At 28.3% G+C, this 144,179-nt stretch overlaps 1 protein-coding gene across 3 annotated transcripts; it reads left to right on the forward strand.

Moving 5' to 3' along the window:
- Positions 1–7,195: 7,195 nt before the first annotated feature.
- LOC112598723 (transcription factor Sp9) lies at positions 7,196–79,694 on the forward strand. 3 transcript variants are annotated; one of them, XM_025345293.1, is made up of 4 exons: positions 7,196–7,887; positions 70,722–70,793; positions 77,004–77,613; positions 78,452–79,694. In XM_025345293.1, the coding sequence occupies exons 1-4, from the start codon at positions 7,771–7,773 to the stop codon at positions 79,594–79,596; spliced, it is 1,944 nt and encodes a 647-aa protein (XP_025201078.1). In that variant the 5' UTR covers positions 7,196–7,770; the 3' UTR covers positions 79,597–79,694. The 3 variants fall into 3 exon arrangements, with proteins under 3 accessions (XP_025201078.1, XP_025201079.1, XP_025201080.1); XM_025345294.1 differs by lacking the exon at positions 7,196–7,887 and adding an exon at positions 47,428–47,654; XM_025345295.1 differs by lacking the exon at positions 7,196–7,887 and adding an exon at positions 61,562–62,246.
- The last annotated feature ends 64,485 nt before the right edge of the window (positions 79,695–144,179 follow it).

The raw sequence follows: 144,179 nt of genomic DNA on the forward strand, positions 1-144,179 counted from the left end.
AACACATACATAGCAGATTATTGCTGTGACGTTACATAATCTGTAAGAACACCTCAAGTTTACATTTACTAGATTGAGTTAAGTAAGTTGTGAAAATCCAAACTTTTACTACAGTATAATTAAATATATTTTTTTCATATAATATTTGTAATTATCAAAAACAATTTATATATAGCAATTATTACAATTAATAATACAAAATATAATAATCAACAGTCTTAACAAAATCATCACTAATTTAATAGGACAATTCAGACTTGATAGTTACAATGGAATATTAGTAATTGTATTTTTATAAGAAGTTACAATATAATAATATAAAATATTTTAAAAGTTCTGTTTGTTTGTGTTTGTGCTTATAATTATTAAAATATTGAAACATTTTCAATAAAACAAATTTTTTAAATAATAATTGTATGACATGATATTACTACAGTACTCCCTCGTTAATACGAACACGACGGGACCACAAAATAACCTGTTCGTGTCAACAAAATGTGTGCAAACCAATACGTTTAACACGAATTTGTTCGTATAAATGTACATTACTTTGGTACATACTACATATAAACTAATATTTTTAATTAATTAATTACTACGCTACATTACATATAAAGAAATATTTTTAATACATTTTTTCAAAAAAAAAAAAAAAATTAATTTAAAACTCACGTCGGTTTAAAAAATTGAGTAATAGGTTTCTGGGTGAATGTAACTTGACATATATATGTACATAGTAGGGATAAGATGAGATATCGATAAAACTGTGTTATAAAGATTAAATGACTAATGACTACATACTGTATACGAGTAATAAGACGAAAATAGATACATATGTATGTATGTATTGACATTTTTCTGTTCGTATTAATCAACAAAACGACAATATGGTACCTAAAATTTGTTCGAGTTTCGTGTTAACCGAAATAATTCGTATAAATCGAGGAAGTAAAAAAAAAACCATATTTTATAGTATAGAGCTTTTCTCGGGACCGAAAAACCTGTTTGCGTTATCCAATAATTTATGTTAACCGAGTTCGTGTTAACGAGGGAGTACTGTACTCTTTGAAACATGCTCTGTTTTAACCTCTACAACTCTTTTAATTTAATTGGATAATAAAATATTCATATTTTATTCGTATAAATATATTATATATTATATTTATCGTATCACCGAACTTAATATTAATTTAAGTTATTTGAATAAGATGAAATATTAGTAGACCTAAATTACCTAAATTAGGTATAAATATTTTTATTGCGAAGGTTTCAAGTAGCACAAAAAAATAACAAATTATTACAACAAATAACAATCAAGTTTTAAAAAGATCATTAGAAACAATCAGTGAAAAAAAAATCCAGACGAGCTATATAAAATATAAATATTCCAAAATTGCAAATTAACAGTATACCTACAAACCACATAAAACTTAAAAAAAAGGGAAATATCTGTTTCCTAGCAGCACGTTTAATTTCTCAAAATGACGTACCGTTTTTGGTCAAGCCTTAAGATACCGTTCTGTTTATTCTGTGGTTGGTTCCCGGCAAGGTGGATATATCCACCTTGGTTCCCGGATATCTACATCTAAAGTTATCATATGAATTGGTTCCGATGAGAATGATGAGATGAGATTTTACAATGATAATAAAATCGCAAGAAAATGTCGTTGGTGATTTTTCGTTGAAAATGGTGCAAAATGACGGAGGTAGATGGCGCTTCCGTTATCGTCCGGACGCGTCGATCGAATTCAATGGAGTGCGAAGACCCCATATTATTTGCCGACGACGAATTGAAAAACAGAATAGGTAGTGTTAAAATATAATGCGTTTTAAAAAATTAAGTACAAAATCGGAATCGTATTAAATATTTTGATAACGTCAAATAAGAAATGCGACATTTTATTAAAGTTAAACGCTAAAATATAATTTTGGCAAACGTACAATTTTTTAAAACTTTTTTAATTCATTAGTAAACCAAATTAATTTTGTGTTTTATTCCGTACCCTAGTTTTCACTTAGAATTTCCGCCAGGGCCGTTTGATTTTTAAACTTTAAATAATTTATAATACACATTTTTATTTTATATTACTTAATGTTATTTTTTATAAATTATAATGTATAAAATATCCATATATGCTATAACTCTATAAATATATTATAATATTTTAGTTATTGTATGTATGCAACATTTTTATAACTTAATAAATATATCATGTGTGCTCAACGTACGCACTTTAAATAAAGTATAAAAATGAATCAAATTGTTGCGATGATATAGACCTAATTTATATATTTACAAATTTGATTTCTTTTAAAATTTGATCACGGAATGTATAGATATGTTAGGTACCTAAACATTACACCAGCAGATGTGTCAATATTATCTTGCGCGAGTTTACTCTAAATATGTAAATCTATAATATTATTATAATATATAATATATAAACACCAATGGCATGCGTACTTACCCATAAATGTTGAATATAGGTAGATAATATTTTAATATACCCTATAATATGATATGTATTAGACATTTAGACGTATATTTAAAATCTGAACATTCATAGTTTAATACCTATTTTTATATATCGAACACTGTTGCCCAATAAATACATTTATTTATTATATTATATTGATTTATTGATTACAAAATTTAGTTCACGACGTTCACGTAGGTATATATAAATAGGTTGTTTGATTGAAAATCACTTTGGTTTTACGTTACGTTTCAATCAGTGTTTAAAGTAACGGCTATAAGTCTATAACGAATCTTTATATATGCATATAAATAATTATATACGTATAACCCCCTCAATAGTAGAGTCAGAATTGACCTCGACGTAACTCAGTAATAAAATTGTGTTAATATCTTATAGGACGCGTGCGAAATTATATTACTTCACGTTTTCGCATTGGTGTATTTACGTATTTGTATCATATACATGATACCTATTACCTATACATATATAAATTTCGAAGGACATATTTGTATAGCTTGCTGCAATTTCAGGCATTAAGTTTCTTCTAATACATATACTTACCAATTGATTTGGCAATATTAATTAAGGGTGTATTTTATAATATACCTACTTATTACCTTTACAATTTATATATTCATTTTTCGTATAATATGTACAGTGTACACTGTATGTATAATAATTTGGTGATAATCGCTTCCGGATTGCAATTACACCTGCGAGACTCATTGAATATACCTAGGTAGTAGGTAATCCGCAAGACAAATAGGTGGTACCTGTTTACGACGACAACGCTCATGTAGGTATACATAACCTGTAGTTACTGTAAATATGTATATCCATCTGATATAAAGAAAAATACAAAATTGTCAAAAATATCTATATAAGTATATTTATCTATGATAAATATTATTATTTATTAGTTATTATCTATTGATATTCTTTATATATACCTATAATATATTATGAATTGCAGTTTTAAATTAAGTTTTTTAACTTTAACATATCTATTAATATTATTTTGAGTTAATATATACAATAAGAGATAAAACATTTTAATACTATATTATACTACGAATAAGACAGTTAAAAGTATATTTGAAATATGAATATACGTCTATTCTGAAAATTATTTTAAATAAACATAGTTATAATTTTTGTAAGTGTATTTTTTTTCATCAGCTATAATTATTTGAATTAATTTTCTTTTACTGTAGATACCTGGAAACCCAAGTATAATTCAAAAAATATTATTCTACGTATTGTAAAATTATTATCTATAATTTAACTTTATCCTTATTATTTTTTTAACAGGTTAGACTTTTTAATCATATAAAAATGTTTTATGAGTATAATTATTATACATTTAACATAACTCTATAGTAATTTATATGGTATTATACATAATACCTACCTTTATACGTATAATATACATGGAAATTTGTTGTTCATATAAATAACTGTATTTTGTATTAAAGTTTTTAAAAACCAAGCTCCTCCATTCTATAGACATTTATTAATGCTAGTACCTATACAATATTCATATAACATTAAATCGAATAATAATATAATAAATGAACTACATTTGTTTGTTTGCTATATCTGTTCACATATTTATAAAACATATTATAGTAAGTTATGTGGTATTGTAAATTTATAAAAAAAATTGTCTACGTCTTGTGCAGTAGAATTTTAAATATGCAAGTGTAAAATTTTCTTAGCAAAAAACAATAAAAAAAAAAAAGATATATATATATAAATTAAAGGGCAGTAGTTAATAATTACTCACTTTTTCGAACATTTAAATAGAGAAAATTAGTAAAAAGAAAAACTGACTAAATATAGGAACTTATATTTTAGTGCTTTAGTATACGATGATATTTCGCTAAGAGTACATTGTACGTGTATGGTGTATATAGATGATACAGTTTAATATTAGGTACATATATAATGCATTTTTGAGATAACGATTGATGAACGTTTGGAATATGTCGAGAAAAAGGATGTGCCGTGAACTTTTATGAATAGCAGGGTCGTCAAATAAAACAAATGAAAAATATTATTGTTGGGTATTTTTTAATAGATTGTTTAACGATAATTGGAACCAACATAATTTAGAGGATTCATGCAGTTATACTTTCTGTTTTGTCGCAATATTAAGTATTATTTGTTTTTATTAATAACAAACACAGTAAAAACATTTATTAATAGAATAACGATGGATTATTAATTTATTTCTAATTAAATCGTAGGTTTTATGTTTATATATGCAAATATATAAATTAATTGTTTTTTGTCTTTATAAAGTCTTAATAAGCTTGAAACCTCATCCTTGCATTGCCTTAAAAAACACTGGTACCTTGATCTAATAAAAAATAAAAATATATTTATGTATATATTTTATCCTCCATTGAAATTTTAGCTATAATAATAATAGTGATTTCATATTTTTATGTAATTAACAGCCAACATTAATTTTACTACCTATATACCTACGCACATTTAAGGAAGTTATTCTGCATTTATTATTATTTACCAATATAAAATATTCAATATTTTAGATATACTTACAATAAAATATTTTCGTATTTCAAAATTTATTTTTATTTTCTAACAAAAATAATTAGTATCAAACATGATTGCGCATGCAATTGGAGTACAAACGTCAGTATATTATAAATTATATATGTACAAGCAATGTACTATACACCTTTAGGTACTCCATGCTTATAAATAAACTTAAAAGTTTAAAGAAGTATAAATAGGTACAGTTATATCAGTTAAGAGGTTTAACATTTACGCAGAGAATCGAGAGAATAATGTCTACTACCTATTAAAGATTTGAAGCGTAATGTAGTTCTTTTAAAAACTGTGTGATAATATTTATAGTTTTGTGTTAAAAGCTTTTAAGAGTGATTACTAGAAATATATATACTTAGGTTTATATAAATACTCTTAAATTTCTTTTATGTATTATAAAATAAGACAGTTACATTATATATGTGTTTAAAGTCTGTATAGTGCATACTTATAATAGGCTCGAGACTCGAGTCATATGTATGAATGTATATAATCTTATGTAATAGATCTCTCTATATTTTGATTATTATATGTATTTAATAAGCAAAATCTTATTACATTGTAGAATTTACATTGTATTTGTTTAATGATTAAACATTTTTAAACATTAGTAGTCATAAATATACATGTTACGGGCAATTTAGAATACAATGTGGTTCTGTCCGGGCAATGTAAAATTGTGAATTTTTTTTAGCCAACTAATATTATTTTAAATTTTATTATTTACCAATTTATAATAATTTATAGTATTGATTATTTAAAAAAACAACAATGATTTTTAATTTTATTTATTTATTTATTATAATATAATAAATATTTTGATGAAATAACAAAAAAAATGAACAAATTTTATCATTTTATTTTTTTAAATTATTGTTCTTATGTTGTTGATTGATTTTATAAGACAGCTATTAGTTAATAGTAAAATTGCAATTATTTACAAATTGTATTTTATTTATTTTAAAAATAACATAATAATATTAGTTTTTTGTTTTGTCATTCCATCAGTATATTATACAATTTTAATAACAATTATTGCTATTAAAATTTAAAAAAAAAAAAAATATTAGTGGTTCACAATTTCACATTGCCCGGGCAATGTACACTATGATCGATATTCTTTATACATTGTCCGTAACATATATTTCCATACAACAATAATTCTTCACAATTTTTAGTCTATATCTTTATACGAAAGTCTATAGACCACTTAAATGTTTAAAATAAATATTGTGTACTTTATTTACAAATATATTATACCTATATCTGTTTGAGATTGTTCGTTGCAAATATCGTCAATAAGACTTTTTTGATCTGCCAATCTGCGTAACAAATGGAATCCTTTCAAACAAACATAAATATCACAAAGTAAAAAAAAAAAAGTCGGAGATAATCAGATAATCAATTTTATCGAAACAGTATCGCAGCATAATACAAGTATATATTATATAAATATAAACGCGCTACTTCAACAGTATTAGGGTAGGTACGAGGTAGGTACCTACTACAATATATTAAAAGGAGTAAAAAATTAACAAGCGCATATTATATACAATTAAGTATACACAGGTATTACATTCCGAGTGCATTCTATGTATACCTAGTATGTCTTAATAAATATCCCATTGGAAAAGTAAATTAACGATTTCGAAAGGGGAACGGGTTATAAAGTTTGTTGGACTGACAGGTGGCGGCATCTGACGACGTGCCGCCGTCTCCGGTTGACGTATAGATGTATTATATACATATATTATATTATATATACAACGTCGCTGGCGCGCGCGCTCTCGTGTATGTGCGTATGTCATGATGGCCGAGACGGTCGGTCTCATTAAGTGGGAGGCGCCATATTATGGCCATTTCCATACACCTTCCACGTATACACATACACATACACTCGAGTCAAATAAAATAATAATAATAATGAAAAAAAAAAAAAAAAATAGTAGAGAGAGAAAAAAATACGCATACACAAGCACAGAAAAACACAAGTACACAGACACACACGCGCGCGGAATGAACCCACGTACGTATATCGTATACGTAATAACGCTGAAATTATCGAGGGGAAGATAATTGTCGCCCGGCGGAAACCACCGCCGCCGTACACACTATGTAGCACAGAAAAACCTGACAAGTCGTCACAGCGTTGTGCCGGTGGTGGGATACACGCGCTGTACGCCGCACGAACGCGAGTAGGGAAGAAAGGAAGAAAAAAAAAAATAATAACAAAAAACGGAAAACGAAAAAATAGTAAAGCTAATAATATTTTCATGAGTGCGAACATGGTTTGCTCGTGTTTCGTCCGGCCGCGGTGGATGCGGGAAAAATCGTGGAAATGTGATAAATAAAAATACAACGTCGTTCGCGCATTTTCGTTTCGTTGCCGTCGTCGGCCGTACAGGTATCTACCATAATATAAATATATAACACACATATATCATAATCCACACAAACGCACACACACACACACATACACACACACACACACACGAAAACGAGCAATATTAAACGTTTGTACTCGTCTCTCTCTCTTTCTCTCTCTCACACACACATACACACATACCCACTCATACACATTCGTTCGCACGTATTTCGTTGTATACATACACATATATAAATATATATATTTATATTATATTGTGTATAAATAATATTATACACATGTGCGCGTGGGCGAGTGACGAGTCGCAGCAGAGTGCGCGTGTGGGTTATGGAAGAAAATGACCGGCGGAACCGAGCGGATAGTCGTCTGCAGCAGCAGCAAGAAAATACTGCAGAACTCGGGCATCACAAGAACGACGACCGCGACGGAGCGACCATCATGAGCGTAAGTCCGACACACACGCTTATAAAAATTATTATTTTTATGATATTATGTAATATTATCATAATACTCATATAGGTACTAAATATATTGTATTGATTGCATAGTGTAACAGCGAACTATCAAACGCGTATCACGTTAAATAAACTACGATTTTTTCGGATTTTCGACTAAAGTCCTGTTAAGACGTGTTTTTTTCCAGCTCGCATAGAAAATAATAAAAATAAAAATTCACTACGGTTATATACCACCTATACCTACCTATTAAATTATTCGTTCTGCGGTATTTCCGTGCGCCAAAAACTTAAAGGTATTCAAACAAAATGCATAGCTGCAAAAAGTCTTAAATCTCATCGATATTCGCGAATGATGCCTGTACGGCATCGTCCGCGCTAAGAATTGCGCAAATTTCGGCGATGCGCGCGTTTCGTCGGAAAGTTCGTTCCGTTTCGGCTCATATTTTCGCGGTACACACGATATGTGCAGAAGGTATGCGAATGCATTACGATGATATATTACCATGTCACCATTTATGTTTAAAATTATGTTATTGTACGTACGAGGACGATGTCCGTTGAGAAAAACAGATGTTTTGTCACGTAGCGCGTGTTTAAATTGAGATGAATGCGTGTGCGTTGTCTAGCAAGCAGGGACGCGCACGGAAAGGATATCGCAGGTGTGTGAAATCGTTACGAATCCTGGGGTTGTTTTTTATTTTTCACAACATCAGAAATAAATTGATTGATCGACAATAACGGTGTGTATAATAGAAAGAACAGCCGTATAATGATTAGACGCCCGTTCGCTCATAACAAGCGCGTAACTTGGACGTATATCAAAGGTGTCGAGTCATCTGGTTAACAAACTCGATAATAATAACATCTTCATTGTCGGACTCTTTGGCGTATCTGTGTAGATTTATATTTAGGCACGATAGACCATAACAATAATCATATATAATATGTAGGTACCTCCTATATTGTACATTTGTACCTGTAATACAAATATAATTGAATCATTATTTATCGTAGTCACATGTTTTTAAATAAAATATATAATATAGTTTAAGTATACTAATATACTTATAGGTACTATAGAAATATATATATAAGTATGATCTGATAATTTTTTAAGTAACTAGTAAAACTATTACATAAATATATATCATGTAATAATTTATCTTCTTCGCAAAGTGTGCAATGGTAAATGCAATTTTCAAAAAATGATTAATACTTTGAAATAATAACGTAAAACAACTTGTCATTTTTTTTTTTTTTTGTACACTATAAATGTGTTATTATAAAAATATTCTTATATCTTTGTAATAATTGCTTAAATAATTACCAATTAATATTAGATATTTTAAAAAAGAGCTTATATTATTTTAAAACCAGTTACAATAATAATGATTGAATAAATTAATATCTTCGTATAAATTATTAACACTTATTTACTTTGTTCTATAAAAAATAATATTACGTTTTTATTTTGCTACGAGAAATGAATTAAAATTAATTTATATACTAAGACATTAGGTTCAATATAATATAATGAATTGTTCTCAATATTTTATATACTAAATATACTTATAAATTATAACTATAGACTTTAATTTATAGAATGAATACAAAAAAAGAATTAAATTATATTTTTTATTTTATATCTCTTTAATTAAAATAAATAATAAGTACATGTTCATTTTAATTTATCGGATAATAAACTTAGGAAGGGACTTGTATGTTTAATTTAAAATAAGCTGAATTTTTTTATATATTTATGTTTTAAAATTAAATAATAATTATAAATATACTTTTAATTACAGTTTGTAATGTAAGAATACAAAAATTTAGGAAAATAAACAAAAATATTGGTGAATATATTTTTTCTTTTTAGTTTAATGTTATGCAATTGTTACTCATATTTATTTTATATTTTATAAGAAAATGTCTCTTTCAACTAAAAGTTTGACCATGACACTATATTTTATTTCTTATAAAATATTTTTAAGACATTTTTAAAATATCTAGGTCAATAAATAAAAAAAAAAAATTATTTATTTTATATTCACGAATAAAAAATAAAATATAAAATAATTTATACATGTAATGATTTGCAATAAAAAAAGAGTAAAATTTAATTCATAACTTACAATGTTATTGTTTTAAATATAATAAGAATATATTCACACATAAAAACAGTACATTACACTTAGAATATCTTGCTTATATTATATTGTTTTAACACTATTAAGTGTGTTTTAACTAAATTTTTGCTGAATTATAAGATTAGATGTTAAGACAAATTAAAATAAGTGTCACGAATATTAGGAAGACAATTATTATTAATTTTAACTATTAAAAATAAATGAATCATTTATTGTTGATAATTGATACAAGCTATCGTATAATGTATTATACAAATACCGAATGTTAAAAATTACACATAATAAAGATACTTAAAATTATACATCAAGTTATACACATACTCGTACATAATATATCTTTTGAGATTTGAGACTGATGAATATCAAGTTACACATATTTTATTAATATACATATATATATATATATATAATTAAACAATGTTCGAGGAATATTACATCAGGTTTTTTCTAATTGATTTCGTGTTGTTTTCTAGTTTGAAAGTTAGGTACACAACTTCAATAAATAAATAATAATAATAATAATAATAATAACAATAACAATAATAATTTAAATTTGATTAAGGTTTCTGGTTATTATACACGCGTAATACGTTACACATTCAGTCAATTGAATAAATCGAACACGCCGTATTTTCTAATTTGTGTCTTCGTATTATACAACCATGACAAATCTTGGGGCGTTTTTTGATCAGAAAATACCACCCACTTCGTGTGCATGTGCGTTCAACCAGATTATATTCCCGTAATCAAATAATATTTGAAATTTCTCCGTACATTTTGCGATGTCTCTCCGTTGCAACCGCATGGGTTCTACACATTTGGGCGTTAAAAATTATGTCGGAAACTAATGTCATAACTTAATTTAGTTAAGGGCTAGGTTTATACTTGATTTGTATTATTTATAAACACATATAACGTGTTATTTTTTCGATTCTCTTTTTATACAGCGCTGTACTAGGGTACATTTTTAAATGGGCAAAAAATATGATTATTAGATGTGTATCTATCATACATCTACATAGGTAATATTATTTATTAGTTATTATTGCATTACTGTGTACACATATAAAAATCATATTTATTAATTATAATTATTTAATGTTTAAGGTTATTTTATGATGGTACATTAATAAAAACGAACACAATTAATATAATTTTATTGTTTAATAACTCACAGCAGTAAAAATTTAATATTTCCTTTTTAATTTAATGTGAAATAGTAAAAGTACTGAAGATTATATTTTATAAGTCATTTTTATGTAATTTTAAAATGATATTTTTTATCATAATTATATTTTTAAGTATAAAATCGTCCTCCCGCCTAAAAACCCCTTCCTACAAATTGGGGCTCAAATAACAATCTATATTTTACCCTAAGTACTTAGGTATGAAGAAGACACATGTGACTTTCAACATCCACTCATTAATTTTCTCTATTTTATGATATAGACTACTTTTATTTCAATTACTTTTTTTCATCTTACGATCTCGATTTTTTTTACATTAATGCTCTCTTTTTTTCACAAATGTCTTCATAATAAAAACCATACTTAATTTTATTCATACTGGCTTAAAAATGGTTTGCTTTGTCATTATTATGATATTTATAATGGTTTTAAATTATTAAGATACAATAATAAAATTTATGTTAACACCTAATCAATTAAAAAGAAAAAAAAGTATATTAGAAAATATGTAAATATTGTTTTGCAATAGGATTCGGATGTTAGTGCTATAATTGTTATTAATTTTTAAAATTAATATCTAATTAATTTTCAAATACATACATAATATTCGTATTATTAAACTTAATAATGATTAAAAAATAAAATAATATCAATAAACAATAAAGTTTCTGTACAATTACTTTAATAACTACTTTATGTTTACTATTTATATTATATATTATATATATAATAGCATTATAGGCTACGAAGTTTCTGTATAGAATTTAATATATTATATATAATAAGAAAAATCGTAAATGTCCGCAAAATATATAAATTATGCGCATTTATATAGTATATATTTATACTAATCTACATGTCGGCTATAATAAAATAAAACTATTTACTTTCTAGTATATATTGCTGTTATATAATATGCGTTTAATATATGTACGATAATGGCTATGACACACGCTGTGGCTTAAGTGGTACTAAAACTAAAAAGAAAAAAAAGGCAACAATTCTTTTTCTGATGTGTACAAGTTTATATTAAATGTATAATATAGTAACATTGTATACGTATATATAAACATGTGAAATATGTATAGATACCCAATATACATATACCTACTGCTGTAGCAATAGTTTGTTAATATTATACACTAAAGTTGCGCCACTTAGTTGAATATCATATGTATATTATACAGAGTAATTCACCAAGTATGCTCATATCCATTATTTCCTTTAACAATAGGTTTTTTAAATTCTGATTTTTTGAATTTTTATGTATACTTAAACTTTAAGTCTTTAAAAGATTATATTTTCAAATATGTACTTAGATTTTTTAGTTGCAGCATAACAAATTCTATTTTTCAAATAAGAATTATCCTCTTTTTCTACAAAATTTAAATTTTTGAATATATAATTCTTTTTAAAACGTTGAAATATCTTTTTTTAAGTTTAATTAAAATTCATTAGAGTGTTTTTGAGTTATTTAGCTTTGTATACTATGAAGATAATAGGCCAATGGTCGGGACTATGGTGATTTGAAAATTATCGTTATTAATTAATTAATATTTCTACATTTTCAAATTTAAAAATTTAAAAAATTGTCTGAATATAATAATTATAAGATTCAATATTATTTAGATAATTATTTATAATTTAGTAAAATTATTTCTGAGAATTATTATCCTTAGTATATGTATATATTTTAATAACTTATTCCGAAAACTATTCCGAATTGTAGTTTAGATGAGTACATAAAATTTTTCAAAAATACCATCTAATAATTTACAGGAAAAGCTGCGATTTTTATTTAAAAAAAAAGAAATTGATATTGCCATTAAATACAAATCTAAGTGTTTAAAAATATGGTTTTTATATGTATATTTAAAAAATCTAAAAATCTAAGTTTGAACAAATTCGTTATTAAAAGAAAAAAAAAACGGCGTTGAGTATCATTTATTTTATAATAGAACCTATTTATATAGATCCATATTGAAATCTTTAGGCGCGTAATAAATACACACGTATCTATAGCAGAATTGGGTATTTTTTTTTTAAACCACGTGATTCTTCAGCAGTATAATATACGTAGGTATCTATAAATAATTACGTACCCGTGTATAAATGTTTTTGACGAGCAACAGTCTGTGCTTGTATGTATATAGCAGGTCGCAACCGCATTGCGTGATCTCCTTGACGGAATAATCGGAGCTGTCCGACATCACCACAAACAAATGGCTGGTTCTCGTGTTGACGCCGCATAATATATATATATATATAAGTTGGTATACATACATAAAATGTATACACACCTATTGTATCTATCTATATAGCGTATGTATGACCAAACTCTTAAACTCGAGCCATACACAAAAGCCACACACCATCGTGTGCGAGTATGTTGACCTGGCGAAATGTCGACCGCAACATCAGTGGGAATCTACGCTTAAATCGCTGTTTTTTTTTTTCACTGGAAAATAATAACATCACACCGCCATTTCATATTACAATTTCGTATTTATATTATTATAATATTTTCCGGAAATTCGGCCGAGCGTTTTATCGTATGCATATACTCGTATATATATATATATATATATATATGTATGTAGAACTTCTCATTCGCTTGCTACACGCAGTTTACTGTTACATATTATACTGTATTACTATTAGAATATTTAAAAAGGTACGCAACTATCCATCAACAACAAAAATAATAATGAAAACTCATATAAAGTGTTAATAATTTTCATTTTAGACGAAAATTACTCATAAAAATAATTGTTCAAAATTTCCCGCGTGAGTGCAGCAATAGGCACTTATAAGTATATATATAAGTATATATATACCCATTATGTACACGCTGCATATATGCGTTTATCTGGTAGTATCCGACGTACATATACGTATAGATACTGTAAAACGAACGGTATAACGTGTATTATAATATATATATGTATACACATATAATATAATATAATGTATTTTTACTCAAACAACACCGGCGGACGTGATCGCGCGGAGAACACGTCCCGTTGCGGGTCACGATTGGCCTCAGCCAATGGATCGGTTCAATAATGTACAATATAGTATTAGATAGGTACCTATTCACATTTTTTTTTTTTTTTTATTATTATTATTCTATTTCTATGTATCACTGATTTATCGGCAATAAGATAATACGACTAACCTCATCCATTCCCATGGTTTTTCTAACGTAGGTACAAGTATATACAAGTATATTATATATGTGCATACATCGATATTATAATATGTTGTACCGTCGTATACATATATACCTCATAATAATATTAAAATATATGAGAGGGGAACCCTTACCTTTTGGGCATCGTTTGTATATATATATATATGTATTATATAAATATATGCGGTGTACCTACATTTATACCTGTATGTCTGTTCACACAAACTATATGGCGGTCGTGAGCCAGACCCGACGTTTTTATCATAAAATTATCCTAATTTCACAAGAACAATAGAAATTGGTTTGTATTTTTGTCACGACTATAATTACCGCGCAGGGACCCAAGTGTACACAATCTATCGTCGCGTACACGTACCTATAGTATATATAAACTTACTCACACACACAGATATATATATATTACTCGTTATAAGTCTTATGTCCGTTAAATATTCGAGTGTGTGTATATATATATATATATATAAATATTGAGAGAAAATCTCGAAAATAATGAGGCTGAATTATGAATACAATGGACGATTTTCTCGCACGTCGTCGCCAAAGCTCCAATACACACACGATACGTGATGTATGTACTCGGGCTTATATATTTATACACGATTGTATTATGTATATATATCATATAAATATCACGTGATTACTGTACGTAAATGAAAGCACATAATATTATACGTCATAACGTTTAACGTTGTTCTTATTCGTTGGAACAAATGAACAATAATGTAATATTATGTTTGTATGCGGTACACGATATTATATTATTATGCATTGTATACATTATATGCGTCATTTACGTGGGTCTGCTGGTGTTTTGGACAACATATTTTACAACAATCGAGTGCGTCAAGGTTGAAGTTTTTTTCAAATGACTAAAATACAATATGTTTATTAATTATTTCATTTCATGACACCGACTTTAATGAAGATAGTATATTGTAAATGGTAATTTAAACCTATATATTAATATATTATACGCTACGCATATATTATTATGCATGTAATATATCACGTGTACGCGACACGTTATAAACGTCTGCGATTTACCTGCAATATGTCTGCAGTAGACAGATCAGAACCTATAATTGAATATTGAATAGCTACGACAAATTACTGCGATAGATTTATTGCGCATTATTTAATAAAAACATTTTCATTCTTATAAACTGATAAATTTACAATAATATTGTGATTTATATCCATATGTATATTATCGTAAAACCCGAGTACAATTTACGAACACTCGCTGTGCAGTATCCAATTAAAAGTAGGTATAATAATAATTAATATAAGATGTAGTAAAATAAAAAATAAAAACAGTTTATTTTTCCGACAAAAAGGCAATTTAATTAAAATATGTTTCAATTAAAGAGTAAGAGTATTCTACCCCGGAAAACCGTCATATAAATAATGCTATATTGTTTAGCGTTTTGAAAGGGGCAGTCGGGTCGGTGAAATACGCATAAAGGCGTTCGACCGACTCGCACACATACGTGTGTATAACATCGACCGCGAAATGTCTTTTATATTTTTATTACGTTATTTTTTTTTTATTCTGTTTTGTTTTATTAGTTTTAAAAGGGGCGCCGACTGGCGCCGCTGGATGGGTAAGCGCACAGGTAACCAACGAAATTAAAAACGAAAAAAAAAGATCGCCTCTGCCGCTACAGAAGGCCGGTCTAATTTGTGTGAGCGGCTTGTCAGAAAAACGTAATAACGTATTGTAACAGGTGTAAAGTCATGAAAATAAAAAAAAAAAAACTTTAGTCTGGTTTTGAGAATGCCAATCCACACAACATAAAAATATGTCTAACTGCAGAAGGTATAATTTATTGTATAAATTAATTTCAATTTTCCATGCGCAAAACGGTTATTTACATTTTAAGCCTGCTATAGCGCTAGTGAATAAACTATTTAACTCACTTTAAATAATACTACTTATATAATCAATAATTATACTATTTATTGACTATTTGCTTAGAAGGTTCTTCTATCTTTAGTTTCATTAAATCAAATATTGTATTGTTTAATATTTATTTGCGATCAAGTTGATAATACAGAATATGATTCTGTGCGACTGTGCATTCAATTTATATACATATACCTAAAGAAATCAATATCATAGTCTGGTACATATTAACAATAATAATATATTAATATGTAGGTATGAACAATGGACATATAATAAAATCACTATATATGCATGCAATTCAAACTATAATTATATGATACAACGAATTTATTGTCATTTCGAGTTTATATAAAACACCAACAATCAGATATTGACATTCATAAATCATATTATATTTAGTATTAAATACATGCATTGTTCCATACAATACTTTTTAGAATAAATACCCTATTAGTATTATATATTTCATGATTGATCAACAAAATAGCAAGTATTTAAATTTATCTGGAAACATTAAAAAATATATATACTTACAACACAAAGTAATATGTATAAATTAGTACCTAGATAGAAAATTTTAATAATTAAATTAGGTATGTTTAATTTTATCACTGTCTATGCTAATTGAAATGGTAAGTTTAAAGTTAGGCATGATAAATGTAAATAACGTATATTCAGGATGTATTTTGATTGTATATAAATTAATAAATTATAAATGTATATAGATATAAAGATAATTAGGACAAGATTATTAAAAATAAAATAACCTTGAGGTAATAGTGTATATAAGAGTTTATTAAAGTCTTATCAAAACGCGAATTAATGTTTAATACCTAATGGCTGTAAAAAAATGTATATTGTATAATTACTATGATAGTATGTGATGGAAACTTGTATATTCGCACATTTAATAATTTATAAAGTCGAGAGTGTAAAAACATATTTTATTTTATAGCGTGTACATAAGTCACTACAATAATATAATATTAGAGTTTCTAGACATTTATCGTTTACACATTTTTTATCTTTGTAATGGAGATTAAAGATTTATGTACACAACGTAATAAAGTAAGAAAACAATATTATGTGGAGTATTATACCGCCAGTTCTTTTCAATACTATTTCAAATTAGAAAGGTAGACAATGAAACTGAATCGCGTTTCAACTCGAAGCCATAAATTTGGCAGCAAAAAGATTTATATGGTTCGTAATACCATAAAAGCGGTGTTTTTGCTACAAAAGGCACTGTAGTAAGAATACAGTATAATATTGTAAGAACTAAATAGTTTTAAATTTGGATTCGTGCAGAAGTCAAGAAAAAATGTATCCCGGTACGTCCTAAATTTATTACTTTTAATTATTTACTACGTATTAAAAAAAATCTAATTTATCTTTAAAAAAAATGGTATTTGTAATGATAATTGTTGAGCGTTGTTCTGAAATGCTGGAATTATATTAAAACAAAATCCATTACTAGATTATTGATAAATAAATAAATGTTATGTATACGCTATAATATTATAATATATTTCGAGTAGAAACATTGCAATATAGTAATGTTAAAATAACGTTAAAAAAATAAACAGTTGTAAAATAATTATTTAATAAAAATATTTCGTTAGTAATTTCATTTTTACATTAAAGTATATTTTTTAGATTTTCACTTTAATATCTACGTTTTTATGTTTATTATTTTCTTAAAGAAATATACTGAAAATGTTCAGTTATTCAAATTTATATTATAGTAAACCAAATTTTGTTAAATTACATAGGTATTGAATTACTGTTACCTATAAATAATAATATATTTCAATATAAAATATATTGTGTAGGAATAACGAAATAGGTATTTATATGCGTAAAACATATGAAGTGTATTCGCCACTCGATCTTGGTGTAAACTATTTGAATTTGAAATATTTATACTTAAATTTGAATGAAATATGCGTATCATCTTATCATAGATCTTGTTCATCTATATTTTATAATTACATTCATTATAATAACACGATGTTAGCGTACAAATACTGCAATGCAATTATTATTGTTGTGTCTAAAATCGCTATATAATTGCAATTTATTTTATTTGTTAACATTCTCCTTCCCTAAGAAATAAATTAAATTAAATTAGGTAGGTGTGTTATATATTATATGAAATGTTATAATAATATAATTATATTTTAAAAGTTCATTACCTATTATTTATTATTGTTTTCATACCAGTAGGTATATATACATCTTATGGTAGCTGATAAATCCTAGAATTTTAACTGATTCATATTGTATAGGGTTTTTTTTTAAACTATAGTGAGTCAGTAGGTATTTATGAGACGTATAATATACCTGGTAATTGGTATCTACCGTATAAATAAATTATCTTAAGTTGTGACTAACAAAATTAATAATATTTCAAGGTCTTGTTCTAATGCTGATAAGCAATATAATTGAGTATAAAATTAAAAAATGAATTGTTTATTTGAAAAACAAGTATAATATGTGAATGTATTTTCTCAAATACACTTATTGTTTATAATAAATAAAACCCTTACTTTAGTATGCTCACAAGATAAGGAATGTGTATGTTATTAAGAATTGAAAATCCATGCAAACATTCTTCGGTTGGTATGAATGTTATGTATATATATTGATATCTAATATATAGTACTTACTATCTTCTAGTTTTTCATCTATTTTCAAGAGTTGTTTGTAAGACTGTAAATCGATAATTCAGTAAACTTTAGTTAAATTTATATTTTAATAAAACAAAATAAGAATTTTAGGTTTTTAGATTAAAAAAAAAAAAAAATGAATCGAGTATAAATGCGATTAGAAATAGGTAGATATATTTAATTGATAAATAGATTAATTTTACCGCTCAAATAACTGAGCTTAGAATAAAAGAAGTAAGTATTTTTTAAACTACAAATATAGACGTTAATTACCCCAAGTATTCAAGACGTGTTTAAAATAGAACGTGCTATTGTATAATATATTGATATACGTTTATACACGGGAGAGTATTTGATATTATTTGATTTACACAATTTACAACGTTTGCAAAATTAAAGGGAGTTATTCCGACCCTTGCAGAAGCCGGACAAAGGAAACAGAAAGAAAAATAAAAATAAATAAGAAAAATAAGGAGTGCCGGATGTATTAAACGGCGACCGGCGTTTGTGTAACGCAGGAAAGACTCGGCACTTTTCCCAAGAGAGCTTTTGCTGATAATAACATCCGGAGGTCAACCGTTTTTCCCGTACACACATACATACACGAAACTTTATATCCCCCTAATGGACCATTGAAACTCACAACATTTTAACCCACTCTAGCTGTCTCTCCACACCACCCACGCCCTCTTGCAGTGCACACATAACAAACCTACCAGGACAACCGTTGTCCTCCTGCACTGTACACACACATTGCGACCGGACCAACCGAATTCCCCCGCGCTCACCGAGTACTGCATATACGTATATGTATACTTATACACAATACTAGGAGTACTGCAAAATCAAGTGTATTGATCGTGTATGCGTATATATATATATATATATTATTATAAAATAATACCTTTAGTGTGCATTTTATACTCGTAATAAGTAGGTACACGTATTTAAAATATTATAAATTAATTCTTTATTTTGTGTTCCGTTATTAATATTTTGTATTTTTTATCCTTTAGTTTATTATATGTATATTGTATAGCCGTATAGGTGTTAGGTACATATAATACAATATTATATATTAATACTTAAAGTTACGGTATCATTATTCTTTTACGCATACATAACACATACATGTTGTTGTTGTATATAATATTTGAATGTTATGTTTGATATAACGTCGAATTTAATTTGAAAAAAAAAATAATGATACCAATAAAAAAGTATACACACGCGTCCGCTGTAGTAATGCGCGTATTATATGACTATACTCGACGCGATGTACGTACACACGTGCGTGCGTATATGAAATATTTCATTACAAATTTAAATTAACAGCAAATCGATTTTTTTCTCGTTTAAAAAGTCTAATCTACCGTCTTTAATTATTATTACACGAACATCACGGTTAGTGTTCATGATACGGCGACGGCCATATTAAATTGTCTAGACCGCATAACCGCGCGTATGTTCCCTCAATTGCTTATACTTAATAACTAGAACCATTATGCAATGTAAATTATTTCCTTTTTCAAAAAAAAAAAAGATCAATTTGTATATTTTAATATACGTGCGTCGATCTAATCATCCAACGGTTTCAAGTTTAATTTCAGATGATTTTCGTTTAAAATCCTTTTTTTCTATCATAATAGTAATGTATATGTATTATAGCTTCATTAATCGAATTTAAAGCAATACTTTTAAACCATATTTTAAAAATGCATGTTGTTAAGTATGTATTTATAGTAGTTCTACCACCTCTTGATTAATTTGTATACCTTGTGAATATAAAATGTAATTAACTAAAATATTTGTTTTAGTGGATGTTAACGCCTTAACGGTATTTCGTCGTATGCAAATAATTGTATGGAAATGAATAAATACATAATATAATATACCATTTTACTGTAATTCTGGAACATAACAAAATATGCAATTATTAAAGTGCAACTTAATGGTTATGATCATAAAAACTTAATGAATTCACGTAACAGAAATAATTGTAATAATCCTTTTAATTTCGACCTTGGATGAAAAGTACATGAGAATGTAATAAAAACTATAGTATTCGATTGGTGATTTCTGCAAGTTTAGATTTTATAAATAATTAAATGAAAAACTAAGTATTTTTTATTTCATCAATATAACCATTTAAAGTTTTAAATTAAAAAAGCTTACATTTTACAAGTATATACATGCACATATTTGATATTATTATACATCATAATATATACATGCCATAATAATATATTTTTGGGCGTTGATAAAAAAGCTTTGTGTATTATATATAGAGAGAGAATTTTTATTACTTCAACATTACATTTTATGAAACTGTAAATGCATTAAACAGAAGAAGTCACATTTTTTTATGCCCATATATATTTTTAAAGATTTTGTACGAACCCTCGAAAATGCTCTTCCGCCATGTTAAACGGTGTGAAATAAACCAGAACGCATTTTAGTGTTATTATATTTACTTAATACTTGTTGGGGTGAGGGACTTTTTTGTAGTAATTTAAGCGAAAACATTACGACTCTTTGCTAACATAAAATGTGTTCCGGACTTTGGTGATCTTTTACGTCGTTATATAGAGTTATACGTCGTATTCAACTATATTATACTTCACAAATAACCAAATAGATTATATTGCGAGAATAACATAATATTACGTATAGTCTCGATTGTAATAATAGGTAGGTATCCTATCTCTATTTAATAAGAAATAATTATAAAAAAAAATCGTTCACAATAGGCACATAACACGACGTCAAGGCACAGTAGCATTTGCGTGTGATGTACGCGTATTATGTGTTTAATAATATGTGTATAATATACAGAGTTTGGTTTTAAGAAGCTCCAAAATATTACAGGTGCTATGGTAAACAAAAATTGTAAAAAGAGTATAAAAACATAAATGACAGCAATTATCCTTCACTTTGGCTTACACGATATCTAAATTTTTTTTTAATAATATCAATCTTTTTAAATAACGTATACAAGGTCTTTCTTAATATTTAATGGTTTATACAAAAAAATGAATAAAAAAATACAAATTAATCTAATCTGTTAAAAAAAAAATAATTGAAACAAGATATCGTAATTACCTTCGTGTTGCATGTTTGTTTTCAGAAATATTTTCTTCTCTTTTTACATCCGTTGACCTTGAAGGGGTCGAGGATAACCAGTTCCCATCAACTCAGCTCTATTTTTCTTTAGTCCCTCGAAATATTTTTAGTGTGATCTATAAAATGGAGCTCTAACTATTTGTAAAATATAATATACTTATTATATTCTTCTTTTTGACGGCTGTCAATTGGTATACAGTATACATGATGCATGTTTAAATCAATGTGTATGTTATATGTAGTTGCAATATTATTATGTATGGGTATCTATGAAATAAGAATTACATATTAACATAATATGAATCGCATAGGGCAGGACGAGACTGTCGCACTTAATAATAAGATATAAAACCTAGGTTTAATAGTTCTTAAAAATCACAATATGTATTTTAGTATTGCACAACCCAACAATATACGTTTAAAATGAATTTAAAAAATTTTTTTTGTAAATTTAGTATAGTATGTGCGAGCCCGTTAAATCCAGTCTAACTACAATGACACACGTGGACTTACATAGTTTCTAATGTTAATATAAATCTTAATATATCAATAATATAGAACTATCAATAACTATTTTGACTATTAGTGTTATTAAAAATATTAGTTAAAAATATTTATGAAATTGAAATTTGTGAAATATGCAACAAAAAATTTAAAAAAGGAGAAATATACCTTAAAAGCATAATAATTCTGCAATATATGTATTCATATTCAAAGTTAAATTGCATGTATCTGGTTTTGTTATTGCATAAAGTGTATTTGTTTCTAATGTTGTTGTTTTTGTAATTGTGTAAAATAAAAAAAAAGCAAATGATACAGGTTCACCGACTAGAATTATCAATTATTAGTTAGCTATCATTTATTTAATTATTTCTTTGGTATAATTTCTTATATTGGACAATTTAAAAAATTACATCAATTTAGGGTAATTTAATCATAGAGGGTTATTATTTTATTATTTTTTTTTTCATAAAATGAAAATGAAAGAATGTAATTGACTAGAATATTTTAGTAAATTTAGTTTAAACTTTGCGCTGAAAGAGTTAACAATCTGAGTGATTCACCCGAAGCAAATAATATTACTTCAGACAAGAATCTAAACATGGTTTTATTTTATTATTCACCGGCAATATGTTTTATTATCATAATTCTATGCTTTAGGCGATGAGTAAATAGCGTTTTTGTGAAAACCTATATTGTAAATCAAAAATATCAGACAACAAAATTTGTCAAGGAAAAAAAAATAGCTGCCAACGTGATGATCTTTTATGAGCTATTGTCTTTAATTTTCAACCTTGTCTGCTTATTTTTTTCTTTTGGCTGTTAATTATTATTTATTGAGTTGATTTTAAAATATTATAAAAGTTTGTCTTATTGTACTATCAATGTCTTTATTGATACATGCAGTTTCAATTCGGTTTTTAAAAATTATATTTTTTTATTGCTGTCTCCAAAATTAATTATTAGGAACTATGTGGAGTTAATAATTTATGGATTTAATTCTTAGCGTATTATAATAATAGTTCACAAATGTTCTGAGACTTATATGACTATTATATTTATTATTATTTTAAAATTAAACCCGTACTGCTAATTGTTTTACTATGAACTAAGACCCAGAATATATATACATAAAGGTACATGTATTATATATACATTATACATTATACACACATACATACATACATATATATAATATATTATATAGTTTTCTTCATGTAGACGTGCTCCGTCAGATAATTATAGGTTGTATACGGCCACAGAAAATGTTCACCCAATCTTTGGCCGTGAGAAGAGAGAGGAGACTTATTTTTTTGTATTTGATCATATACATTATAAATATGTATATGTATAAAAATATTTTATCACAGACTTTATAATGGTCACAGAGTTTTTGAAATATATTTAAAAACCATAAAGTGGTTGAAATGGTGTATATTTTGGTTATGCAGTAATATATAAATCTTTTTATTTTTTTCAAGAAATACTTATTTTTACAGTTTCTAAGTTTCTATCAAAAGTTACATAACATATTTTTATTTATTGGATATATAAATATCAGGTACAATTAAATTTTGTGTCACTATTATATTGGATTCAAGTATAATGTATAGATATAGCCATATAGGCAATATATTGGAAGATTTATCACACTAATAAGCTTTCATGTTGTATATATAGTATTATGAACAGTGTTTATATATATTTTATAGTCTTACCTTACATACAAAAACAAGTTGTGAGATCATAATTGGATAATAATAATAATAATAAATGCGAGAAAAAAAACATTTAATTAAAGAAACGTAAATTAAACAACGGCCAACTAATACAATAATGTTTGTTGGATACGATCTTAATAAAGGTTATACGTTGATTCTGGTGTCGTACCGAATATAATACATGTGGGTGGAGTTTCTAGAAATAAAAAACTCCTTTCAACTTCTTTGGTAGAGAAGAATATGTTCGTAGTCGGAGAGTGAACTTATAGGTAGGTATATATTATATGTTTATCAGAATTGGAGTATCACGGATAAATAATGCTTCGTTTGAAGATGAAGATATTAAAACATTATTGCAAGAATCTATTTATATCTATGTTTATATTAATAAATATATATTATAACTCATATTAAAATTATATATTTAAATTTATAAATATTTGTGTAAAAATAATGTAAAATTTACTTGAAGGTTTTAAAGTGTGTCAATAAGCTATAGTTAAAAAAATTCAGTGAAAAATAAATTTTTTTTTAATCATGACATATAAGCCATTAGTGCTCTAATAAATAATCCCCTTGAAAAATAAGCATACACAATAATACTGGAGTTTAAAAAGGTGTTGTCATTTACGAGTGTTTGGTGACTGATGGCCTAAGGTAAAAAACATAATGGGAAATCGAAGGGTTGCATGCAATGGGTTAATGTTGATTGATGTCATCTGTTTTGAAGTACGGCTATTTGCCGGTTTATTATTATTTTATTTCATTTATTTGATATCAAACATAACTTTGATTGATTGCTTTGTCTTTTTTCTAATAAATGTTATGGAAAACAAAAATAAACCGTATTTTACGTACTTTTAATCCAATAACTATTGCATATACCTAAAAGCGGTCATTAAAATAGACATAAATTATAGAGAAAACGAGTAATAAATTATATTTATTTATTTATTTATTTTTTTTATTAGATTCTGAGCTGAGAGATGAATGTATTGATTTTAAAATGTGTGAGTTTTTTGAGCCTATGTACACAGTAATTAGTCGATAAAATGCTTTGATTTTTCGCTTTGAGGGTGGTTTTAGAAAGAAAATTGGATATAGTTTGTACTTTAAAGAGATTAAAGTTAATAATTATTTTTAGTAATTGTTTTCATAATCAGGAAAAACAAACAATGAAAGAAAAATAGGAATTTTTACGCAAATCAATATTATTACTAAAATAATTGTTTAATCATCATGGTTACCATAATTTAGACAGTTTTCGCTCAGAATTGTTTTTTATTATATACATCAGGTGTTCATTGAGTTCAAATTCAAAAAAATCCATTATAGTAATTTACTTAATAACGAGTTCTACTCGACACATAATTTACATCAATTTGGTACCCACTTGCCTTCCTTTTATAATCGTGAGTATGATGTTATATTTTTTTAATAGTATGATTGATAATCTTTGTGGATAAAGTTTTGTTAATGCATTATGATGATTAACTACTTCCTATGATATAATAATACGAAATATATAATAATTTTTTTGATATGAATTCATATGAAACATCAAAGAATTAGCAAAATTAAATAGTTTTTAAAGTAATTATTACAATTATTCAAATTCCAAGAAAGTGAACTATTTTTTTGTTATCATAATTGTGTAGGTATGTTTATAAAAAAACGAGAACAAATCATTAGGAGTTTCAAGAAGGGTTTAGGCCATTCGAATTTTATTGACTAACTACCTCATTAAAAATAAATTCTTTTACTTTTATCTACAATAGTTAGTTATAGTATTCTATAACTAGCTTTATGTAACTAGGGTTCTCGTAAAAACGATACCTATACCTCGGTGTTGGTGAATTGCGGCCCGATCCCTAAATAACGTACGAATTGCGGCCCGTTGTTTATGAAACAGACGAGCGAGTTGCGGCCCGTGTTTATAAAACAGACGTACGAGTTGCGGCCACATTTTACATTTTATTTATCACTTCATATCAGCGTTACCCAGAAGACATCACGAGGAGGTTGGCAGAATCATTTGTTTTTTTTTGTAAAAATGGCAAAAATGGCAAAATGTATGGTAATTTATTAATTTAAAATTAAAATATAATAATAATATTAAAATTAATTTTAATATTTAAGTAAAATATGTAAAAATGTAAAAATATTTATTGGTTGGGCAAAAACTTAAAACTTAATGATTTGACGAAATCAAACTGCTCTATTTCTTTTTGTACTAGCTTTGTCATCTGTTGTCTTATAAATGCTTCTTTTTCACACATGCAAGAAATGTCTTCTATGGCTTTTCTTTTCAGAGAATTACTTAATATTTGCCTATTCAGAACTTTTTCGTCGTTTTTATTGTGGTTATGATTAGTATTACTGTCAACTATTTTATTTAAAGGAGATAATTTTAAAAAGCACTTACAACTTTTGACACTGCAAGGCCACCGCTGTACATCGTTTTTTAGTGTTTTGTGAAAACGAAATTTGTAGCCTTCGTAGAGAATAATTGGTTTTAATTTTTCACTATTTACGAACTCCATAACGCACTTATAATAAACTCTATAACACACTCAAGTGGTGAACAGACTAATATGTACACAGTAATATTTTTCGTTTGAACTATTGACGTTATGGTATCTACTTTAGATAAGATACTGCCGATACTGCCGGCACAAAATTGAAAATAAATAAATTTAAAACCCGGGCCGCAATTAACTTATTGATAAAATATGACTGGGCCGCAATTCACCGGTCTTCAACACGTAAATTACATGTCGGGCCGCAACTCACCTATAGCCCTATACCTTGGTAATTTATATAATTTGTTTTTTAAATCGAATGTATTTCGAAAGCGAAATGGGTAAACTGTAAATAAATAATGTAAATTAATGTAAATAAATTGCATTCAATTAAATCAATTAAATATAGTTGTTTTATATTTAAATTTTGTTTCCAATCGTAAACTTTTTACTGACAAATTGGTTTAGATAAGATTTACCTATTTCTTTTCGTAATTATACAGTTATTTAATTTTTTTTTTATTTCTTCAATGATTTCAAAATAAACAAGTGTTTTATTTTTATTTTTTTATTATTGTCAATAAAGGATTTTCTTTTTAAATGTTCGTCCGCGTGATAATTATAATTATAGAATATGCACTTGGAAGGGTAAAATATAAAATCTAAATTGTAGTCGAACTGCTTATGCATATATAAACCCTGTAGGTACTCGTTATATTTTGTATGTATTAAGTTTTAGTTAAATAAACCACAGAAATTTTATTAAAAAATTAAACGGAAAAAATAATAAATATATCTTTGTAAAAACACATGTTTAGAAAAAAATAAAAATTAAAGCAACAACAAATTTTTGTTTACCATTTTTTTTTTTTTTTCATATATAATTGAGTGGGTTTTGAGTTATAAAAATAGGTAATATACAATTTTGTTTTATTTTATATTTACTTATAAAAAAATATAACTATTTTGAAATTTATGTTTTTATATCTTGATAAATAATTAATTATTATTTATTAGTTAAAATAACAGAAAAAAAAAATTAAATTCTTTAAAATATTAAATTTAATTATATTGTGTAATAACTAATATTTATAAACAGAATATATTATCAGAAAATGTATTATGTTTTTACTTAATAGTGTTTATTAATTTAACTACTGCTTATTTATCGTTAAATTACTTCTTATTACTTAAAATTTATTTAAATATCTATTAAATCATTATAATATTGTTTCACAGAAACGTATTTATTAAACAGTACTAAAAACTTAAGTTACTTTTGCAATTTATTTCATTAATTTATGTAATGTAATTCAAAGTTTCTTAAAAGTAAATATTTTCTTTTTGTAGGTTGCCCAAAGTAATAAGGGTTCGCTTTATACATATAGTATTAAAAGCGTTTATAATTATATAACTTATATTATAGGGTCGTTAGAAGTACGATTTGGGGGAAAAAAAATAAATAGAATGAGCATTTTTACCTGACCTAATTATTGTACTTCAACACAATTTATACGGTTCTAAAAAAAAAATTTACACCATGTATACCTAATGTTGAATCCCTTGATGAACTCGTTAAACATCGATTAGCTTCATATACCTGTCTGGCGCATGAACCCAAACAAAACAATATTTTTACTTCGCTCGCGCTCGTAAAATCATTAATCCAAAACTCCGGTAGTTGAGTGGATGATAATAATTTGTCAAGTCTCGCTTAAAGCGTTTTTTCCAGTCCCTCCTCCCCCAGCGTGACGTATTTTTGTTACACAGGGAGGTTTAAAAGTAGTTGATATATATAATAACGACCTACGTTATTCGATGACGGCGAAACGGATTAATGATGCAAAAATGATAAACGATTATTATATGAATCCTGCGTGTTTGTATAATACACTGTTTACGTGTATCCTAATTCTTTACGTGCGTCACAATATATTCTATATTCTATACGCCAGGTATTAAAGAATATCTTTTATTCGGAATAATTGGACTTAACACTATACGCCATCCACCGTAGATGCTAGACTCTAATAAATATTTAATCGAAAATAATCGCGTATTTGTTATAACAGAAATATGAGTGTTATATGTTTACCATTCAAAACGTTTAAAATCATATCTCTTACAATATTATTCTCATAATTATTTCGGTTAAAATATATTATATTCATTTTTAATCAATAACAATAGACTGTGAATCGATGATATTTCTCGCTAGTTACTAACTATAAAACGTATAGACAAAATGTGTATCTCGTAAGCCGGACGAATTTTAGCAGAACATGCATTTCATGAGATCCACGAGAAAGCATCGATTTCACTAATAGTCCGCGCAGGATGAAACGATCATACTTATGTGAACATGTCATCAATGTTTACGTCGGCTGTGACGAGGTTATACGGAATAACGTTTAGTTATATATAAACAGTGGCGTAGCGTAGCCAATGGAGTGTTTTTATACGTAAAAAGTATAATATACGATATTATATGCTGTCATACGGTTTTATTTTATGGTCGATCATGTTATCACGAAGACCGCGGGAGCATTAAAAGACATACATTGTGTGAACCACTCCCTCATTCAAGTAATGATTAAATAACGTATAAAATCAAAACACCTCCCTACAAAAAGCAAAAAAAAAAGAAAAAGAAAAAGAAAAAATCAAATCCCAGCTACGCGCGCCCACACGCACCGCGATGATATTACACTTTAATCAGATCGTATTATTATTGGAAACAACGTGCAAATACGCGTATTTTACTATCCATTACACGACACGGGTTTGTATATTATATACGTATTATACACTTGCGGTATAGTACCACACGATGCCCACAGACGTGTGTGTGTGTATTATATATATATATATTACGAGCGCTATAAAATATATACCGTGTACGCAACGGTCAATAATAATTATTGTTACACTGGCGTTTCCGACACGCCGCGATGACAGTCCGGTAATCCGGTAATCGACGCCCATCAATCCGAAAATACCGGGTTATCGCGGGCGGCCGATCGTGTGAGCGGACGCGCGCGAGCGTTTAGCAGCGGCCATAAATCCACGATAGTAAGGCGACTCGCCGCGCGCACGGTGGCTACCAAAAGATTACAATGCCTGACGGGCTCGAATGTACAGCATTTAACGCGCGCGCGCGCGCGCTCTCACACACACACACACACACACACACACACACACACTCGCGCGCGCGCGCATATATACATTATGTATTATATATCACATACATTGTAATTTCGGACGCCAGCTGGTATACAATTAAAATTATCTCCACCGATAAATTACTACTTTCGCGCGGTGAGGCGCGGGGCCGGGGGGGATTTTTTTTTAGCGCGGCGAGTGTGTGTTTTCCTAGGCCTCCGACAGCTCTGCTAGGGAGGGGCGCCGGGCGACAGGTCTCGTAGAATCTGCCACGCCGAGGTACGACTTAGGTACACACACACACACACACACACACACACACACACACACACACACACACACGTGCGCGTGCACGTATTTTATTCCGTTTATATATTATATTATATATTATTATTATTGTTATTATTAAACAGAGCGCGTACCACGCACTGCTGTTGCTGTCGCTGCTCCGGCGTTTTACCAGCGCAGCGATTTCATCGGAACCGGCAATTTTAAAACGTTGACCCGACGAATTCGCGCTGTATTCGCCATCATCGTCGTCGTCGCATCGTCCCCGCTAGGTGCGCGATTTGTATAAAATATAATAATATTATGTGGGTAGGACTTACAGCCGCCCCGATACATCGCGTTGCGTATGGTATACATTTGCATATGTATAAATATTAAATATGTATTTTATAAACAGCGTTTATATTAATAATGTGCGTGTTCTAACACACAATCACACACACACACATACATATGAAATTGTATTTATTATTGTATCGAGAATATATAATATAAGATTATAATATGCTTACAGTCGGTTTATGTTTGTGTTTTTATTTTTATTATTATTATTTTTTTTTTTTTACACGATTATCATGTACAATACGCTGTTCCGCGTACGCGTTCGTACGATATAGTGATATACGTATATGATAAATATGGGTGGACGCAGTTAAACCGGACCGCAGATATAATCAAAACTAATAAATAATCGTTTTCGAATCCAGTGAAAAAATAAAATATAATAATAATAATAATAATAATAACAACGATTGGACATCATCAAACCGATATTCTCACGAAAAACGACTATGGTTTTTTTTTTAAATATTTTTTTTTATGAATAAACAATTCACGTTCGTCGTTTTTTTTTTTTATACCACTGTTGCACCTGTCATTTGAAATGTAATTAATACGTGTAAGCAATTAACCATTGATCTTTTATATACATGAATAGTATACTATCGATATTAAACTTAGATTTTAAATTTTTAATAGTGTTATGGGGGCGGCTTTGAATATCTCAATGGCCGATGTGCGGTGTCGAATTATAATTTGGAAACAATATTGATTTAATCTGAAATGAACAAATTATTAAAGTATTCGTTCATATAATATGGTTAGTATCATATGTTAAAAACGGAACGTTTATTTCTAAAGAATCACGAACAAAATTATGTTTAATCGTCAGTCAAATATAATGATAATATCTTGCTTGTTTTCTGTTTTCTACGAATAATTTATAGTTGATTAAGAAATAATTGCAAAGTTGTTTTTTATGTCTTCTGTAGAACATTATATGATGATAATATAATGATAACGTGATTATTTCATTAAAAAAGAAATTACCACTTCCAACATTTTATAATTATGCGTGTAAATTTTGTTGTAAAACTTAAAAAATGTACTACATAGTATATATTATGCTTAACGATTGTTTTGAAAATATAAACATAGATTATAATATGTGCGCATTTTTTAAATGAAAAGTTACAATAAGCTTAGTACCTACACTTATAATTTAAATACTCGACGAGTGATTATGGTATGATATTTATTAATGTACATTAATTATCAATTTATACATTATACATAGAGTATAGACTATGTAATAATAATAGTTATTATTAATTCAAAAGAGAGGAGAATCATAAATGATTATATGTCATACAATTATGTGATTATTGTACAAATAGCCATGTTTGATGTATTATTACAATTACAATGTAATATTTAATAATACGTATCAATATACTATCAGGATTAAATATAGATAAAAGTAAAAAGTGTGTAGATAAAGATTTAAAAAATCAGATTAATTTTACTAACTAAAGAAAATATATTTATATATTTGAAAAATTTTACCTTTTAAGATTTAATTGTAAAAATTACTAAAATATTGTAATATATATATTAAAATGTTTATTTTATGTAACCATAGCGTTTGAAAATTAATAAAAACGAGTAATATATAATATATTCTATATTTATATATATCATATTATAATACATGCTATGGACACCATGAAATAAAAAAAAAATGATTTGAATATTATACACTTAAAAAATATTGTAGAATTCGATCTATACCCGGGGCATTTCGTGGTTTTAGCAGAAATACTTTATACTGATATTATGTTTATACTTTATACATTACGTACTTACAGCAGGGTATTTTGTATGAAAATCTGTGAAACGGAAAATTTTATTTATTATTTTCCATTCGTACTTAAAGATTTATCGACGGACTTTATACAACACATTACAAATACATATATACGGACGGAGGTATAAAAATAGTTTTTCACTAGAGAACACATATTTTATATATATATATAGTGATGCGCGTGTAACATAAAAATTCATAGGGCTATCATCATGCGCCGAGGGTCATGTATGATATAGAAATTTGTTATTCATGGCGTTTTACACACGCACGCATACAGAGCTGTATACCATATAATATATATACTATGTATGTGAATTTGTGCGCGAAGTCTGAGTGGAGTCGGGGTAGTTTATGTATAGTAGAAAGTGACTCTCTGGCGGCGTCGGTAGTAGCAGTGGCGGTGGTGGCTCAGGTTGATTTATCGTTAGTGCGGCACGCCCATCGTGCGCGAGCGTAACGCCGGTCGGGGGTTTTTGTGAAAAATAAGCGGTGCCGCCGATTTCAGACGAGCCAGCGATTGATAATGGGCGGAAACGGCACTTCTAGCAGACCCTGCCGACGTTTGGTATAATATATAAGACCCGTGATTAGAGGGTGGACGACGCGGAAGGACGGTGATCGCGGCGGTGCTCTTGAAGAAAATGCCAAGCTCTACAAATAATAAGGGAGATATAATACGTCAAGTTTTCTGCACATACAACGCATCGTAATATTACTATTACAATATTTTAAACATATAAATAAAAACTCTGTGTGCGCGCACGTGTGTATGTGAATGACGTTTGTTTATGAATATTGTGTATTTGTGTGTGTGTGAGAAAGATAGAGGGAGAGGGTTACACTACACCACAGTGACAGAGAGAACAATTGAAAGTTCATACGATTTTAAAAACCATCGGTTATCCAAACTAGGGACTGGATAAAAACGTCATTAAAAAAAAAAATCATTTATAGCCTTACAAGCTCTAAATGTTATAAAAAATTTAAAAATATGATTTTGCTTAATTGAAATCGTATAAATATACACTAAAACTAATTTAAATTGACGTGTTTCGATCAAAAATGTAAGAGTGTATTTGTTTATTAACAAGTTAATAATAATGTTGTAATTAACTACTTTTGATGTAGGTATATTTAATTATGCACCTATGTCCTATACCTACTGTATAATATAATATATATGTTTAATTTTAAAACCACAAGTACATTAAGATTTTACATGAACATAGTATATACTGTAAACTGCCCAACATAAATATTCAAAAATAAATTTGAGATTTAAGATAGAAAAAAAAAATAAAATATAATATAACATAAGATTCTTGTACTGCAATAGAAAATATAAATAATTATTTCCTAGGTTAGAAAACTTAAAGTATTACGGTATATAATACATTATATAAATCAATAGTAAAAAAATACAAGATATAAGTGGTTATTTACGTACCTAACGTTTATACTTTATAATGAACAGCTAAAAACAGTTAATATTTAATAGTTTATTAATAATTTTTTTCAATTTTAAAGCTACATAGTTTCATAATAACGTATAGATAAATAATTATTTTTGTAAGATAATTTTAAAATCTATATTTATTCTTTTACGAACAAAATATACACAGTATATAATTCAAAAGTGGTATAGATATACTCATGATATTTACATAATTATGTTTACGTGTTATATTTTACGTATATATAATATTTAAATGATGTCTGAATCAATTAAAATTAAATAATTTGGTAAGAAAATACTTATAATTAGTCTGAGGTAAGAAAAATATTAATGGATAAAATAATTATAATAATTACTCCATTCAACATAGTTAATGTAATATACTTTACAGATAATTTGTAATTTCTTATGAATATTATTTAAATATTCTTTTAAAAAATGTTACCTACTTAATATTTTCCTATAACTCTCCAGTTATGAGACAGTTCATCAACTTGTTCACGGACAGTATAACAATAGTATAGGTACGACAGGTGCGAAGACCTTTCGATAACCAATTTCCGATGTGCCTGAACAGAAAAATAAAAATCTTCGATCCTCTTTCAAAGATTAATTAAAACTGAATTTTCATTTTGTAAACCGATTAACCACCAAATTGTATACAAAACCGGATTGTATTTTTCATGACGGTGGTCTGAGTGGCGAACGAAAAAAATTAACCCAAGCCGACTAATGTCTATCACGATGTGGATGAGAACGTGTTACGTGACCGGCAAGAAAGATTGGGCTTTTTCCATATCCTAGTATTCGACGATAAACAACAACCACATAGCATAATGTAATATTGTATCTTTATACAATCATTCAATATATTATTTTGTGACTATCATAGAATATGTATAGGTATTAGATACATAATATTATATAGCTGGTTGAAATAAATTATCGCGTTATGTAAGTACTTGAAAATTATTTAATTTATATCACTAGGTACATTGTAGTCTTTATACGACCTACTTGTATTACATAAAAGAAATTATTTTAAATCGAACTTATATCGTATTAGTATATATTTTTACTTTATGTATAGTATAGAAGTATATAGTATATAAATAAACCTTGTATGGGTTAGTTTGATGATCTAAGATCAAGCGTATAGATAATAATGAATTTCCCAAAACTCTGACCCTGTAATTAGATGATACCTAATAAGAATAATGTGTTGGAAATTCATTTTAGTGAGTTTAATCCTTATTAGTTATTACTTATTAGTTATTACGGTTATCTGTTATCAAGATTAGATTTAGATTCCGTATACGTAGTTAACTAGAATATTATACACGTCTAAATAGAATTATTATCTAAATAAATAATATGTAAGTATTATGTATTTCATACATTTTTGGAAACATGAAAACATTTTAAATTGTATTTTTAGAGTGATTTTTTATTGTTATTTGTTAATAAATAGCTATTTATTGACGGACAGTATTTTACAAGAGGTTGCAACAGACAACAGCAATATTATGTTAACATAAGTATACTAATAAAATATATTATGCATTATAGGTATAATAGGTATACAAACTATATATTAATTGTTATGATGTGTAGTTTGAGTCAGCGTTATTAACTAACATTTTGTTGATCATATCATATTGTATAGATAATTTGGCGGACATATTGTTAGCATTAAATAATTATTATATCTATACGTTAGTATGATATTTAACGCAAAATACATTATAATATGACGGAGTACGGTTATACGTATACAAAACATTATTATGATGTTATCATAGACATACGTTTTGATATAAAAATAGGTATACATATTCCGTTTGGTGAAGTACCTACATATTAAACATAATATTATTATATGTATTATTTGCGCATTTTTGGTTTCTCGTAACACACAGAACTATTTCGAGTTCGTGTAAAATATTTTATTGCTCTTGTTCTGCGGATTGTTGCCACGGGAAAATAGTTTTTCACCATTTTCCTACCCTTTCTGCCACTACCACTGCATCGTCACCGCAGCAGAGTTTTCCTCGAGGGCACACGGTTAACGCCCACTCGCGTCTCCCGTGGCAACACGACTTCCGACCATTGGCCGCCGTCGCCGTAGGGCCCTCGTGACATTAATTAATGATTCACGAAGACAGCTTGCTTTTTCCTCAGAGCTTTAAAGACGGTTCGAGACGAAGCCAAAAAGAAAAAAGAAATAATATTATTATTAAACATTTGAAATTATTTTAGGAAAACTATATATATCACGTTGAATCTGTGGTCAAGATATTTTTATAAAATATTTTTTTATAACAATTGAATTCCTCAAGTTAAAAATAGTTAATACATAATTTACTTATTGTACTATTAAAATATAGTACAGGGTTCTGTGCGTTATCAGTTTTTAATGGTTATATTTATGTTTTCGGTGGCATATTTGAGGGGGGATGGGGGCGATCGCCCCCCCCACAATTGTCCAAGTTATTTGTTTGTATATATTATAAATTTATATTAAATAAAATAATATAGTGTTTCATATAAACGAATAACCATTCAAGTCAGTTGTGAACATCAATAGAAACAATAAATAATAATTTAATTGAAAAAAAGTTGCTATAAAATATTTCTAGGAATCTATCCCCCTAACTTAAAGGACTATGTAGTTACGTCTATGATTAGTATATATAGTTAGTATTAAACAATGTTTATAAACTTCAGCTATGCAATTTTAAAAATTTCTCATTTATTTTATGAAGATTAAAAACATGGTTTAGATCCACAATGGGGCAAAATAGATTAAGCGGATTGGCTTTATTGCACGTGCACATATCAATAAATATAGATATTGACAGAATTATTGATAAATTCTCACAAATGAAAAAAAGAAATATTGATTTTATAATTTAATAAATATAATATTATTTTACTGTAACTTTATTGTATTTTATTTACCTTTCTCAAGATATGCAATGTGTAAAAATGCAAGTATAAAATGAACTAGTAGGTATATTTATTCAAGAACATAAGAATATATAATATAAAAATATTGTACTTAACTAGTGTATAATGCTCGTAAATTTAGTACCGCCCTCCCCTAATAAAATTAAATCAAATACGCCACTGTATATTTCTATAGCTGCAGATATACTTTTTGATACCAATGATTGATGACAAAAATAAAAAGATACACGTGCGGGATTCTTATATATAAAATTAAGGAATCGGAAATATATATAGTATATCATACGCTTGCTGGGTGTTAGATATTTAGATATGTATTAAAAAATTAATATAATGTAATATTGATTTTATATTTGTACATAATTATATGAGTATGTTGTGTGTAGTACCTATAGTAGACAACAAATAGGTACGTACGTAATGATGACAATATAAATACAAAGATATTATATTCATGTGTTTTGAAATAGATAACTTATAGTAGAAAATATTAATTGGTAATAAATAATTCGGGAGAGATAAATTTGAAGTCAAAGCGTATGAATAAAATATGTGGTTTGAAAAATGTGAATTTATATATAATAATAATAATATTGATTATAGAAAAGACTAATCTATATTCAATGATAATAAGTATTAAGTAAACTTTAACTATATAGAATTGTGGTCAAAGTCAATTAGGAATCAATAATTCAAATGGATTCAAAAGAAAGCTTAAAATGGTATTGGATAGACATTTAAACGTTGTATGTGCTTGTGGTAAGAGTATAATCACATTTCACATTCTTACCTAATATAATATAGTATTGACTATTATATATTTAGAAGAGGTTAATGAGTAGGTATCTAATGGGAGAGTGGAAAGTTAGAAAATAACTTATAATATGTTAATACAAAGATTATAACGACTAATGCTAAAACAACAGTATGATAATATATACTCGTAATTGATCTTACCAACAAATTGTAAGCTACATGAAATAGGTCAATTTTTGTTAAAGGTGATGACTATTTAAATTGCACAAGCCACAAAGTTAAAAGATTCAACGTTAACGACTTTCCAGCAGTCGATGAAACCAGCTAAAACAGCTACCTACGTGACTATATGTATGTATAATATATATCTGCAAGATAAAGCACTTCTTTTTAAAACATATATTATCGCATCAGCACAATAATAATATGTAAAAACTCGTTTGTTCCACCTTTTTTTTTTTTTTTTTTTAATCGTTATTATATTATAAGACAATATGATTATTTAGTTATATAAAAAAGATACAAGTGAATTATAATTTATTACAAACAGTTGTAAAAAATAAAAATTAAATAAATAGATACACACATACACACACACACACGCGCGCGTATACCTCAATAAATGTGTACCGGTATAGATAATATATATATAAATACAATTCGATGCGCGCTTTTTCCGCTTTGTCAGTTTTTTAACGCGCTGTGGCGGCGGCAATGAATCATATTGGCGGCGGCGGTTCGGTTTGGTTAAAATTCGACCGCCGCCGCCGCAGTCTGGTCGCAGAGGATAATCCCCCTAAGCCTATAATTAAATACGGTCGCTTCCCCTGTAATTATAGCCTGTAAATTTTCGTCCCGTCCATCCGGACGGATTGTATATATACGCGCGCACGCATACGCATACACACACTCACACACTCGCACATACATACACACACAAACGCACACGCACGAGGGTCCACTCGCCCGGGTTATCTCACTGAGAATCTTCGTCCAACTCTTTCTCACTCGCACTACATATTATACTTGTGCACCCATACCTACCTACATTATACGAGCGGAACGATGAGGCTGTGTGGCACGTCTCATATATCATACAGCAGGTTGTTATATTTATATTTACGTCAATATACATCATACACACACACACACACACTGAGTATGAGCATAACATATTATTGTGATATAGATAGGTATAGGTAGGTAAGTTAGTAGTTACCTATACGTCTTACAACGCAATAAGATATTCGCGTATAATAATATTATGTGTATATAATGCACGTAATATTGTACACAACGTTTTTGTTACAACTCGTAAATTGCATAAATATTGATTGCATAGTAGAAATAATAATATTATTTGTGATTTTTTTTTCGTACATATACGCACACGTTTATATAGGTAACAACACGGTGTGGCTGTACACTGCATCAGTATACATGTGTGTGCGTGTGTACAAATATATTATAAATGTGTGTAGGTACTATGTACTCTCTATTCTATAAGTAAGACGTACCTATGTGTAAAGAACCGCCCGGTAAGAGATTAGACACAGGAATAGCTTTAGGCATTATTTTTATAACGTGTCATAATCTAAACAGTATTATTGTATTAGGTATTATTATATTATAATAATATGCACATTGCACACGCGCATATATTATGCGTGTATCGTGTACTCCCGTGTGATGTATATTATGTGTTTGTGTGAGTGTGTTCCCGCGGCCAATCAATAACGCACGGTCTTAACCCTGAGGTCACGCGCGGTGAATATTTCATGGGTTTTTGTATTATTTAGTGTGAAAATGACTTGAATCAATCGTTGCGTGTGTATTATATTCGTATTGTACAACCTTTGAATATATTATATAATTTTCAAAGCAGTCGTAAAAAAGAGTAATTTTTTTATGTTTTAGTTTTCTTAAAATAAAACAAAATCAATACAAAACTCGGCAATAAGTTTGAAAATGAATAATGAAAAAAAGTTATGTTCTAAATCGTGATGGGTATGTAATGCATATAAAAATTAAAATCATAACTATCATTTCCGACCAACCCTACCGGAAGGGTCTAATATAATAGGTACATGCCTCCGTGTAGACGTGTACTACACTAGACACGTCAGGTATAAAGTAAATTATAAAATTATAAAATTCTTGATCCACAAATATTAAATGAAAAGATAGATTCCTGTCCATGGTAATATAGTATAAATATAATTGATTTATAAGAGGGTCGTGTACACCTGCTGGTTGCTGCAGGATATGTTTAAAGAATCGGCAACAATAATTTTTAGTATTATTTTTAAATACTTTTGTTTAGTAAAAAGTAAAAAAAAAATATGTACTTATAAACTATAACTTACCAAGATAACAGCTTACTTTAATAATAACTTTACATATAAATAGTATTTTGGTTTCTCCATGTAAGTGAAGTGAGATTCTTCGTTGTATTTAACAAATACTTCATATAACAATTCTAGTAAGTATATAATTTTAGTGCTGTCATAAAGAAAACAATTACACTAGCGAAAAATGAAAAAAAATATGAAGATTTTTACTGAAATATAAGGTCTTTAGGCACTTTGTGAATAAATAACCCATAATTTAGCTTAGTATATACTCGTAATATTAAATTGTTATAGGTTAATAATTTATTGATGGAGTGATTTATTGATTTCGATTCTTTTATACGGATTATGTAATTTTCTATTATATTTTGGATGCTCTAAAACGAGGTGTGATGGTTGCAGCCATCTGATACCATAATTATTGGTTATAACTTATAACTTATAAGTTTATTAAATATAAGAACAATACGATACTAAAAGTATATTAAAATCAGTATTAATGCAATTAAAATCATGCTAATTAATTCTATATAGCTATTTTTAGATATTTTAATACTTCTATTGCATATAAGTATAAATTATAATACTTTTAAAACAAAACAACTAATGTATAAATTGAAGTAGAAGTTTTACCCGCTCGTTTCTGTTTTATTGAAATTATATGTTTTATTTTGCTCGTGATTTGATGGTCAAATGACGTATTACTTAGGTACCGACATAATAAAAATATGTATACCAAACATCAGGTCAGTTTGGTATTTAAAAACGTATTATACTATATTATATTGTATATACACACGTGTACGGACATACATGCAAATAGTATATCATGTCAGTTGTAATCAGTACCTATATATGCGACGGAGGTCGGCGGTATTGCGGCAGCAGGTACCTACGTTTAAAACGTGAAAGTTTCTATGACATACATAATATCATGCATATTATATCCATTATTGCAGTGCAAACAACACGTTCAGTGTTGCGATTAAAAAACGATTCTCGTTTAATTGCGCGTTTGTATACTTGTATACCTACATACGCGGATATTCAATAACAGCACTATTAAAGTTACGCGGATTATCGAAATCGTGTCATCCACATATATACATAGGTATTGTATGAGTAGGTATATTTATGTGTAAAACAATACGATCAATCAACACGACATTATCTACGCGTATACGCAAAACGCGATGTACAATATCATTAAGCCCCGTACTCGCCGCTGTCTCACAACAGTAATAAAAATCGAAAAAAATCGAATCGACGCTTTTTTATCATACATACGCGTACCTATAACGTAGTAGAACGCCCGCCGCGATATTCCGTTATGTACGCGGCGCGTCACGACCGCGCGCGCGGTAATAACCGCGGACGCGGTGGTGGTCGTTAGGTATACGCGCGCGCGTCGAATATTATAATTTATAATATATTACACAGCACGATGCGATACGTACGACGACGGCTGCGGCCGAGCAAAGCTATACGGCCACAGCGGTCGCGCGCGCGTGCAGCGGGGAACGATGCAATGACACGATATGTCATCGGCAAAAACGCGCGGCCGCTCTGCTGCGCGCCACAATGCAATGTGATATGACAAACGACCGCGCGCCGCGCAAAAACGAACAACAGACGCGTCGCAAAATAATAATTATTATATTGTCCGCGCCCGTTAACAAGTAGTGTGCGGACCACAAACGGACGGGACGAACCGTACACACACACACATACACGTATATATATAATATATTAATAATATTATTGTATTATTTGGCGGGCGCGCGCCTGGCCAATTTAACGGCTGCGGCGGTGGCCAGTGGAACGGACAGAAAGACCGCGCGCGGTAATTATTCAAACGCATCAGCTCCTTACACACGCGCGCGTACCCGTTCGCCCTCTCTGTTCACGTGCGAACGACGACAACAGAAGCAGAGCAGTAGCAGCGGCGGCAGCATGAGTGGCGTGCATATAGTAACAGCGGCGACGGGACGGATAGCTGCGATATTTTATAATATTGTTATTATATAGAACTGCACGCGTGCACGCGACCGTCGTTACTATATAATAATAATAATAATAATAATAATAATAATTATAATAATAATAATAATAGTAATAATAGTATAGGAATATTTTTCATCGCCGCGACGAGCGGACGACGACGACGACGACGACGACAACGACGTGTTCTCAAGACAGTGTGCCCCGCGGCCGCTCGGTTCGCGCCGTGCGGCGTGCACGCGCAGTCGTTCGATCTGTCCGGGGCACCGGCGCGTCCCCGCGATAATTTATTCCCCGTCGAGTCGCGCCGCGCCGCCGCGGGTGGGTGTGTATCGGCGATATGATCTGCACACCGACGACTCCGGCGCGCGACAGCGATAATAATATTACAAGAGATCGCGCGCAAAATTATAATACGCACATTATAACGTTATTATGGGGGCACGCGGGTCATCGCGTAAGTTATAGTATGTATAATACGTATTATTGTTTTTATTGTTGCGGCAGTATGTGCGACGAGTCGGCAAAGTATTTTGAATCGGCCTGCAGCCCCTCCGCGGAAACGCTGTGCGACGAGTGTGTGGGAAAATTAATCGAACGATTTTTTTTTTTGATTTTTTGATTTTCTATTTCTCTGCACCTACAAACGGCGTTATAATATTTATCGTTTACTTCACTTTTCTCCCCTCACCGACCCCTTCGCACGACGATTTATCGTAATCGTGTCCCATCGTCGTACATCATATTATACGACATTGCAATCGTGTTTTTCATTTCGCGTAGGCATGATAATAATATATATATATATATTAAATTAATATTGTTTAAAGACACTCGTGCAGCAGTTTTTACCGTTTAAACACTTTAAACGCATTCGATTTTTGTATTGGAAAAAATTATATTAGGTACCTATATATTATACATCGTATTATATTGGTCAGGAGGAAATTACGAGTTTCCTGCCAATGAGGTTGCTCAGTGGTAAACGTTATTTTTTCAACGTCAATTCGTAAAGCGCGTAAGGATACAATAGTAGTGACATATAACGCATGTGTTGTGCCTGTACCGTCGTATTCCATAGTTCCATACACATAATATTATTATAACGATGTGTAATAACAATTAATATTATCAAATTACACTTTTGCGAACCAAAAAAATTGGATATCGTCGACGTAGACGCGGGTAGTGTTAAATGACGGTCATTATTACTCCCTTTTAATAGCTTAAAAATTATGTTAACGAAACCCTTTTTAAGTGTTCAACGATAAAAAAATCGGGTTCCAGCGTCACGTTTTACCGACAAAAAGGGATTAAGGTTAACTTTACAATATTTACAATGTACGTACACGGGAATATAAATTAAAAAAAAAAAAAAACAATTTTTTGTAATAAATATCAAAAACATTATCTCATTTCTTGTTGGCTCTTTAATAGTAATTTTCAAAAAAAGCAAGATTAGTATTTTTTAATATTAATAATATTATATTCCCTCCCTTATGATATTATCCTCATGGTTTGTAACAAAATTTAATTTAATTTGTATTAATACGTGATATAATGCGTGTAATCAAGCATTTAATTTTCTAAGTATTACATTATAGTTGTATGCTCAAATGTTTGATATATATATGTTTTTTATATACTTGTATCTAAAATTAATTATTATTTTGGTTAATTTAATTAGATATTTAAATATACGCATATAGATTATAAAAATTTACAAATTTTTACACTACTTAAATTTTTCGATTTAAATGATAATAATTTTTTTTGATTGTTTGGGGCAAAAATAGTGTTTTTAATGTTCCTGGTGAGTAATGCGTAGGTTTATCTATACACCTATATATTTAATGCGTAACTGCGGACCAATAAATCCAATATCCGTGAGATTGGAACGGTACATGAAGTATACCGCCTCTGGCGCCTATAAACGATTTTTGCGCCATCTAATTTAGTTGTGTTTTTTTATCGACTATAAAATATATAGTAGCACTTCACAATTTTAACACATTTTATTTTTTATCCGTATACATATAATAATCTATATATAAAAAAAAAAAACAATCATTTTTGACTTTACGAAAGGAATTAGATATATATGATATATACCTGTGATGATACAATTTGTCTATTGTGTGTTCTCTGTAAATATACACGCCCATGATGCCGACCTATGTTTCGGGCGTTGGCCTATGCCACCCCTTTAACGCCACGGCTTTTTGCAATCACTTAATAATTTCCATTACTTTTTTTTTTTTTAATGAAAAGTCAATATTAAACGTGCGAACAAGCAGTAAAACATGTTCTTTCTTAATATTTCTAAAATATTTTCAATTATATTGTTACCTATAAAAATAATAGAATATCAATAAATTATTAATATTTAAATTATAACGTCTATAAATTATATAATAATAATACAAAAATTTGATAAAAATTATGCAAAATTTTATGCTGCTTAAATTTTTCGATTTAAGTGATAATAATTTTGATTTTTCGAGGTAAAAATAGTGTTTTTAATGTTCCTGGTGAGTAATGCGTCCTCTCTGCACTGGAGGTAGGTACTCTATGATAAAATATCAGTTATACCTACTAAGTGTATATATTATGTATTATGTATTTAATGAGTTATGTATAACTCGTATTTATACATTTTTTAACAAATATATCAGATAAAAGTTGTTGTAGTGGTTTTACATAAAATATCGAATCTATATAACATATTTTAGTCTAGTAGGTAGGTACCTATATTTATTATACTAGGATAATGTTTATAAATTATATTATAATATTAAACGTTAATAGATTAATAAAAACAATAATAATCTTATTGACTTAAAGCGAAATGGTACCGCATCCATCTTATATGCATGTTTATATAAACATATTTATTATTATAATCTTTTTGAAAATCAACACAGTATAAAATGTGCAATATTTATATGTTTATTATGACGTACTACTGTGACATATGATCCAGAAGATCCCCCTAGATCTTTCCAGAAGATTAAACCAAAACTGGTGTCAGGTCTGTTGTGTTATTGATCGACATTAATCGATGACACAGTCATATCGATGTCCTCGAATATAAATGACGTCTCCTTCTCATCCATATCGGTAAGTTTGGACACCTTCATATTCATAATATTACCGAAGTAGGACCGAATCGCGTCGATGTTCAATGAGACCCCTGCAGCTGTATCCTCCTGGAACAGCAGAATTTCTGGACATACTTCATAGTCTTGGCCTCGATCTTTTCTGTGAAAATCCTTCTTCAGACAGTGTCGTATGTCTTCATGTTAGGCTAGTGCACTGGCGTTGGTGTTCATATAGTCGATAACCGTCGTTGTCCTCTCTGTAGATATGACTTCAGTGGCTCTGCGGCGACTGTTTGGGTAATCTAATCCCAATTTTGCCGTTGGTAATGGAATTTGTCGGACTTTTAGTCGTAATTTCAAGCTACTTAATCGGCTACTTCACATTAAAATTTGTTTTCCGATTAATATACTTTTGTGGGATTTTCTTATTGTTTTTTATTTTTTTATTTATTTTTTATTTTTGGCACTCACGGAACATTGCTTGTTGAGCAGCTTCAACAATCCGATTAGGTTAGGCTACTTAGGTTACACATGTGTATTGTATAATATTTACTATAAATTATGAATTAATACTAGACTTTATGTATGTATAATAATATTAACGAGACGTATTCAATTCACCGTATCATTGACGACATATAGCATAATGCTTCGCAGAGTGAAATTTACTTGTAATAGCATTCTCCATTTAATGATTAAATAGTGAGCTTATGGTCCTTTCGACACGATTAAGTGGCTCATCATAATTGGTCCATTAAATTTTAGTGAATTATTAAATTAATCTATTTTTTATTTAATTTGACATTATTATTTGAGAAACACGATAGATCGTTAAAAAACGATTTTGAGTTAAGTTTTATAACTGTTAAAAACTTTACCTTAAAAGTCATGTTTTGGAGATATTACTTTGGCCTCTTTGGTCAGTAGAATACATTTTAAAGTTTGTATGATTAATATATATATGGATGGTGAAATTTTGTGTACCCGCGTGTCAAATTAAAATGTTGACTAGAATTAATTTTCCCTGTCTGTTAACTAATTTAATCACCCAGTTTTTGAACTTAAAACATATTAACATTCACGACTTGAATAATAAAAAGTGGTTTAACATTACATTATAAAAAATTTAAATGTACCTATTTTATACTAAAAGTATAAATAGTATATAAGTATGTTAATCAAATTCTGAATTTATAAAAAATGAATTATTCTAGCTCCAAACATTTAATTATGAAAATAATTTTATATATACCTATGCAACTTTAATGAAATACTCATCAATTAATACCTACGTGTTGGCACATCATAAATATATTTTATTTTTGTAAAAGTACTACTTTTTTATCTATCTATTTTAGTCTACAAGTTAAACAACGGTTTTTGATGACTTTTTTTATGATGAATGATCTATTTTTAACAGTTGCGCATGTTATAGGTTCGCCATCTTTGGTATAATATACTATATACGAATTGGAAATTTCCGAATTTAAATGTTGTATTCAAATTAAAAATTTAAATATATAGTTGAAAATATGACCAACTGGTAAATATCACGAGAATTTTACAAATAAGATTAACCACTCTTATAGAATACTTCTTACCTATGTAACGTATACATTATACATTTTAATATCGTATAATGTTTAGTAAAGTTTATCATGACAAAATCTTTTTATTATACAGTATATATAAATTGTGTTCAAATTTGAAATAGTTGTAATGAATATATAGCGAACCGTGTTGATTATTATTTTTATATACATACTAAATACTAATATTATAATATTATATTATCTGTACAATTTATAATATGTAAAGTCATGTATTTACTTATATTACAATGTTTGTAGATATTAATTTTAATTTTTTTTTTTTTTTGACCAAAGACCACGTGCAATAAATTACATAAAATGGTGTTCAATATTCACCTAATATATCTTAATAAGTCTATATAACAAGCTACATATTCTACGGCATACAACAACTTATAATCATGCGGTAGGTTTAATTGTTATAAACCTTGTAAGTGCGGTTGGGTTATTGAGATTATTTCGCTTTTGTTTTTCAAAAATTAATTAATAATTTTTTTAAAGGTGCGTAGAACGCCGGTTTGTGGAACTAATCAAAGTGGTGGTTATAGTGTGGGTGTAGTAAACGACTAATTATTGTTGAGCCAATGAAACGGCAAGACTCGTTTAAACCGTCTTTCTTTTATTTTTTTTTAACGCGGGTATAGATACATTTTTTTTTTCATAAGCCAGATTTTTATTAGTTACACTGCACCAGTCTTAAACGATATCTCGACAAGTCTACAAGTTCGCGGGTTTTACGTGATTGTTTTTCCCTCCAAATATACATATTATATAGTTGTAGTTTTATATACACAAACACACACACACACATATATATTATAATACATAACTATAGTGCGTATATCTAATTGCCGAAATGACCACATTTGATATGTCGTATCCGTATAGCAGTTATCATTTAGCCGAAAATTGCAACGCATTGTACTGTGAAAAAGTAAGACTTATTGTAATATTATTATATATTCAGTAGTAATTGTGCATCTGAGTATAACCATGTATATTAATATAGGTTTTTAAATATTATAAATATTAAGTAGTACCTATATATTATGTTTGTCTTGTATGGTAATTTTAGCTTAACTAGATAATTTATTTTTTATTTTGAGTATGCGTATTACAGTTATTTATTTTAATGTTTAAATTTGAAACAATTAATTCTTTGCTATGTGTACAAATACAAAATAAATGTATGAAAAGATAAAATAATATCACTAAATCAAGTATTAAAAATATTTATATTAAGTGTATACATATCTATAATTCAAATTATTCTTGCTAACAATAATTAAGCGTAGGCTATATGCATATGCGTACAATATACATTAGGTTTGTACACGATATATCGAAGTTAAAATTACTTGTTAACTTGTGCATAAAGTAACCTACTAAATTTTAACTACTAAAATGTATGATAAGTATTATATAGGTAGATAACAGGTAAACTATTTTATGAGTGGTATTACCATTAGATATATATTTTAATATTTATCTAAAATATGAAATAATAATTTGCTAAAAAATATTAAATTTTTCTCGAAATATAGATAAATCAATATCATTTTTGTGCAATATTTAGAATACACAAAACTAGAAGTAATGATTTGTAGGTCTTAATAAAAACTTTTAAAATATTGAAAAGTATTTATTCTTATGAATTTTGTCGTTATTAAACTCTTGATGTTCCTTGTAGTCACTGAATAGCAATAAAAATTTAAATTTCAATATAAATTTAAGATAAATCCTTAAAAAGTTAATAAATAGCTATAGATATATTTATATAGTTTATTATCTTCCTCATAGAAAAATCATATTTTTAAACTTATTATTAACTATTATAAGCTTTTTAATAATTAAAACAAAATTTAGAATTAAATGGATAATTTAAAAATCAGCAATTATATTATAAAAACTTGTTTTTTTTTTTTTAAGTTTTATTACTTATTAGTTATTATTGGTTATTTTTATAGAATATATAGAAATCAAACAAACAAATAAAGTAAATTACTTGTGAATTTGATAACTCATTTAATCATTTTAGTTTTACTTCAAATAACTATTATAATATAATATTAGTATTGATTGAATTTTTAATCGAATTTTTTCATATATTAAAACCATATACCTAACCTATATTATGGATATTATAGATTAACTTCATAGATATTATAAAATATATTACTCACATGTGCTGTACCTATTGCAATGTTTATACTAGTTATATTTATATACACATATTATGTTTGAATTATCTTTATAATAAAAACTAAACGAGGAGTTTTTCTAAATTTATAATATATACTTTAAATATTATATAAATATTTATTTATTGATTATTTTTTTTATTTCCATAATAATAATTTACATAGCAAATGTAAATTTTAATACTATTTTATATTTGTCTTTATTTTATTAATTCTTTTGAAAAATAATTTTGTTACTATTTTTCAACAAGTACGTAAACAATGCAACGATTAAACAACGGGCGTATTTTATATGTAGATACGAGTGTAATATTTTGATAATAAATACAACCTGTTATTGTGATTTGTGAACAATGTTTACGTTTGGCTCACGGGCAAGAGTCAGTTGCAAAATCTATCGTAAATATACCTGTATAACATATATTTATTAATGTTAAACATACTCCTACACTTGCCATACATACTGTATCATAATATAGGTACATTGTGGCGCCTTGTTATTATAAGATATTACTAGGATAGGTACATAATATAGATTATTAATTTTTAATTTTTTTTATCATAATAATTTATAATATGAAATTTTTTTTTATCTAAAATCGTCCGCGTTCACATAAATAATTACACACACACACATATGTTTATATGTATATAATAGTTATTACTCCATATTTGCAAATGATCGATTGAAATATTAAAGTTTAATATTCTTAGACCATATAATATTTATACGTGCATATTATTATACCTACATCGTACCGCATGCAGTATATGCGTGAACTAAACGGGCATACTAAATTATATTTATGGGCTCATAAAACTGAAATCATTCGCGGCCTTGTTTATGCACCGATAAAATTTATGACGTTAGCTCATTAACCCTCTCTTCTCCACCCCTACACACAATCATTGAGCTCCCTAAATTCTCTCGTATCCTCTTAAGTTTTGATAGAATATAAATCAACACGCGTGCACCAGATAGTATATTGTCAAAGCTTTTTTTTATAAACATTATATATATATAAATAAATATAAAACGTAAATTAATGAATTATTAAACGAAATCTATTTGCAAAACCGTATAATTTAGTTAACTAGAAACGTTTATCAAAAATCTATGATATGATATACTCAATAAAATTCAGACTTCAGTTTCCTTTTATACTTTAACATTTTTTTTTTGTCTATAAGTACCTACTATTAAAGCATATTTCTGCAGTTGTGCAAGCATATAAACGCTTAACTATTTAATTAGGTATACGATGACGGCAATATTTTATAATCTTTTGTAACTTGTATAAGTCTATAATTTTCTTAAACCATAATAAGTTGTATATAGGTACATTTTAAAATTAATCTAATCAAAAACTGAAGGTTATTATAATATGTATCTTAAATAATGTAATAATTATATTTTTAAAGTAATGATGTAAACATGTATCATTGTATTTTTTTAGATAATTTTGTGATTTGTATAATATTACGTATGTCCATTATCCTTGTTAGAAAAATTAAATTATTGTTGTAAAATATATTAAATTTAACAAAAAATAATAGCGAAACAAATAATTTTATCCATACCTAACATTAAATAAATACAAATTAAAATTTTTTATGAATTTTGATTTATGATATTTTTATAAAACTGCTATTATTAAGATTTCAGTGGTATCGTATTTTTTAAATGAGCAATAAAATGTAAGTTACAATGTTGTTATTGAAAAAAACTTAGAAGTGATTTTATTTTTATTAAGTTGAAAATATAATTTATAGTATTAATATAATAGAGTTTTAAATTATAAAATATAAATTACTCGGTACCTTATGTTGAAAGTTTGTAATATACAGTATACACTCACTTTTATGCTTTGCTATTTATTCTAAATTCATTATTATTAATATAATAATTAGTAAGTATACTAAATTGTAAAATTAAACTACTTTTATATTAAAAGTTTAATTAAATATTTATTTAAAATTTAAATTTAATGAAAAATAAGACTGATAAGAACTATAATAATATAAAATAATTAATATGTATTTATTTTTTTTATTAGAAAATAAACAACTATGCTAGTGAAGCACAATAAGTAAATTTAATGATAAAATTACTGATAATACATGAAAAATATGAGGAGAGAGGCCATCCATTGATAGAACTCAATTAATATTTAAGTGTCCATTTAAATACTATACATATTTATTTTTAATCTCCTAAAAATATGTTTTATTAAATTGTGTAAATTGGTTACTTTCTAAATTTCCTATATTTTATTTTAATAAGTATTAACTAGAAACTAGAGTCAAATATACCTAATTATTCATAAATGTTTTGACGAGACGGTGACAAATATTTTATTCTTTGATTATATTTCGAGCTCCTCATCCGGTAAGACATTTAAATACTTAATAAATATTATATAAATACTCTACTAGATAATGGCAGTTATTATGTTCATTTCCGTTTTGGAATTATATACTATGTATATATATTATATACCTACTTCAAATTGTCATCATATAATATTTAGGCTTCATCTAACGTGGGTGAAACGTTTGATGCACCCCATCAACCCGCGTCAGTATATTGTCGAATTTTGCTGTAGTCGACTCGACGACTTTTTACTGCGGGATATTAATACACACCCACACGCACACACATAATATAAATTATGTGCACTACACACGCTACACATGGTTAATTGTACTCCGAAAAAAATAGACTATGACGGGAAGTTCAATGCGTCATTAATTCAAATCGCACTAGGTAGCAGCTTTGGGCTTTAATTTTTCAAACTCATGCGAGTACTCGCCATCTGCAAAGTAGAACATACAGATATACTGAGCATTACAAGTGCACCAAAAACTGCCAAGGTTTCGTTTGAATTTTAAAAACTTTTGACAATATTAGTTTTAATTTATACAGAATTGTATAAAAATAATTCTTTATCCAGACAAGGAACCTGTGAGTATATAATGTATTATATTATATTATACATAAGACAATGTCTTATATACGCAATCCTGTCTTAACGCGTCCTCGGCACGTATAATCTTCCGAAAATGAAAAGTAATGAGGCTCAAAAATATTCATAGCAGAGAATTTTTTTTGAAATGTAGTTACATTACGCAATATACATTTAATATTCATGTACGGTGACGCCAGAACAATTTAGCAGGATTCAAACGGCGAAACGTTTCCTTGGTGGAGAAAATCATAATTATATTTGTTTTTGAATACTGTATACACAATATATCAATATGCCATATTATACACATAGCTGTTGCTGTTAGAGTTTATATCGTTAAGTCGTTGCCGTTCACTTTCCATGTCCGTTGATGTTTGCTTAGTTTTCGCATCACTGACTGCTAATATTATATTGGCAATATTCCGTATGACAACATTCCGGACGTGAATCTCTATATAACAAATTACAGTTTTCTTATTTAAAATCATATTTTTAAATTCTTGAGATTGTTTTTGTATTATACTATTGAGAAGTATCATATAGAAATATAAACATCTGTTTTTTTAAATGAAAATCCTCCTCTTTCCTTTTAAATTTTAAGTTATTTAATGGATAATTTATCTAAAAATGTTGACACGAATAAAAATAAAAATTTAAATGAGTGATTTTTTACTTATTTAACTTAGTTTATTAATGATAATATAGGTTTATGATAATTGGTTTAGATGGTATAGAGGCTATGATATTTTGAAAATATCTGTTTTTTTTTTTTTTATTTATATTTGATGAAATGTTTGTTTGTAAGTAAGAAAGCTTGAAAATCGGATACAAGATTAAAAATATTAAATTTACTTATAGGTAATATTTTTGTAAGCGCTTGAAATTCAAATTTTTACGAAGTTAGATATTTATATAAAATTTCAATTTTTGATATTTTGTTATTATTCAAAAAGTACAAGTATTATTGGTAGAAACTTGAAACTTTTTTCCGTTACGTACACTATTAGGTATCTATCATACAAAACTCAATTAAAAAAATATTTAGATTAATTTTATGTTATTGGTATTACAAACCTATAACCGTTACGTTGGCATATTACATTGACCTACAAGTTAATAATAGCTATTAAGATCATATGAAATAATACTATATGATAATTATCATAAAATTCATATGATTTGTTTTCAAAAAAAATTAGATCAATCTACTGAACCTATTAATCATATAGAAAAATAAATTAGTAATAACAATATAAATATAAAATATAAAAATATGCTTAGAAATATAGGTTGACGAACCAAATTTAACAATTGTATAAAGTCAGTATATTAGATTCACTTCCCCGTTTTTTTTTTATGCATATAATACAGGTATAATAATTTACCTATATAATGAAGTATGTTTATCTCATGATTAGTATTTCTTTTAAATTAATAACTGTTGATTGTATAGGTAACCACAAAATGTGTTAACACTGTTATAAATTTTTATTATACTATATTGAAATAAAATATCGCTACTGCCAACTGTATACTATAATATTATATTTTAAATATTCTTAAGTATACTTGACTATCTATTATACTATTTTTACAATGTAATTACATTTCTATAGACTATAAGATAATGTAAAAACGTTTCATAACTACATACCTATGTAGTATAGGAATAATATAAGATTAAAATGTATAATGGCTATAATATATAATTTATGTTACAAATAATTTCTTATTGATTGGTGTATATTATATGTATAAAAACACACACATGCACTAATTTGTTCGGTCATTAGATTAATTCTCGTGATACACGCCCCGGGCCTTTTTTTTGTTTTTGGCAAAAAAAAAAAATAACTCTTAATCTCAGCCTATACTCGTCTATCATTAGTGCGGCAGTGTATATTATGATGTAATAATGGTTAGTTATACATAGGAGGTGTGAATGTGTATGGCGTTTAAAATGCGTTAAATTAGTCAATAATATACCTAATATATGTTAAATATACATATACGTAGTTGCATCGGGCACCTTGTCAAATAAGTCCAATGTGCTCTTTTTCGGTATTATTATTTTAGCTTCGTATATACACTCATAATATACATACATACTAATATATTATTATATATGAACACATCCGATAACTAAATGTATATGTTTATATACAATAGCGTTAGCGCACACCCATTTAAATATACACTCAGTGCTTAAAAGTACTCCGCCCCACGTTGTATACATCGCCGCGGACTGCTTGTATATATAATATGTACATAAAATATAATATGTGGATAGGTAAATCGTCGCGCCCCGTCGGCAGCCGTCCGCGTTTCCCAAATAATCGGATAATTCTACGCACCTCGCCAAGTTAAACGCGCTCGCACGTGTCACCTCCGGTAGCAATCTGTTACCGCAATCCTGTCAAAAATTGCCCATTGTCTACGCAACTGTAATAATGATAATGATAATAATAATAATAATAATAATAAAACAACTATAATATTATAATATTATATGTATATCTACTTACTATACTTATGTTATACCTGTGTAGTAGGCAGTGAACGCGTTAACGTTTGATGTTATAATATTATTAGGATAGAACAGGTAATTTTGTTTGAAAATTAAAGGTTTTTCATTTTAATTTCGTTTCATAGAAAACTTTTTTATTTTCAATTTGGTTCAAATAAATTTAAAATTTAAATAATTATTAGTAAATTATTAAGTTTTAAAAAAGTATTATCATGTCTAATAATCTCTAATAAAATATAATTTTATTTTTTAAATGATCTAGAGATACATATACGTATCTGTTGAAAAAATTATGTTTTACAAAGAATTTAAGAATGTTTGGATTATTTTTTCTCTGTATTGATTTTAATAATAATAAAAGTACCTATAGGTACTATATTATATACCTACTTATCATTATTACAGTAGGCAAGTACAAATAAACTTAATATGTAAACAATTTCTACTTAAATATTACTTTTGCTCTTAGAAAATGTTTATGTCCAATAAAATATATATCCAACATGTCGTTTTCAATTAAACATGCAATATTGTCGATGAAATAATAAGTGTATATCTACTTATAATAGTCTTGTTTTATAGTCTTCTTTTTAGATGTACAAAACTTTTATCATATAAACTAGGTACACTGTACATACGTTTGGACTATGGTATATGTATACAATTATACAATATACATAATATATATAATATATATATATGTGTAAGTACGTATAATAAACCATATTGACCATATATTTTTCTAGAAATTGAAAAAAAAAATAGTTTTAAAGGATTAAATATATCTACCGAGTGTTTTCCCAATTATTATGTTGTAAAAAACATTGTTGATAAGGAATACGTCAAATATGGTCAGTCGATGTCAATTTGTCTGTTATAGTATTGTAGGTACATGTTTTCGTCTGGCGTTAATATAGTTATTAGTATAATAGTCTAGATTAAGTACATTTTATTTGTTGTGAAAAATAAAATATTTTTAAAAGCATATTTTAGCATTTTTGCATATTTTTAGAGCATATATTATAATTTTTAAGGGTGTAAATGCATGCTCATCTGAAGGTTTTTTAGAGCATGAAGTCCCTAGTCCTCTCTCTATATATATATATATATATGAGTATAATACTATTCACTAAAATATTAATTTTTAATAATAACTAACATTTGGTAACACGGATGAAAAAAAATATGTTTATGTTCGGTTTTGTTGATTATTTAAAAAATTAATGACTTGATTTTTCATTAACTTATATAATCAGATGTACATTTAAAACTTGATCTGCTATGTAATTTTTCATTTAAAAAAAAATTAAGATAATTGGATTAGTATAGTTCAAAAAACACGTGTGATAAAGATTTCTATTTTTACATTTATGTTAATAGAATATATATATTATATACCAGCTAGTTTGTGAATTGTGTACACTTTTTCAAATATTTATTCATTATATGTGTATATTATATGTTTTATATAGGTAGGTACCTATAATAAGAATAGTGGCATAATTTTTAAAAGTAATGAAATGGCCAGTTGAAACGCAACGCGTGAGTTTACGATGTTATACATGATATGTTTATACACGTGGGTGTTTTTAATATATTTAGTTTGTTAACGACGGTCGATTTTTCCACGTCTCGTATTTAGCACCCACTAGCCAGCCGCTGCAGGACGTGCACGAATGGTCAAAAGTAGAAAAATACTAGTTATATATATAATACTATTATGGTGTTGTGTATTTATCAGTACCTATCCATATTATTTATATTTTTTACCCATGTTTATTCGTTTTACTCTCTGACTTGTCCAAACAAGTCGTGCTCCTTTTTTATATATGTATATTAAACGTCTCTGTCGTTGTACAGTATACCTAATGCGCGTGTGTTACCACTACAGTATATAAATATGCGACTTGCGTAAGTGCATATATATATATATATGTGATCTGGAAAATTGATTACATGAAATTAATTTCGTCGGCACGCGGCATATATATATTTATAGTTATGCATTATGAAAACTCGAAAAATTAAATATGCTGCGCAGAGTACCTATATATATATATAAATATATATAGATAGCCACGCATGTACATTTGTATATATACGTGTGAACGTATGTTTGTGTGTATCGTGTATATTTAGTATATACAAACACAATGTGGGTGGTGCCATGAGGTGGGGTGTAGTGGTGGAGATAACAGGGGAGGTACCAGAAAGCGCCTAATGTTTGGTTAACGAGCTTGTGTCTGTATCTGTATGTGTGTGTGTGCGTAGAATATATATACTATGACGGTGGCGCCTTTGGGTCGTATCATTAAGCCGACGACGACGAAAGATCGCTGAAAAATCGGTTCTGATGCAGACACGACCGCTGCTGCTGAGGACAAATGATTTCCTCCTTGATGGCGGTATTTTTTTCTTTTCCGTCTATATATAATATATTATTCTCTCTCCCCTCTCGAGTTCATTTCGTCCGGCTGCCTGTCCGTCTGTTTATTCTCTCATTCACTTTATGTACGTGTAAGAAACTGCAGAGTCCGATGCTACGTGCCGGTTGATCTATACATCGAACCCATTACAACAGAAATACAGAAGAACAAACCCAACCGGTTTAATGTACCTTAAATATAGGGGTAGCGGAAATTGCAATATAAATTTGGTCCGTCGCTCTCACACTGTTTCCACACACACATACACGACTACATGTATAATACATAAAGGTACATTGTAAAATTCAATTGGCCAAAAACTCGTTAAACACACCGTCTCGTCATTAAATACTCAATTATAGCTTCTTCATTTTTTTTGTTATTATATCATCATCATTATCATCAACTTTTTCTAGTTTTCAGTTTTTTTTATCTTCAACTACTGTCTCTATGTATTCGAATAATATAATTATAATATAGTTTTCTGCATTTGGTTATTGTATCTACAATAAATATTATCTAAAAAATAAAACATACTTAGCTAGCAAACTTTTAAATATTATATTTTTTTTTATCTTAAAACACAAAAATTCCTTATTCATGAATTTTTATATTATATAGGTATTGCATTATTCTATATGACTTTAAGTTTCTATTTAAAGAATTATATATATATATGAATTTATCAGTTTTTGATTGTTATAATTAGTAAGCAATTTATCAACACATATGACTTTTTTTACAAAATAGGTAAAAAAAAACTAATTTTCTAAATGTATTTCTTACAAAACAGTAATTGTTTTTTCTTCTTTAATTATTTTTGATTATATTGAAATTAATATAATTACATTACATTATATCAGTATCATAACTTTTTTTTTTACGTATAACGAAATACCTATCTATTATAAATGGTGTAAATAATGGATGTGAAACTATGCATAAATTTACCTTCATTTTACGTGTACATATACTTACCTATAGGAATTATGTATCTATGTTTATTATAAACGTTTTATTCAAATAGAATGTTCACAAGTGAATTTTTTTATACTCGTACAATTATTAGTATAACTGTGGTAGAAATAAAATATTAAAATATATTATCTGTAATACAAGTATTGAAGTATAAATATACATTTTTATTATATGTATATATACTTCCTGTAGGCTACATAAACAATACCGGATAGACCGTAAATAGAAATGTTGGCCTACCGAATTTTAGGATTTCTTATGTTTGATTACAGCTACAGCTGCCACTGTTCGGATTAATAATTTGATTCAATATTAATTTTTACTAATGTTACTATTAATTTATCATTATTATGAAAAAATAAAATTGTGGAAAAATGCTCATCGAGATTTTCTCAGTAGCTCGTATACCCAATCCGGGACTGTAGTATGCACAATGTACATAAAGTATTATAGACAAATAATTTAAATGTTTCATACAAATAAATAAACAGTAAAACGATTGATATTTGTTTAAACATTTTAAAGATGCACTGTATAGTCTGTAATGATTAAATTATTGAATTAGGCTATTAACTAATATAATATAGACACTATTAAATAGCTGAACACCGATTATATTATTAATGCCTTGCTACCTATATATAAATATAATGGTTAAATAAATAAATGAAGATTTGAACATTTCAGATATTTATAACTTATAAATGTATTTCCTCAATGAAATAATATTTTAATTTAACACACTAATTATTTAACTTTGAATAATAACGCTTTATTTGGTTATTATATATATATGTATATAGATACTATTGTAGTAGAAGCATATACCTAGATATATACCATATATATATGCAAATAATTGTATTAATTTATATACTATTGAATTAAAAAAAACTTAAGGTTTTTACAAATTTACCAATATATTTGGATATTATAAATATAAGATAGTATATAAATTGTAAGATGTACTTTTATATGTATTAATATTTAATATAGTATATTGCTAATAAATTAGCATTTATTATTCATTTTAAATTTATCATATTGTGACGACTAATGACTAATAATATGGTCGGTAAACTAAATAACAACAGATATAATAATTAAACAGTAAACATTTAGATTTTTGCGATAGTTGATACTACAAATGATTAATGGGGTTTTGTTTACGCCCAGAGAAAATAATATATGCTTTGCATGAGCGTTTCTATAACTTTGAATTAATTTAATGCGAAAATTCATCAGACATTATCTATAGGTAAAGGCATGTGTTTAATAGGCTGTAGTTCATATAAATTGTATTGTTTGTAATAGGTACTGCAGTTAAGTCTATGATGAGTTTTAAATGTGTATTGTACAAGGCTCGCAAGTAAATTAAAGCAAAGCATCTCATTAAATATATTCACATCATGAACATTCAATTATTATATTCGGGAGTGCGATTTTTTGTTATAATACGCTACAATATTATATACGTATATCAGTATATGTTGACATTCGTTAAACAGATAGAATAGATCACTTAAACATGATAATAAACGACAGATCTATATAGATCTATATAGATCTTTATAAATTTACAGCAATAAACATACATACAATACAATTATACATACAATAAAGCCTATATAATATGTATATTATATATACTTATAATTATATTGTACATTTATTACCTATAATGTACCTATACTATACCTACTATTAGTATTTACTATAGAGTTCATTTATGTAATCAATGATATGCATTTATAATTATAAATATAATATTATACTATACCTACTCTTACATATTATAACCTAACCTATAAAATAAACATTCATAATATTAGTTAATGTATAAATTATTTTGTACATGTATATTTCGATTTTGAGTATGTACCTATATTGCGCATGTTAATACGGGCAGTTTTTTATACTGGTTAAATAATATATGTTTATTTTTTGTTATGTATGCATTGTTTTTACCACTATAAAGGTCGGCGGTGTAATAATCTTACACACTTTTGTAAAAATCAACTTAACTATACTTTAAGTTATTATATTTTTAATAATAATATAAAAAGTTAATTTTATATACTTTATTTATTTGTGTCTTAGGAATACCATGTAAATTAGGTAGATATACACATTATATATGTGAATATAAAGCGACAATAATGTTCACACTAATGCGCGTGCATATTACGCAATATAATAATACACGTGTGTTCCAGCACGCGCTGCGAAATTGCGCGGTTTATATAAAGCGGAATATACATTAAACCATTTAGACCTTATGGCATATACGATATAAACCTACACTGTTGACCGTGATATTATATACATATAGATATATTATATATTGGTTACAAACTTAACAATCACGCAGACCACCTACTAAGGGTGCCGATCGGGTAATTTTCAAGGATCGAAACATCTGCAGTAGGATTTTCAATATATATATGTATAAATAAATGCATTATTTTTAAGCATACCTACTCTGAAAAAATAAACATTTAAGCTAGTAATATTGGATTTTTTCTAATAATTTTATAATGATTTAAAAATAGAATAAAAAAAACGGTTTTTGAGTTGATAATATACAATATAATATATTCTCTTATAAGTTCTCCCATCACGGGAAATTCCGCTAATATTACAACGATCAGCCTGTAAGTATAATTTTAGCATACTGCAGATGTTGCAGTGATATCACAAATATTTTTGTAGGTATATATAGGGACCTTCCTAGGTATATAATAAATGGTATCTTTATTAAAATATTTGAAAATGAATTCGGTATATTATTATTATATTTATAAAATAAAATACGACGTGTAGACATGCAGCATGATTGTATAGGAGTCACGATAAGTCTGCAGTCTATGCATATATAAACGATAAATGTATATAATATTATTTTACATGACGCGTGTACATAAGTAATATAATGTAGCAGTGTACCTATACCTATATATATATATATATATATATATATATATCTATACCACGTCAACAGATCCACCCGAACGACTGGCAACAGAGGTGGAATCCGTCAAAAGCGAACTTAAAAGGTTAGAACCGTATTTACGGATATTAAGGTATCTATATATATATATGTATACATACATATATATTAGATATATCGACGCGTATAAAATGTATATCCTGTCGTATGACTGCGCATCGCCGCATAAGTTTATCAGCGGAATTCGGTATTATTATTTTTACTACGGAACGAACTTATCCGCGTATCTATACAATATGTCAGCTGTGTTGTACGAGTTTATATACATATACATCGTACAATAATTACCAACGCGTCGTTGTATACCGCGGTATAATGTCTCATATTAATGTTATTACGAAAATACAGCGTCGCCGCCCCGCGCGGTAAAATGTAAAATATCGATCGTCGACCGGGCGACACCGGCGCGGCGCCACTTTCGATGCCGCGCGCCTCATCGTATGATATTACAGTGTCGGCGGGCCAAGCGTCGTCGTCGTCGTCGTCGTCGTCGTCACCGTCGTCGCCGGTGGTGGCGGTGTCGTCGGCGGCGGCGGTGGGGGCAAAGGAACACCGCCGCGGTGGGGCGTGTCCCGGGCGCCCCTATTTAATTGCGGTTAACTCGCGGTCGGACGGCGGCGGGGAAACGCGACGACGACGCACGCCAAACGTGGGCGTATCCGTCCATTGGCCGCCGGGACCCCGACAGGCTCCGCCCACTTGTAGCGAGACGCCGCCGTCGACTGCGGTCCGCCGTCCGCGTACAGTTGCTCCGATCGCGGTCCCGAACAGTCTACACACATTGCCCGTTTCGATATAATCACTGCGGTCTCGCGCAGCGTTGTATCTTTATTATATACCTACGTTATTGTTTTTTTCACGGTTGTTTATTTTTTTCCGCATCGGTTTATCGAATATCATTATGTTTTACATTCGGTCTCGTTTGTCGTCGGACGCCGTCTTACACGCGTCGGTTTGAAAAATGTACGATTTTCGTTGTCCGCGAAACGAATAAATCCGCGTTTACTCGTATAAAATAATACACGCGCATGCGTCATATATTATAACATTTTTGTAATCATAATATACTGTTAATATGACATTGGTCATAGAGTGTCGTTGATCTTAAATGTCGCACTGAAACTACAATATATTTTATCGTACGGACGTACCGAGTTATGATCGCCATCACAAAACTAATATTACATCCATACTGACGGCCTGGACGCCCCCAGCTCCGCGGCGTACACTCTCACGCTCACTTACGCCACTTGTAAGTTATATCTGTACACCGATCGCGAGTGACGACGTAAACTTTACCACAGGTATTATCCAAATACCTGTAAACAGTAAAGGACACACTCGAGAATAACATCATGTTGGCAGATTATCCGATATCACGCGTACCCGGTGGACCGCTCTACAACACGTCTGTGGTAAGTTCACGACGAATATAAATATAATATATTTAAACAAAACTTACTGTGTGATAATATAATGTTTTTTAGTTATCATTATACATCGTATATTATGTATTGGGTATATATAGGTATACGCAGAGTACTTACCTACATTATTAAAATTCTATTTAAAAAAAGTTTTACTCAATTTGATATAATTTGCTATGTGTATACGCTTTATTAATTATAAAATCTTTCAATGTGTGGTTTAAAATATATAAGTACGTTTATTATTAATTGTAAAATATAGGCGCCTATAACCGCGTATATATAACGAGTATAGCGTGTAAAAATTATAATCTATAGCTGGTATATAATCCTACACATCTATATTATAATATGTATATATTATTTATAAGTATTAATTACCTACCTACAATGACTACTACACTTGAATTTTCTACGCATTTTCTACATAAATATATATTTTAATTTATAATACCTACCTGTATACTGCGTAGGTATCAATTTTATAGATGGTTTTTTTTTTTAAATTTAACATCAATATAGACAATTTAAAAATTTAAATATGCATTTTAATTTTTTTCAACAATTTCATAACAATTTAAACTTCTGTAGTTATTAACACATTTCGAGTGCATCTAGCATGTCAAGTTACATATAGTACAGAAGCTTTTCCATTTAAACATTTTATTTAATAATTAAAGAGTGTATAGGTATAGGTATATATAAAAATATATGAATATTTAAAAAATATAACGTTTTTGTTTAAGCTTTTGGCTGTAAATTGAATTAATATACGATATTGAAATATAAATTGAATTATATTGTGTATCATTAATTGTATCATTAATTTATATATAATCTATTGGTACCTAAATACTTAATATATACCTATACATTTTTTAATTAATTGAATATTAAAAGAACAATATAATGAACTCATTTGGAAATTGTTAAATTTATATTTTATTAATTTTTTATTTATATTCTTTATTAAGACATGCCCAATTATACTAGAGCTTTATTATATATTTACAGTGCACATATGGTTAATGGTACCTATGGTTTTAATAGTTCAATTTTTAGTGTATGCATATAGTATCTGTACTAAAATCATCATAATATAAGTTTAAGCTTATACACTAGTGGTATAATTTTTATTTGAGATTGTAGTTGTTTGTTAAATGCGACTGTACCTATATATTATTATATAAAATATATACACATGTTCTAAAAAAAAAAATAATAAGTAAATGTATCTATTATAAAACGACCGATATACCAGTGAAAAACAATAGGCAATTCGTGAAATATGTGTCAGAAAATATGACGTTTATAATGTGTTTTTATGTATGTTCGTGTAATGTATTCCGGGTCGGCGCGGGTTCAAAGGGCTACTCGACGGGGGTGCGAATCGTAAAACGAGTCTCTAAAAATTATTGTATTTTCTGGAACCAAAAAATCGCGGTGCGTATTATTATTATGATTATTATTGTCGTCTGCAAAGAAGCCGCCTTCTCACTTTTATTATATTTATATATATTATATATATAAAAATACGCAATATACGTATATACAAAAAAAGAGAGAAATTGGAGTTTTTGTCACATTTAAATCTTGGATTGGGTCTTATGTTATTTATTGGTTCCAATTATATACACGCGCATATATAGATTGTTCTCACCCCAACTATACATTTAAGGGTAGTCTGTTATATTATAAAATAAACGAGGATTTTTGCACGTGGAAACCTTACACTACTGCAGCATATACGCTGCATCATTTTCAATTCTGGGAATATTTCAATATATAAATGTAAATACGTAATATTTTAAAACAGAAAATGAAGAATTTCATTGAAAAATATAAGTGTAAAATAATATAATATATAGGTACTTATTTATTTAATGTATTATGCTCGTATAATAGAATAAATAATAGTAGGCATATGAAGTCACATTAAATTATCTTAAGTATATCTGAAATAAACATCTGGTGAAGTGTATTGCACTGGGTCGTCATAAGGGCCCATATGGTACTATAGACATATGATAAATTGTGCAAGATTCAAATTTTAATGCAACTTTCGTACATATTATAACTATTATATACCTACTGTTATCATAATATTATATTAATTGATGGGGAAGAGAGATTAACCATATAGACAGGAAATTAAAATATCCATCGTACCAATAAATTCTTATCACAGTTACAGAATTCTGGTAATAAATAATACTATTGCATTATATTATAGGTATTACATCAGAAAAGAACTGGAATGCGCTATATGAATCATGATTTTTCGGTTTCTCAGTGTTACATATTATTCCGTATTCCGTATTCCCACTTTACTTGATATATAATGTTGATAGCTAACTCACATATGGCTGTATTCAAATGTATATAAATAGTATTGCGGCCACATAAATATTTAGTGGTGACACATATACGCAAAAATATAGTTTAGTATACAAAACCACAAAAAGGGGTTTTACAAAAGACCTACAAAATCCTGTGTGCATACCACATGTATAGGTATTTATATACATGCTTAGGATATTGCATCCCGCTGATACCATACTCTGTCTCGGCGGGTGTCGGCCGCCGGGTCTTAACCCTCTTCGAGATTCACTGCGTGTGCGATTGTCCTTTTATATGTGTATATATATACATACGACCGGCTCTTCATCGGCACAGTCGCTGGTCAACGTGTCATCGTGGGAAAGGGTCCGAGAAACGGTTTTTGTGTAGAAAGGACAGAAAAAAGTATCGCTACTGTAGTCAGACCGACCAACCATAAATTTTCAGTGAAATTGAATGGAAAAAAAAGTTTTAAAAACATAATGCATTATATATATATATATATATGAAGGCTACTGTTGTTATAACGGCAAAAAGATATATAAATAGTTTAGCCACAGGTAACGGGTTTTCGGAAGCAGTGGGTGTCGACCGTTGACTGGTATTATAGCCTTTATATTATTATTATTTTTTACCCAGAAAAATCCTAACCTATACCGCAATAACCCTATTTTTGTGTATGAACTATATAATATAATACATTATGCGTTTATAACGGGAAAGAATAGCTGGTAAAGGTATATGAGGTACCTAGATTTATACAATACGCACTCCCGTCTCCCGTGAATATAAATATAAATGTTATATTATAAAAATGTCATCAGTTAGAATGATTTGAAATGTGGGAGGCTTATAATACATATATTATGTAGTTACATCAGGTATCTATATTTTATAGTGTTGCGTATGCGACTACAATATCATATTATTTGAATTTTTATATACCCGTAAGCTGTAATGTAATATGTACACAAAATACTTATAAAACCATTTATGTATTGTATATAGGTAATTTATTCAATTATTAATCACAATAATTCATCATAGTATTTAAACAGTTTGATATATATATAGGAATAGATACCTACGACTTTATGTATATCTAGTTTTTTTATGTGATTATTATAACTAACTCTCATACCCGCACGTTTAAACTAGCCATAATAGGTATACTATACCTATAAATATTGTAATGAAATTCATATCATTCGTTGAGTTCATTTGATATACAGTTACACGTTTAAACCGAGGGTTCTATGAAGTATATATACATATGTGTGTGTATATATACATTTTTATTGCGGTAATCAAACAACCTTCATGCATAGATAAGATATTTGCTACAATAGTTTACTACAATTGGATAAATACGAGTGACTACATGCAGTTGAATTATTTTCTATTATTTAAGTAGGTATATATCAACGTTCGACATATAGTATTATAACACATAATCGTTGACTATATAAGTATTAAACAAAATTTGCGTTTACCTACTACATAGTTATAAGCAAATTACAAGCAGAATATTAATATGTCTACGTTTTTTTTTTTTTTTTTTTAATTTAAATATATTTACGTTTTATATCCTTGGACGCGCCTAATGACAATTGTATATATATGAGCCAAAAATTTAGATTAACATTAATAATGTATTCACATGTTACCTCATATCATTGTTACAGTAAGTTAACTTATTAAAGTATTATTCAGTGTAGCGAATAATTTTCATAAATAACTTTAAGATTAGATCATTCATAATTATTCATATAGCAAAATTGTTATTTATCCAAGGTTGATGAACATAATATACAATAAATATATATATAATATATACCTACCTATATACTATTCTAGAGTTTTGAAAAACTATTGACACTTAACAAAATAAGCATTTAAAAAATATACATAATCGTTGAGCTGTAATAGTTTTATACTCGAAGCTAAAAAAAAAAAAAAATGTACTTACTGATTTGTATGATATGTACCTATTTATATATAGGTTAATTAATTATTTTAGTATAGGTCACTAATAATTATTAAAGTAATAAATTCATGCAATAATAATGATTAACTATGATAAAATTGATTTCGTACATGAATAATAAATTTGATCAATTATACATTTTTATGTCACGAAATATTAAAATCAATAAAGTTGTTTTCGTAGTTTCTTTATAATTTAAACACGTATATCCATGAATATTATATATTATACATAATTATTATATATTATATACTTATACTAACTAATAACACTATTAAATTAGTCAATTAGCTTATAATTTAACTCTTTTATTCATGAAACTTCAATTTATTTATAATTTTCAAAAAGCTTAATTACAAATTGTGTAATTTAAAAAATAATTAGTTGAACAAGGACATTGCATGTCTTAATAATGCGTTTGCATATTTTGTCATTTTTTGAATTTTTAGAGCACATTTTATATTTTAAGGTTATGTTTTTATTTTTTAAGCCATATTACAGTTTATTTGTGTAAAATATTTTTTTTATCAAACTAAATTATATTGAAATGATAATTATGTTTTGAAAACTAATTGAATAAAACAAAGAGAAATTTTACATACACTCTTATAAAATAGTTTTAAAATATAAAACAAGTTTAATTTCGAAATTAATTCTTTAACATAATTTTGATAAAATCATATAAAATATAATTAAGAAGTATTTGTATATAATATTTCATATGACTATATTATAATTGTGACTATATATAATTATGTATTATAGTTATATAGGCTAGGTTAGATTTATAAATGAGTTCTGTATGGTGAACAGCATTTAAAAAATTCTTGCACTAATTATCAAATATTTAGTTAAGCTTACACTTTGTAAATTATTATTTGTTAATATAAGAAACTATTAATTATTAATTATTAGTTATTATCTATACAATATTTAAGGGCAATTTCTCTGTTTTTTATCTAATTACTAATTTTTTTTATAGAAAACTATAATTACTTTTGACGAAAAATCATAAGACAATATTATAATTATTTTTATTTTTATTATTTGTGTAATATATATATATAAAATCAAACTCTTATATTTATATCGCTACGCGTAATCGACGGTGCTGCGAATTTAATGTATAATAATATAATACTATATTACTATAATATATAAAAGCAAACCGTCAGAAATCATTGCGGCCTCCGGACACAATAATATTATTATCCATTGCGGGCTGATTACGCCGACACGATTTCAAACCTCGAGGGGCTGCTAATTCCCGTGCTTGTCTATTGTTCAAGCCTTTGATTTTTCTTTCTTATTCGTTTTATTTTATTTTTTATTTTTACAACACACTTATTTATATAATATTATATACACATTATACCTACATATATTTTTATTTTTTTTTCTATATGCCTCATTGTTGACGGAACGTGCGCGTTCACAGAGACGGGCTTTGAACCGCTATCAAAATAAATTGCGGTCAATAAAGACTGGAACACGGAAAACGGTGGTGGCTGCACGCGATTTTAATTCACTTTGTATAGAGAAGAAATCTGCCCCTTTTCATTCTGTTGACGTTTCGCCCGTCAAATCGTTTGACACTTGAATGTGACGGTGCAGTGCACGCATAATCGTATCTTTTGAACAAAAAAAAAAAAAAAAAGAAGAAGAAGAAATAATAATAATAATACAATAATGTAACCGCAAAAAGATTCGAATGAGATTTGACAGTATTAAGGTCATCATCTTGCTTCTCTTTGAAGTGATTTCATAAATTCCGAAATTGCAAAATAAAACCTCGGGTAGTATATACCTACTAATACATTTGATAGGCATAATACTCAAGTATATTATGTGCATGAAGTTCTCGCGTGCACTATTATTGAAATTTTATATTTGTAGGTATATTTTTGTTACAATACATAATGTGTGCTATTATTGAATTTTTAGATTTATTGATCAATCGATATAGGTAATATTTTGTTTTGTACTTCATTGTTTGTTGTAACGACTATTTACAAGCGTGATCCATGTGTTTGTATATGTCTGTTAGCTATATACCGTGGGAATTCGCCTAGGGATTAATTATTTTTAATAAATCGATTGAAGAATAAATATACTTTAATCATTTCAATGATGCGTATGCGCGGTAGGACTTCATTCATAATAATGTTATTTATATTGAAACAACGATTGAATCGGCCCCGAGGACATAATTAACCACGTTTTCTTATTAAAACTCGATATTTAAGTTTAACCCTATTTATAATATATGACCAAATGACTTGTACGGATGTTTTGTCAGTCGCTTCTGTTTTCTCGTTTATAGTTTTTTTTTTCGTTTATGTTTTAATGCTGCTGGTCATAACTATATGCATAGAAGTACAACACGTCAGGATTGAAACCAATATTAATAACTCAAAATATAATTAGAAAAAACTTAAAAATTACTTCAGGCGATTGTGTGTGAATGATAAATATTAATATAAATGTATACTGTATAATACGAGTATATGATATATGTACACAATGAATATTTGCACTTGTTACAACCCATTAAAAAATATATAAAATGCTACTGTAATATTGTTTCCACAGTGGGCGCATATGTCCTTAAGCGACCGTTGTTTTATTTTTCTACATTGAAGAACTAATTAAAAAATAAATATCCTTATCCATGCTAGTTCTCATTCTTTGCCATCAGTTCTCGCGTGAGCATTACATAGGTATTTAGGTACATCTGTTCGGGTATAATAATATTATTCACGAGGTATAGCGGATGATTCATATTATGATGTGTTATATAACATAATATTACTATATATACATAAAATATATTTTATATTGTTGAACATGTTCAATTGGCAATTGTTATTTTTGATGGTCAGTTGTTATTATAGTGCCGGTCTCTTGTAAAGCATATACCTATGCATTCAACACAAATCTGACATTTTCAAGCTGTGCACGAGAACCCAGATCATTTTAAGTAGACGTTTCGATCCAATAAATATATTTAAACGCGTTTTATATGTCATAGCCGAGTGAGCGGCTGATTTCGAGTGATTGAAAATGAAATTTGGAAAAAAAGGATTTTTTTTCGGACCATGCGTAAATCGGTAGCCCAACCAAAAAAAAAAAAAAAAATAAATAAATAAATAACCAACACACTAACTGATACAAATTCTATATCTACCTATACAACATTACAGATTTCACACACCACGTATATATATCATTTTTATTAATATTATGTATAATATACATACCTATATGGCTGTACGTCTTCGGCGGAAAGATATAGCGACTAATTCTGAACGAAAGGATTTATGACGTGCGTTTTGTCCGAAACACATGTTTTTTAGCTAAAGGCGGTATCGTTGAGATAGTAGTTGTGAGCCCCCATTATTGGGTACACTTATATATATATATATATTTATACATACACACGTATTTATATATATACGTTAACTTTGATGGTGTGCCGTCAAATTATTCATGTGTAAAATATGTATATTACGCCCGGAGGATGTATTAATGAACCCGTTTTTTCGGGACGACCTTCGTTTAACAGTACGACCGCTGTACTTCGACGTTGTCGCGTTTCTGAAAGACGTCTAGCTGTCGCCAATGTCACCTCTCGTTGAATTTTGTATAATATACACATACACATGTAATATTATAATTGAAGCGTAAGACTGAATGATCTACTTATAGAGATAAAAATCTAAATATATTTATATATTCCAAGTAATAATGATTGAAAAAACATTGTATGCTTTTAGGTATTATAGTGTGTTATGGAATAATATATATTTGTGAATTGTGATGTATCATATCATTCATATTATCATAAGTGAAATGTATAATATTAATATTTATATATATATATATATATATATATTATGAATATATTTTTAACCACGGATTGTCTTAAATGACATAAAAATAGTGAAGTTTGTTTAATTGACGCAATATTTTCTGAAAAGCCCAATATCAACAAACGCAAATACTTTATAGATAGATATCTCTAGGACATTGCAACGATATATGTCCATATTATCAATGTTTACGTAGTACCATTATTTTTACCTATTCATTATTATGAATTTTGCTAATCGTTTTATTATTCAATGTGTTTATAGGTTCCCGACTTCCAAAGCGCCTTAACCGGCAAATCTTGCAATGAAGGATGGCCCACCGAACAAGAGATAATGGTAAGTTGCTCGTCTTTCCTCGTATTTTTTTTTTGTTTTTAATTTAGCCGCCGTTTTTCGATTAAGCTGCCGGTAGAAAATGGATTTTAAACGCGTATACCCATCACTAAAAGCCCCAGGCATGTATAATGAGAGTAGTAAAACACTCTGTACGCATTATAGTATTATACATACATATATACGTATATATATATAATATTATGTAGGTATATAGAGACAGAAAAAGAAAATTATAAAAACCGCTTCATCACGGACTGTCGGTGTCGAATCTTTGAACCCTGCATGACATGTGGCGCCACCTAATCTGGTGATGTTATAACAGAATGGTAGAAGCCATTCTTCAAGTAAATAATAACTTTAAAAAAAAAAAAAAATGACGATAGAATCTCCTCCTTCACATCTACAAAGTACTAACAGTGTACAGCTAGTATATATAAGGACTAACATATACATGTCAATGTCATTTTGTTGGTATAAAGAATTATGGGTGACGCGTATACATATAAATGTATAGGCAATATTATAGTAAAAATTATTTGTCGTAGATTAAAAGTGTACGTATAGTGACATTTTTCTGTTGTATAGGTAGTGCGTGTGTGTATTATCTATCTCGCTAAAATTAAATTTATTTTTAAATTCTTATAAGTGCGTCATATATGTATTATATTCGTTTCGTTTGCACGGTAATACATAAAAATGTACAGTAAAATAATAAAGTTTCAGTACAAAATATATGTTCTTATATATTATTATCTCATTGGTCAGTAAAATAGTGACAGAATATAAATAAAAACAAACTAAAAATAATAACTTTTATACATTTAATAATCACACACCTTTTCTCACTAGCAATGGTATGAGTAACAGACAGGCGTGTAAGTTCAAAGAATATTTTTCTCATTTTCCATCAAATATATGTTTCTCAAACATGCCATACATTATTTTTTCCCTAAAAATTTGAAATTTTTGGGGAGGATTATCATTATCTATATTAATGTAATATTATAAAACGTATATGGCGATTAAAAACATTTTGTGCTGATTGACTTTTTATCGGTTGGTATATATCGTTCGTTACATTCACAATAGTAAATAAAAAAAAAATCGTCTTATTGAATTGAATTTTTTTTTTATTATTTTCATTATTCACTCTTTATACACTTTTGCTTGCCGCCACAAACCGCACACTCATCGTCATTAAAACGAGCACACATTGATAAAAAGAAAAAAAAAGAGTAAAAAAAGTGTGTATATAATTAATTTTATGACGTCGTCAGATATAACGTTGACTAATGGCGCGGCTTATCTCGTGATCTTTTTGTTAGTTAAAAGAATATAAACAAGGTGTGCCTTCTTCTTCTAGCACCTATGGGCCTCAGGAACTAACGGGTTCCTGTTCGTATATATTATACTCTACTGTAGTCTATTTATACACACACACATACACATACACATGCATATACGTAAATATTATATGTATATATTCCATAAACGGAAACGAGAGTTGATTGTATTGAATTTTTTTACCAATTCTTAGAGTTCATTTTTTCGTTTTTTTCGTTTTTTTTTTTTGTAAATTTGTTAGGTACATTCTAAAATTATCATATAAGTTGCGTGGGTTGCGTTCACATTTCATAACGTGAGTAATTTTGTACGGTTAGTATAAAAACATTCTTATTAAAAATACGTAAATATTTAATATTATAATTAGCCGTGTGTATATATAGTATACTATACAATTGGTACCTACGTGCAACAATTTTGTATTATATTAATATATTATAATATCATGTGCGCGCATATATCTATGTACGTACCTATATATATAGGTATAACTAGAATAAACCATCGTTGGTTATTTTTATTGCTTTGAAATCAGCATAAGTTTCGAAACATATTTGAATTCTTGCACAACAATAAATTATATATGGATGACTGTAGACTGTAGTTAGGTTATACTATAGTGTTTTTATACTATTTATACGTTGTATACAGGATGTATGATGTATCACATAAATTTGACAATATTTCTGATAGAAATATCACTCGAATATATTAAATCCACGTTTTTATCTTGTACAGTCCGGTTGAATACAACGCGTGGAACAAATTTGTCGAGAATCGCATATATTCGATTAAGAAAAACATCATTGTATAATTTTTGAAAGCATGACAGGTGTATGTACAGGATTTTACCTTTCGGACAATGTGACATTATTATTGGACGGTGGCGGCTCCGAATTTTATTGAAATGTTTACGTTTCCGTGGTGACAATAACGCGAATATCCGGTGTTGGGTTACACGGCTGTTTCTTTTTTCTTCATCTTCGTTAAATTGGTTTTGACCCTGCTGTTTTCCCGATGATCAGTTTTATTCCTTCACGATTTTGTCTATAATCTTGTCCCAGCGATCCAGTCGATAAATGGCATAGAGATGACGACGATAAATATATTGATGTAGTGTCTTCCGGTCAAACCAGTGAAAACTGTGTGTTCATACATCTTGTGTGTGTGTGTGTGTGTGTGTGTGTGTGTGTGTATGCATGTAAGTATGTAAGTACATATACAAGATGACAGGCGTCGCTTCAACTCGCCATAATAACAATGAATCGAAAATAATTATGAATTTCGTAAAACGACGATTACGGTAATGTGCAATTGTTATTTCTGTATATGTATAATATGCACTGCAGGGTAAAAATATTTCATTTATGAAATCGCACGAGTTTCGCATGACAGTCGTGATGATCAATAATAATATAATCATAGGGGCGCCGGACGAATGAATGGGTTGTCAAATTCGCTTGAGTGGTTATTTTTATTCGTCAGTGTAGAAGTGTATAAAGTGTTATTGGGGTTCTAATATGACAGCACTTTGTGTACGACGATCACAACTGACGGTTGGATAACGTCTGTCGATAAAGACTGTCATTGAAAATCGTATTTTTTTCATTTCGATATATTAACACATCGATCCGATTGAATATAATATGAATATAATATTATTTATATTATTGTAATTTAACGGTATTTACATTAATTTAGGTTTATAATAAATGTCACAGAACTACGTAATGTTTTTACTTAATTTCATGCTAATAAGATTTAAATTAATAAATAGATTTCGTAGTTTTGATTATTTCAACCGATGCAATTATCCTTCAAATATTTACGATCAATTATTTTCTCTGCACAATAAATGCATGTAATATTCAGTTAATTTCAATGTATTACAAGAATACATTTAAATGGTAAATACATATTAACTACCTATACCTACATCATAGATTAAGAAAACTTTTAAGTGTGTAACCGTTTATATATTATGACATACCATGATATTATATACAAGACTGGTTTTAGATTATGTGTGTAATTTTTTTTTAGTATTTTTTAATTTTTTTACCTAGAAATATTATGTGTTATGCATAATTATTATTAATTGATAGATAATTAATATATTTTGAAATTGTCGTTTGCATACAAATCACAAATATAAAATACAATGTTACAGACGAAAAGAGGATATCAATTCTGTAAGAATACCTAATTAAATCCCATTGAAAATGTTTTTCTATACATAGGTACATTGTTAATCGCCCATACATAATATGTATAATAATATTAGAATAATTCTTATGAATGAATGATCGTGACTAAGACTGCAGTCTCAATATAATACTTATATCGCTATGTACATTATGTTCACGTTATGGTACATTCAAAGAAGTTTTCGTTAAAAATCATTGAACAGATTTTTGAAATTGTTAAATATTTTTGGTATTTAAGACAATCATTAAAAAAAAAATTGATTCATTTGTCATTTTCAAAAATTACAATCGTTGCTTTTTATTATTATATTTCATTGTACATGATTTTATTCTACGCTGTCTTTGGATTTTGAGGTATATAATATTTCGTGTAATACATCATTAGAGTCTGTCAACGAATCCAACATCGTATTATATTTTTGACCTCACCTGTATATTTGTTTTATTATACATCATAATGATATTTAGGATCATTTGCTACACTTAGGAATTTAAATCGATTATCGATATTTCACCGTCTTTATATTATTTGGTGCAAGATTCTTTCTCTGTATTATAATAAAATAATTGTCTACACCACACGTCCGCTCAAGTTTGATCTTGCTGCAGTCGTCTTGTCCATTATTTCAGTTATAGGTTCTTGTATACCTACATCGGAGGTAAAATTCGTATGCGTATATGCGTATACAATATGTATATATTTAATATTATTTTTTTTTCGTTTTTTCAGTCGGTAGTACCAATTATTTTTCTGAACCTTATTACGGAAAAAAAATGGTGATGATTCGATACACAAAAATAATAATACCCGACGGTTCTCTTCTGTCATGTATTCGATATGTCTTGGTACCTATATATTCGTATAGGTAGGTATACATGTAAAGAACAAAGACGGTATAGGTTAAAATGTGTTTGTAGACGTCGTCGGTTCTATTATACCTATACCTAACCATTGGGCTGTCTAATATCGAGATCAAATTCAGATGTCGTTTTTTTTTTTTTTTCATTATTTTTGTAATAATTTAAAAACTTAATTTATTCAAAACGGTTTACTAAAATATGAATACGTACACACATTATATATCACGTAGGTAGTCTACATACATTTTTAAACACGTTACCGCGTAGACAGCCGTTGGGCGCATTCGCGCTCTGCATTGGACATATATTCGTGTATGTGCGTTGTGCGTTTAATAATATAATATCATAACTGTTAAAATAGGAATTGAAATGAGGAAGTGTGTGGGTGGATTGACTTGCGTGCGATGTTAATGACGCGCGCGCGTTAGTGTTCGAAAAACAAGATCGGTCGTTTGTGCGGATGCAAAGACAGAAGACTAGTTGCGCTTAGATTGGCTTGAACGTCGTGGTGTCGTACGTACCTACCATCACTTGCCGGAGCCGGGAACGAGTTTTTTTTGTACCCGTTTGTCGAAAAAAATATAGCAATAAATTAGTAAATATTTATAGGTCAACTATGGAACGGTGTATAAAATAATATATAACATTATACAAAATAAAACGCGCCAGAATCGAACGCGTCGTTAGTAAGTGATTACACTCAATTTTCCGGTAATATCTATCTACTTTAGTCTATGATGTATTCAGTGGGCACTACTCGAAACGCTTGGACTGTTGCCGCGTACAAAAAAAATGCGATTAAATTATAGGCATTTGTCTTGCGTAATTATTTTATTATTTTCCCGATTGCTATGATATTATTGTGATACAGTTCGATTACTTATAAATTGCAGCGGTAATAATAATATTGTGGAGGCACTGTGCAGCAGCGGTCAGTCGGCAGTACGAATTATGCGCGCAATAGCTGAACCATGTAAATCTCGTTTCGTCGGACAAACCTGTTTTTTTAATATTATTTATTACGATACGTACACAGTACGATCGCTGCTTCGCACGCCACGCGCACCGTATATTATAACATACTTTTATCGTAATAATTAATTTCGAACAACTGCTGGACTGCGTTTACAAATTTCCACGTAGAGTATTATTATTATTATATTTTACGAGCCCGTATGATATAGGTACCACCTACTATTGTAGCAGCTTTGATAATATTGTATTATAATATTATATTCGAATCGCGATTACGACTCGTTTGTGCGTGATTATTTTTTCGCCCGATATTGCTCTTCTGACACGGGTATTTATTTTTATTTTAATATACTTTTTTTTTCGCGCATTGGATATTATATACAACTATAACTGTATAATTACTGGTCATCAAAACGCGTATTCACCGCAAAAAAACATAATAACTCACAGCCCGACAAATCGTCACCGCATTAAAATCACTTCACAAATTTTACACGAAACGTCGTTAGTCACACGCCGTTGACACGCTTTGTTAACGCGCGTCATACGCGTACCTATGATTTTTATACGTATCAATATAGATTAGAACACCGGTCGAAAGTTACAAATCAATACTTAAAGTCGTGAAACTATTCGTTTTCGGTCGTCACAAATCACAGTCAATATTATTATACGTGTAGCGCGGGTCTCGTTCAATTTGTGTAGCGGTACTGAATCGTTTTGTGTACATTGCGTCCATATATATTATTATGTTATATGGTTCATCTAAAATAACCGCGTATACACGGATGTACTGACCGGAAACTCGCAAATCTTGTTTCAGGAACATCCCGGTTTGAGGAACACTCCGCTGGCCATGTTGGCGGCTCAGTGCAACAAGTTGCAGAGCAAATCGCCTCCGCCGCTCGCTGACGCGGCCGTGGGCAAAGGGTTTTATCCGTGGAAGAAGAGCCCGCAACAGCAGTCCACCGACATGTCCGGTTCGCCGCTGCAACAGCACCAACAGCAGCAGCAGCAGCAACAGCAACAGCAACAACAGCAACAGTGCCAACAGCAGCAGCGGACGTCGTCGAGCGCGGCCGAGTCGCCCAGGCCCGTGGTCACGTCCACGTCGTCGGCTCCGTCCACGCCGGTGCCGACGGGCGCGGGTTACCCGCCCCCGCCGCCGCCGCATCACGGCAACATATACTTCGGCGGCGGTGGCGGCGGCCATCAGACGCTGGCCGCGGACAACAACGGCCACCATCACCATCACCAGAGCCCACTGCTGGGCAAGGTGGACAACCACAGCGCGCTGTACGGCCGCCATCCGTACGAGTGGCCGTTCAATTCGATGGGCACAGCCGGACACCACGCGCCCGCCATCAAGACGGAGTCCGTGAATCCCGCTTGGTGGGACGTGCACGGGAGTGGATGGTTGGACATGAGTGGAGGTAAGTGTTGTGTGCACATTATATATTCATTAGTTATTGCTATCGTTCTACGATATATTTATGATGTTGCGATGTAGAATTATAATGATAACGTATAGGTACGGTCTTCGCGTATGTATTGCAACGGCGTCGTGCATGATACGAGATACAAAAAAAAAAATAAAAAAATAAATAATTAATATAAAAATACGCTCGCTATTAAAAAATTAAAATTAAAATAATCGTAGGTATACGAATAATTTGTTTTTGAAATACGCGGCTGGTCCGGCGTGCATATGCACACACAGACACACGCGTACGCATATGCAGCGAGGACGCGAGGTCGATTATAAACGCGCGCGAATCGTGATCCGCTACTATGTATACGTATAATATCATTATAACGTGCATGTGTATAATATAATATACGATACTTCGACGTTTAAATGATTCCTTTCACATTTCATAATCGCTCGCGTATACACACTGCAACATTACGGTATAATTTGAATATCGTAGGTAGTTTTTTTTTTATTCCGGACGTTTAAAAACGCGACTTATTTACGTATAAACGTAATGCATATACCTATTATACCTGTGCGCGGTATGCGAGTACAAATAGTTTGGTATCGTAATTTTTTCTCCGGACGTTTAGAAACGTGACTTATTTACGTAGTATATTATATGCCTATATATATATACGCAGTACTTGATAAACCTATTTAAAATATTTGATGACGACAATAACAATGACGTCATACATCTACCTCCTACACAATATCGTATATTCTCTTATTATTATGATGTGTGTTGTGATGTCGAAGAGTTTTGATAATTTTGTTTTTTGGTTTTCACTCAGGCATGCACGCACAGATGGCCAATTACGCGGCGCAGTCGGACTACTCGTCACTCAGCCACTCGTTGGCCGCGTCCAACACGGCGGCCGCTCACCACCTGTTCTCCAACCAACACTTCTTGCAGGACACGTACAAGTCCATGTTGCCGGGCGCACAGGGTTCGTTCGGTCTGGGCCATCACCACCACCATCACCCGTCCGTCGTCACGTCGTCGTCGTCCTCTTCGTCGGCCACGTCACCGGGTTCGGCGTCAGCGGCCGCCGCAGCCGCAGCCGCCGCGGCCGCCGTGTCGGCGGCGTACAGCGCGGCGCCCCAGACACCGTCGCCGCGCACGCAGCGCCGGTACACGGGACGGGCCACTTGCGACTGTCCCAACTGCCAGGAGGCCGAGCGCCTGGGACCGGCCGGCGGCCACCTCAAGAAGAACGTGCACAGCTGCCACATACCCGGCTGCGGCAAGGTGTACGGCAAGACGTCCCACCTCAAGGCCCATCTCCGGTGGCACACGGGCGAACGGCCGTTCGTGTGCAACTGGCTGTTCTGCGGCAAACGGTTCACGCGGTCCGACGAGCTACAGCGGCACTTGCGCACGCATACCGGCGAGAAGCGGTTCGCGTGTCCCGTGTGCAACAAGCGGTTCATGCGGTCCGATCACTTGGCCAAGCACGTCAAGACGCACAACGGCAACGGCGGCAGCAAGAAGGGCAGCAGCGACTCGTGTTCCGATTCGGAGAACAGTCAGAGCGCGGCCGACGGTACGTCTCCGCACAACCAACATCAACAGCAGCAACAGCAACAGCAGCAACAGCAACAGCAACAGCAACAGCAGCAGCAGCAACAGCAGCAGCAGCAGCAACAGCAACAGCACCAGCAGCACGTGCAACCGCTGCACATGGCCGACATGGTGGACGTCAAACCGCCGTTGCCCCTGGGCGGGCCGGCCGGACTGGTCCGGTGGAGCCCGGTAGTCAGTTCCGTGGGTTCCGTGGTCCCGTTGTCGCCGCCGTCGTCGCACGCCGTTGGCCCGTCGCCGTTCCTGACCGTGCAACAGCAGCACAGCAACAACAACAAGGACCAGAAGAGTTTTTGCAGCTGGACGAACGCCGCCGGCAAAGAGCCAAAGATGTACCAGGAGAAACTGGAATGAGCGTCGCCCCCGCCGGTGCAGCTGCCACCGCCGCCGACTGTCGCGTTCGGTGGCGGCGGCGACCGCGGCACCGGCGGTGGTGCTACGCCCGGCCCACAGTTGTTTTCTAGTCTCCAGCAGCAGTACAAAAACGGACTTCAGCAGCACGACCAGCAGCAGCAGCACGATCAACATCACCACCACCATCATCATCACCACCTCCAGCAGCAGCAGCAACAGGACCAGCAGCAACACCAGCATCATCAGCAGTACCTGCAGCAACACCAACAACTGCACCACCAACACGGCAGCGACTTGGTCACGCATTACGCGGCCCTCGGCAGTGCGTTCTACACGTACTGACTGCACTATTCGTGTAACGGACAATTCGATCAAATTGTACGGTAAATCTTTTTCGTACGTATTGCCTATATATATTTATATACATACAGAAACGATATTGTTGTACAAATTACAAACTTTTTTGTTTTCCACTTTTGACACTCGCGGCGTGTTTTTTAACATAATATATACAATATTATATATTATAATCTTTTTATGTTATATAACTGCGTGTCGCCACTTTGTAAATAATATATTATTATAATATAATTCATTATATTATGCATTATATCTGTGTACATAATTCAATGTTTTATTGAAAAAACATAAAAAAAAAAAAGTATTATTATTATTATTATTATTATTATTATTAATGTTTTGATTAGTGTTAAACTCTCGACGAAGTATTTTGTCCGCTTCACGTGCATATAGGGTAATGAAGTTAAAAAAAAAATCTTATATTTCGTGTATACCTATATTTACCTATGTTTAAAGTTTAAACGATTAAAATAAATTTCTTTTTTTTATATTAAATACACCGCGGTTTACCTATGAATACGTGGCCGACTGCCGATTGTGTCGTCGAACCTCAGCCGCGTTTGTACTTATATATAAAACATATTATATAAAAACTTATATGAATAACATATAATCACCGTTATCGATTTACTCAACGTACAACTAAATGATAAACATTATATTGTATTGTGAATATATGGTTGTTTAAATGCGTAAGAACCGTGTATAGATAATTAATAAAAAATGTTCAACGTTTCTACATATGTACACCAATATATATGATATGTATAATATATTATATTATATAAGTACTGTATTTTTTATTACCTATATATATATATATATAATATGCGTATTGATAATTATACGAAATAAATTATAATTTTTTTGTTGTCTCATAATTGGAATTATTTTTCTCTTTCCGCTTCATGTCAGCAAGAATACACACATACGTATTATGTTATGTGGCATGCGATACATCTTACATTATACGCTTTCAATATATATACTTACCCTTTTATTGTATATATGTTATATAATGATTAAATATATATACGACATATTATATACGTGCGGGTTTTTTGGTGTGTAGCCGTGTAGGTGGTTTTTTTTTTTTTTTATCGCCTTTCCGTGCCCGCAGCCATTGTGGTTTTTCTAACGACAAATAAAACCTTGACGACGAAAAGCCAAACACACGATACTATACATATATACACGAACACGGCCGCCCAACTCTGCAGCGTTAATATCCATATTATTATATTGTATAGGTAATACGAACGCTGACAAGTATATTATTTCACATTCGTGACGTATATTATGTGCAGCAGCGTTTACCGTGCAACATGACACGCTATCCTGGCCGCGGTGCAGTAATTGAACGCTCTTCCTTCACGTATTATAGGATTTATTTATTGAAATCTACGACGGACGTTCGATAATGATTCATCCGCCCGTGTTTCCGTATTTATGGGAAATGATAAGTAAATCGTGCGTGCGTTTACACGAGCTTCCCGGAGACTAAGTCACATTTACATGTTATACCTGCATAGAGCATATTATATAGTATATTATTACCTATCTTTGTGATATTGCCTTGGAACAAACTAAAAAAAAAAAATAGTATTGCAGACAGATACAAATTCGTTAACACCTACACCGGCGAACGTCTTGTCTGTTTAAACTCCTCCCACATACGGCGGCTTTCCAAATATTGTCGCATTATATCTACATCATGGAAGTTGTTTTTTTCAACTTATTTTAGCCACTTGTATTATATCATTATTATATGGCGTACTTACGAGATAACACGCATGCGCGTAAATCGTCGTATTTGTTGCTTTTCACGGTTAACTTCAGTCACGTGTGCTCTGCCGTTCATTCCATATAAATACATATTATTATAAAAAAATAATATAATATGATATTATGTGTTATAGGTATGCGGTCGCGTTCATGTATATTATGGCGCGGTCGATTTATCATATTATTTGTTTTCCGTCCCGGCCGATCCCCGGAAGCTGCAACGAATGTACTACGGATGGAACGCCATCCATATTAAGTACACATGCCGGTATATAATATGTGTACGCTCGGAAAATTTTCTGTTTGTACTGTTAAATATTAATAATGTCTAAAAAATTCCTATAAAAGTAAAAATCACTGATGCGTCGTTATCAACTCGACCGCGTTGAATATTGTTTCATGCACGGGCGGGTGTATACGAGTATAGGTATACATAATAATCGTATATTATGATATGTAGCCAGTGGCGTATCCAGAGGGAAGTCTGAGGGGAGCTGATAAGTCCCCCCTCGTAATTTCAAGAAAATTTAAATTATTATTTAATTTAAATAATAATAATACAAAGACCTACTTTGTTCGCCGAGATATCAGGACTACTTTGTACACATTAATAACAGAAATACGGTTTTTTTTTATAATCACATATATTTTGCAGTTATAATGTTGTTTTTTTTTTTTTTTTAAAATTATATGTAACTGATTAGTCTTCCCCCCCCCCCCCCAAAAAAAAAAAAAATTTTCTAAATATGCCACGCGGCACACGTAGCTATCATATTATATATGGGCTACTATAAACTGGTATAACTGTTTATTATACATTGTTATATGTACCTTTGAAATATTCTAGTTATTCAGAATATCAAATAAAATTAAAATTAAAGAATCCACTTCTAAAAATAAAAAAAACTTGTAAGATTATAACTAAATGATAATAGAGTAAATATTTAAAAAATATTATGTATCAAGAGAATGACCGTTTTTTGACAAAAAAAAAAAAAAGAATTACGATACATAGTAAAACATACCTATATTATGAAGATATAATAATAATAATTTTATACCACTTATTCGCCAACATTTCATGTGTCCGATTATACACCTGCAGTAGTCAGTATATGGTGTATTATATTATATGTGTGTGTGTGTGTGTGTGTGTGCGCGTATATACATTCATATTATGAAGTATGTCATTGTGTTATACGTATATACTACGTTTGTATACCTGCTATATACGCGATTTGGATACCTCGGCAGGAGGTAAAAAATAATTCACATTGTCAATATTCTGAGTTTTATTATGCACCTGGATAGGCGAATCCGTAAAAATAACATTATATGAGTAAAAAAGCCATTATATTGTATTATTCTATTATATTGCATAAAATGTAATATATATATATATATATATGTATATTGTATATACATAATATGTAATTGTTATTACTGTTTGAGGACTAATCAATTTTCTATGAGTTTTGCTTCATTTATCTTGTAACCACAAGGTTCGGTGTGTAAAAAATTAAAAAAACTTGAGAAAAATAATACTTTTTTTTAAATATTATTATCCATTTTTATTTATATTAATCATGTGTGCGCATTTATAAGAAGATTCATTGTATGTAAATGTGCGCAATTGCAATTCTTTATGTCGGGTATAAACTATGAAATTGATTAAATAATGAAAACAAATTACGAAGTACGATAAACACGATTCCGTCTGCGCAGTGAATGGACTAATATATTATTATTGTAATCGTTATTATATACTATTTCGAAAACGCGTGAAATATGGACACGCTTGTATAGTTATAATTATCGCGACACAGGCCAGCCTTTCATATATATTTTACTAATATTATTAGTGTTGCATAATATTATAATTCAAGTGATTTTTTTTATCTATCCGTTTTTATTATTTGGTCACGTCTGATGAAGCTACCGTTTTATATTTAAAACATGACGTATTACGTGTGTGATTACGGTCAAGAGTTAAGTATAAGTATATGGCATTTACCGGACATAAGTTTAAGTATGGCACCTATGCTTAATGTGTATTATTATATGGCACATATGTTATTTACATTGACACGTCGGCGCCCGAAGAGGCGCGGTCACAAAACAGTTTAATGCGGTGTCAATTTTTTTCCTCGAAATATTAAATCGCCCGTTGACGTTTATAAAATCCATGTCATTATTATTAACTTTTTATTTTTGCCAGGATGGTGAGGGGTAAGGGATTTCTCATAAAATATAAAAAAATATGCGTAAAAATGTACGATTAAATTCCTATTTATATCATGGAGAGATTCGTCTATATCCTCGTCGTAAATCATTGTGTGCAACCAAGGTTGACACAATATTTACCTAATGAAACGATTTGAGCACGATATGTTCATACTTTTCAACTACTGTAAAAACTGTGACGCGCGTAAGTTTCTAAATTATTTTTTCAGGCCACCTAATACTCGTTTAACTACGATAATATTATATCAGTAGGTACCTACACACCTATATATGGCAATAATATACCTACATACATCTGAGTGCTTTGATATTATTAAGCACGTATACTAACGGTAGCAGATTTTTCATTCACCTTGTCAGATGTCAAGCCTAAGTATAATCAAATCTGTAATTATTTTGATATTATGTGTATATTATAAATGATATTTTATTATTTTTTTTTTTTTTGTGATATGTATACCAGCTATGTTATGACGTTGTGGATACAAACAATTAAAAGTACGTTAGTGCGTCAGACTATTACAAATATTTAATGCGTATTAAGGGTAGGTACTAGGTAAAAGTATCAAGTAATTTCGCAAACCATACAATAGCGAATTATTAAATATTTATTATAAACGCACATATTATATTAATATGTATATAATTATGTAACATTTATTATTATGTATGGTATCTTTCTTTACTTATTTAAGCGCTTAATATTCTGTATAAAAATTGTTAAGCGGCACACAGTTAACTACAGTACAGTATAATAATATTAAATATCTATAAGCATAAAAACATATCTAATGTTCTAACTATAAGCAATATAATATTTAAACGACATAATATTTAAATATTCACAAAAAAGTACTATATTTATACACTGTTATTTGTGCTAATTTGTTTTGTACACATTCTGTTCTTGCAGTATAGGATCGAAAATCGTTGCGAGCATAAATCATTCTATATAAATATGTAATGTGTTCACCATTTACGCGTGTAATAAATATTCGAAGTGATATAGAAAACCTTAACTGCCATTCTTTTGGAAAATTAATAAAATTGCGCTCATATCAGTAAGAGATAATAAATTTGTAATTTTTTTAATAATCTTTTTGTTTGGATTTTAGTTGTATAAAAATATTTACAAGTACATATTACTTGTAAATTAAAACGCTTCTAAGTTCAATAGTTTTATACATTTATACTTAGGTATAATAAAATTATATAAATTGCATACTTAAACTACAATAACTACAATAATATTATATAACTTGAAAATAATTTTTTCATTTAAAAGTTTTTTTATTATACCTACCTATCGGTTACTATTTTTTTTTTTTTTGCTTAACCGCCAGAGTATAGTGCTATCGTGTTTTTTTATCCAGTTGGTCTCCCTTACTCTACTAATGTTGGTAATTTCATGAATAATTATGAGTTATTATAAAAATAAAGGAAAAATATAAAATTTTAATTTTAGTAGATATTAAGGATTGAATAATATTTGATATAAAATAATAAAATTAATTGATTAATCATCAGTACATTAACATCATAGATGTTTAAAGTAATTTAAGATTCAATATAATTTCGCCATGGTAACCAATCTACTGCAATATCGTATAATAATCAGTGGTGTGCCGGAAAACAATTCTTGGTGGTAGTGAGGCGGGGAGGTTAGGTCGGAAGGTCGAAAGATTAATTTTCAAATCCTTGATAAACAATAGTCAATAAACAACGTTTATTTATAGTATATTCTGCAGCAGTATTTTAAGCATTAAAATAAAATATTATATGGACATTACTAGCTGTTTTTAGAACAATCGATGTCTGTATTACTTATTGTAACTTGTAAGTTAATCTCATGACTATTATTATTGACGAACATAATATACACAGGGGCGTCGGCTGTTTGAGTGCTGGTAGGTACCTATTATGCCTTAAAATTACCATAGGTCATCTGAGCACACTTTTTTAACCCAAATATAAGTCCGGGTTCTACTTTTACTTTAGAATCAACAGATCATTTAAGTTTGTTTTATATATTATATATTAGAGTGTGAATTTTTACTGATTCATATAAGACGAGGATGTTTTGTAAAAATAAAAAAATAATAATAAGTCAATAATTTTCTTTACTGATTATAGACGAAATTTTTTCCATAAAATTATACTATTAATAAAAGTTAAAAGATATTACTTATTAAATTGATTTAAGAACTCTAATTAATTAATATTAGTATAATTATCATACCTAAAATCAATTAAATACATATTTTGTTCATTGTTGATGTATATCGCCTTTTACACTTTAATCATGAACTTAATAATAGAGTTATGAACAAGACAAACTGTAAAGACAACGTGAATGTTTAAACTGGACGTACTAAACGTATTATACGTATTACACGTACGTAAATATAACTACATAATATCAAACAATAAATAAAATATAATAAAATTAACGATGGACGTGTTAAAAATCAAATCTGCTATAGATATATGTTAATTGGAACATTTCATTATTGTACTCATTTAGACTGTAGCTTAATTATCAACTCATGAATAAAACAATTATATACCTGACATGGTGCGCTCAAATTGGCCATTGATATCCCAAACACGTGACATATACGATTTCATCTAAGATAAAAGCCCGACTCACACACACATAGTAATATCATTAGTTATTATTTCGTACGTATTGTGTATTTAGAAGTATATAATACGAGCTGCAGATGCTGCGATTATATTATATAGGTATTAAATACAAATAAAAGGATATAATACCTGCCTCGATTGGCTCGATTGTAAACTGTGCAACGTGCAGCATCTGGTTATATGATATACCATGTGAGGGTACGATAAGTAAAGATATATTATTATGCAATATGCAGTATTATCTTCTTTTTTGTTATTGTTGTTGTTGTCTCCTAGTAAAACTGTGATAAAGATTGTAAAAAAAAATTATAATGTTAAAATATTATCAAGTATAGGTACATGACAGTAGGTATATAGATATACTATCCATTGTAAACACTCGATATTTTACGGTTTTGATCCTTAGCGTGTTTATTGGCTAAAAGTTTACAATTTTTGATGCGTTAATGACACGAATAATAAACGTGGATCGAACACGATATCTATCCTTTCAAATCGTGTACGTGCAATAAAAATACTTCGAAAGTTCAACTAATACCAATATACCAATTCTTAAAGTTTTAACCTCATAGAATTTTTTTTATTCACTGCTCTGCTATATCTCGTTTATTCTTTAACAACTAAACGACATGTGTTGTGATATAATCGAGAAAAATTTCCAAACCAAATCAAAATTTTTAAAACAATAAAAAAATTGCAGGGGTACAAAGTATACAACTAGGTTAACTAGGTTAACTGACATCGACAGTTGTTTGTGTATCTATTTTTGTCTTGCAACAAATATTATTTTATTATCAATATTATTCTTGATGACACATTATCTTCTATACGCTTTAATTGATTCAAAAAACAAATAATATTGGAATATTATAAGATCTAAAATTACAAACAAACGTTAAATAAACTTCGTCTGCAGAATTACATATATACGAAATCACAATATCACATATCACAACTATTAAGTTAAAATATTATAAATTTTACAGTTACAGTTGCTGCAGTTCGTATGATATAGTGGATATTATCGTATTATGCAGTAAGTACTCGTGTACAAGGAATACATATAAAATTTCGATGTAATTTTTTCATATATTATTCAAACAATATAACAAAATAAAATCATAAACTAGAGCTAAATTTTTTCTCGACTATAATAGTATAATATAGCATTATACGCATAAAAGTTTTCTTATAAACAATTAGTCACAAAAAGAAGGTATTATAATTGTCTATTGCATATTCGTGGCTGTTAATTCAAGGAGAATAATATTTAATTCGGTAAAATTTATATTTTTCCATATCATACGTTATACACGCCTAACGCGTTACTACTATACTATAATGTAGTAATGTACCTATACAAAATTATAAACTATTTTACTGTGTCGCGTGTAAGACATAAATTATTTCCAAATATTAAATTGTATGCCCAACGACCTTGTTTGTGCCGTTATTATATCGGTTAAATTAATATAATAGCATTATTTCTCATATATAGGTATTAGGTAGTTACCTAACACACAGAACGGCGGTATATATAATATATTGTATCATTGCCGACGTCGTTCGATGTCTATGTACAGATCTAAATCGCGATGATCAAATGTATAGCTGAAAACGAGACGTGTCTCTATATTATAAGCGCGTCATATTGGTCAAATTCGTGCAAGAAAAAATGAATCAAATAATATCATTGTATATGTGCGTGTGTGTGTGTGTGTATGGAGGTACGAGGGTAACTCTTTGATCGTTCGACGTGAGCTTTCGTATTGACGCGCGATACCTATATAAATGCGCGTAGTAATAATAATATATATTATCTTGAAATATAATATGACACGCTCCGCTTCGCTTATTACATTCGTTTTGTTTCGATTAAGCCGCTTCTCACGATCGTGGTATTAATTGTACGTATATTGTACCTACATGTAGATACGCGAACGTGATAATCGATCGAACGTCGATACGAATCGATTATATATTATATAAAACATATAATGTTCCAAGTTTGAATTATTAAACTGGTTGAAATCCAATTTTAAAACACATTAAATTAACCGCATAATAATTATTAATGATATTTTAAACGTTCAGTAGGTATACATATTATTACATTAATATAAAATATATAAAAATAGAATCATTAGAAGTTTAGAAATGTTAAAAAAAAAATTCTATCCTTGGGAGACGAAGTTCTTAAAACAGTATACATATACTTCTATAGTCTATACTATTATTATGCATATATGTACGTACATATCACACGTGTGTATACTTAATATATAATACCTAATATGTCTAATCAATTATTAATATCGAGAGAACATATTATATAATAATATTATACTATTATATGCCCCTTATGATATAATGTTTTATATTTCATCAATCGGTTGCTTGACGTGTACCTGATACGTAATTTTTAAAAATAGACATCATGTGTTTTACAATCGAAACTCTGCAGTATTCTTAGTACGAAAACAATTTATAGATGAATATAATATGTAGGTACCTAGGCACTCATAATAATTATTATCATCGTTTAGTCGGGCTCCAAACGTGGCTTATTCTTCTATACATTATGTATATACCTGCTCTACATCATAGTGTTCACCGGTAATAAAGTTTGATGGTTTTCTTTCTATACTGCGACCACGATACTGCAGGTCGTGTCTTCAGGTCCTGATTTAATGGTATAGTATAATACATATGAACTCTTCGAAACGATGAGTAGTAATGGCATTGTTAAGGTTGTGAATGGTATATATTCTAAGCTGTCGTTTGCTGGTGATTTAAAACGGAACTCTAAAAAACTACCAACACAAGTTTATAATAATAATAAATGACCACTTTTATAATGCGTATAGGTACACAAGATAATTAATAAAGGCGTATACCTACATTATACATAGGTACTTAAGTAGCTTGCTTGCATATTGGTATAGTAAAACAGTGTAGTCGTGTTGGAGATATTTTATTTTTTATCGTCTAGTAAGAAATAAAATGTATAATAATATTTAATACAATAATAGTTATTTTATTTGAAAAATAGTTAACATTAATTTACGTACTTGATTTATATGTATAAGCACTTTAATAGGTATTATTATTATTATTGCCATTTGACACCTTTTTTAAATTCATCTACCTATATAATATAGTTGTATCTTTGAAATTTCACAGTGAACACTATATATATTCACAATATATACTTGCAATAAGTTTGTAAATGTATGTTTCATCTTATTAATATTTTATTTGTTTCGGTATTAAAATAGTTTCTATAATTTTTAATTAACGGTAACAATTTATTTTCTGAAGAAAAAAAAATGAATGAAAAAAAATAATTAAAAATAAACAGAATAAACATTTGTTATAACATTAATAATTAATAATAGGTATAGTTTCAATCGTCAAATTTTCAATTGATTTTCGAGAAAAGAAGAGATTATTTTATAAGCTTTAGTTAAGACATAACAATAAAATACTTGATATCTATAGACTATTATACTGTATATTAATACTTAATAAACAGGTAATAAACTAATAAAATATATACTCGATGGTACATTGTTAATAGTATGTAGATAATCTATTACTTAGCGTACATTTTATTTTAGTATAGATAAAAAAAAAAATTATAATGATTATAATTTACATCATGTAAAATAAATAGTAATAGAATAAGAACCATTACGAAATATATAATTTTTCGAATACCAATTATATTAGAATCAGTATTTCATTATATTACCTACATTTACATTAACTTTACCATAGATATATGTTTTTTCTAATAATGTAATTTTTTTAGTTAAATTTGTTTTATAATTATATAAGCATAATAATAATCATAAAGGAGATTCGCCAATATCTAACAACAAGTTTATTAACTTTACTCAAGTAGGTTCTATCGAAAAATATGAAATTAGAATTACTAGAATATCATAAAACCAGTTTCTATAAATCAATTTTAAAAGCTATTAATTTTTGTAATTTTAAAAAGATTATGTAGGTACATATTGATGATCGATTTATTTTAAAAATTGAATTTATTATATGTATAACAATTACCTCTTTTCAACATAAAAATTAAAATATAAAACTTACATAAATGATTGCAGGAAATTAATTGTAGTAGTAACTATTTGTGAAGTTGAAACTAGTTTTGTATTTTTATTATTTTTATCGACTGCATATATAGCCATAGTCTGCAGATAAATGTATAACGTCATTATTATTTGTAATTACTTATTATAGTTGAAATTATGTTTTTTATTTATCAGAGTTTTTAAAAATTGCTCTCATACTTATGGATTAATATTTTAATAATGTATTATTATTGCAATTGCAGTTTACCGATGAAATATATTAACATTTGCAATGATAAAATAGCTGAGAATTATCACAGTTAATTTTACATTTAGAAATTAATATATAAATAATAATATAACTTTATATTTTTATATTTCTACCGTGGAATAAATAATTTTAATATTTTTATTTGAATTGCTATTGATTATTAATTGTGTAAAGCGTATTTATACCTATATATTCAGAGGTACGACAAATTTTCAATTTTTTTTTAGTTTTTTTTTTTATACCTAATTGTCATTATAAAAATATTAATTTAATGATAAAACTACTTTTTTTAAAATTAATATAAGATCTCAAAAAAGATTTTATATCTTTAAAAAAATAAATAAATATTAAAATTACATTGGCACAATTTTTTTTTTTTTTACATGTAATTGAAAAAAGAATTTTGACGAAATTCGTCAAAATTGGGAAAATATGTTTACTATTTTGTTGATAAAATATTATGAAAACTTTTTATTTTATATCTAAGTTTTGAAAATTTGATGCATTATTCATAACACTTATAAGTAGCTCTAAAATATATAAAAATGTATAAAGACAATTTTTTTTTATAGGTATTCTAAGTTTAAATTTGGATGAAATTATTTATTTAAAGATAATTAACAATGTTAATTATTTTGTTATAATTTAAAAATATTATACACGGGATATTTAAACTTTTATGTATATTAAATTATATTATTATGAATTTTATTATACTCATTGACATTTTAAATTAATTTTAAGATATTGTATATTAATTTACTATGAATCTATTTTTATTATTAAAAATATTATAAAACACTTATTTTTATAATTTGATAAAATATGGTATAATTATGATATATTATTGTAATAATTAAATGCTAAAAATATAATTAATGCAATATTTTCGGGAAAAAATATATCAACCTACTGTAACACTAAAATTAAAATAAATTACTTTAATAGCTCTATACCAAAAAACTATTGTGAAATATACTTGGTGATAAAGGCTGACACACCGTTTTACGTATATAATAATATATCATTGAATAATTAATTCATATTTTACACACCCATATTACGTATACTGACCCACTCGACATTTACTATACAGTAGCAATAGTACCCACTTATCTATCTTTTTTTTTTAGTTTTTGTATATTTTATTTAGAATTGTTAATTTATATGTACGTATACATGACGTTTTATTAGTATGCTAAAACTATAAAACAATAGTTTCTTAGTTTTACATAATGATAATCATCAGTGATGTATGTCGATAATTGTAATTTTCAATCATGCTGTTTTGTATCTTTGTTTTATATTTTTACGTAAGCTTAACATTTATGATTGTGTTTTATCAGTTTCAAAGTACTTTTGTAACTTCCAACTTAATTATATAACTCATTTAGGCGCTATAATGAAAATATATTGTACCCCCATCCCATTCTATATTGTTTATTTAATGGTTATGGTGACAATATTATATGGTAAAAGTTTAATCGTCGGTCACTATTCAGAGTCACTGCAGACTCATCAATCTGTTACGTTATAAATAATTGTTATTACGTATCAAATCAATGTGGGGAATGTGGAGAACGAACAGGATGTATAACGGTGAGTAGGAGTATGATGATTTTCAACAAATGAATTCAAATTTGGGTTTTAAAACCTAAATATTGCAAACACCGACGATGACACATTGCCGTACCATGCAATGTACTAATGAATAATGCATAAAGTAATAGTTCACCCGACACTATTTTCGTGATATTTTTCAGGAAATGGTGTTCGTATAAAACCGTCGACAATAACTCGTGCGTCCGACGCAATAAATACTTACTAGTGGATATTAATTCGAGACTATCGTAAAAACCGTAGGGTTGGTTCGACGGAATATTGTATACACTCGTGTGTGATGTACATTACTGCAAAATCATGCGATATTTATAGACTTTTAGCGACTTTGGTGATCTTCGTTGCCGGCGCCGAAAACTATTGCAATATCTGAATTTCAAATCAACCCCGGGGTATATATATTTTACACTTGTGTAGTATTATATAATATATTGATCAAAATACAATATTCGATCGGAGGCGCATTCACACATATTATGATAATAAAGTGTACAATACAAACTCACGACAACTCGGATATATATATATATATATATATATATATATAATATATACCAACAGAAGCTATATATTGTACATTTTATTCCACGACACACGCACACGTTCGATCGTGTGTGTGCAGCGTAAAAGCGGTCGGGCGATTTGCATACGACCACGGAATTATTATGCGACGACGATTCTGGAGAGACAAATTGCCGAGGGTAAAAGTCTTTCTGTATACACGCATCGCGTGTGTGTGCAGTTAGTGCATATAAACCTCCGGATCGTACTTACACGCAACGGTCGCTCTCTTTCTCTCTCTCTCTCTCTCTCTCACACACACACACACGTAACACTCGTATATTCTACGTAGTATATTGTGATATATATATTATGTACTGTACTCGACGAAAAGACGTTTCGACTTTTCGGTCCGCTCCTCCTCCCACCCCCACCCCTCGAGTGCCTCGCGATATCACTGCAACCAGCTCGGACAGATCCGTAAAATATGCGTACACACAACACATAAATATTGTCGCAATCGTACCACCACATATATATATATATATATAGATACTGAAACAGTGAGAGCACCCCGTTACCGCCCCTCGGTGTGTATATTGTGCACTGCACATACACACACACACACACACACTCAAACGTTTATAAACAACAAATGCGTCTCTCTCGCGGAGCTTTTAATCAGACCGTTTACGCGGCCGAGTCTGTAGACCACCCGCCGCGTGTTGTGAGAGATCGCCCGGCGGCATAATGTGTATAATAATATTATAATATAGAGTGTGCGCGGCTTAATTGAGAAAAATGCGACTCGTTTCACAAATCGCAGTCATACCGTTCGTTATTGCAGAGCAGTGTGTGTATATACATTCGTTTATTGAGGGTAATCCGGTTAGCCGCAGTCGTGTCGTATCGCTGCACCGCCGGATGGGGGATACGCACAACAACAAAAATAAGGGATGAAATTAATCAATCGGATCAGCGGGATTCCACGCGTGTCCGCGAGGGGATTCTCAGGCGATGTAGTCGTCGTCGTCTGCACCGGAGTTATTGTCGTCGCGCTCGCCTCCGGCGTGTTTTTTGTACAATATATTATGTTTATATATATATATATATATATATATATATATATAGGTACTTACACGGCTACACATAATAATAGATATAGTCGCTCTACTTACTGAAACATTATTTAATATACGTATTAAACGTGATGATATACGATATGGTGTAATCCGTATAACCCAACATTGTACACAATTTATAAATTATAAATTATAATAAATTAATTATAACATCGTTTTCTGCAGCCATCACGCGCACGTTTGCAACCATCAATATTGCTAAGCCGATAAGTTCTGCCATGACCAGTTAGTGACTGACTATGAAAAAATAAACTCGGTCCGGAAGAACTATTTTACATGGATATATTTAGTGATTACTTTGACTGTAGGTAAATGCATGCTTATTTTGAGGTTCTATAAAACCATTACCTTAAAATTAATAATATTATCAAAATAATTAACTCATATTTTGAATATAACAATAACAGAACATAATATCAAATTAAAAACAATTTTTAATTAAAGTTGATTAACCCTCTGAACCTCTCGATGCCTCTGCCCACTACTTGTCGCAACAACAACAGTTTCTCCACATAAATAAATATGATTATGATGATAATTAGGACCAGAAATTCAATACAAAACACATTTATTTTTAAAGTGTATTCTTCAAAAATGTATTTCAAGTACATAATTTGGTTTTGTATAAGTTATAACAGATACCTACTTTAAAAGTGAAATTTTTAGTTTGCATTTTTTTTTTATTAATTTTAAGTAATTTTATACATTTTTTAATGAATAGTTAAGAACACATTTTTGAATTTTTATTATAAAATTAGGAAACTACATTACTAAAAATTTATCTCAAGAAACATTGTTAATTTTAACGTAATGTTCACAATATAATAGGTATAGATAACGTGTTATAAATTTAATATATTTTAACGTGATCTTAGTTTAATATTTTTCTATAGATTAATACAAATTTGAGTTTTTTCACCAATTAAAATAATCGCTAATGATTAATTTTCGATTTATTGATAGAATTATTGAAATTTCTTTAGTATTAAAATGTATATTAAATTTATATCCTGTAATCGATTACAAATTATTTTTTAGACACTGCTTTTGTATGGCATTTAAATCTAACTCCTATAATGTCAATATACCCACTATATTATTTTTTCCGGTTAACATATGGATTCGTTTTGTGGTTGCCATTGCCGATATGCACCTACCTACATGTTATGTATAATAATATAGTGATAATAGTGGGATTTTCAAAACATGGACAAGTATTATGTGCATTTCGAAAACACAATTTAAATTTAATACGCCGCGCATAATACTACAGCGGCAGCGTGTATAATTTGACATGCTACGTAAACATACCAAACGGATTGGCACTAATATACTTCTGCAGCGATATGATTGTTATCGTGTGTTTAATATGTGTAAGTATATGTAGGTATGAGTACACTTTTATTGTATACGATTACGATTATGTTTATAAATATGTTTTTTTTTATTACATTTACAAATTATCGTTAATATTTTAAAATATATTTTTCATTATTATGATTATTAGTCGAGGATCTCACCTCATTCCTTCTTCAAATGATAATCAAAATTCCATTTTATCGATTTTAACGTTGACTGAAATCGTATCAAATGATATTTAAGTTGTTTGCCGGTTAATTTTTCGCTTGAGAACTTTGAATAATTAATACCTATGTACTATGAAAAATTCGAATAAATTATTTGGTTTTACTTTCCATACTAATAATATTTGATGTATAATATCTAACCTCGTTTAATTGGCTTCTATTATTATTTTCTACAGCATTATTATTACTATTTATATAGTAGGTATGCAATTTTCATGAAACCTTTAGTAATAATATTAATTGTTGATTGAAATAATTGATAAGTTTAGTTTAAAAAGAAATAAGAAAAAATAATACAATTTTATTCACGCATATGTACTTTAAAATAACATAAACAATAATGAACATAGGTACCTACTATTACAATTTTAATTACAAAAATTTAATTAATTTCAAACCTTTTCCAAAGTACTTGTTAACCATTTTTATGGAATAAAGGTTAGAAAATAAAAATTATTTTTAATTAACTCAAAACTAGTTTTAAAACAGATAGATTTAGTGTTGCTCGTTATACAGGTTATACAGATGGTCGATAATTTGATAATTTCATACTATTATAGATCTCTCAATAAAGTATAGACATATATTATTATATATTATAGTTTATGCATTGAAATATATGTTTAAAATGTTTTAGCTATGCCAAAATTAAATTTAAAAAAATACCCAAAAAATGTGTAGGCAAATAACCAGTCGTAATTAATATATGTATAAAAATAAAAATTTAACTAAAATATGAATTTATGTGTAAACTATTATTTTCTGCAATATCAATATTTAATATATGTCCCTTTATTAAAACAAACGAAACTCGTATACCCGTAGCAGTATTGTGAACGAATTTGTACCATATTAAAATAATTTATAATAGGTATAACGGTCACACGTACCAGTAAATTCCAATAACAAATTAAACGTAAACCTCTATAAGTCTATATTATATACACATAACTGTACCAAATATATAGATGAACAGTTCAAAACAAAAAAGGGTTTGGGATTCGATTATATTATGTTTCATTGTTAGACAAATTAAAAATATGAGGTGCCCTTCTAATTAAATCAATGACATTTATATATATAAATATATTTTACGGAAATCGTTTTTTGGCTCCCTCGACGAAACCGTCAACGACACATACCGTAAAAATAATTCACCGGCATTCAATTAGATGGAGAAGTTTGTAAATATTTTGGCTTAATAACAATAGGTTTTTTACGGTATACCGGACACGAACAAACCGCCATTGTTGTTTTTCACTTCATCATTCGTTTTGTGTTTTTTTTTTCCCATTGAAAAGTGTTTTACATTCAGAGTCACTTAACACGACGACGTCCGAGAGCGTTTAGTGGAAAAAAAATGCGTACTATACATATTATTTCCGATTCGATGGCCAATAGTAAACAAAAACAGACACCCGGTGAGATTTACAAAAAAAAAAAAAAAAAAAAAACAAACCTTAAATTGTTTATCCTGGGCCACAGCGGGGCACGCGCTCCGTGTGTAAATACTCTCACATCCCCCGAGAGGTGTTGACGACTATAATACGAGTCATGATATTTGACTAAAATAAAGTAGGTACCCATATTATAATAATAGTTGGTTTACGTATATAATATGTTTTTGCTGAATTTTATTCAATAATTTATTTTTATCATTTATCTCGTGATTTTAATAAAAATTTAAAAAAAAAATGTTTATCTTTCTGTTTTTTTTTTTTTTTTTGATAATTGCAGATTGTGTTATAATTTGCAGAGCTTCTACTAAATTAAGTTAGTTATATGTTACACAAATTATTTTTTTATTCTATCTTGTAATAAATGACAAAATAAAATAACTTTATTAGTTCTGATTATATAATATTTATTTGACAATCAAAATACACAATAAATTTAGAGTTTATATTTTAATATTATAATTATTTACACCAGTAATGCTATGCGAGTAATGAGTAGGTAAATATACTGATCATAGAACCATATTGTAGTATTATAGTTATTAAACATGATGTAGAGCATGACAAATATTTCATGTAAAGTACCTATCTATTTAAATATCATATAATTGCATATTTTAAAATTGTTTAAATATAATTGATTTATAATACATTCATAATACAAACTTTAAGACTTTCCGTCTTGTTGAGTTTACCTCTACATAGTTCTATATAATTAAACAAACTACTATTTTCACGTTGATATTATACTAACTATATCTACTGCAATAGTTTGTTGACTATCTAACTAACCAATTTAGACGGTTTATAACGCAATAATCATATAAATATTCTAAAAATGAACCTATATATTATATATGGATCTGTGTCTTGATTAATGTTTTTTTTTCCATCTAGACCTTATATAGTATATATTATTCGCCTGTTATTAATTTATACTCGCCTGATCTAGTGATGTTATGTATACCAGAATTATGCAAGCAATACATTTATCAAATCAATTTTTATGTAACGGCAATTTTATTTTTTGTAAATGTTGTGTATGTAAAATGTAGTAATATCTTATAACGTACCTGTATATGGAAGGCATATAATATAGGTACCAGCTATAGGTATATACTTTAAATTACGAATCTTTGGCAATCTATAGTAAGTATAAACTAGTTATTATAATTACTGGAAGATATTATATATTATTATGTTCTAATATCTTAAGATGTGATTTGCAATTTATAAAGAATGTTGTTTAAAAAAAAATATGACGTCAATGATACATGTTTATACTTTACTGTAGTATATATATATATAAAATAGTACCTCCTTCCGGTTGATTTTGATCAATTGATCAACGACGGGCTACACATAATATAAACCGTCATTTACACACACACACACACATATATATATATATATATATACGAATACAGTTTAGAGATACCTAACTGTTATTTTCGAAAACATTAAATCAGTATCACAACGTACGTTTAAGAAAGAATATAATTTTGTTTGGTTTATAATATATAATACTTGATTCCAATGGTCAATAGAAAGCACGTAGTAATATTAAATTTGCGTTGTTATATAAATTGCATGTTATACATATATATTACAGTAATTGTATCCAGTATGTTTTTCATCTTTGCAAAGCCGCGTTTGGAAATGAAAAAAAAATAAATTATCGACGAAGTTATTAAAAAAAAATAATAATAATATCAAAGTTACCGCTGAGATAGTAACTATAATATTATCATAATTAATGCATGCAACTACAGCACTACTGCATCCACTGAATGAGCTTTTATTGCTGAATGTCGTTATGTGTAATTGCATCGCGTGGAAAACCGAAAATATTTCATATGAACTTCTAATTTCTTCACAATACTCATACACCTTGCGTATTTGGTAAAAATAAACATTTTAAATTAATTAATTTTCGCCTGTATATAATCATTATTATTCCAGTTATATATGTATACAATATATGTATTCTATATATGTCTATATGGGTACATTAAAATATCGCACTTGACGATTGTGTTATTTTCGTTGTACTGCACAACATTAAAATACATAAATAATGATTAAAATAATAATTTTACTTATGTGTTGATACCTATATAATCCTACAATTTTACTATGAACAGTCAGATAAAAGTGCAAGCGATTATAGTGACCTCGGTGTACAGCATAACGTCTACCCCGCCAATTGTGCAGTCTTAACGTACGTACTAATAACGTATTATTACATTAAGCATTAAAAAAAAAAAAAATTAAAATCCACAGTACCACCCGTTGACGTAAAAATGAAATATTACGCCGCCTTGCAGTGTTCTGAAAGTATTATTAATGCTTAATAAAACGGTGGTGTATTATAATAATACATAATACACATCACGATTATATGTGCAGTGTACATAAAAGGTGGGAGCTAAACTAGGAAGCTAAGATTTTCATATGGCTATTTTTTTAATTATTTGTAATATCGCATCCTATAAATGCAAATAAATAATATAGTTATAATCATCTGTAAATTAATATTATAATGAGTCGAGTGCATTAATATTTTTTTTCGAGCTCCTAAAAAACAAAATAATAAATAGTCAATTTTAACATAATTTAATCCACTTAAATATTAATAGCTTTTTACTTTTATGCAAATTAGTTAACTTTTTAGTTTCAAAATTTTTATCGAAATAACATGTATATTTATAGGAAATATCAATAGTTATAATAATTGTTGTAAAATAACAAAGACAAATAAATTCTTAAAGAGCTTAAGAATCTACTGTGATAAATAAAATGTATGAAATTTAACTTGTTTTATATACATTTTAATTTCTATGCATATTATTTTTATCATTTTGTGCAATAGCTATTTATAAAAATGATAAAATGGAATCACAATTTAAAAATTAGAACAAAGTAGGCCTATGACCAGATCTATTCCATTATAGTACAAATCTCGTTGCGTACATTTAACTTCAGTCGTTGTTGATAAAACCATGAGTAATTTTGATGATTCTTAATATTACTAAAAAAAAAATATTAAAATATTAAAGACATTTTCTATATAAACAAAAAAAAAATTAATTTAAGTTACAGTAAGAAAATAACTCATAAATTTATAGAGAAAATAACAGTAAATTTTATCAAACACAATTGTTTAAACAATAATCTATCACTTGACCCTAATTAATATAAGTGATGCTTATAAGTAACTGAAATGGACTTAATTTACTAATAATTAGATAATACTTGATATTTAAATATAAAATTTTTACTATGTGATACCGTAAGACTAACAAATATATAATCTAATGCGTAAGTCGTTGCTACTGGTATAAGATAAACGTATTAAAATATCTTCACTTTGATCGTTTTACCTCATATTAGCTTTTAAAATAATAATTTTGACAATAGTGTTAAAAACGTTTCAGAAGTCTTTTTATTTTTTAGGACTCAATAGCGTCGTGGTACATGTGTTGACGTGTCTGTTCGATACTTTTTTAACCTAACAGTCAGGCTATTAAAATTCTGCAATACATTTTCCGACTCGCCCGTGTGTCGGTAACTCGGCGTTAATGTCGTAAGCATATGACACTTTAGGAAGGGAAAAAGAAAAAAATAATAATAAAAATACCAATAATAGTCGTAACACACGGCGCCAACTCGTATTACATTGTATACGCGTATTATTCATTACCTTGTATTATATTTATTACGTACACCTCGTTTTGTTGATTTCATTTTATTTCATTTTACGTTCTTACTATATAATATTTTCTGAGTAAAACATTAAATTATATAATGTGATATAGGTAATGGTAAAATGGTATGACGATACTTACTATACGCGTCGTACATAATATTTAATGTTTTATATAGTATCGGCTAATATAATGTATATAATAGTATACGTATTGAAGTAACATCACAGTACCGGATGTTACGATAAATCATTGGGATTTTACCCTCAATAACGGAAGTCCATAAGATTTCCTTTTACCGAACTAAAAAAAAACGGGGTAAGAAATTTCGGGGTGAAATCAAAATAAAGATTATAGTATTTTTATTTTTTTTAAACATATGATAGTAACCGTTTTCAATGTATTTTTACAATATTATATACTTTACAGTTAAGTTAGATTATCAATGTACCAACTAATTAGTTAATAGTGTTAATAAACGTGAATTTGTAAAAAAATATTTTCAAAAATAATATGAGTAGGTAATTGAAAAAAAAAATAATAATCCCTTAGTAGGTAGTAATAATAGTTAAAACTAAAAATCGTGAGGTAAATTATTAATGTTAGTTATGAGTTTCTAAAATATGTGCACTACATTATTTTTTAATTCATATAAGCGCGGCACTCGTAAAAATATTAAAAATTAAATAATTATTTTAGAACGGTAGCTGTTCGGAGTTCTTCTGGGCGTTTTAAAGACATCAAAAAAATTACAACAGCTGCTGTACAGCATCTTGATGATTTATTATTTCATTTTTAACGGTATATTTCATGCAGTTGTGAAATAGTTGCAATATACAACCGACACATTAAATAGTCACTAAGTGGGTTCATGTAAAAATAGTATTAATATTCTGTCGATTTAATAATTTTTCGCTCTCGTGTTATATGTGGTATAATAGGTACTATCTTACTGTAGTATATCCTATATTATAATATATATGTATACATAATAGGTACGATTTAACATAATGTTGCTTCATAATTTACTTTGTTCTCTGTGGATGAAATCATTTTTTATGCCGCAGGTTGACAAACGCTTTTATACTATTTTCTGTACACAAATATGTTTTTTTTTTTTTTAAGAAAAAACGTAGTCATTTCGCGGTAGATATATACAATTGGCCAGAAATTCAATGGTAACCATATACATATCGTATTATGTATTTTTGACCACCGCATCGTTTCCAGTAAAGTTATTCTCACCAAATTCATTGTATAAAGCGTTAGGTTATGCAAACGATTTGTCGACCGTCACGTCCACCATTACACGAATAATTCTACAGTGTATAAATAATAATATTTATTATTAACTATAATATGGCTTTTGATACGAGTGGTCACAATAAAAACATAATTTATCATATATCAGTATATGTTTCATTATCTCTGTATGAAGACCCACAATAAAGAGTAGGTAGGTGCCTATATATGTATATATACTAAATCGGAGTTCATTTTTGGAATAAATTCGACATTGTTGTCGTGTGTAATCTGCTAATAACACACGATAACGTACACAAGTCGAGTGCAGACAATAACGAAATATAATATAACAAATAAGCACGAGGGATGAGGTGAAAGAATAAGGTAAACATTGAAAGGGATTTTGCTAATATTGCGGTTTATTATAATTCTCTCCTTGTGTGGGTTCATTGTGTTTTCTTTCAAATAAATCACCATGTCCGCGGGACATAAACTGTTTATTCACGTCCTGGAGAAAAGAAAAAAAAGTATACGTGTATTCCGTATTTAAATAGCCGTTGAAGAATTTCACAAAAAAATCGTAAAAAAGAAAAACATCTGTTGGCGGAACACCTTCTGTCACTGTTCATTTGGAATTCACTTGACACCAATTATTAATGCTTAACACGACCGTGTTGAACATTTATAATGCAAACTTTGTAAGTCTATACTATAAATAGTTGATTCTAAAAATGAAAGAAAACGAAAAACACTTGGATATATTTTAATATAATAGTATTTAACTATTTCTAACTACTACAATCATGTTTATTTTTAAATTACAAACCTCCACAATGTTTTAAAGCATAATTTATTTTACTATTATACAATTATACTACTATATATTATTTGTTTAATTGTTTATTTGGTTTTAAATTTTTTAACTAATTTTTAAGTTTTAATCATATTATAATGGTTCACAATAATTTAAAATAATTAAATTATTGAATCAGTAAATATATTAAGATACAAATATGTATTACTACTCAGTTTAATATATACAAATAATCGATAAAATATTTATTTTTTCGCAACTTGTTGTCGTATATTTTAATTTCTGATTTGTAAATGTTGATGCATTTTATTTTTTTGAAAGTAATAGCTATAAGCTGTTACAACACGTTTAATTTTTTCTTACAGAACTAAAGATAACTTTCAAATAATTTTCGAGCATAATCATTGATAATTATATATAAATATTGCTTATTATTTTAATTAAAGGAAAATATTAATGAAAAATGAAATTTGTAAATAAATTACATTTGTCAATATTTGATTTGTGTTTGAGTGAGTGACGTAGCCAGGATTTTTATTCGGGAGGGGGGGCTGATCAATTTTTACACATTGGTGGTTTACCTAGAAAAAAAAGGTCATCAAATAAAAAAAAAATTAGACCATTAATATCTTTTTATTTCGGGAGGTCTGCAGCCCCCTCAGCCACCCTAGCTATGCCACTGGTTCGAAAATATTGAAATTTAGAATCAATAATTTTTTTTATATCTATATAAATTTATTGTATTATAGATTAGATATAAAAATAGTCAATAAATTTATACATTTTGGGAATATATATTAAATATGAAGTGACAGCGACGTACCTATATTATGACTTTTAACGGTAAATTGAAAACAGTATTTAAAGTAGTCAGTAAACTCTATATTTATAATCTATACCATAAAATATGTGTATGTATATTAAATAGTTTATAGTAATTGGTGGTTTATTGTAAGCCACTAACATAGTAGTTTTGCGCGACCATTTCTATTTTTTAAATGAATAATTATTAGTAAATTATACTATTTTAGAAAATAATTTGTACATGTTTAAACAATTATCGTGGTATGTTTGTTTACTTATTATTTTTTTTTTAATTTTTGAAACCGTTCATTATAGACGGCATGATGATGAAAAATAAAATCACCGTAAAACGCTACAATAGTACAATGTAACTGTGTACCAACTTACTGCCGTAATTTAACGTTTAAAATAATTATTGGACGCGTCAAGTCGAAAGTCTAATATAATACGTACGTAGTAAATATTTTTATATTCTTCATGGATGCCTAACAAAATTGCTCTACTCGATCGTCCGGCGTACATTATATTAATAGACGCTGCGTACATTCGATGAAGCGTCAATAGACACGAACCGGTAAAGAATAATAATAAAAATAAAAATGGCTTCTGCCATATCATATTATCCGGTATATGTCGCACGCGTGTATGTGTGTGTGTACGTAGATGCAGATTAAAGGGAGACAAATCCTACTCGTTTAAAAATCAATAGCCTCCTCGGCGGTGCCGCGCTGCAGATTGGCAGCCGCAAAACATTTGTTCGCGGACGCCGCGCAATATGAAAATAACAAATGATAATAAAAATGGTAAACGGTCGTAATTTATCGTCGAATTTGTCAGACACAACGATGGGAAGAGAGTGCGCGCGCGCGCGATCGTGATTTCTCTTTTGTGTCAAAGTCGCGGCGCGTATTATATCCTCCTCGCCGCGTGTGTTTGTGTGTGCGCGAGCTCGCGCTGAGATATATATATATATACACACACGACGGCGTCAACCCCCTTGGTGCAGGAAATATTATAATAGTGACGTTTTTTTCTTCTTCTACCCCGCCGTAGGGGTGGCCGAAAAGCCCATTACTCAACCCCCCTCTCCTCGCAAAACCGCTCACACCCCCATCCGACGTCCCTAGCGCGATGATTGTTTTCCGTATGTGTTCGTTTATATATATATATATATGTAATACCTACCCCGCGTAACAGTTTAACGCCGTTTATACCGTTCCGCAGATGATGATGGTGCCTGACGACGAGGGACTATAATATAATATATAAAATAATGATAATAATATGCGCCGTCGTCGCCGCGAATTCGGTGAAGTTTTCATGAACTCCCCAGCTGTATGACAATCCGTGTGCGGACGACGACGACGACGACGACGACGGTAGGTAATCCTCTGCACATTATATTATACATATTATTATTCGAATCCAAAATCGGGTGTATTATTTAGGATTATTCCGGTTTATTGTCGACTGGTGGTTGTAATAATATTATGTGCTTATGTACACACTCCGCGTGAGAGGAAATCGCACCGTGCATTTAACTGCAGATCAAATACTCGTGCGGGTGGAGGGATGGTGTGTTAAATTTATTATCAGTGCGGGGCTGGTTGAATATTATTGTACGATGACATTTGAAAGTCCTACAACCCTAATAGTTTTATAATTGAATGATTGCAATACAAATAATTATGTAATAATATATTTTTGTTGTTTTAATATGCTATTGTTTTTGTACCACGTTAAGTCGATTGTGTTATATACATCTATACAATTCATAACTGCGCGATTGAATGAACGTTACATAAATCATCTAATAATTATTACATATTGTTGATGTTGATTAATAAATACTTTTAGGTGTCTATATACTTCAAAATGTATAGGAATGCGTACTTACCTGCCCATGTTGATGTATAGCTAACAAATGCATATACCTACGCCTAATAATTTCACTTTATAACGCTTTATTTTGTATTTTTTTGCTATAATTTTTTTTAGAAGGCATTATAAGTTTTTAATAAAATTATACAAGTAAACATCTATTTACTCTACATACTTGAATAGTTATAACGTGAATAGATTATCTGTTATTCAATTTACACAGTAAAAATTTTTCAAATATTATATTAAATTAATATAAAACTTACACGTATAACTCATTCTTTTATTTTTCACTTAATTAAGGAATACGTAACGTATATTAGATACAAACAAAATTTTAACAAAAAATATGCCAATTAAGGTTATTTTAAGGTTCACGTCATAATAATATTAGTATACTTGAATAAGTGAACTCATTTATAAATTATATTTTAATAATGCAAACGGCATCATTATCAATCATCAGATAAATGAGATAACGCTTATTATTTAATTTCAAACTTTCAAAGTTTACTACAATTCTTTATTTAATCAACTATTCACATTCCTATCTGTATGAACTAGACGCCATTCATAAATAGGTATTTATAAGTACCTATACAACTTTATAACTTATTGTAAACACCTATAAATATATTATTATATTAATTTGTCTGTGTTTTTTTTTTTAAGTTAAGGTATCTATATAATTTAAATGTAATTAGATGAAAATTAAAAAAAAAAAATGAAATCGATAAACGTTTTACTTGTACGTGTATTTTTATTTCGCCATTCGTCACGATTTTACATATTATAGTTTATATAATTCAAACATTATAATTATTGAACATTATATCTAAGTACGTTCTTTGAAAATACATAACTGCGATTACCCATTAGCTATTACAAATTTGTACTACCATAATAACACTTTTACAATGTGCACTTGAGCCTGTTTTTAAAATAATATTTTAAAACCATGCATCTGCATTCTTCATTGCTAGATACATTATACAAAATTCAAACGTTTTACTGTAATTAATATTTAAAAGTAGAAACATATTAAAAATAACCTTATACCTTAACATTTACATTGGTAAATCAATTTTATTGATTACAAATATTTAACTGGGAAATGTAATGCTTTACGAATTGCGCAAAAGAAGAACGTTTAAATATTATTAAATTTATATACACCTACCGATTATTATAGTTGATTTTATTAAAAAATAAACTCACGTGAAGTTTATACAGCGCTATCTAGTAGATTTTACCTATATTCATTAGCCCATTGTTTTAATACGGCATACGCCATACATTGTACGAGTACATTCGATTGTACCAATAGAACGTTTCATTTACTAATACGTAATATAGATTGTAGTTTATGATCATATGGATATTTATGTTACATAATATTAATAAAGTATCTTTTGTTGATCAAGTTATGAAAAACTTTTTTTGTATGTAGACTAACCTGCAGTAACAAAAGTTAATTAATTTATAGTATATGTTTTTGATACTTATGAAAGTGTTTATTTTATTTTATTAATTTACTGTTATGCATTTTAATGAAATTCAAATTGCTATACTAAATTAAATTCTAAGAGCATAAGTGTGGTAGAATTAAGAAAACTTTTAAAAACAGCAGATTGAACCGGTAAACTTTTTAAAACAAAAAATGTTCGGTGCCAAAAACGAAGCAGTAAGTTATTATAAGAGGCACATGTACACAACGATAAAAATGAAAAAAACGTAGCAGAAGATTGTTATTTAATACTTACGAAAAATCGCAATGTAATAATTCTGAGTTTGAGACTTTGATAACTAAAAAAACAAAATTAAATCGAACAGTAAAAATGAATAAATGCCTATTATTATACTTCACAGTGGTTTCCAGAAATTTTCGATTCTTGCTACCATAAAAATAAAAAATATATCCTACGCTTCATATGAATAATTTAAAATTGAAATAAAATGGATACATGGTTATTTAATTTAAAAATATATTCCATTGTTAATGAGAATTATTAATATTTATGAAATATGACAGTTTAACAGTATATAACATTACGTATTACAAAATAATAAATGCAATCAATATATTAGTTTCTATGTATTAATCTGAACATTTTGGCATAGTGTAAATGCAGTATTTATATTATTACAATTCAATTATGTGCAATTGTTTTTTCGCGTTAAACTTGGTTTGTTATTAGACATTTTAATACGGCCACTTTTAACATTTTTGAAATTTCACACAAATACGATATACAGAAAAACTTTGTACGTATTTATTCACTTGTCGCTTTAACTTTTAAGTTACACGAACACTGTTTGATAATTGATTGCTATAATATAATATAACATATTATATTATGCTGTATTTTGTTAAATAATCATTTAACACTATTGTCCTTGCACATGTATTATACTTGTACAATACATGCCTAAACAGACGATTGATTTAGGTATAATTTACAGTAGTATAAAAAGTATAAAAACGGAGGCGAGGAAGTCGATGTGATTATGTCTTCATATGCCCAGCCACACTTATCCATATATATGTTTTTGGGCCATCTGAGCGTAGGCTAATCTGCGTTGAATGGGTTCGATGATTAGCCCCGCGAGCACTGCGCCACGTCGACGATGAGTGAAGGGGATAAAGCGACAAATTGAATAATCTAATGCGGCAAAGGTTATAATAATACTTTATATATATACATCGTGAGAGAGAGAAAAGGATGACAGATAAAGTAGAACGACGTTGGCGGCGACGTGGTCTGATCTGTCATTAGAGACTCGTGTCACGTGGCGCGACGACGACGGGGAAAGTTTTGCCTCCAGCAAAGGCGCAACCGACCGAAAACGCGCGCCCATCTATACACACACTCACACACACACACACACACCATACATACATACATTTAATATATAAAAATGTTCGTATATTATATATATTATTATATGTTATGTATGTTAGGTACGATGCGCTTGTATAAAAATAATATTATATAACATTTTATTCAGCAGCCCAACAAATTCCCATGGAAAGTGTATATTTTTGAAGTTTTCGTAGCACACGCATTACAGCACTATTTCAGAATGCCAAGTAGTCTTGGCAAGTTTACAACGTGTATCCTCAAAAAGTCAAAGCTTTAATTAATTAAATTTTCTTTTATATTTTGATTGTTTCCTACTAAATATAATTGATAAATGATAATTTATATTTGGCTACAAACTATAAGTATATACTACAGCATGATTCTCCTACAAATGTATCAATATTAAAAACATACGGTGAATTTACCAATAGTTCAGTAAGCTAACACATTTTAAACAAATTTATTATTTACTCTAAAGAAAAATTTTTTTTAAATAACTGTAATAATTATATTTGTTTTACAATATTAATTTTATTGAAATATATATGTAATACTTAAACATAGGATTGAAAACATCTGTTACTAATAATGTTACTATATGCACTCGCATACTTGTATTATGCTATGATTCAGTGAGTTTTTCAATTTGAACACCTCCAAAAATATTGATCCAGTTGTTCTTGTTTACAGCACATAAATAACCTAACCTATTTTATGTCTCGTAGACGATAATCGATTTTTTTTTTATTGATTTTTTACGTTTAAAATATCAAATATAAATAGGACATAATTTATAGGTACATTACTTATTGTTTACATAGTATGTTCTAGAGTTAGACTTAAAGTACGAATATCATATTATGATTTATGAAAGATTAAGTGGGATTATTACAATATATTTTTAGGTATCTCTATAGTATTATATAGTTGCTATTCTTGTGACTGGATATTCTTGAAGAAAAAAATCTATTTAATAGTATTATAGGTAGATGTATGTGAAAACCGAAAATTATACATTCAGTAACGTTTATATAGAAAGCATCTGGACTATGACTAATATAGTGAATTTCCAGGTAAAATTAAAACATATGTCATAATGTATATGTTATAATTAGACCTATCCCATCTCTTAAAAAATTTAATTGGTCCATTGTAAAAATAATTCCTTTAAACACCACTAGATATAAATCTTATATTATATTATTTTATTGATGTTTGGAACCGAGGTGTAGAAAATTCATGATATTTTTTCAGTTATGGCTAGTTATTCATAGTACACTGAAGATAAGTTATAACATCTTAACTGTTATCGAATAATATTAACCATCACAAATATAGGTATCTTAAATTAAAACAATGGCAATTTTTAGGAAATTTAGTTGAACGTGCAATATATATGCATACTCGAATAAAGAAGTAGATATGTTGTATTATTCAGAAATGTTTTTAAATATGATATAATGTAAATATGGAGTATCATTTAAATTATTAAAATAGGTAAATTATAAAATGTTATATTCATATTTTACACAAATTCAACTATAGGCACGTCAAATGTCAATATATAAATAATGACACAATTACAGATTAACTCGTTATTACGCCATATTGTAACCTACACACTAAGTAGTGAAAAGAGGGAGGATTCTTTACCACAAATAAACTCAAAGGGTGTATTTACTTATTCTTATTCGTTTGATCTTTAATGATAAATTATACCATTAAAACTTTATTCAATTAAGACATATTATAGTGACTTAAATTAATACTAAATTAAAATGAATATTAAAATTAACTAGACCACTTATAACCACTGCTTATTTTTCCATAAAAATTTACCAGAAAAACCAGAAATTTTTATTTTTGATATTAAAAAAATTTTTAATATGAAAAACTGTAGAGTTTGTACTACAAATTAAAAAATTACTTAAATTTCTGCATAGATATTATAGACACCACAATAACTATTTATTGGTCGATAATCTAATTTTTACCTATATTTTATTAAGTATATAATATGTATAGATAATATCGATCGGGAATTAATTTAGTATCTTTATTATTTAGAAATGTAATAATATATAGGATGTTCACAACGTTTTTTATAAAATTATATAACTACTATAGATTATATTATATTGATGTTATACAGACGAAATCATATTAACCTATTAATTATATTAATTCACAAAATATATGTCTGATCGGAGCGCACATACATAGGTTTCTACATATTTAATAATATATATATATATACTCACTTACCATTAAAGTACACAATAATTATTAAAAATAAAAAAATTACAACATTTACAACAATCATTTCGAGCAATGAAAGAAATCTAAACTTCCTGTTGCGGTGTAGTTGTTATAATAAATAAATACAGCTTTGGAACGGGTATCGTATGTGCATTATATATATATATATATATTATCAACGCATTTTGATATTGTGTACACTTAATTGGATGGATCGGCTGTCAATTATGAGGATTTGCGGACCATGGGCAGACAATAATATGCACTTCAGCCGTAACACGGCCGGAAAAAGCGGCGTGTGCGAGAGACGGACATGGTGCGGTTTGAGTGAAGAGAGTGAGAGAGATGAGTGTACGAGACGGCTTATATTTATAGATGAGAACAGGACATAGAGTAACAGACTGCAGCTATATGGCGGCAGACCGACAGACCAAGGAAGAAATAGCAGCTTAATATATTATCGTCGGGTGTGCGCGTGTACATAATATATTATACATATTATTAGGTATATCGTATAGGTAGGCAGGTTGGTAAGTATACGGATAGTAATTATAATGTTTATATACGCGTGCGGGGAAAACGCACACTTTTCCGAGTTATGAAAACGGCAATAGCGATATCCAGTAAGGTATAGGGCTACTGCAGCATGACTACAAAAGCGTCCGGTGAGAGCGTGGAGGGGTCGGTCGTGGGGAAGAAATCAATTTGAAGCACATACGGCGACCGTATGCGAGAGCTAATTATATACGTGTGTAATATTATAATAATATATATAATATAATATAATATAATATTATGTTTGTGTAATGTATATAGACTGTCCGGTTGAAGCTACCGAGCTGCACGGACGTCCCGAATGTCGTATGCACGTATAATACAATAACGATTATTATTATTATAATAGTTATTACTTATTATTATAATTATTAAAAAACGTAAAGGGGACATACACAACTGACCGACGCTCATTAATAACAATAATTCTTTTTATCTCCAGTGTGTGTGTGTGTGTGTGTGTGTGTGTATAGAAACGCACATACATGTACCTAATAATCAACTTTTTATTATTTATGACGAACAAAAGACCGTGCGTGTCGCGAACGGGGTATTATACAGTGAGTGTATAAACGCGAGCGCTCCCGCGTGTCGGTTTTTCATATATTCCGTCGTACAATATAATACATTATTTTTCTCTCTTTTCATTACGCCGCGGAACACGACTCGCGGTAGGTACATAGTATTTAATATCGTATATATCGTGTGTGTACATTCAAGTTTTTATTATTATTATTATTATTTTTTTTTCATTTTTCTTCAAACGTCTCATTATATCGTCAATAATAATATTTAATAATCAATGGCTTGTGACGGCGTAAACATTCGAAAGAACGTTCAGCAGGCTATTAAAACTAACGTGGAAGTCAAAAACATAAAAACTACTGTCCCGTCACGTCAGTGCAACCCGGTATCGCGTTCGGCGGCGACCGTTTGTCTGCATTACAATAAAAAAATGTATTCAATCGGTTTAAACATCATTATATATATATATATATGATGTAGTTATATCCACACAGGAGTCCATGTGTTAAGGTTACACTGCAATGAAAACTCTTTACTTTCATCGTTTAAAAACCGGAACACACAATTATACTAAATTAAATATGTATAGATTAATTAGGTTTAGTAGGGCACTATATAATATGTAATTTTCTAGACTGAAAAATTAACGAATTTCAAATTTTATGGACCATACAAGTGTTTGATATAGGTTCTAACAAAATATATAAAATATCATAATATTTACGTGTGCATTCACTATGTTTATATTATAATATAATAATATATATTACCTATATTACAATATAATATGTTGTTAAAAATATATAATGTGAATTGATATAATTTTTACGATTATTTTCATATATTATGATAATTTAATTTTTACGTGATTAAATCCAAATACCAATCGATAGTGATAAGAAATACAGCAGCTGCTATTTATTATGATAATAATTATGTATGTATGTATCTAAAAATAGTATAAAAATGTTTCTCTTTCTTATATTTTTAAATTCTATAAAAGACGAAAAGTATTGAAATTATGCTATTAGATGTTTAAATAACGACGACGTATAATTCCAATAATCGCATGTGAATTATAAAATTTTAAACAAAAAAAAATACAAGTTTTTGAAAATAATTTAATAAAAATATAAATATAACTGAAACTTTATTGAACTATTAATCTCCACAAATTTTTAAACTAATTATTTTATCTTCATTAATAAAACCCAACAATTTTAAATCAATAATGTATAAAAAGTATAATAATTTATAAAAAAAATAATAAAATAGTTATTACCATTAAACTCATTAAAAAGTAAAATATACCAAATTTTGATAAAAATGTTAGTTATATGAATATTTAATTTGCATTAAAAGGATTGTAGAGTATAAATTGTTGGTAGATATACTTGAATATAAGTGTACATTTTAGCTGCATAAAATATCCCATGGGATGTTTTAATAATGGTTTTTAAAATTAATATTTTATGCATGAAAATTCCATTTTATTACCTAGGTATATACTGTTTTTATATTAACAATTGTATATACTGTAATAACAAGAGGTCGTGAGTATTTCAAGGTAATAATAGTGAATATATCAACGATGAGAATTATTATTATTGTATACAATTACAATATTACTGTAATATAGCATTCAATTCTGAGATAAAAAATTGTAATTTATCACTTACTTAATTTATAATAGAATCAATTTTTCCATATCAATATAATTTATAAGTCAAAAAAATTGTTATTTTAAGGCAAAATTACGTATACATATCGCACAGTTCTCTACTTTTAAATTTTGCTCATCTTTATTTATTTTTAATAATTAATTAAGATTTCTCTTTTCGTCTTAAGAAATCTGTCAAGCTTAATTAAAGTAATATTTTTAATTAAAATGTTTAAGTGATATTATGTAATATTTATCTGATAAAAAAATTGATTCTCAAATACTCGTAGAAGGTAGATGTATTGTATATTTTGGTTAACCAATGTATGTATGTTATATACAAATTTAAAAACCTAACCAAAGCTAAGCACTTAGACCCAAGTACATTATTGCTTACAGTAAAAAATGTTTAAAACACTATTTTAATGATTATATAATATTATAAATATATACATAATAATATATATATATACCATTATTATTACTTTATTTTATTACATGAAACGAAATACATAAATACATTGTACATATTGTAATTGTATTATATACATATTGCAGGAATGTATAATAATAACATTTTAAAGTATTTTTTTATCATATATTATGTATATTGTGTATATAACAGATAAATATCTAATTAGTCTCTAATATATATTATCTATTTCTTGCTATTTCATAATATTATATTAATCTAATCTTAATATTTAACATGTTTTTATTAAAAACAAATCAAGTAAGTATATGATTTAACAATATTTTACAAAATCATAAATAGTAAGATAAAATATATTATCGTCTAATTTTGATTATTAAACTTAATAAATATTCTTTAAATTGCTGTAACTAAAATATTTGTCTTTTTTTTAAAATATTTTAAACTCTATAATATATTTGGGTCCATGGAAGAGTTGTAGACAAGTTACAAATAACATATACAACCAATCCTTTGCAGTATCACACAATGCATCGTGTTTCACATTTGAATCTGCTAATGCACACTATGTTATCTAATCTACTATGCACTACACAAAATTAGGGTCTTGAGTCTGCACTATGTTTGGAAACTGGAAGTTGGTGACCACATTATTGTTATTTTATTATACTGCAATATGCATTGAAAACGTGTTTTCCTTTCAATTTTGTTGTAAATAATATTTTTGACCGGGTCGTGTATAATAGCACGCCGCTCTTCTGGTGCGTCCCAAGTTGAATTCCGAGATATAAAAATATACATCGGTCGGGTAAACATGACACTTTCGAGGTCTTACATTGATTGATTACCAAAAGCGACCGTATGGAGGGTTTTTACGAGCGCGAGCACAAACGCACACCCACACACCCACACCGGACATCGCATTATAACGTGTCTGTTAATTACTGCAAATGCAACACAGGACTGGGCAATGGTCATTAACGATAATTGGGGGCACGTGTGCCGTTTTGCCGATACGATATAGTGCAAAATAAATCGGTCGCCGAATTTTCTGTATAATGTTAACGACATGACGTCCTATTGTATTTGTTGCCACGTATACGCACACAAGCCACACATGTAGCCCATATATATATACTATATTATATACTATGTATACAATACTTATATACTATGTATACAATACTTATATACATAACGCATAGATATAGGTGTCTATATGGACTATGTATACCGCGCTCAGCCCGAAGGCGATATATAGTAAATCTATATTCGAATATATACCTATGTATACCTGCCTATTCCGATGGCACCTGCTTTTGCCATATCTTCTATATTATATGTTGGTACGTATATATAATATATATATATATATATATATATAATGTTAATAATCACAGTTAGGACATTCCGTCGAAGACGATTCGATTGTCAGTGGAATTGTAGGTTTTGAAAGCATTCCTATGTGTTGTCTGTATAGCCCCAAATTATATCTTTGTCAATGGCAATTAGACAAGTGTACATATAGATATACTAATATACGGTTTGAAGAGAGGTAAAAACAAAGTAATAATAAATAGAAAACACATACGTAATATGATACTATTGAATGATATAAGTATATATACTGTACTACCGTGTATACGAGAGGGTACCTATGTTATATACGTAATATATAAAGGTACTTAATACCTACGAATGATCCTGATCATTCGAGTATTTTGTTTTACGTCTTTCGGACTTCGGTTGATCGGTGTGCATTGTGCTTACTACGGAACGCGTAGAAGTATCCATAAAAGTATAAGACACGGTAGGGCCGCATGGATAAATTTTTCCACCAAAATTTGTTTCATACATAATATTAATGACGTTTAAAATATATATTATATAGAATTATACGTATTATCTGTAGCCAGCTTATGTGTTTACAGTACAATGTGTACCCTCAAAAGGAAGTTGCTCAAAGTTGTGAGAAAAAAATGATACTAATTAAAAACAAGAAATTTAAACTCGTAAGTACTATAATTACAATTGTTTTATACATAGTAGATGATATACTTATTAGTTATTACTGTGTGTTCTGTTTTTATAATAATATTTACTTTAATTTCATTGTTTCGCCATTATTAAAATATAATATAATATCAAAAGAGTTACCAGACCGTGTGTTACTTATTATTAAGCTATGTTAGGATAGGTTGTTATATTTTAAGCAGTAGATGTATACCGAGGATAGCAGCCATGAAAAATATAAGTACAGTAACATTTTTCCTCATTTTTATTGTTACCTAATTATTTTTTTTAACGTACTTACTATTATTTTTATTTAAACCTCATTTTTTTTTTTATCATTTATTTAAATATACACAATCTGTAAATGTTGGTTTACAATAAGTGCATATGATGGAGATGATATGGCTTGAGTGGCTGGAGATAAGAAGCCGCCCTTTTAAACCTCTTTTAATCGAATTATTCATCATTTCTGATTTTCACGTTTTTAAATTTACGCCCGTATTTTTTAACTTAAGTCTTAAAATATTAATTACTTATAAATAGTCATATATTATACTTCCCTTAATAGCCTTAGTTATTATTTAAATAAAAACATGATTTTTTTTTGTTTTTAATTTAGAGTTGCTAGTTTGTATTAAATATTTTGATTTGACTATTTATTGAAACCTGAATTTATATACTGAAAAATTAAAATACACTGTTTTTAAAATGCATTTTTTTTTTGTGTGTGTGTATATATTATAGGGGTATATGGTGTAAATGTGAAATAATGTGACATTCTATCATTTCCGTGAAAGTGATCCGTGCTAAATTCAAAAGATTCTCAACAGTGTGTAGAACTATATGGTATATGGAAGAGATCGCTGTAATTCGTTACGGCTAATGGTTTACGCTGTTCATGGACGGCAGCAGGCTGTATATACAAAACGGTTTCGTACATTAAATACAATTTTTCAGTAATATTCCCTATCGCGCCGAGTAACAAAAAAAAAGTCAATAGGGAGTACTGAGGTCAAGTGCTCAAAACGGAACTAATAAGATTGGTCATGGAGGAGGCATTGTGTTTGTGTCCTCGATCAGTCACGGGTACTTGGAAAAATCACCTTCTGGTAGTCCACGCATCTGCTCCTATATAAATAGGCCCAGGGGTGCCAAAAAAATAAATCACGTCATTCGCAATTACGGACATTACATGGTTTTTATTTTTCTACACGCGTTAAAATAAATGCTTAAAATGGCAAAACGTAATTACTAATTTCTATGTTATTTCTGTGGCCTGTAGCCTGTTTACATTTTAACATATATTGTATAAGATGTGTTTGAATTCATGAAATCTAATTTTATACGTTTATATAGTATATATTATACATTTTTTTATCAAGTTAATGTTATAGAAATTGGTTTTGGAAACCAATGTATACATTTCGCAATAGGACATTTTGTAAATGTGTGCCAATAAATAATACCAGAACAAAACGAACAAATCGAATGTATAGTTGCTACAGGACATTCAATTGTGCAAACAATTAGATACACTACTTTTACTCTAGTCTAAAGCACCCAACTTGAATGATTTAAAAAAATAAATATATGTTATTTATTATTATTTATAGGTATAAACGATAAAAAAACCGTGTCTAAAGACAACAAATTTAGCCTGTTTTAAATTATTTTAAACTTGTAAAGCCAGTACAGAGTAATAAAGTAAGATCAATGTAAAAAATGCTATGTGTAAATATATTCATGTTATTCTATCAACGTCTTAAACGTCTAGAACGTATTTTTAAGTATTTTAATAGATTAAAAAAAAAAAAAAATAGAAAAAGCTGTAATTAAAAGTTAGTAAGTACAGAAATTTATGTGTGTATAAAACATCCGTGTTATCTAATCAAATTTTGAACGTTCCGGGTAAACTGAATTCATTCGTCTCTGAATTCGATATTTATCATGTCCTAAGTTATAATTATAAATTAAATTGTACTTTCAATATATCAACTATACTGGCCAGCACCATAGGTGTTATTATTATTTTATTTTTAAATAATGTTTTCTATCAAGAAACATGATTTGTTTGTATTAGATTTTATATAAGCGTACAAATTGTAAAATTTTTGTTAATGCATACTTTATTTTCCTTGAATAAAAAATCTTTGTGGACAATTAATAACAGTTTCTCAGACGTAAGAACGAATGATACATCGATAGATTTGTGTTCTGTTATTTTACAAATACATTATATATACTTGTATTTAGATCATATTATTATTGTGAGAACTGCGCCCAACTGTCTGGAAAAAAAACATAAAACGGAAACAAAATATATTGTTTAAAATGTGTATATATAAAATAAAAAAAAAAAATGTTATTTTATTTGCACCTGTGTTCGCTTTATACGCTTAGGTCGGTTGGAAAAGGGGTTTTTTTGAAAAGAGTATCGTGTTGCTTCCCACGCCTCCGCGACGTCCGTGTAACTCTACACGACCAATTGATACGATGAATGTGAGGAAAAAAATACTCTCAATATTCCGCGAAAGAATATTTATCCAAACATTTATATAGACGACCTAATAAGACATTTTATTAAGCCTATTATGTGTTGTTCGTAACGAACCTATTTTTTTTTTCATTTTTTTTCTTACGTTTTTTTACGATATTTAATAAATAGCGACAAGTTTATAAATTATATATATATATATAAGTAGCTTAATCGATTTTATTATTATTATTCGATTTTTACTAATTTAAAGGAATATTTAATTTTTTTTAGTAAATTGTTCGTATTTTATGTATAGTTAAAAGTATAAAAATAATTGTTCATGATAAATACACAGTTTTCGTACGAGCTAGTTGTGTCCGTTTTGAAATTAAAGGTGTTGTGCTTTGAACAACAAAAGTGACACTAATTGGGTTAACCCTTTTTGTAATGCAATATTTCACCGCGTGTAACACAACGCCATCTTAATGAGCTGATTAAACGCGACTTACCAACCCTTCATATATATAATTTAACACGCTCTAATAAGTTTGCTAGTTTCTTGATATATATATATATATATATATATATATACAACTTTTAAATCAGAATTTTAACTGCAGTCCAAAATTACATTTCAAGTTCGTGATTCAGTTTATATACGTATATTTTTAGTACAGTTATTGAAAACCGTTTTTGTGACAATATGGATACAACAAATGTGGCAATCGATTATTCTAATGACTTTTCGTTCAGTTAACACGCACAAAAGATAAGCATTATGTACACACTACACACTAACGCATATCGTATATATGTATTTAATATAATATTATTGTCACTAGTAACTACAAAGGGGCTTGGAGCTTGTAAGCCAAGGAGTAAAAAAAATGCCCACCAAACGCGTGCCAAACAGCGGGTAACATGTTAATCCAGTACGTATATACATCCGCTATAGGTCTACATCTTTTCATGAAAAACATGTATTACACCCTCTTTTTTTTTGTACATCGCAAAATTATTATTCTATTAAAATAATAATAAAAAAAAAAAAAAACGATTTTATTCCGTATTATTATTTAGGGACCACTGCCTTCGCGAGTTTGTTGCGAAAATATGAGTTAAGTGTCTACATTTTCTGACATTGAAGCCAAATTTCACTTGTAAGTTGTATATTATAAATAATAAACATATTAGTAATATACTATATGTACTCTTTTATCTACTAAATCATTATTACAGCGAGTTTTCACGATTTTCTTTACCTAAGCAACTTATGGAAGAAAACAGTACCTATCCATTCATTAAAATTGTAAAATTAAAAATCTTTTGTACTTAATAGAATTAGGAAAGTTTCTAATACAAATCAACAGTTATGTATTCTAATTATATACAATCAAAACTTGAAAATTTCAATTTAACCTATAATGATATAACATAACTATACGGTTTAAGGTAATTAGAAACGTATAGTCTACGTAACATCCTATGATATAATAGTCTTAAAACATATTTAGTAAATTTTAAAATGTGAGAGTTGTTTAAATATAATTCTTAATATCTATAGTATAATATAATTTATTAAGTTAACTATAATTAGAGTGTATATTCTTAAAAAAAGGAAAAATACGTTTAAAATTGACAAATTTTTACGGTATTAATTCATCATTTACTTGTTCTATGAAACTGTAAGATGTTAAAAAATGTTATCAGATGATTATTAATTTTAATTTTGTTATTAAGAATACTGGCATTTACTTTAGTTTTGGCGTATCAAATATTATTAAAATTTATAAAGGTATCTAAATACTTCTATACTTTGTTTAAGCTTTATTTTTTAAGTGATTTATTTTATTGGAAACTCCCCAATATATATATAACCAATAAACCAATTTATATTATAAATTGTTTTTTTATTATTATGAGAATATTACAAAAAAGTAAACATAAATTTTTTTAAATTATATACATATATCTATAAAATAATTAAAACGAAAAAGTATAAATCAGGTATTTGAAAGTGGGCTTTTCTATGTAAACTTAAATATTATATTTATTTTTATAGCTTTATTGTATTTTAAGATATACCTATTGGCGTTTATCCAAATCCAATATAAGTAATATTTTATTTACAGAAAATAATTTGATATATTTTACTTATAAGATTAATGATGAAATCGCAATTAAATTGAATTTAAAATCTTCAAGTAGGATTCTAAAATCTTTTTTAATGATTTAATATCGAGTATCCATTACAATACATTACATTTACATTGATTATATATTATTTTATATTTGTTATAGGTACTAATGGTACTATGGTGAAATTAAGTTTATATTCTGTCCAAAATTTGATTCTTTTTTTACGGGTATTATATACAATACAAGTAGATAGGTATATACATTTTTTATGCGCTTTATTTCATTATTTGTCGAAATAGTCTATTTTTGTTTTGTACAATATATTAACAGGTAAATATTTTACCTATACGTACATAATATATAAAATATGCATCTATATAATACTCTCGTAAACGAGCCCAAAATATATCCTTTAAACGCGTATGAATACTGATGAATTATTATGTATAACGTCAAGAAATGACGTAAAAATATCCTCGAGACTCGTATAGATGACTCGACAAAGTCTGCCGGAACGATGGCGTTTCGGGCGAGTGTATCATCGAACGTCGTTGTAGCCAATGGCAGCGATAAGCCGGCTATAATAATATATGGTTTGTAATGATTCGATACAAAAAAAAAAAAAAAAAAATACACGTGAAATCGATTAATTGGTCGTGCAGGAATTACCTCAGCACATATACCTATATACTCGTATGTATCTATATATACATTTTTTGTCTACAAACACACACACACACGCGCACGCGCGCGCGCATACATACATACCTACATATATATATATATATTATATAAAATACATTTTATTAGTATAGAGTACATTTATCAGGTTTACGTAAACCTTTATCACGTACGTTATAAAAAACGACCAGTCCACAGCCCGTACGTATTAAAACTCGATATATAAATATATATGTATACGATTTACATACACATACACTGAAATAGAGGTATAAATTATAGTATACCTGTGGATGGACGACTATTTAGCAAGCAACGGTGCAGCGGGCGAGTCGCGGGAACCGACCGCGTATATATTATATTATATATAGCCACGAGTTAGGCATGTATAATATTATGTACATTAATATATATATATATAGTATATACGTATATTACATGGATATTATAAATTCAGACCGTTCATTTGACCGCGGATTGGACGGCATAAGGTCCACCTACTGTTTAATGATACACGTCCGCCGCCACAGTCACTGCGTGTATAATATACAATATGTATACACAACATTCCCCTTTTGTTTTTATTCCGCCGCGCCGTCCAGTTTGTTACACACACCACCACCATATAATAATAATATAATGCGTTTGGTCATATATATATATATAAATATATATATATATTTATACATGGGTCGCGTATATATTAACTGGAACGGTTCGTGTGCCGGATATATATAAAACTACAGTTTATATTATGCGGCCCCTCTACCCGCGACGGACGATGCAGCGCTACGAACCCGTGCCACCAGCCAATAAATAAATTATAATACCATTATGATAGAATAAAAACACAGTCGAATTTTAACGATATAATATTCATTTTGTGTCGAATATATAAAATAATTCTCGACGACCGTTGTTCGCAGCGATTTCGATGCGAGTTATATGCATATAATATGTAGGTATATTATAATGTAGTATATATACCAACAAGAACCACTATTTTTCTATTGCCTAATAATATATATGTACCTACTACGATTTACACACGTATAATCTATTTAATCGCAAGAATAATCAGTATTCAAGGTTCGTCTCTGATAGAGTGTTGACACACTTCCATAATATTATAATATAATATACTAATAATACATTATAGCATAGTTTTTTCTTTTTTGGTAAGTGCGTGGTATTGGCACAAAATAGAAGTATACGGTATAGACGCGGTATAGAACGATTTTACTCTTCGTCACAGTTTTGTATTTATTGTAAAATTTTAAAAAAAGTTAAAAAAACTATGTTATGTTATCCGTTAAATTAGATTAGATTTAAGGGAATTGTGATTTAAAGGCTTCTATAGCTCGATAGTAGATAATTATGCGTCTTAGAGGTCGTCGATAATGAAAATACTATTTTAAGTTTAATTTTCAATAAACATACATGCCTGCACACGAAATATCCTACAAATTTTGAAATACGTAGATTATAAAGTTAAAAATAAATTCTTATTTCCAAATTCTATATTGTTTACATTAAAAAAGTAACTATAGTCCTAAAGTTGATAACAAAAATAATGAGAATTCGTTAACCGTTGTCTGACTTATTTTTTTTTTATTGAATCCTCATCAACAATCGATAATAATTATTGGCTTTATTCACCTAGCTTAATTTTAGTGTTTAACTTGCTAATATCTTGTCAAAACTAGATTGTTAAACTTATTATGTACATACAAATATTTATCGAGTATAATATCATTCATTTTGATCGCAATAATGATTGTGAAATAAATTAAAATTATAACAACCTGACATACTTATCGGATAACAGTTATTTAATAATAATAGCAAAAACAGAAATTACTTAATATTTTAGACGAGCATTGTAAATAAGAACGATACAAATTTAACATTAGCGAATCATATTTTTATTACCTATACACTGTAATCATCAATCATATTTTCTATGTAAAAAAAAATTATTATATAGATAATACCGAGAACTTATACATATTTAACATGTATTTATTTTAAAGATTATAAACAATGAGTTACAGTTTGATAAAAACGTTAAAAACGTATTGTGCTAAATAATTTGACCATTATAGAAAACAATATGAAATGACCAATCATTACAATTCCCTAGACTATAGTTTCGAATTACTACGAACAATAGCTATGGTTAATAACATTAACCCGATTATCCGAGTGGCGAGTACAATATCTAAGCAATTTCGTTTTGATGACGAAAACTCTCACGATATATAGAGATCATGATTGCGAATACATGTCCTACATATTAATAAAGTGCAGTATAACATTATACTCGCAAGTCACAATAAAAATGTCCATATAATTTAAGAAAATATGGGATAAATATGAAGGATACAGCAGTAAAAGTGTAAATCCAGTGAGTATAATGTATTATATTAGTTGTAATTTCTGTTACCAAAAAATAAACCCTAAAATGCATTATTCATTATTCACGGATGTAGATGAAATAAATAATAATAATAATAATAATAATCTATAATTTCTGATCCTTGCGTATTTTTTTCTCATTGTTACACATCATAGTGCGCTATAATTTTTATCTTTATATCAAACGGAAATGTGATTATCCTACCTAAGTACCCTACAATTATAATTACGATATCTATTTATATATATTTATACGTACATATACACATATAACATGCAATAAATACCAAGTTTAATTATTTAAACTTAATATTTATTTAATTTTATTAATATAATTATCTTTAAAGGTTTTATAGTTTATTTAAGACATAATACATGACCTCTAAAATGCATTTTTATTTTTTATTAGTTTATTTTATCTTTTAAAATTTCAAAACCTTGAATATATAAGTACTATTAAATTTTTTAGTATGTTTCCAATGTTTTAATATACATAAAGCGTTTAAAATTTTAAAATCTGAAATATTTTTTATATGAAATATACAGTTTTTATTTTATAACTGATCGTTTTTATTAATTTTTTCGTGATAGATTGGAAATTAATATACATAATATGTACAATAAACTATGATAATAAATGATAATAATGATAAAACACTAAATTTTTTTCGTCAGCTGGTAGATCAGAACAGAAAAAAAACTATATCAAATCTGCTATAATCAATCGATCTATGTATATTGTATATTGCTAATTCTAAATGATTTATTAATAAATTGTATAGTTAAAAAATATGAATAATAAAGATAAGTACGATGAGTTATTATTTAACGTAGGTAAACTTTTTCCCGCAAATTTTTCAATTAAGTTTTTTACGGAATATTAAACACTATATACCAGTTATACACAACAGATTTTGATTATATTTAATATTATAATGTACATTATCATTATTTATTAATACTGTTAGAAGTAGCTAAAATTTCATGATATATTTTATTATTACACAGGTAATGATGTGGAAAAACGAATTTAAAATAATATTCTAAAATAATAAATGTTGTGAAATAGAAAGACTAAAATTTGTTTAAAACTCTTAATGCAATTTTATAAAAAATAACAGTTGTAATAAAAAGCATTAGTTTTGATGATCAAAACAATTTTTAAATTATTCGTCATCTTATATCATATAAATGGGGAAAGTTGACATACAGTTTGAGTGAGCTAAATTATATTATGTATTTATGTCTCAATTTAAATGTAAATTCACAGTACTTACAACTGTATATTATTAATACTAATACTGTATAATAAATACTATATAGCTGAACTTTGATATTTAACAGAATGTGTATAACATTTCTAATAGTCGAGTCTCGATTACTACTATCGTTTTTGATAATTTATTATGTTATATGAAATTAAATAAATATATTCAAATGGAAAATAATCTCATTTATTAGTATAATCTTTAATTTTTTAATAAAAGTTACCTTCAACATACATAATATAAATGTATTCAAAACCGTTCTGATATTTTTATCATGCGCATATTATTTTATTTTTTTTATTGACTCATAGTGGAAACTTCCACGTTATTATTATGCACGGTTATTTTCACTGTATCTCCGGCCCGGTTTATATGCACATTATATTTTTGATATATACGTCTGCGCCGATTATACATTATAATTATAAGGAGGAGTCCGAGATATTCCGTGATGGCTACGCGACCAGTTCAGTCATGGGCCTGCGCACGTGTATGATATTATACCTATATATGTACTCATCTACCTTCATTATTAATTCACGGTTTAATGTCAGATTTCTTTGTTGTTTTTTTTTCTCTGCTCTGTGTTTTTTTATTCTAGGCTAGACTAGAGGTATTGAATTTTATTCTACTGGTATATAAAAATATACATTTTAATATACTTCTAAAATATAATAGTTCATACAATTACCTTTAGGTAGATAAAAATCCCCGAATTCAGAATTTATCTTTACTGTAGAAAAATAATCCCAATTTTATTTATTTATTTATTTATTTTTTTTTTTATAACTGCAGTGTATAATCTATATTTATATACTTACCTATAATACCTACATAAACACGAATCGTGCAACAACTCAGTATTTATTTACCATGTTGTTAAAACTTTGTGCATTATTGTACCACTGTTTATGTATTTAGCTTGATAAATTTAAATTAATAATAATTAGGTTAGTAGTACAGCTGTGAACCTATTTATTAAGAAACGCTGCTCTAAAAGTCAAAACTGGGACACTTTCAAAATTTCTAAACACTTCTCCACTTCCTATATAGTTAGGTACCAATATTCAGTTCAATGGCATTAATTTTATTTACAGTAACTTCATAATAATATTATACATATATTTTTAAATTAGATAATAATAAAAATTAAAATTGGTAAATTATTAAAAAAAAAATTTGCATGAAATTTATTTTTAACTAAAGACATTATGTAATAACTTTTAATTATTTTTAAAGTAAGTTTTTATATTACAACCATATATTTTTTATTATTATTATAAATATAATTATTCCTTAATACATAAAGCGGTATCGCTGGACTCTAATTTCACTCAAGTATTTACATTTAATAATATCATTAGAGTATTTGCTAATTTTTTATATATATAGATTTAAAATTGATTAAATTAAAAATTTGATTTTTGTTAAAAAAAATGAATATAATTAATATTTTTAATTACAATATATATATTTTTAGATTAACTATCATTTATAGGTGCTTATATATGTATATTATATTATAGAAATCTTTTTTTTTACATGTCAAGTAATATTTTTAAAGTTTATAATTTAACGCCTAGTTTAAAACCGAGAAAAATAATTTTAGTTATGTTCTATTTCACAGATATGAAGTATGTTTCAGAATCCCTTTCATGTTTTTACTCGTCATTAATTTTTTGGTGATGACGCGTGTTATTTTGTACAATTTTATTATTTATGGCTTTAAAAATAATTTTTTACGAGCCAATTATCATTTTTTAAGTGAACATACTTTAACAAGTCCCATACTGTTAACACGTTCCGTGTATATGTTTCATATTTTGAGTGATCAAAATAATATATTACATAATGTGCTGACAATATATATATATATATAACGTTAAAAGTGTTTAGATTCGTTTTTGTTTAATATAATAATATATAATACGAGTGTTCTTTATTTAGAATTATTGAATAGTGTATGATACTGTAGAGGTATACTAAATGTGTATAAAAAAAAATACTTTTCTATTTCTATATATTTTCATGTTAAAAGAGACACGCGCCAAGGGTGAGCGTGGAAACGTATAGGGGCTGCCTATTTTTTATTCTTTTTTTTTATCGTCTCAAACTTCCGGTTCAACTAAATCGTACCCATTTAATCTCGTATAGATATCTTCAACTGATGTTTTATGAAATGTATGATACGATTATGTCTTGTTGTAAACCTATATTTTTTTAGACATAGGTTCATACTTCATACATTTATTTAATATTTTTAATAATGTGAATTGTTATCATATATAATATGATAGTACTGCTTACCTAGACCGGGAAACAAGGTGTAATAGCGTTGATATGTGAGTTAAATTACTACAGCCTACAATCTTCTAAAATATATTGTTAATATTTTATACTTTTATGTATTCCTTTCTTAATAAAATTCTTTTATGTATTTAATTTCCATTTTGCTGCAAAAATTAATTTTATCAACTTAAAAATCATAATCTACACCTGTTACATAATTATATTATTGTACTTAACACCAAGTATACAGAAAGGTGGCAAAGCAGATCGTATACATACAACAATAATAATGAAGTTGTAAATGAGACAATACATACATACATACATACATATATATAAATATATATATATATATATTGCTATTCATTACGGTCGAAATTTGACAAGTCGGTTGAAATATTATTTCAGATGAATGAACTTATTATGATCATTCGTGAAAAATGAAAATTGAATATAATATATACGAGTATACATAACATACCTTATTTAAATCCATTTACATTTTGATTTTTGGAACAATATATAATATATACATTATAGTTTTGTATCCCTCGAAGTACACAAATATATCTATAATGTAATATTATTTGTACCAACACCCTGTAAACTTCTATACACAAACACAATAGTAATAATAATTTTAACGCGGTTTGCACGCGGCACGCCTTTAGCTGCGGCAAAAATAATGCAATATACACTGCAAACGTCTTATCATTTGATGATTCGGCAGTACATTTGTTCAGCTCGAATATTCGTCACCTTGCTACATCTACAGCCAAACAAAAATCTTTAGGTCTTTTCCGACCAGATGGCTGTATGTTTGTCACAACTATATAATATTATTGCCCCATTGCATAATGTGGTTCTCCGTTTTCGTACCGGGGGAACCGGATCCCCCATACATTATATATAATAAACACAATAATACTTGTATTATACAATAATAACAATGATATTAATGATAATGGAGAAATAGTACAATTTTTTTATCAAATGGCCACGCCCTTGGGGTAAAACTACACCGTTCGGGTTCTAACCGTTCTTTTTTATATTTCTTTCTCGTTGGAAAAATGGCGTTTAGGAAAAATTCGGACTGGCGTTTCCGGTTACCCTTTTATTTTATAAGCCGTCCAAAGGGGTGTAACCTGGGGCCTGCAGGGGGCTTATTACATACGATTTTTAAAGGCTTAATGCCTAAAAACCGTTGATTAAATAGAACATTTTCAAAGAAAAAACGTACACATACTTAAACCGGAAGTGTGCCGCCGTTTTATATGAATAAAAAGTATTGGAAAGACGTGGTGAACATGCAGTTGTGGCCGGTATATTATTTTATTTGAATTTATGTTTTATACCATGTATACATACTATACAATAAGTTTATATTATGAAATATAGTATTTATTAAATTTTATTAGTATATTTATACAATAAAAATAAATTGAGTATTTTATATATTTTCGATGAGGTATATTGAATTTATTGAATTTATTAATGTTTAAACTGTGCAAAGAAATAATAATAATATATTATTAAATATTCCTAATTTAAAAAACTAAAAATTATAAAAAAAAAATTAAACTAGATGAGAAAAAACCTCTTAAATTAAATTTTATAGTCATAATAAAATGATAGTTAATAATAAATAAAAACTTAATTTATTTTAATAATAAAATATAATGTGTGGACATTATAACAATAAGCTATTAAGGCAACAATGATTGTTTTGTTTTCGGTTAAAAATTATTATTTAATCTATAATTTATTACCTATATTAACTTGAAAAATGTTTCGTGTTTTACATTTAAATGATAAGTTATTTGTAGAACCAATAATAATGTTCTTATAAAATTGCTCACGTTTATAAAGTTTTATTTGCGAAAGTTTATAAAAACGGACATTCAATTTACATGAAATAAAATAGAAATTTTATAATTTTTTTTTTCTTCAAAATTTAATTATAATTCTTAAATCAATTATTAATATTTCTAGTTTATACTTCTTATACTAAACCCTTTATATTTTATGTATCTCTTAGGTAAAGTAGGTATTGTATATCTTTTTATACAGACACCGTTATCAAATTTTGTGAATTATCAGAGAAAAAAAGATTTTTCGTTCAAATAACAATGAAATTACTATCTACGTAATAATCTTATGGATTTTAATTTTAAAGAGTTTAATAAATTTATGTATATACTTAGAGTATAGCAATCTCTACGAATAAAAAAATAACTGAAAAATGTATTCATTCTGGTGACGAATTTAAAATAACATCATATTAACACGAATACTTCAAACAAAAAATATATTTCTCGTGATATATACGCTTAAAGCTACATTATAAACGTAGAATAATGTTTAAAACGTACATGAATTTCATTTTAAAATTAGTTGTATATATTAAGTAATATTGAATATAATATGCGTAGAGTTTTTTATTCGCCACGCCCTTTCGTATAAGTGGTTTATATAGTTTCATGCAAATTATGTATAAAAGACTATGATGAAAATTTGTTTCCACAGGCTAATCGTGATTAAGTTGCATGGAAATTCGCATTCAAATTAGTTGACCTTTTGCCACGAGGGCCGCTAGAGACCGGAAAATCTAAATGGCCAGTAAAAATGTGAAACGAAAAAAACATTAATGGCGTTGATTTTAATTCCATGGTATGAGGTAAGTATATAGTATAATATTAAAATGAAGAAAAAAATAATATGTATGAAGTATAGCAAAATGTTCCATTTGTAATAATAATTATACAGTATATATATTATAATATTCAGTTTCTGCCACACCCATTATTTTCATATTATTTTCCTTTGAGTTTCTTTTTACACCGAGGCTTAACTATGAATATTATTTTTTCAAACGCGTTTGATACATATTTTAAAAACTTGAATTTTAATTTTAATTCTATGGAAAAATACCACATATTATAATATACCTAGGTATACCGCATAAACATAATATATAAGTATCAACTTCAATATAGTGTAATATATTCCTATTTATTAACTAATGTATATAATTTAATATTTATTCAAAGTAATATCAAGGTACATAATAAATTATTTCATCAAAGTCACTCTATACACATTTTTCAAATTTAAATTTTTAGTAAAAAACAATATTTATAATTTAACACTGCTTATTTTTAAAAAGTCCAAATTTTTTATGTCGCTCTTTGTGTAATGATTAATGTGTATAGCTTATTATAATTATAGTAGCACACTTTCAGGTAAATTTTTTAAGTTTATTGATGAATTTTCAATATAGTTTAAGTGAAAAATATTGTTAGTACCTATCTATTCTTCTATAAATACAATTATACTATTATATTTTTATATCATAATTTGTATGTGATATTGATATAATATTAGTTTTAACTTTAAGTTCTATTGTAATCCAATATTCATAATATCATACTATTAAAAAATGCATAAAAAGTATAGATTGCTTATTTATTTTCAAATAAGTACATGGAACAAAAACATTTTTAAGAAAATAAGACGATTAGACGAAGTAAAAATGTTAAATTGATACATAGCTACAATAATTTATATATAAATAATAAAATACGACAAAAAATAAAAAAAATGATTGCATTATAGTTATTTTAAGCATGGGTTAATACATACATATGTATATTATTAAAAAGATACTGTAACTTTATTATTTATGCATTATAATTGTGAGAATAATTTCATATTGTTGTTAACACGAATATAATTTATAGGATATATATTCTTTGACCCCTTTTTTATTTTGTAGAATATATAACACTATTGACTGAAGTAGGTAGTTATAATATAACTTTACATTTTAAAGACATTTTACATTTTTATTTATACTTATCAACATAGCATAATGTTATAATATTTAGGTATACTGATATAGGCTATTCCTATACTAGTGTAAGGTGACAATAGTATTATAACGAAATCGATTTGAAAATGATGTTAACAACTGTTTAAAATGTTTCTCCACACACCTTAAGGAGACACAGATAATTAACCAATACTAGAAGGTAAGCACGCTGCTTTAAACCGATCAAATATAAAATTTCGCAAACCTAAAACTTAAAAGAGATAAAAATAATTAATTTTTACTCATGGAATTTTTAATAGGTGTTATATAATATGTTCTATATAATTTGTATTATTATTTTTAAGTTAAAATCTAGAGGGATAATAATTATTATTAATCGAATACATACCTATATTAAGATACCATAAACACATAGAATGAAAATATTATGTTTATAATTGACAAGTCAATTTATGCACTATGAAACTATAATTTGTTTTATTAAATCAGTAGGTATATTATGTGCTATTTATATGAAGCTGATTTTTTATTATTATTATTATTATTATTATTGATGATTTTTTTGTTATTGAATTAGTATAATACGTATCAACATATTCACGAAACTATAATATTTTAGATTTTAAGTGAAGCGATAGAATATATCGATTTTACAATGATTTTTTTCTATATAAAAAACATATTATAAATTATACTTAGTGATAAGGCTGACATTGAATTCAAATCTAACACAACCATATAAACGTTTTTTTTAAATAATATAATATATTGATAGCTATGTACGAGTATAGGTAAAATATTTATCCTAACTTGTTAAATTTAGTAATATTCTATTGGGCAACAAATTTGTCGTCAAGCTATAGAAATATGTGATATTATTGTAATTGGGTCAATTGGGATATTGGTGAATTGAAGTTCGGGTAATTGAATTTTGGTGACATGGAAAGACATGGTATTTATTACGACTTATATAATAAAAGAATATGAAGTGTGCATTGATATAGGTGATCCTTATTTTAAACATTTCAAAATGTTAATCCAGGTGCATCCTGCCATCATCCTTATTATTAAGAAAAAAATGTAGTCAAAAGATAACTGATACCTTACCCCCTTCACGATAAGGAATATCTTTCACGTTATACATGTATTTTAGATACAATTATTATATCGCGATACTTTTCAGAAAAGCATCGAGCATCATCTAATTTCGTGAATATTTTTTAATCTATTTATTAAATAATGATTACTTCAAAATACAATTTTAACTGGTCAATTACTAAATAACGTAAATAATATTTATAAAACGTATAAATACAGTGAAGTACATGCCTATTAATAAATTAACTATCACCACACTCATTTTAAATTACTTATTTTGTACATCACCGTTAATATACCTAAAATATAAATGTGTACAAAAGTATAAACTTTCAATAAATATTATTTTAGCCAGGAAAAATATCTATTATTAATAACTGGAAGCATTTTTCTCGGAATATACATTACGTAGCTATTATAATATAATACACATAATATTAAACATACATACTCGTATTAGTGTTAGGTTACTTAAATAAGCTCCAAATACGTATACTGAAATCATAATAACAATATATTTATTATATCAAACCCATTAAAGTTATCAAGTCGCATTATACTGCTATAGTTGTACGTATAATACAAAGAGTCATTATAAAATCTAAACATATTCATAAAATTTTATAACAAATCAACTTTAATGTTCATATTTTTGTGCACGTGTACCTATATGTACGTGTCACTGTGATTTTCAGGAACATATAATTATCATGCATTCGGTTTTTTATTATTATTATTATTATTATCATTTGTATTCATAAAAAAAAGCCTATTACTGTCGAACTAACTCCGTCGTATGGACCAAATACTATATTTCCAGCCCCGCTAGTAATTTAGTCTGTCGTCCAAAATAATAGTGGCGATGCCCACAAACACACGCCGAGATGCTATTTTTTTCCTGTTGTTGTAAAGGCCGGAAATGCCCGGTGGCAAATTGAAACACGATGTAACGAAGTCGTCAATGAATGACATTATGTAGAAAAAAATGCATTATTATTATTATATATATTTTTTTGAATTTTGACCGTACAACCGGCACATGGTTATGCGTACCGACTATTATGTAACACAATTTCGGTTCAGCCCCCGCGATATTGTTATACTGAAAAAGGGCGGAAACGGGCGTACATTCAAAGACACACGTCTCCCTTTAGAGTATATACGCGCGTGGATCTACATGAAACTGTTATACGACGTATATATTGTTATATTTAGGTTGATATACCTACATACATGAACACTATCATTCTAAAGTTCAAGCTATTTTCATTGCACTAATTTGATTTCGTCAAGGATATAATTATTTATTGTTAGTTATATAAATTTAACATTTTATTTAACACTGAAGTTTAAATACATTTTTAAATACTTACGTACAATAGTTTTCATAAATATTGAAGTACCCTTAATATATTATTTAAACATTAGCAAAATCTGTGAATAGAGTCACCATTAAGCGTATACAACCCCATTTTTTCCTTTTGATAATTTAGACTTTTGGAATTTTTAAGTATTCATAAAGACTGTGTTTTAAAATACTGTGATAGTCTCTGGTACCAATTTTTATTAAATAAGAACCAACATTTTTCAATATAAAATGTTTTTACAAAAATATTAATTAGATGTAAAATTGGATTATAAAATGCTAATGGTTAGTTCTATATTTTTCAAAACATAACCCTTTATATATCTTCCAAATCTATTAATAATGACCAATTACTTTTAATATGCAGAGTTAAATAACTCAAATACTACATGTCTTGTTAAAAATACCACCTACTTAGTAATTGTATAAAAAAAATGGTGATTGCTATTTGAAAAACAGAATAGCTTATCACTACTTATTAGTATAGAAATCTAAGTATTTTAAAATATGATCCTCGTAAGATATTTAAAAGTTCCAAACATGAAAAATTAAATATATTAAATCATTGTTAAAGGAAAAAATAAAAATTGAGCCTGCTTGAGGAATTACTTGTACCTTATAAATAATCAAAATACTTTTAGTATTCTTAATGGATTTTATGATAATAGTACTTGTCTATGTTTGTTTTATTAATTCGTTTTTATTACTAAGTTATGGATGATACAACACATTTTTGTAATCAATAAATATTTTAAGAAGTAGACATAATATTAATATATGTATAAATAGTAATGTCTGCAGTATTCACATTGAAGAATTAATTACATAAAGAAATGTTGCACTAACATGTAATAAGCCAACGTATTATGAGTGAAGCAACGTTAACATTATATTATATTCGATACTTTCTATATTTATATTATACTAGAACAATATGTGTACCTACTGAATTTTGTTATGAAATAAGATCTTGAAATGTTTCTAGTAACGAATAAAATGTGTCCATATATGATTATATTATATATGTAGTAGCAGTATAATTATAAAGAATTCTTTTACATAATTAAATGAATAATCATTGTTAAAAAACACAATGATATTTGTTTTTATCAATCTGTAAGATATTTTATGAATAATTTAATCAATTGTGCAACATAATTATATTAAAATTGAATTGCATGTGAATAGTAAAAACTACCTATTCAATGTAAAATATAACGTTTTATATTTTTTAATGACCATGTAGGTATAGTTTTACCTTTAAAGAATTCAGTTACAAAATAAATACATTGATATTTCGTATAAATTATAAAAATCAGCAAGAAAATGTCAATTAGTATCTGCTTGTTCTATATATTTTGATTATTGATTCTCCAGGTCTTTTTTCATATTTTTATTAGTAAAAAAAAAAGGGTTTCTTGTAAATTACTTAAAAATTTTGGACATAAATGTAAAAATATACACACTTCCATAATATTTTATTCTACTGATCACGTAGAACTCGTTTTCGTATATTACAATTTTTTCAGATGATACATAATCTTAATATAAATATGACAATTTTAAAGCGCTGCAACGTTATCTTATCTGTTTTTTATACATTTAAGTTTGACTCTTCTGAAGGCATGATATATTAATTTGTTCCTAGTATATTAAACCGACCTTCCCAGCAATAAGTACCACTTTATATTACTTTAGTACATCATCACCAATACGAAAACATTAAAAATAAAATTATTATGTTTAACTAAACTGTGGTTTTACTAAGTTCTCTTCTTTATTATATTAGGTATATTTTATAATTAATAGATATAACGTCATAAAGTTCCAGACTCTAGTTATGATGTTTGCACTTTAATATTAATTTAAACTTATTAACAATTAAAAAAAAAAAAATGCTTGTATAGGAGAGCCATTGGATATGATTGGGCTTAGTCCCAGCCAAATCAGCAACCAAACTGAAACTGATTTGTTCCTACACTCGATATTAAAAACTAAAATTAACATGTACATCATTATAATAATATGTTGCCACGTGCTGTTTCTAATAAATATTGAAGTATACTTAGATATATAATATAATATGTAAGAACCGTTTTAAATATATATATATATATATACATATAATATCGAATGTATCTTTGAATGGCATATAAATCTGTACTTTTATATGTAAACATTATGATTACCTAACAAGAATAACTGAAAATTGAAATATATGAATAGGAAAAAAATTTATTTATATAAATATATAAATATTTTATAAATAGGATTGCAAAATGAAAAACTGACTTGGGTAAAACAAAATTGCATTAGAATATAATATAGTTACAAACATAAATTTTTCATTTTTCTTTTGCCACCTCACACCCTGTTATCTGAAATTATGAGGAGTAAAAGTATCATTTTTCTCCCTCAAATAATATCTGCGGAGTGTGCAAAGCACCAAATGACCCCTTCCCAAATTCCATCTATGTAAACACGTACAGATATTAAGTATTTATTACTACGGTAATTCACTGATAATGATGACGTGTGCTTACTATTTATTTCAGATAACCATGATAATAATAATATAATCGATGACACAGTGCCGAATATAATATATAAGCTCTATAATTGCGTGTTTGGCGGAGCTCGTGCTCGTCGATCCTTCGAACCAGCTAGTCATCATCCTCATCCTGTGTAATAGACGTGCGGCCGTAGACTTGCCCACATAAACACGTAACACATATAGACCTATATATATATATATATATTCTCCAAACTCCAAAGGCAGTGTTATTTTAATACCGCGAATACGGGTCTATATGTATATATTATTATTACATATTACCGTGTTTAGAGGGGAGGCCTCATGTGATACAGTCTAAGGTGTGTGTACGTGCGTATATTTGCGTGTATTATATATCGTTATATGGAAATCTCCGAGGGAGGAGTCCACACCGTCCCCCAGGGCGGACAGGGGCCGTTCCCCGTGAACCGGTGCGGAACCTTCCATTATTTTCCTATATACACAAACGCTGTGGAGGCGACGTACACACGCACGCGCACATTATATTATATCGTATATTATATATAAGTACGTATAGTGTGTCGTATGTACCTACATATATATATACATACACTGCGCCCGTGCATAATGTGATTAAAGGGATTTTTTTTTACATATTTTTCTAGGGGACAAAAGGAGCGCACGCGGACCCTACGGGCCTGCCGTATGCGCGTATCAATCATATATATGTACACACACATAGGTACTGGTTGTAGTACTATATATTATATATATGAGGTGCCTGGGCAGCAGCGCCGGAGAAATCGCATACAACAGACGCGCGCCCTGCGCAAAATGTATAATAGTATTCGACCCGCGAGTAGGGCGTGTGCTAGTGATTTTTTTCTTTCGTTTTTCGTGCTTTATTTTTCATCAAAATTTTCGACGCACGCCCTCCCCGACGAACACATAATAATAAATAATATTATTGTTTGTGCGCACCCGGCAAACAATGATACGTACCACGCCATGGCAGTGCTGCAGCAGCGAGCCAGTGTGAAATTTACACGTCGCGACCGCTATATATGTATATAATATTGCACGTGATTAGGTCATAATTTTACGTTCCTAATATGATGGATATTATATAATATGATTGGATTTAAACCATAAGCACTGTTACAACTATTTATAACGTAAAATTTGGACAGCCCCTACTGCAGTGTTCCAAGCCCACGATAGGCCATTATCGGGTACCGCTGCCCGCTTATATTATTCACACCCATACAGCTATACCTATAAATACTCCATACGATGTAAATAGTAAATGTTATCAATTATTGTGACTATCACATTATAGCACTGTTCCATCGACCGAGGGCGCAACACAGTTTGAGTGACAGTATTTTAGATATTTCTCACCGAAGCTGATCCAGAATCTATACAATAAAACTTTCATAATGCCCATCAATCTAACGTTATTATAATGTATATAAAAATGTATATAAAATACATAAATATAAATAGATGTTTAATAAGTATATCCTCTTACGATAAATGTATAATATATGAGAGTATGCCATAATATATATTATAAACTAATTATTATTAAAAGTTAAAACAAAAATTGCATACTAAAACTTTTTAAAGATCTCGATATAGATGCTATAAAGTAATAATACAGGAATACGGTTAGAATTATAAGCTAGGAAAATATGAAACAAGGTTTAAATATATAAGATGTATATTAAATAAATAATACATTATTAATATACCTATAGTAGGTATGACACCCAGCATTTCATTATGGAAAAATAGGTGCACATAGACTTCATTGTAAAAGTATAAAAAATAAAAATTGAGTTCACCATTTCCAAAAAAAAAAAAATTCTCTGAAATAAAATCATAAAATCACAAATTATGTTCATTAAAATCTTATTAAATAAATTTGGTACTAACTTAAAAAAAAAAAATTAAAACATTTTTATATAATTTATTTATATATTTTTTTATATTTATTTCAATCTCCTTTGGCCGAGAATGTTATTATGTTATCGGATTATTTTAAATAAATTTAACACAAATTTCACAAAAAAAAAAAATGCTAATCACGCTATAGCCAAACAGTTCAAATTATAACTCTGCGTTATGATATTGACGACACCTCTCTCCTCCCTTATACAAAACAAAGTTTTTAGTGCGAGATTTCGCCTTCTACTACCCCACGCAGTGCACACCAGTACCATAATACACTATTTATGTTTACATAATATACGACAGTATTTGTAATTTTTACAAGCGAATAATGCAATCATTGCAGTCATATTATTGATATGTAAGCTGTTGGGCGTTAGATCATACTTGTGAAGCATATAAGGATTAAGGTACTTATATAAAGTGTGTAAGTAGGTATTATCTGGTCATATACAGGCATACAGCCACCTATACAAAGCTACAGACGCCCATTCGGTCTGAAAGCAAACATAATATGTATTTATAATAATACGCATCATATTATTGTGTTCGTTGTTTTACTGTATGTATGTACATAATAATATAATAAAACGGATCAGAAACATAGGTCGTCGTTGTCGATATAGGTAATATATTGTATATATAGAAAAACACACACACAACAAAGTATTATTTTAAATACATGTAATCATTGAACATATACACTCATATTATTATATTTTATACTATTAAAAATATATGCATAAAATGATATACATTTAAAAGAAACAGCTGTTTAAAATTTAGAACAGATTACTGTGTTTTGATTTAAATCACCACGTTGATATAATCATAATATATTATGATGGACTCTGCAGACTACATATTATTATAGACTTAAAACAACCCAATAATTTGAAAATTTTCGAATCTGTAATTTCAATAAACGATTGTATAGTTATATTATATTTATATACAACTGTTGTTATATGCCTATATATGTGCATATATTTATATAAATATAAAACGACACATTCTTATATGGTTCTTCGTCGTGCTCATCGTATTATAAATTATACAACGCACATATTATAATTTATAATAGACTTTTGTTTTTAAAATTATTTAAATTATAATTATTTTCGTATAATATATTATATGATATGAATAAATAAGTAATAACCTACTTTTTCGTATTTTTCTTCACTATTCTATCTATATAACTTATAGTTAGGTAATAGACAATAGTTAGCATTTGATATACAATATAAATCAATAGTTTATTTAAAGAGAAACGAGGTAATTATATTCATAATTTATATTATATGTATGGACCACATACTATCGTATATTTATTCACATTATAATTTATATTTAATCACACTTGCAATGTTCATATTATACCATTTTATAGTTAATAAATAATATATAACTCGTAATCTCAATTCTCAGTTAGCTAAGAACATTTAATTAAATATTATAGTATTATAAAAAGTTCACAATTGTTGTAAAATATTACTTAACATTATTATTATTAGCTGTAAGACTCAGATCCAGTACCATCATTCATCACAGACTATATAAAAATATTTTTTAAGATAATATTTCATAATTTAATCAGTGATATCATAGAATTCAGATAATAATAGCATATGTATTTGTAAATTACATTTATTGTAATCATCAATAACTTCAAACACAACATTTTTGAATATTTTTGCATAGTTTCTTAAATTACATTTTGGATTTTTGTACCTTTTTTTTTTTTTTAATAATACCTATTATGTATTAAATTTGATTTATTTTATATTTTTTCATTAATCTCATTAATAACTTTAGTTTCATACATCACATAATTTTTAACATTTTTTTAGTGTTATATTTATAAAATTTATTTTATTTATTTATTTACTTCTATATTATCAATATTTATCACCTATTATAAATATTTTTATTCATGAAATTTACAGAATTCCGCTAAAATAGGTACTGCAACTGTTTGTATATTATATACCTACCACGGCTACTATGATTGCACCCGTCGTTCGATGACACCAGTTATATATATATATATATATATGTGTGTGTGTGTGTGTGTGTGTGTGTGTTATTCATATACCTATATACATTTCAAGTATATAGCTGACTATGAAAACGAATTGTCTTCATCGCTTCTATTATAAGTGAGTACATTATGCTCGTATATTAGATTTATATACATTCAATGCGGTTGGTCTCCGAGTATTGTAATAGGCCATAACTAATTTGTGACCGCCCAGGGTGCGGACCGAGATGACGTTAAGATTGTTATATAGGTATCATTTCGGCACAATATCCAAGGTTTTGCTGGCGTGCCATTTAAACGCTGAACAAACACCGACTTATTGGAGAAAAAATTCTTTCTTTAATTCTTTAGATGCATATCAGTTTTCTTTGATATTATGTATATTTGCAAATATATAAACCTTAAATAAGAGATATATACTATAAGTACTTTCCGATAATCATATTAACTAAATAAAACAAATGATGCAGTTGAGTACCTATTTATATATCTAACTAGGTACCTAAGTTAAATGTACCTACAATTACAAAATTAAATTTTTTTCTCGACTTAAAAATGTTACTATCTCAGTGTTAACTTTAATAAAATTTAAAAAAAATAAAAATGCAAGTTTGTAAGTTATACATAAGCATAGGTCAATTTTTATAGAATATAATAAATCCACCGACATTATTAAACTTAATTTCCAAAAGAAAATAATTTTCATTAGCTTATGAATTAAATATTTGTTAGAAAATAAAAAGGTTAAAAACACCATAAAGTAGAATATTTAATGAAAATACATAATTAAAAATAATATTAGTGGGAAATGTTCAAATTAAGTATAACTATTATCTATAATTATTATATAATTTAAAAATGTAGTATACATTTTAGTACATTTTTTCTTGAAAAAAATAGCTATAGTTAAAAATTATCATATAGACACCATTAATTAATGTAAGTTAAAATATAAATTAAATGTATTCAGTAAGAATGAATGTTAAGGATGAGATGCCTATGTACTTAAATGAATTATTTTTTATGTATTAACATTTTCTAGTAGGTACCTATCTATTTAAATTTAAAACTTCTAGGATCATAAATTAGTTGGTAACGAGCAAAAATTACTTTTTTTCCTATGCTTTAAAGATGTATAATACACAATTATATATTTTTAATTTAGAGGTAAGTACATTGAATAGATACTTATATAACTATATTATTGCACGATGGTAAAAAAAAAAAATTATCATAATTTATTTAATTACAATGACTTCACAAAAATAAATTCATATTATTTGCTCTATTCGTATTATATTTAACGTGAGAATATAATATACAGTCCACTATAACAATGTGTTAACACTCCTGCACTTCACAAGGCACAAATACAGTAAGACAATGTGTTCGAGAGATAAAAAATTAAAAATAGGTAGTTCTGACAGAGAAGAACTCTATATACCCAAATAATATATAATATTGTATGATTTACGATATGCACGCCCAGCACTATAAAATAAACGTCAAGTAAAATACTAAAATATCATCGTGTATACCTTTATATAAGCGCTGATATATTATTGAGTTTCTTATATATATATATATATATATATACATTATACAATATGTATTAGGTATATACACGAATATGCCATATAAATCGAACAAATTGGCCGAACAGACGCGGCGTGGAGATTTGCACTTGTTGGACGAAATATACGCGCAATATAAAATTGGCTCGTTTATATACATATATACTCTGCATATGTGCACATTTACTATTAATATATATATATATTTATATATAAATGACGAGGGGGAACGATATTATTCGAAGCAGACAATAAAAGGCTACCGTAACCATATATATAATATACATACCAATGATCGAGGCTTTTATTTTCTCTCTTTCTCCATATTATATATATATAGTCTCCTTGCCACGGCGGCGCTGTGTGAGAAACTCACTTTATTCTTCGGCGGTCCCTTTCAACAGACGGCTGCGGCATTGCACAATGACACACACCAAACGTTTTTGCCGGGGCACCCTGGACCGGATCTGTCAACGGTTCGACCGATATAATTTATATCCATCGCTATAATGTACAAAACAGTCGAGATGGTGTTTGTATATGTATATATATATATATATATATATTTAATACATAATCTATAGGTGTATATAAATCATATTACCTACACGATTACGGTCGTTTGAGAATTGCAGACGTCTCCGAGACGAGCCAACTTTTCGTTTATTATATACATTTATAAAAACCAAGTATTTAATAAAAATAATATATACCCAGCATGCGAACAAATCGAAAAAATATTAGATACATTTATTATATTTTATAGGTATACGTTTTGTATAGTTATTGCGAATTGAAGATACCGCTAGAAGACCGTGGATATTGTGTACGTATATAATGTTAACTATAGGTAGGTATCTTTTATTTTTATTTCAGTGTGCTCAAATTGACTAAATGATCAATATTATTTCAGATTTTGAGTGATTTTTTTTTTCCTGTATCTAACGTTCACTGTTTACTTTCGAGGATTGTAAAAATAATTCAATTTTCAATCTTGAGGTTAGTTTTTGGTAGCGAATTAATCAAAATAAAACATTTCCAATACTAATTTATATAATTTAAAAAAAAATAATAATAAATAAATATTATATGTTAGACAAAAACGAAAGTATTAAAACAATATCAGTTTTAGACCAAATATTTATTTTTTTTGTAATTAAAAAAAATAAGAAACCATAATATATCGAATAAAATAAGTAAGTTAGGTATCAAATATAACTCGGTGGGCTGAACTTTATTTTATTAGATTAAATATTAAATTTAATTGTTCTACTTTTATTCCATTTTAACGGGTTTTGGGCAAATAAAAGTTCTAAAACTTAGTAGGCCAGTATAGTTGGCAATTGACCATTGAATAAAATGATGTTTCCAGCTATAGCTATGAAGTTTGCATGAATACTACTGGTGTTACGTGGTTTTACGTTTTACAAACTATTTAAAATAATTTTTTTAAACAACAAAATTAATAACTAAAATTTATGAGGTAAAATTGTTTTGTTATTTTATTTCAGAATAGTGTTCCGGTTAACTAGGTTGATTCAAAGTCTCCTTTAAAATAAACTAATACAAAGAATGATCAATATTTTTCGATTAAAATTTTGATTTTATTCAATCAATAATTTATAATAGATGTCAAAGTTCAATATTGTTAGTTGTTAGTTGTTATTAGTTTATTATTAAATACTGAACGTAATATAATATTGTTTTAATAAAAATTTCGAGTATCGATCGACGTGTTATATTTAATGTTTGTAAAACATAAAATAGCACACAATAAGTTCTCGTTTAACGTTTCCAGCTCATTTATCGTTATTTTTCTATTGCGTCGTAGAAGTTTAAGTCTTTGTGTTTCGTTTAACACTGCAATAATGGGTTCAATATAGCGTAATTTGTGATAAATGTATTCATCAATTTTTTGTTATATGTATGTATGTTATAATTTGTATAAGTCGTTACAATAAATAATTTAATTTCATCGATATTTTTCAGATAATACTGTTATCGTTTTGATTGACATACCTACCATATACGTAAGTACTATTTTAATTTATTTTGGGCAATATATACTATTGTACTCCGTAATAGTTTTTCATTTTTTAAGTAATAAATTGTGAATATGTACGTAAAAATGATTTTAAGTTTTCATTAATTTTTAGTATAATATTTAATTTTAATACAAACAATTAAATCGTACAATTATAATAAATATATATATTGTTATTTATTAACAGGAACCCTGCATGTGTATGTAAAAAGTGTTTCGATTAACATTTTATTGGTTAACGTCGTATTTTATATTATAATAGTTAACAGTTACGGATGTTTTTCAAACGAAATGCAAAAAAAAATCGTATTCAACTTCGTGATATAGCCGTTCCTAAAAATATGAAGACATAAGTAATGATATTATTATTTTTTAAGTATGTACCGTTTAACCTAACAAAACACAAATATTTAAAAATACAAT

Source organism: Melanaphis sacchari, unplaced genomic scaffold, assembly GCF_002803265.2.
Source record: "Melanaphis sacchari strain LSU unplaced genomic scaffold, SCAv2.0 Contig4_pilon_pilon, whole genome shotgun sequence".
NCBI classification, from domain to species: Eukaryota; Metazoa; Arthropoda; class Insecta; order Hemiptera; family Aphididae; genus Melanaphis; species Melanaphis sacchari.

Bases quoted from the DNA above. Each gene is read 5' to 3' on its own strand.
- LOC112598723 (XM_025345293.1), top strand. From the start codon at position 7,771: ATGGAAGAAAATGACCGGCGGAACCGAGCGGATAGTCGTCTGCAGCAG. The intron at 7,888-70,721 runs GTAAGTCCGACA...ATGTGTTTATAG, and splicing joins ACGGAGCGACCATCATGAGC to GTTCCCGACTTCCAAAGCGC. The intron at 77,614-78,451 runs GTAAGTGTTGTG...GTTTTCACTCAG, and splicing joins ATGGTTGGACATGAGTGGAG to GCATGCACGCACAGATGGCC.